This window comes from Rattus rattus, chromosome 8, assembly GCF_011064425.1.
Source record: "Rattus rattus isolate New Zealand chromosome 8, Rrattus_CSIRO_v1, whole genome shotgun sequence".
NCBI lineage: Eukaryota > Metazoa > Chordata > Mammalia > Rodentia > Muridae > Rattus > Rattus rattus.
Window position 1 is genome coordinate 114457880 of NC_046161.1, and position 121896 is coordinate 114579775.

A 121896-nucleotide genomic window follows, 5' to 3' on the forward strand; every position below is an offset into this window, starting at 1 on the left:
TGCTAATTCCAAACAAGTATGGTGTTTTAATGACAAAAATAATTTGTTGAAAACTGTGAATGTTATCTAAAATTTGGCACGGGAGAGAGGTCTCAGCTGGTAACGGCACTTGTCACTAAACATGAGAACCTGAGTTTCTGTCCTGGGACCCATATGACAGAAACACATTCACACACACACACAAGGCCAGATATGGCTGGCAGTCATGTTAGAACAGTCTTCCTAATCTCAAAAGCCAAGGACTGTATGGGAGGAGAGGTGGGCTGTGTGGGTTTTGCTCACGGCAGCATGGTCAGATGCTGTGGTGGTGAGCTGAGAGTCTGTGTTGATGAAGCAGTGGGGAGGGGAGTGACCATGGACCTGCAGGGTAACAACAGCCTGCTTTTTAGCTCTAACAGTCTTATTAGAAAATTGCACTGGAGAGATCCCCTGCCCTCTCCTCCCTCTAGAGCACACGGTCAGCTCTTTCCTCCCTCTGATTACCCTCATTTTGTAGCTCAGAAATGAACTAATCAGAGGGCTGGCATTTCACACGCTATTTCAAGTGCAATTTAGAATCCAGTGTGATGAAGAGAGTTGTCAGGAGTGTGATTGTAAGGCAGCTTTCAAAAGTAAATGAAAGCTCTGAACCCGGGGTGGGAGTAAGGAAGGTGGGAGGGAAGGCTGGGACAGGGGGAGGCTGGGACAGGACTCACCATCATGTCGTTGCCTGCTTCTGTTCACCTGCCACATGGAGGGCTGGCTTTCTCGCTTTTCTAATTTGCCCAGTGACCTTGTTGCTCCTGTAACAACCCCACATTTTTTGGTCTAAAAAAATCACAAGTTAACTTTGTTTGAGACAGAGTCTCATGTAGCCCAGGATTGTAACTCGCTACTATGTAACCGAGACTGACTTTGAGTTCCCGATCCTCCCTCATCTACCCTTTTTGAGTGCTGGGATTGTTAGGCAATCACCATCACCCTCAACTGCAGATTAGTTTTCTTAAAGCCCCTAATATCAGAAAGCCAGATGTGGACAGAGCTGTGTCCTACTTAATTTTCATGTCTTTTCCTTTAAGAAATCATCTGCAAAGTGGCCAATAACCAGTCTTTCTCACAGTGCATCCCTGTGACTCTAACTCTTTTATCCATCCTTTCTGAGTACTCAAATAATCCTGTTTCCTTATTTTAATCTGGTTAGCAACTTTAGAGCTTTTTGCCAATTATATTAACACACAATCTAGGTACTAGGATATTAGGATATAAATATGTTAAGGGCTATATGCTGCTCACTGTGAGTTTGTTATTTTTCTGGAGAGGAACATAAACTGAATAACTGATTTTTGCACATTGGGTGTTTTGTGCAAACCAGAGACAAGTTAGTCCGCTGAGATAACCTGAGAAGGGTCATGGCTTGAAAGGAAGGACTATTCCTCAACCAAGTGAGGAATAGGTTTTGCTCCTCCCACTAAACACTGGGGCTCCCACCCCAGACAGCTTCAGAGCACAATAATGGCTGAAAGTCAGGAGGTTAAAAAAGCTTCCTGACTACAAGATCCCAAATAAACATTTATCCCTGTTCCTTCTCCCCAGTGGTAATACTTTGAAAGATTGTTATAGAGTCTGACCACTGGGAGAGCTTTGATTAAATCCGGGAGGAAAAGTAGCAGGCTTAGTTAACCAAAGAAAGAGTTAACAGAGCAAATTCAGGTGGATGTACGTGGGTCAGGAAGACTGCAGTTGGAAGGAGGAAAAGTCAGGAGAAGGTGGGAGATGTTATCAGAGGGGGAGGATAGGAAAAATAAAGTAGAAATGTCAATCTTGCTACCAGGATACAGAGGGCAGCTGAGAGCCCAGTGGGTGTTCAACCAGACAGGGTTAAGGTTCGGTCAAGGATGGACTTCCCGCCTCCACTCTGTTCCAGCCTCCACACTGGGTTGCCCTGACAACCTCCTCCTCCTGGTATTGACATGAGAGTGAGAAGGAAGGAAAAGCAGGCAAATGAAGAAAACAGTAATTAGAGGTGGAAGCAGCTGTGGTCTGGCTTGTTTTATCTTAGAGAAAGCTCCAAGGAAGAGCCTGAGGGTTGAGGGACTTAGAGCTCTGGGCTGGTGCTTCAGACAGAAGCGTGAGCACTGACTGGGGGACGCACTGGTGAAATCGAGTCTGCATGCCAGGGATGTTGGAGGCGTTTCTGAGGGAAGTTTAGGTCCATCCAGACAGCATAAATTGAGTCTTAGAGGCTGTGTATTCTGATGTCTCGCCTGCTATCTTTAAGTTAGTCAGGGAAGCCCTGAGAACCACAGGCTTAGGAAATGGCAGGCACAGACCTAGGTACAGGTTCTTCCATGGGTTCAGAGTCAACATGTCAGGCTGCAGCGTCCCTGTCTTCTTTTTCATCACCCAGATGGAAAGGTGTAAGGGGGACAGAGAAGGTACAATGGCAGTTTCTCCTCTCTTCCCTTTCCAAATCAGAAAATGAGACTACAGAGGACATCAAGATATTTGCTCAAGGTAACAAAGCTGAGGTGGTCAGGATTCTGAATGGGGAAAAAAGAAAGAACATAAAGGAAAGGAATATGACTGGTCTCAGGTTTTGGCATCAAATGAATGAAAGAAAAAAAAAGAAATAAAAGGGAAAAGAAAAAGGACATGACTGCTCCTAGGTATGATGGAGGAGAAAGTTTATTGTAGATATGTGGGAGAGCACAGCCTGAGGCAGGGACATCTGGGAGAGTCCTGAATGGACATGACCCGAAGCCATGTGAGGAGGGGAAGGGGGGAGAGGAGAGAGAGGGGAACCAGGTGCAAAGGCCCAAAGGCACAAGGAAGGTGAGTAATCAAAATGGCTGGATAATATAGGGAAGAGCAGCCTTGGTCCCAGGACTGGAGAAGTTTAGGGTAGGGGGCAGGGTATGCCAGGCAGGAAGTCCCTGTAACAGGTAGGGGCTGAAGGAGGGAGGCAGGAGAACCTAGCAGCCAGGTCCACTTTGATATGTTAAACAGACAGCTTAGTCATTTATTCCAGGTTTAAAACCTGGCAGATTCAAAACCAAGTCTGATCAATTCTAGTATCCTCTGGTAGTTGCTTCATTGTGACCCACGGTGGGGTTCTCTAAGTTTAGCCTATATTAGAATCCCTTGGATTGCTGGGTGTCACAACTACAATTTTTCACTTGGTGGCTCTGGGGTTTGCCAAATTCTCTCTCTCTCTCTCTCTCTCTCTCTCTCTCTCTCTCTCTCTCTCTCTCTCTCTTTCTTTCTCTCTCTCTCCCCCCTCCCTCCCATGTGTATGGGTATTTTCCTGCATGTATGCTTATGCACTACATGTACACAGTGCCATTGACGCTCCAAGAGAATATCTGATCCCCTGGACTGGAGTTAAAGCCGGTTGTGGTGACATGTGGGTGCTGGGAACCAAACCAGAGCAGTCAGTGCTCTTAAAGGTTGAGCCATCTCCTGTTAAACCTGAGATTCATAAGAGAAAAACCAGTTCCACAATTTTGAGCCAAATTTGAAGCAAGCTTTAATTAAATACTGGCCAGGATGATGGACTCTGGCCAGGTCCATTCCAGGGTTCCCAGGAAGTGACAATGAGTCATGTTTTTGCAGAGACTTAAAAAGGACAAAACCATAGGGCCACCACATTACCCATCAGGTCCAATCAGCAAGCATACATCCTGACATATTTCCTTCATTCTCAGGAAGTTATCTGTCCTCAGGCAGGTAGGGCTTACAGGTTAACTTTGCCTTTTACACTCTCTAGCCCCAAGAAAGTGCATTTCTAACACGTTTCCAGATTTGATTTAGTAGATCCTGGGACCATACTTTAAGAACTATTTACATAAAGTAAGCCATTTAACCTGTGCACTTTTTAGTATGCTCTTCGTAAAATTAGCTGGGCCCAGTTGGAGAACTCCTAAGTTTGTTTGTTTGCTTGTTTGTTCTTTCAGAGGTAGCCAACTGTATTAGTTACTTTCCTCCTTGCTGTGATCACTTATCACAAGGGCAACACAAGAAGGTTTATTTAAAGAAAATGCAACCTATCACAGAGAGGAGGTGTGGCAGCAGGAGAATGAGGTGGTTGGTCATGTGTCTGCAGTCTGCCTGTCATTCAGTGTGAACTTCTCCCCCCCCTCCCCCAGTCTGTGGAATGGCACCACCCACATTCAGGGTGGTTCTTCTCTTTTTAGCTAAGTCTATCTGGAAGCATCATTATAGACACAGCCAGAAATCTTATTTCCATGATTCTAAATCCAATCCAATTAGCAATTAATGTTACCCGTCACAGTACTATGAAACATAAAACCTTATAAGCAGGGCCAGATAGATGGGCCAGGGGGTAAAAGTGCTTGCCTCATAAATCTCAAGACCGGAGTGCAGTCCCCAGATCCCATAGTAAAAGGAAAGAAACAACTTCTGAAGGTTGCCCTCTGACCTCCACATGCTGTGGCACATGCCTGCTTATATTCACATGTGCATATCATGCATACATACTAACAACAACAAACAATTTTTAAATTTACTTTTGGCTTTCTGAGACAGAATTTCTCTGTGTAGTTCTGGCTGTCCTGGAACTCGCACTATAGACCAGGCTGACCTGGAACTCACAGAGAACACCTGTCTTTGTCTTCCAGGTACTGGGATTAAAGGCACCCACTTAACACCACCCAGCAATAAATAATTTTTAAAAGAATTATAAGCAATTGAAAGTGAAAAATATTAGAACACCGTTTGTTCTTCTACATTGCTGTATCTTTCAATAACCGTCCATTCACTCACTGACAAGGTCTTACTGGCTGTGTAATGAGGATGTCCTTGAGCTTCTGATTCTCCTGGCTCTACTGCCTGAGTTCTGGGGTTAGAGGCGAGAACCGACACACTTGGTCTTTAGATCTAAACTCAAATTCTCATGTTTGCATAGCGAGTACTTTACGCACTGGTATTTCGACAGCCTCTGCCTTGTAAAGAAATTGCTAGTCACGTGAGCCAATTTGTGTTTGTTGTTTCTCTGGAAGCCATGACCAACAGAAACAGCAGCAGTACCCCAGAGAAAATGCCATGAATTCTAGTAAATTTTAAACTATTAAAAAGTACTCTGCTGTCAATTACGTTTTGGAAACCCTTTGTCAAAGGATGCACTCAGACCTCTGCTGCCGAACTTCCCATAACCTGGTCATGGCTTTTTCTACACAGGGCATCTGGTACCTTGGTGAAGATTGCTAAGGGCTTGCCACAAGCTTCCTAAACATTGAATCTATCTTGTTTTGAAAGTCTTGTAATACCTTTTTGGCCTCACTTTTTGGAGGGTCTTGTTTACTGGAGATAGAGATCTCCCCGAGAAGGGGATTTCCTGTGCTAGCCCCTTTCATCAGAGCAGTCCTGTGTCTCTCAAGAAAGACTTTCCATATTGTGAGCTAGAGCCCTGGGAAACCTTCCTTAGCTCCGTCTGCAGGGAACTTGAACTCTTTTTTGACTCTGGAGCAGAACCAACAAATTGTTTACACTTTGGATGCCAGAGGATGTCTAGAAGATGCTTGTGCTCATGTGAGCACACGTTGGCGTAACTCCTGGGGTCCTCTGATAAGGATCGTTACTTCTGTCTGCTATTGGTGGAGCACAGGAACCAAGGAGCCAAGATACCTCAGCCACCTCTCCAGAATTTGCTTTGCTGGCTGCAGGTTACTCATCCGCCTAGACCCCATTTTGGGAACTTGAAAAATAGTCAATGCAAAGAAGTAGGAAAATATAGACACCTCCTCTTCCAGGATGCCTTCTCAGATTTTTCCTTCTTCCTCCACTCCAGAGGGACACGTGTCCCTCCTTTGAGTTCTTCAGTGGCCATAGATGCCACTCGTGTGGATGATCTCAGTTCTGTCATCTATCTGAACCATGACACTCTGAGCCCCTGTGAACATTCATCCAAAGTCTCCCTCCTCTTGATCCTCAGGCCCAGAGATGTTGTTTAAAGTGAGATACTCAGATGCCGTTGGATGAATTGATGAAGCTCCATTCACAGAAATGCAGTTGTTTGGATAAAGGTTAGTCTCTGCCTCTGCTGAGAAAAGTTGACATACAGACGAAAGGCAGGAGGAGAGCTATGTTAGGCACTCTTTAAAAAAAATAATTCTCTTCTGAGTACTTTGGCAACCTTTATTTGAAGAGCGGGTAGTTAATTCCAAATGATTTAAATGTATTTATTCAAGTAGATTCAATAGGAACAATCCCTTGATTGGCAAAATTTTGTTAACACTCCCTTTACTATGGCTTTAGAAGTAATTCGTTTCTGCTTTGCTCTCTCAGCCATCTTCCCTTTTCTTTGGCACAGCGTCTTGCTAGTAGACCTGGCTGCTCTGGAACTCAATGATTTCTCTGCCTTAGCCCTTTTAGTACTGAGATTACATGCTTTTTAAAGTAATTTTTTTTACTGTTCACTCAGATAGATCTTTGCCCCAACAATTTACAGAATGGGCAAGCCATCGGTAGTCAGGCTTCTTAGCTCTCCTTCTACATTGCTCTGATGTTGCCTCCAACCTGCAAGGTCTTTAATATGCATGGTGTGGCCCATGAATAGGTGGTTATCCTTAGCATCCATAAAAATCATTTAGAAATCAGAATCTCAACCCCATTCCAGATCATTAGGTCCCTGAGTTATGCATATGAATATGCTCATTATATGTAGATGACATGGGGACCAAGACAAGAGAACGTTACTAAGTGCATACTCTGTGCACTCTATCATCACTAATAAGTCAAGGCCTTTGCTACATTTATGTGCTGCATACCTTGGGAAGGAACGACCTCTCTGTAGCATCAGGGTCTGTGGCTGTTGAGAGCTTACCTGGTGTCAGGCACTGCTTCAGTTTTTCTGTGTCTGCTCTCACATGATCCTTAAAACAAAGCTCTGTCTAACTTCTTTTGCAGATAAGAAGCCGAGGGTGACAGAGATGAAATAGCTCCTTATTCTCTGTAGTCCCTGGCTGTGACAGAGTTCCACAATAGAGAGCTGTCTCCAAGGGACAGATTATTCTATTTTTAAACAGCTACAAAACAGTCTGGTTGATGATAGACTGCACTGTGGTGATCACCTGATGTTTTTGACTGACTGTCTGATCTAGAGTGGTATTTCTATGCCTGAACAGAGAGTTGGGAAGATAATATCTCATTGCCTGCCCCATCCTACGGATGGTTTCTCCCTTTGGTCCATCTCCTCCTCCCCTTATCCTCCCCCTTTTCTCCTTCTCCTCTTTCTCTCTTCCCCTCTTCCTCTGCTTCCTCCTCCTCCTCTCCCAGACCTCATCCTCTCTGTCTTTCTTTTTCTTCTCTCACCATAATAATTCATTGCTTTCCCTCCACTGTTTTTCATCCTTTCCTTTTGGGCTGCAGTAGAAATTTTAGATGCTGTTAATGGCAGAGATTTTCTTGTAAAAATTGTGTGGTCAGCCAGGAATTCTTGCAGCTTGCATTTTTATTTACTTATTGTTCAGTTGAAACAGAATCTTACTCTGCAGCTCAGGATGTCCTCAGACGTATGATTCTCCTGCCTCAACCTCCTGGGTACTAGGATTGAAGCTTAGTAATTGAACCATTTGTCAGCATGTGCAAGGCTCTGGGTTTAATCACTGTCACTGGAAAAAGATAGTTCAGGGTTCTCCTTAAGTATACATTCTGAGAAAGGATTAGCTTTTAGAAAATAGCAAAATATAGCTATGTTTGACATTGTTCTCTACTCAGGGTGTGTTGGTTTATCAGATCCTGATACAGTCACAGACAAGCAAAGCCAACAAGTCCCTCGGCCACCGAGAGATCAGGCAGTTTTGTTACTGACACTAATGTCAGCTGACCAGTTGCCACATTCCCTCCAAGTGTCTGGCACTCATTAAATGGCTCTCACTTCTCACATGTCCTACTTGCGTTTTCATAACTTGGACAAGATCCCTGAGAAAAACAACTTAAGGAAACATTAACTTTGGCTTGTACTGGAGAGGAGGGGCTCTGTCCATATTGGACCACCTCTATTTCTTCCATGATGAGGCAGAATGTTATGGCAGAAAGGCACAGTGGAACAGAGCTGCTCACTGTGGTGGTTCACAAGGAAAATATTCTATATAGGCTCTGCTTTTGAACACTTGGTTCTCTGGGGAGTTTAGGTGGGTAACCTTGCTGGAGGAAGTATGTCATTAAGGACTGTCTGAGAGTTCAGCAGCCTCAGGGCACTTCCAGCTCACCCTCTCTGCTCCATGCCTGTGTTTGAAAGTATGAGCTCTAATCTTTCTGCTCTTGCTGCTATGCCTCCCTCCCATGATAGACTCTAATCCCTCCAAAATCCAAAATAAAATCTCTCTTCTATAAGTTGCCATGGTCCTGGTATTTTATCACAGCAACAGAAAAGTAATTGATATAGACATCTAACAATGGCCAGGAAGCTGAGAAGGGAAGGGGGGGGGACCTGGAGCCAGACATGGCTCCCAAGAGTGTACATCTCCCATTAGGCCTCACCTCCACCATTTCACAATAATAGTTCAAGTCATTAGTCAGACCAGAGCCCTCACGTGAGGTCTACTAGCTGAGGACCGAGCCTTCAGCATATGAGACTTAACAATACACTATCTCTACATGACATGACATCTTTGGGATCTAGCTGAGCCCACACCTGGCTTTTCTTTGTGTAAAACTGCATTGCCAGGCAAGGTCAGCTGAGCAATCATTGGATTTGTCACTTACAGATTACGTGGGAAGACGAGATGCATGAACACACATTCAAGGAACCATTAGCTTGATGGGTAGCTGAAGCAGGAGGATTGCCAAGGAAGCAGGCCTATTACTGTGGTTTAAGTATGAAATGTTCCCTAGATGCTCATATTTTTGAACACTTGGCTCCCAAATAGGGGGTGGCACGGTTTGGGAATGTTGCTAAGTGTTCAGGAGGTAGAACCTTGATGAAGTGGTCACTAGAAGTAGACCTTGAGATGTTATAGCTCTGCCCTATTCCCTTTTCACTACTTCCTGTGGAGGATTCGGTGTGACCAGTTACCACCTGCCCATGCCATTATGCCTTTCTTGGCCCCCTTTAAGCTGTTTCTTGTCAGGTATTTGGTCAAAATGATGAAAAAAAAAAGGAACTATTACAACTACAGAGTCAGCTCTAAGCCAGCCTGAGCTACAGGGTGAGATCCTATGTTGGTGGGAACCGCACAAGGAAGGCTGTGGCAAGCAAGCAAGCTTCCTGGAGATGACCCACCTTTTTGCATGGCAATGATGGGCGATCTCTGAAGAGGCATGGACCCCAGGGCTGCTTCTTGCAGCTCAACCTCTCCATACCTGCCATGGTTTTTACAAATTATAAAATTATTTTTTATTTCTTTAATATATGAGTTCACTGTCACTGTCTCCAGACACATCAGAAGAGGGCATCAGATCTCATTACAGTTCGTTGTGAGCCACCATATGGTTGGTGGGAATTGAACTCAGAACCTTTGGAAGAGCAGTCAGTTCTCTTAACTGCTGAGCCTTCTCTCCAGCCGCCAATGTTTCTTGGGTTTTTAACCCACTCTGTACTGCAACTGCAGAATCAATATAAAAATGTACTTTCTTGTATTAATGCTGTTTAGATTATTAATGACTTTTTAGAATTCCTGACTTGATTAAAATAATTTTAGGAAGTTAGAATAATTGATGGACAGTCTAAGAAGTTGATTTTAGTCATTTTTTCCAGAAGGATATAATAAAGTTAAAGAATAGATTGTGCCTCCTCTTTATAGAATAATAACTAAAGGCTACATGACAAGGAATACAGTGAGCAATTTTGTACTATAAGAATGTAAATCATACTAGGAAGAGAAATAGACTTGGGACAGATTTATGAACAAGGAAAAATATTCATTCTAAGTCAGGTCAAAGGATGAAGCCACAGGAATGCATGATAAAACAAGGACAGAATATACAAAATTATTGCTATGAACTTATAATGGGCTTACAGAATTATTTGCTTTGAACTTATTGTCAACATCCTGCTGTAACTCCCTATTGTGTAACAGTTTTTCTTACATAGAGAACTTTTGTCTGAAAAGCTAAAAACAAAAATAAAATTGTTAGAGCCTGCTCATTAGAGCTTCACTCTATCCATCAACTGTAAGTATGCATATGTGTAGATATGTCTGTTTGTATATATGTATTTACATACGTATGTATGTGTGTATGTATGTATGTATGTATATGTGTATATGATATTGTTAAAGCTTGCTTGTTGGAACTCAGTTGTTAGAACATGCTTTCCCTCTTCCAGGATGATTGTGTGTGTGAGACTTTCTCTCTTTTCTTTCTCACTGGCTTACAAAGAGTTAATAATCTTTGAGCCTCTCACCAGCTGGCTGCTCTGTGCTAGCCCCTGAGTTAAAGAGCTCAGAGTTTCTTGCCAGTCACAGAGAATGCCAGCCCAAGTAACTAAGTTTCTCTTCCTAATTCCCTGCTGCTATCAGCAAAAGTCTATTACCAGAAGTCATCATCTCTGGCCCCAGATTAGTAAAAGAGAGTTAATTGCTAGAAGTCATTAGTTCTGGCTCCAAAAGAGCAGAAGAAAAACAAGTTGCCAGGAACTATTAGCTTTTGGTCTGCTAACTCTACATCCTACCTCAGTTTACCCTTGGTGCTAGAATGGTCTTTGACATTGTACCATAATAATTAATAAAAATACAAGTGATCCCAGAACATTGTATGACTAAATACCTGATTAATGGCAGGTGCTCAGTTAAGTTAGTTCATTAAAATTGTGGATAAATTGTAGATAATCATCAAAATATGGGCAAGATACATTTAAGGCCCCAGGAAATAAATGTGTGTTGTCCATTGTCTCTTCTTAGCCTGATAATAACAAATTGTAAATATCTTTAGATCAAATGAAACTAATACGATTTTATAAATTCCGTCTTTCTTCAAATAAGATTATGTCTTTCTAGAAGCAATCACAGACCTAAGGAGATTTACAGCACTTGAATGGATTTTTTCCTTCTCTTTTAATGAACAGATTAAAAACTTAATCCCAAGGTCTGTCTCTGTGTCAAAGTATAATTGTGGTATGAGTCATTCCAAGTGGGATATTTTCATGTGCACTTGAGAATCTTAAGGCTTTGGGAGGAAAAAATATGACGTTTTGAAAGTTAATTAAGGAGATGATGTTTGGTAATGAATCCTTTGCACTATTGGGCTCTTAGGAACATAAGACTCTCACTCCAGGATGCTCAAAGCCCAGATGCTTGGTAGCAACTTCCAGAAAAGCTCCCAACCATATCTCCTCTCACACAAGGTGATCCTGAGTTTTTGGCCCATGAATGACAGGCTTAGCCCACAGGTCAGCAAATACCAAGGTGGAAAATGGCCTAGAGTAGTTTGAATGGGGATGGATTCCTTAGGATCAGGTATATGAATGCCTGGTCTCCAGTTGGTGGCCCTATTTGGTTAAATTTGGGAAGTATGGCCTTGCTAGAGGAGGTATGTCAGTGGGGATGAGTTTTAAGAGCTTAAAGACTTGCACCATTTTGAATTCTGTGGATTGATAACTATATGCAATTGAGGGTCAAGGCCAGGCCTGTTATTGGGCAGTGAAAAAGAAAGGTGGGGGTCGAATTTTTGTAAGGGAGAGAGATGAGAAGGTAGGAGGAGAACCAATATGGAGGTAGAGAAGGACAACCCAGACCTGTGTGGCTTTAAGTGGCCACAGGTAGCTATGAATATTTTATAAGGGATGGATTTTTATTGGACAATTTGTCTTATCTAGGTGGGCAGTTTATATCAATATCAATTGGTTGTGAGTTTATTGTGTGGATGTTTTGTGGAGTGAGAATTACTGATATAAATCTGATTGATAAATTACAAGCTTCTAGAGTTTTGATTGTAACAGGTTACTGGGGGTTGTGACTATAACCACAGGGGGTGGATGACTGAATGGGGCTGGCATGGCGGTGACCCGTGCCATGGGAACTAGAAGGGCAGCTGCAGGGCTGGGAGAGTAGCCGGCGATAGCATGGGATGGAAATTGGAAACTTAGTGAGTCAGATGGAGAGGTTTTGAGAGCTCTTGACTGACTGAGATGAAAATACTCCGCAGATGCCATGTGGCCCTACGGTGCCGGTGATAGCATGGGTTAGTGTCTCTTTTTTATTTATATTATTTACTACAACAGAATTCTCTCTGTTTTCTTTTTTATTGGTTATTTTACTTTTACATTTCAAATGTTATCACCCTTCCTGATTGAAGTTAGGAATATGAGTTCCCAGTGATTCCTGCCACCATGCCTGCTTTCCTGAAGTGATGATGATGGACTCTTATCCCTCTGGAATTGTTAGCCAAAAGTTAACCTCCTTCTATAAGTTGGTCATTGTGTTTTGTCACAGTAACAGACAAGTAACTACTATATGACCTATCCTATTCCTAAGCCTTTCCTCAAGGATATTCTATTCCCATCCTATTCCCAAGTTGACAGTTAATAGGGATGTGTGTGTATGTGTGTGTGTGTGTGTGTGTGTGTATGTGTATGTGTGTGTGTGTGTGTGTGTCTGTGTGTGTGTGTGTGTGTGTGTGTGTGTGTGTGTGTGTATGTGTATGTATGTGTGTGTGTGTGTGTGTGTGTGTGTGTGTGTGTGTGTGTGTGTGTGTGTTGATGCTGAATAATAAATAACTAAAACTTAATGGGGCTGGCAAGATAGTTCAGCAGTCAAGAACACTTGTTGCTCAGTCCTGGGGTATAAAGTTGAGATCCCAGGACCCAAGTCAGGCTGTTCATAGACACCTGTAACTCTAGGGCAGTGGTTCTCAACCTGTGGGTCATGACCCCTTTTCACAGGGGTCAAATAGCAGGTATGATATTTTCATTACGATTCATAACAGCAGCAAAATTACAGTTATGAAATTGCAATCAGAATAATTTTATGGTTTGGGGTCAACACGGCATGAGAAACTGTATTAAAGGGTCACAGCATTGGGAAGTTGAGAACCACTATAAGGGATCTAGCACCCTCTTCTGGCTTCTGAGCTGTGTATATACACTCATGTAAACCCACAAACATACACACAAAAATAAATAAATAAATAAAATAGTACAATTTAAAACTGTGTTGGTGCTCACAGGGTGAAGTACATGAATCAAGGCTGCTTGGATGTTAAAGAGGAGCAGCTGAGGCTCACTATGCAGAGACCACAGCAATGACCTTCAAGAGTAGGCAACCAACACAGCTTTCACCTTTTCTTTTGTTTGTGGAAAGAATGGTGGTTATATGGGGGTGATGACCGGGTGACACACCTGTTGATTTTTCAGACATTTAACTCCCTTTCTTCAAGTAAATTTGGGCAGCAAGCACAAAGAGAGGCAGTCTGGCTTTAGTGGGAAAGAGCTTAGACTCTGGAGCCAGACAACATTGTAACATTTCACAACTGTGTTGCTGTGCTGGCTAGTTTTATATCAACTTGACACAAACTAGAGTCATTTGGAAAGTGGGAACCTCAATTAAGAAAATGACTTCCATAAGACTGGCCCATGGGCAAGCTTGTGGTGCATTTTCTTTCTTTCTTTTTTTTTTTTTTTCTTTTTTGGAGCTGAGGACCGAACCCAGGGCCTTGTTCTTGCTAGGCAAGCGCTCTACCACTGAGCTAAATCCCCAACCCCTGTGGTGCACTTTCTTAATAGTGATTGGTATGGAAGGGCTCAGCCCACTGTGGTCGGTTCCACTCCAGGGCAGGTTGTCCTATGGTGTATAAGAAAGCAGGCTAAGTTGGGCTGGAGAGATGGCTCAGTGGTTTAGAGCATCTGTTGCTCTTTCTGGCAGCAGACCCAGGGTCAATTCCAGTACTCATGGTGGCTCAAAACCATTGGTAACTGCAGTTTCAGAGGATTAATGCTTTCTTTTGGCCTTCACTGGCACCAGTCATACATGTGGTGCACATATATACCTGCCAGCCAAACATACATATAAAATAAAATAAATATTAAAAAAAGGTGACAGAAGGGAGGGAGAGAGGAGGAGGAAACAGGCTAAGCGAGCCTTGGGGAGCAAGCCAGTAAGCAGCACTCTTCATGGCTTCTGCTTCACTTCCTGCCTTGTTTGAATTCCTGGCTTGACTTTCTTCAGTGATGGAATCGATGTGTAAGTATAAACCAAATAAACCCTTTCCTCCCCGATTTGCTTTTGGTCATGATGTTTGATCATAGCTATAAAGACAGCATTGTCGAACAATATTCATAGACTCTCAGTGCTCCAATTTCTTCAAAGTGTCCTGATTTCTGCAAAATGATGGTGGTAGACACATTGTCACCAACCAGACGGCTGATGGTCCAGCTCTCAGCCTGTGGTCTAAGACCTTGCTCCTATCACTTGGCATTTCTCTGGAACACTTCTGGTGACCTGTACCTCTAGGTTCTCTTCTGTGGCTCCCTGTACCCTTTTGCTCTCCTTTAGTCATCTCTCCATTCTCTTCTATTACCTATTTCCTTGTTCCTTCTCCCTGGCTTGGTTGCTCTTGAATGGTTCAGCTACTCCTTCAGCCTCACGTCCCCTACAATTCGGTGGCTCACTGTTGAGAGGACTCAGGATATCCACCTGTGTTTGAGAGCTGCTAGGAGCCCAGTTTGCTGTTTAAGAGCTGGGTACATGGCACGACGGGGGCTACTCAGGTGCAGATGTCCATTTTTGATCAGCCACCAGGCAGGCCTGGTACAGGCCTACTAAGTAGCACCAGATGGTATTAAGTTCCAGGCGTGCCTGCAGGATCTATTGGCCTGACAGCATTTCAACTGATAAAATGAATCTGAAGTGTATTTGGGTTTTTTCTTTTCTTTTTGCTATCTTTTTGTGCATGTCTATAAGTGAACTCAAAAGAAACATGAATATTATTATAAATGTAAATTTTTATTCGTGAAATGCAACTGTCATCTTGGAGGCTTACTGCTGAATAAGGCTTACTGCTGAATAAGGCTTACTGCTGAATAAGCTCACCCTTTCTAGTTCTTTCTGAACTCTGGCTGGCTGACTGGTTCAAACTGGCTTCTCTTGGCTTCTGACTGAATTGCTCTGCTTGGCCTCAAACTAACTCTGTCAATCTGTTCTAATCTTCTGGCTCATTCCCATTCTCTGACTCATTTTGTCTTTACCTGCATCCTGTCTCTATAAAATTGTCTCAGCAAAAATGGAAAGTTGGGCATATCCTATTTCTGACTCATCCTGTCAAATCTTTGTTTGATTTGTCACTTTGTCTGCCCCTCAATTAGACATCATTCTTTGGGTTTAAAGGTGTGCCCTAAAGGTGTTTCTATATTCCAGCAAGAAGGATTAAAGGTATGCCATTCCAGTCAGATCACACAGACCTAAAAAGTCTTTGGATGTGAACCCTTGCCAGAGTAGCCATGTTGCTGGATTAAAATTCTCCATACTATCAATTTTGAAGTCCCACATCAACTTCAGCAAATAGAGAGTCACAAATGCAGAATCTGTGATTAGTGGGAATCTATTTCATATTCTCTATGCAAAAAGAACACACTGAGATGATGTGATGTCACATGCTTGTAATCACAGTGCTCGGAAGGCTGAGGCTGGAGAATCTAGTGAGTTCTAGAATGCTCTGGGCTACGTGGTCAGACTCTGCCTCAAATGTATAGAACAAAATTCAGTAAGAGGGGTCAAAGCACTTGTTGCCAAACCTGACAACCTAAGTTTGATATCAAAGACACACATGGTGGAAAGAAAAAAAAACTGACTCCCAAAAGTTGTCCTCTGACTACCACACACATACCATAGCAAAGTACCTCCAATACAAATAATAAATAAACATAACAGTAATAAAGACTAGATGCTCTTTGGAAGACTTGAGAGAGGGAAGGAACACCTAGGCAGGAGGATTTTAACAGGTACATGATGCCGTGGAGGAACATGGGAGATACTTGAGAGGACAGACAGCAGGACTTTTATGGGGAAAGATGGAAAGTTTATGTCAGTTGAGTATGTGGGGATAGAAGATGGGTTTACTACAATGAACAGAAAGTTTGAGGTGTGGCTTAAATACTTAAGAGTCCTTATTAGCCCCTGTGCATGGGAGCCCAAGGAGCAATGTGGATTGCAGGCAGAACTTGATCTTACAAGCCATTTTGCGCAATCTTAGCAAGTTTCCCATTCTGATTCCAGATGGTGTTGGGGAGGAAGGAGAGAGACAGGGAGGGAGAAGGCCAGGCTCCTTAATATGGAAGACAGCAGAGACAAGAGACAGAGAGAGATGCTGGAACACCCAGGTAAGAGAGGAACTGAGAAAGCGTGGTGGAGCCTGTCTAGAGGCGTCTGTCCTGTTATCATTGTGTGCCTAACCCCTGCCACAGAGCCTGGATGCTATGTATTCATGGAACTATTTGAATGAATATCACAGCAGAGTGGGAAGGAGCCTGGATGGAAGTGAGATATGTAGGAGTAAAGCAATCAAATTCATGGAAAAAAGGATTTCTTTCTATTGTGTGGAATTGTGATATGAATATCACTGTCCTTGAGTCAAAAGAACCTTGGCTCTGGTTTAAGCCTCTCGCTGGGTGAGTCATGAACTTTAACGGTGCTGATCAAAGCACATCAAAGAATCCACTCTTTTTTTTTCTGACAAAATCTAATAAGCATGCTGATGGTCCATGGTTACAGTCAAAACCTGTCTTGACCTCTTTGTGGTCTATGTTTAGTAAGACTTCATTTGAATTTCCCCAATCTATGTTTTTAGCTATCAGCATTCTTTTCCAATTCATAGACCTGTACAGTGCCTCTCCTAAGCCCCATGATAATCTAACCAGGGACTGGCAAGATGACCTGAATTTGAGCCTCAAAACCGATATAAAGGTAGAAGGAGAGAGCCAATTCCACAAAATTTTCTTCTGATCTCCACAGGAGTGCCACAGAACAAGACCCCCTCCTCCCTATATTATGCACATCAAAGATAATGGAGATAACCTGAAGCCCACGCAGTCTTCCCTCCTGGTTAGGAAAAGGCCTTTTTACTGTGAGAGCTGACATCTCCAGAAGCCCATCGCAGGGCCCCCTCAATATTTACTGATGAGGGAAAGAGGAGAACTGTGGCAATAATATGCTACTCCCTTGGGGATGGATTCCCCATTATTCTATACACAAAGTTGTCCCATTACTCCCCCAATATTAGGAACTATATGCTATATCTATTTAGCCCTAAAAGAAGTCAATAGGCCTTTTAATCTTTTTTCAGACAATGTATATGCTGTTAATTTGCTGTCCTGGTTATCAAGATCTGTTGTCAAAACAGTTGCTAATCCCCTCTGCTCTTATAAACTCTGCTAATTAAGGTCAACGTCCACCATGACCAGATAGCCTCTGGGTTCAGAGCAATATGAGAGACTCCCTTCATTAGTGGAGTTTCTCCTTATCTGACCTTATCTGGGGGATTCTAAGTCCCTACTTAAGGGATGTCATGTAGCCTCAATTAGATTACAGGATCAATTTCCTTTTTCCTGATAAAACCAGTTGAGCCAGCACCTGAGATTCCTGAAATGCTTCCACTTGCTAAAGAGGCATTCCAGGTGCCCTAAGTCTCCAGCCTATGACCTTTGCCCATCATAGATTTTCCTACTCTCAGTCCCCCAACACTTTATAAGCCTTGAATCACCCTAAGTTAGTTTGATCTGCATCCTGAGAGCTGGTCCCAGTGTGGTCACTCACCGTTTGTTCTCACAGGGCTTCCAACCTCCTGCTAGACGCCTCTGCTCCTTTTGACCTTGTGGATCAAATAAGCCAAAGATGGCTGGGAGAACCACACTCCTATAGGTTTCTACCCTTTTACAGGGGCCAATCGGGATCTGGTTCAAAATTCCCAGCATGGAGGCTGATGACTATGATGATACCTCCCCCAGCAAAAAGGGGTTGGTGTGGATCCAGAAGGCCATTTGATGTGGGTGGGCGTGGTGGGGTGTGGTGTCTAGAGCAAGAGTGAGGTTGAAATGTGTCCAACCCCCCCAAAATCTCATTCTGAGATGAGCAGGAAAGTGTAGGGCTGTTTCCTCTGTGCTCTGAGCCTGCATGTCCCAGCTCATGTATGTTGTTGCTGTCCTTGGGGTGGTCATGTAGCCTGGTGGTCAGGTTTCAGGTTAAATGTCCTCTCTCCCTATAAGGATAAGTTCAGGTAGCACCTGGAATTCCTCTTCATGTAAATGAAGCGTTCCTAGCATATGGGCCTCAGTCAATGAAATAAAGATCTGTTTATTTATTTTATGAGTATGCTGTAACTGTCTTCATGCACACCAGAAGAGGGCATCAGATCCTATTACAGATGGTTGTGAGCCCATTTGGTAGCTGGGAATTGAACTCAGAACCTCTGGAAGAGCAGTCAGTGCTCTTAACCACTGAGCCATCTCTCCAGCCCTGAAAGCAACATTTAATTGGGGCTGGCTTACAGTTTCAGAGGTTCTGTCCATTATCATCAAGGCATAAACATGGCAGCATTCAGGCAGGCCTGGTGCAGGTAAAGCTGAGAGTTCTTCATCTTCATCTGAAGGCTGCTAGTGGAAGACTAATTTCTGGGCTGCTAGGGTGAGGGTCTTAAGCCCACACCCACAGTGACACACCTAACACAACAAGGCCACACCTACTCCAACAAGACCTAATAGTGCCACTCCCTAGGCCAAGCATATACAAACCATCACGCCCTTGTTTCCCCCCAATTTAGAGAGCTGCTTCGCTGAAAATCGTCTACAGTGAAGGTTGTTTTTCCCTTACTTACACCAACTGGATTCTGCCTAACCTGAGCTAAGCTTCATTCTTTCCAGTCCAGCCAGGTATGCAATGGTTTCTGGATACCCCAAGGGGAAAATCAGATCCCCAAAGCCATATCTACTTAAAACTATGAGCCTGATTAAATGTCTATGGGGAACAAGAACATATAGGTTGGGAACCAAATTATCTTGAGCTTAACCTCAACCTTAACCTTAACCCCTTAACCTCAAACCTTAACCCCTGAAATAACCATTCACGACCTCTGTTTTTGTGTGACCTAACATCCTTGTGACTTTTAGGTCAAATCCTTTGGGAATGAACAAACAGGCCTCTCAGTTCCAATGTCCGGTTGTCATCTATTGCAGGGCTCTCAGGGTCCTGCTTGGGGTTTAATAATAAAGACACAAAGACATCTGTGTAGTATAAGGCTGTTGCTTGTTTTCTGGGGTATCCCATAATGTAACCGGACTTCTCTGCAATTGCACCCCTCCACGTGCCTCTCACTGCTCTGCCCCCCTTCTGTCTCCTGTGTCTGTCTTCTGTCCCAGCTCTGGCTAAACAGCCACACTCCTTACTTATCTAGTTGGCATTGGTAGCAACATGACCTACCCAATCTACTCCATGGTACCTTGCCTTTTGGGGCAGGTGAGAAAGTGACAAACAGTTACATAGCCTGGTGCAGCTGGCCCAGCAATTAATACAGGGACAAGTCTTACAATATGTGTGGGGGTATATTATCCCAGTCATCAGATAGCATCTGAGGTCTATAGCAGATTTCCCCATTTTACTGTAACCCACTCTCCTGATGTTTCTTCTAATGTGTTTGAAAATTGACTTGTTGTTAGTGTACAGGCAATTCCACTGGCCTGCACTCCTCTTGGGGACCCAGCAGGTGCTTACATCATGACCCTGTTGCAGCTGCCAGGTGTGCCAGGGGTGGGCACTGGATAAAAAGGACCACACACCACTCCAGCGCTCACGCTCTCTCTCTCTCTCTCTCTCTCTCTCTCTCTCTCTCTCTCTTCTGTGTGCTCTCTTTCCTCTGCTCCCACTCTCTCTGTTCTCATGGCTCTCTGTTCCCTATTTGTCTGTCTGTCTGCCTACATGCCCACTTATCTGTCTCTATCCTTCCCCCAGGTCCTCGCTCTTCTCCCCTTCCCCAGTAAAGCACTTTCAACACCAAATCTGTTGCATAGCATAATTTGTCAGTGGTACACCTTGGTATGGGTTAGGGTTAGGGCCCACCAAATGTACCTCCGCTTGCTGCATTATATTTTGTAATGCTTGGTTTATAACTTCCCTTGTTCTGTTGCTATAGAAACTTCATAATTGTTACTGTGTTGGAATGCGATTTTGAGGATAACCTGAGTCTGTGTTCTCTGGCATGATCATTCATAGCCCATTCCAGAACAAACCATTTCTTATTCTTTTTGAGTCAATTATCTTACAACTCAGTCTATGTATCTTCCGGCCTTTGTCTCATGAATTTCTGTGCATTCTCTTCAGGCACGATGGGGAGAAATTAGAAGGAACCTGCTCCTGGCCAAGCAATAAATCTAGTTCCCTTATTGATTTCCGTTTTCTAATTCTCGTGGAATGCAGGGAAATGAAGTGCTACATCGAATCAGTATTCTTATAACAAGCAGAACAAGAGAGGGGTTGGTTTATAGACCTAGGCAAATGAGGGAAGAAACAAAAAGAAGTTAGTTATTTCCAAGCTTCTTTCCTTGTAAGGCAGGAGCAGGAGTCAGAACAGCACAAGGAAATAGTAGATTAGTCAACACTGGGATTTTCCAGATTACTTCTTTTATGTGAAGATTAAAGCAGACAAATGGAACTATATTATCAGCTCAATTTCCCTGGACTTGTTGAGAAACCTGCCCATTCTTTCTTTAATCCTGAGCTCTCAGGTCCACTAAACAGCTTGGTGATATAGAACTTGATGTGAATGATTCCACCTGGCCTGGGACTGTTGGAACCAACAGCAAGGCTTAGAAAGACTAATGGATTTCTCTAGTTTTTATTTAGTCATGGGGAGTCATTCTCTATGGAGGCTGGAGAGAGAAGCTCTTTTGTTTTCTAATTTTTTTAAAGATTTATTTATTTAATGTATGTGAGTACAGTGTCACCGACTTCAGACACACCAGAAGAGGACATTGGTTCTCATTACAGATGTTTGTGAGCCACCATGTGGTTGCTGGGAATTGAACTCAGGACCTCTGGAAGAGCAGTCAATGCTCTTAACCACTGAGCCATCTCTCCAGCCCCTTGTTTTCTAATTTTTGATAAGATACATAAGCATATAATTTACCACTTCAACCATGGTAGAAAAGCAAAGACCCTATCCTAGTCATCTTTTTTACTTTACTTTTTGTTCTGAGTCAGGGGCTCATTAAGTTGTAAGGTAATCTTGGATGTGATGTCCTCCTGACTCAGCTTCCCAAGTATTTGGAATTACAGGTATGCACATCACTCCTGACTTAGTAATCCTCCTTCCTTAATGTCAGGTATATTTGCAATACAAGCATATATTACAGCGTCTGACTTCCTTTTCTAAAAAAGAAGAAGGAGGAAGAAGAGGAAAAGAGGGAGAAGAAAAGAAAAAAAAAGATGTAACACACTTTACATAGCAAGCTACTTGTCTCTTATTTAATAATGCATCTTTGCAGCATGATCTTTAAAAGTGAAAGGATTTACTTTCATGCTACTGTCTTTGATGTAAAAATAGTTACTTTTCAGAAAAGCAAATGACTTTTAGGAAAATTCCACTTGAAATAATCTTCTAAAAATGTCAATGTTAACTTTACTTTGTAAGAGGACAGAGAGATTTTGAACCAGAATAAGTATGGAGGTTGTATGTCCATGTACTGGGGGAAAGGCATAGTGGTTATATATGGATACAGACATTAAGAGTGACATGTTCAAGGTATGCTGCCCAGATCTCTCTCTCTCTCTCTCTCTCTCTCTCTCTCTCTCTCTCTCTCTCTCTCTCTCTCTCTCTCTCCCTCAGACCTAATACCCCACTCCCCCCCAGCACTGAAGCAGACCACCAGCTGCAGCCTTCTCTCACTTCTGCTTATATCTTCTGTGGATATAAACCATTCTCTCCTGAAGTCTCTCCTCCTACTCGTTGATTTGTTTCAGATTCCAACTCCAGGAGGCACCCCCTACTAACTCAAGGACTTCTCCTCTCAAGACAAGTAGGTTGAAGGCAGACCCACACCTCTCTTATTGCTCCCAAGATCCAATTCTCTTAGTCTCATCCCCAGCTCTGTAGCTAAAGACTTGCTGTGGTCACCACTTCCTCTTTGACCCATCCCTAAAGGATCACAAAGACCTTCTCCTTCACACTTCCTTTCACCAACCTATCCCAGTACCCCAGACTCCAACACGAACAGATATTCTCTGTGAATGAACCAACTGAACAAGCCAGGAAAACAGGCAACACACAGCCATCACACTTTCCCAAATCCAGAGAGGAAACAGAAACCAAGGAACCAAACACCCACCTGACAAAGATAAATCCAGAAGGTAACACCTAGACCTACAATCATCTCAAACCCAGACACCTAGACACTAGCATAAAAAATATCAAAACCATCCAGGGCAGTACGTCTTTACTAGAACCCAGCTATCCTACCACAGCAGGCTCTGAATATCACATCATAGCTGAAGCACGAGAAAAGGAGCTTAAGACCGCCTTTATGAATATGATAGAAGTCCTCAAAGAGGAAATGTAAAACACCCTTAAAGAAATCCAGGAAAACACAATTAAACACTGAAAGGAAATAAAGAAAACTGTTCAAGACCTGAAATTGGAAATACAATCAATAAAGAAAACACAAACTGAGGGAAATCTGGAAAAATTATCTAGGAGTTTGAACGGGAACCACAGAGGCAAACTTCACCAACAGAATACAACAGATAGGGGAGATAATCTCAGGAATTGAAGATACGATTGAAGAAATGAATACATTGGCCAAAGAAAATGTTAAATCTAAAAAGACCCCTGAGGAAAAGCCTCCAGGATATCTGGGACATCATGAGAAGACCAAACCTAGGAATGATAGCTATAGAGGAAGGAGAATAAACCCAGCTCATAGGCCTAGAAAATGTTCTCAACAAAATCATAGAAGAAAAATGTTCTAACCTAAAGAAGGAATTACCTATAAAGGTACAAGAAGCATACAGACCACCAAACAGATTGGACCACAAAAGAAAGTCCCCTCAGCACACAATAATCAAAACACATAGAAAACAAAAATATAAAAACTACAAGGAAAAAAGACCATCATATAAAGGCAGATTTATTAGAATTATACCTTACTTCTCAATGGAGACTCTAAAAGCCTTACACAAATATGCTGCAGACACTAAGAGATCATGGATACCACTACTATACCCAGCAAAACTTTCAATCACCATAGATGGAAAAATAAGATAGTTCATGATAAATTCAAATTCCAACAATATCTATTTATAAATCTAGCCTTACAGATGGTTCTAGAAGGAAAACTCCAACCTAAGGAGGTTAACTACTCCCATGAAATAAATGAATCTCACAACAGCAAAATCAAAAGAAGACACACACATACACACACACACACACACACACATACACACACACTCACACACACTCACACACTCACACAGCCACCACCACCACTATAACCACCACCACAAAAATAACAGAATTCAACACAATTTATTGTTTAGTGATATCTCTCAATATCAATGGCCTCAGTTTCCCCAAAACTATGATACAAACTAACAAAATAGATGTTAAAATAAGATACATTCTTCTGCTGCATTAAAAAAATACACTTCGGGTTGGGGATTTAGCTCAGTGGTAGAGCACTTGCCTAGCAAACGCAAGGCCCTGAGTTCGGTCCCCAGCTCCGAAAAAAAAGAAAAAGAAAAAAAATACACTTCAAGATCAAGGATAGACATAACCTCAGAGTAAAGGGTAGAAAAAGATTTTCCAAGTAAATGGACTTAGGAAGCAAGCTGGTGTAGCTATTTTAATATCTAAAAAAAACCAGACATCAAAACAAAACTGAATCAAAAGATACAGGTAGAGGTACTACATACTCACAAAAGAAAAAAATCCATTAAAACGATGTTTCGATTCTTAACATTTATGCCCCAAACAAGGGCACACAAGTTTGTAAAAGAAATACTACTACAGCTTAAATTACATATTGACTCTGACACAATGATAACAGGAGACTTCAATACCCTAGTCTCACCAATGGACAGGTTATCCAGGCCAAAACCAAACAGGAAAATACTAAACCTGACAGATATTACAAACCAAATGGACCTAACAGATATTTACAGAACTTTTCTCTTGAACATAGAAGAATATACCTTTCTACTCTGCAACCTCACGGAACATTCTCCAAAATTGGCCACATATTCAGACTCAAAGATACAAGACTTCCATAGATACAAGAAAATTAGAATAACTCCCTGCATCTTACCAGACCACCATGGATTAAAGTTGGATATCAGCAACAACAGAAACAACAGAGAGCTTACAAACTTGTGGAAACTGGACAACTCTCTACTGAGTAAAAAATGGGTCAAGACAGAAATAAAGACTTTCTAGAATTCGATGAAAATGAAAGCACAACATACCCAAACTTTTGGGACACAATGAAAGCAGTGTTAAAAGGGAAGTTCATAGCACTAAGTGCCTATATAAAAAGATTGGAGCGATCTCATACTAGCAACTTAACAGCACACCCAAAAAGAGTAGATGGCAAGAAACTGAAGACCAAGATCAATAAAATAGAAACAAAGAGAACAGTACAACGAATCAATGAAAGGAAGAGTTGGTTCTTTGAGAAAATCAACAGGGTAGTCAAATCCTTATCCTAACTAACTAAAAAACAGAAAAATATCCAAATTAATAAAATCAGAAATGAAAGGGGGACATAAAAACAGACACAGAAGAGATACAGAGAATTTATATCTACTTTAAAAACCTGTACTCTACCAAGCTGGAAAATATAAAAGAAATGCATATTTTTCTTGATAGGTACCACTTACCTAAATTAAATCAAGATCAGACAAACAATTTAAATAGAACTATAACCCTGGTGAAATAGGAGCAGACATTAAAAGGCCCAGAACCAGATGGTTTTAGTACAGAAGTATACCAGACTTTTAAAGAAGAGTTAATGCCAATGCTCCTAAAATTATTCCACAAAATAGAAGCAGAAGAACATTGAGCAATTCATTTTATGAAGTCATAGTTACCCTGATATCCAAATAACATATAAAGAGTCAACAAAGAAAGAGACTTACAGACCAATTTCCCTTAGGAACATAGATGCAAAAATACTCAAGGAAATACTTACAAACTGAATCCAGGAACAAATCAAAAATATGCACCATAATAAAGAAGGCTTCATCTTAGGGATGCTTGGATGGTTCAACATACAAAAATCAGTAAATATAATCTACCGTATAAACAAGCAAAATAAAAATCCACACGATGATCTCATTAGATGCAGGAAAGATTTTTGATCAAATCTAATACCCCTCATGTTAAAAGTCTTGGAGATATCAGGGATACAAGGGGCATACCCAAACATAACTAAGGCAATATACAGCGAGCTGTTAGCCAATAGCAAATGAAATGGACATATGCTCAAAGCAATTCCATTAAAACAAGGAACAAGACAAGGCTGTCCACCCTCTCCAGATCTTTTTAATGCAGTACTCAAAGTTTTAACTAGAGGACTAGTTAAACAATAAATAAAAAATATAAATAAATAATAAATAATAAAAAAATAAAACGACTGAAAGAGATCAAGGGGATACAATTTGGAAAGGAACAAGTCTAAGTATCATTTTTTTTCTAGATTTTTTTTCCTGCTGTACACATAAGTAACCCTAAAAAATTCACCAGGGAACTCCCTACAGCTGATAAACACTTTCAGCAAAGTGGCTGAAATAAGATTAACTAAAAATAGTCAGTAGTTCTTCTATATATAAATGATAAATGAATTGGGAAAGAAATCAGGAGCAACATCTCTCACAATAACCTCAAATAATATAAAATACCTTGGAGTAACTCTAACTAAGCAAGTAAAAGACTTGTATGATAAGAATTTCAATTCTTTGGAGAAAGAAATTGAAGATGATATCAGAAGATGGAAAGATCTCCCATGCTCAAGGATTGGTAGGATTAACAGTAAAAATGGCCATCCTACCAAAAGCAGTCTACAGATTCAGTGCAATCCCTATCAAATTCCAACACAATTCTTTACAGACATTGAAAGGACAAGTCTCAAACTCCCATAGAAAAACACACAAACAAAAACAACATAGCTAAGACAATTCTGAACAATAAAAGAACTGCTGAATGTCCCACCATTCTTAATTTCAAGGCATAGAGACAGACATGTTGATCAATGGAATCAAACTGAAGATGCAGACATAAATTCATACACTTGTGGACCCTGAGTTTTGATAGAGAAGTCAGAAATACACAATGGAAAAAAGATAGCATCTTCAACAAATGGTTCTGGTCAAATTGGATATCTGTATGTAGAAGAATGTAAATATATCCATATGTATCACCCTATATACAACTGAAGTCCAAGTGGATCAAAGATCTCAACATAAAACCAGATACATTGAACCTGATAGAGGAGAGAGTGGGGAATAGCCTTGAATGCCTTAACATAGTAGATGACTTTCTGAACAGAACACCAATAGTGCAGTCAGTAAGCTCAACAATTAATAAATTGGACCCCATGAAACCGAACAGCTTCTGTAAAACAAAGGACACCATCAACTGAACAAAACAGCAGCCCACAGATTGGGAAAAGATTTTTACCAACTCCACATATGATAGAGGACTAATATCCAAAATATATAAAGAATCCAAGAAACTAGATATAAAAAACCCCAAAACGAACAACAAAACAAAAGAACAAAACAGAAACCCAACAATTCATTTCAAGAATGAGGTACAGATCTAAACAGAATTCTCAATGGAGTAGTCTAAAATGACTAAGAAACTCTTAAGGAAATGTTCAATATCTTGAGCCATCAGAGAAATGCAAAAACAAAACCACTTGCTCAACCATGTTCATTGTTGCTTTATTCATAATAGCCAGAAACTGGAAACAACCCATATGTCCCTCAACAGAAGAATGGACAAAGAAAACATGTTTCATTTTCACAACGGAGTATTATTACTTCGCTGTTTAAAAAAAATCATGAAATTTGCAGGGAAATGGATGGAAGTAGGAAAAAAAAATCACCCCGAGTGATGTAACCCAGAATCTGAAAGATAATTATGCCATGTATTTACTTTTAAGGTGATCTTAGCCATTCAACAAACGAAAATCAAGCTACAATCCGTCGAAACAGAGAGGTTATGTATAGAGGAGGGAGGGGTCTGGGGAGACTTTGGAACCTACCTGGGAGGTAGAATAGATTTTAAGGGAGGATCATGGGGCGGGGGATGAGGTGGGAGGGGATTGTGGGGAGGAGAGAGGAATTGGAGGGCACTTCTGGGGTGTGTGTGGGAAACCAGTACAGTGGAAACCTAATGGGAAATATACCAGGGCAATGATGACACAGAGCGGTTTCCAGGTGAGGTTTGATGTTGGTCTAGAACAACATGGTGTTTTGAGCTTTAAATTATCAGGAATCTGTTGTCGTTGTTTAAATCTTGGAAATGGATAAAAGCTTCCTATGTTTTCTGGGTGGCACGCAGAATAAAGTTTTAGTCTATAGGAGAGTACACACACGCCTGCTGGCTTCCTTCTGGACTACATTAACCCATGTAACGACAGAAACTAAGATGGGGAATATGCAGCGACAGGATGTATTGTCTGTGAGGGTACAATCATCTTCAGCCCTGTAGGAAAAGATGGCACTCGGACATTGTTTTCTGCTGTACTGGGTATCAACCATTTCGCACTATTAGCAAATCTCAGTATTCTGGAATTCTCTCGTGTGCCCTTAAAGATTCTTCCTTAAAAAGAAAGAGTGCGATTACACCGCTGTTCCTTTGCACTTCCTTGATTTATTACAGGCAAGAAGCACTTGCTCCAGTGTTTGCAGGGCGATGGGGCACATTAACCCCATAAGGAAGGTGGTCAGACAGCTTGTCAGTACATTTTGTTCCTGCTCTAGTCTGGGCTAGGTAATTCTCCTCCTGGGTTTAGAAGATCTTCTGATACGGTGGATGAAAACTGCTTCAACCCTCAACAGGCACATAATGGATCAAAAAGTCGGACAAAGCAGCCCAGTAGGCAGCTTCTGCGTCGCTGAGATTCAAACCCTGGCCTTGAGCCACCCCAGAGCTCTTTTTACCACCTGTCACCTTCACTCTTTAGTATCTCCCCTGTTTCTGTTCTAACTGTAGAAATTCTGAAGACCTGCAGGTCCTAGTTAATACTGTGGGTCCAGGAAAGTAGACTTTGTTCAAATCTGGAGAGCCCGCGTAGAGGGCAAGGCCGGGGCGGGGCCAGCCCCCGGCGAGAACAGTCTGGGGGCGGAGCCAGCGCCGTCGCTCAGGCACGTTGCCTTTCCCCCCTTGGCTCCGCCTCTCCTGTCTGTGTCCGCGGCCTCCGCTTCCGATAAAGTTGTTGTTTTGCCAACATGGCGGCGCCCATAGTGACTGGCCAGGTCTTGTTCGTGTAATGCTTGAAGAACGAGGCAGAAGGGAGCAGCTGGCCAGAGCCTGTGCACAGAAAGCCCCTACTGGGGCTCAGGAGGACGAGAGACAGGCCCCACTTAGCCCCAGGAGTTAAAGGTGCGGACAGGCCTGGGAGCCCCGGGACCGTGCAGTTTTCCAAACTGGGAAAACCCCTGAGATTCTAGTCTATAGGCTCTTTTCATCCATGGACCCTGTTGACAGCCTCGGACTCTTGCTCGGAGAACGCACATCTTCACATGGCTTTGTATTCGAATTCTCCTCTACCCCTCGCTCGCCCCGGGTGCCTGGATCTTTGCTCTGGGGATGGGGGTTTAGACCCAGACGAGGACCATCAATAGTACATCTTTGGGGGTCCCACAGTATTAACTAGGACCTGCAGGTCTTCAGAAGTCGTCTGGGTCTTACAGGCTCACAGCTTACAGAGAAGGTGGAGTTCCAGCTACGAAATAACTTGTCTGAGATCCTGCAGGAAATTAGAAATAGTAGCATGTGATTTTTTTAACGTTTGTGTTTTGCAGGACATGTTTTTTGACATTTGTGTTTTTGTAAGACATGTTTGTTGGGGTGAGGTGTGTGTTTACTTACTCGTAAAGGCTGATCTCTAACTTACAATCAGTCCACATGTTCAGCCTTCTGAGCTGAGTGTTAGGATCAGGGATCAGGGGCATGTATCCACCACTGTGCCAGACCTACCTTGGTTTCCTTCCTTACCCCCTGTTTGACTATTTTTTTGAAACAGGGTTTTATGAAGCTGGCCTTGAACTCCTAATCCTCCTGCCTCTGCCTCTAATTAGATTTCTTGCATATTCTTTTGGGAGCACGTAGATGCCGTTGTGTGCTTCTACCTAGTGTTCTCATTCTTCACCTGTTTCCTACCACTGCCCTAGGTTTCTCTGTTTATGATCATAATTTTGGGCCTATTTCTCAGGTCCCTCATATTCTCAAGTACTTTAACCTTAAGCCTCATGTGAAGTGAGGTCAGGTCAGGTCTAACTTCTTGAAAGAGGAGTACTGGTGGGCTATGCTTTGGGAAGGGGCAGAGGAGACAATAACCCAGCAAGTCAAGAAATAAGATGAGGCAGAGCTAAGGAAGAAAGGGTCCAAGTTGGTTGTAAATGTAAAATGGGAGTCACATCTTTCCCATTCAGTGTATCCACACCACCCTCTACTAAAATGGCTGCTTTTGATGCCAGGAAGAGGCAATACCTATTAGGACTTATGTGGAGAGTTACTTGAAATGGCCCAGAGCTGTGCCTAGGAAGTAAAAGATGGTTGAAATCTGAAAGTTATGTAAATTCATAGGTACGAACACAGACTGTTTTTAGTTTATTCCCCTAGTGGACAGAGTCAGAGGGTGATCTTGGACCTATGCCTAAGGGTGTGGGCTTTGTTTGTTTGTTTGTTTATTTTTTGCACTGCTCAGGATGGAACCAATGGCCTCAAATAGTGTCAGAGAATTACTCTATCACTAAACTATATCTACAGCCCCCACATTTACAATATTTATTTTATTTTGTTTTTGGTGCTGGGGATTGATCCCAGGGATATGCTGAACATCTGTTTTATATACCTAGTCCTTGGATTTTCTTAACAAATTTGTTTTTGTTTTAAGACTTATTTTTAATTGTCTGTGTGTGTGCGCGCGCGCGCGTGTGCGTGTGTGTGTGTGTGTGTGTGTGTGTGTGTGTGTGTGCACGCGTGCGTACTCACTCATGAAAGTGTGGGTGCCCATGCAGGCCAGAGGCTTCAGATCTTCCTGAAGCTGGAATCATAGGCAGTTGTGAGGCACCCACTGTGAGTGATGGGAACCGAATGGGGATCCTGTGCAAGGGCGGTATGCTCTCTTAACTGCTGTGTCATCTTTCCTGCCCCTTGTTTGTTTGTTTAAAGACAGGGTCTCGCTAAAAGCCAAGCTTCCCTACAACTCATGGTAGCCCAGGTTGTACTGGAACTCTTGACCGCCCCCCTACCTCAGCCTCCCAAGCTACTGGCATTCCAGGTGTGAGATATCACAGTTTCTTAACACTCTTGGCATACATACATTGCCGAGTTGCTTCAGAGAGGTGTTCTCAATTTACATCTACCAATAGTGTATACACATAATTATCTGCATTGAAACCATAAGCAAGATATTTGTTTTTATTTCTTTAATTGTAAAGTCGATTTTTTCATGTTTCTTAGCTTTCGTCCCCTGTCTTATCCTCCCCTTGGGGCACCAATGCCCCTTTTCTGGTTCTAGGGATTGAATCAGGGTTATGGGCTTGCTAAGCAAGTGCTCTACCACACTGAGTTGTACTTCCATGCCCATACCTTTGCCTACTTTAAACGTGTTTTTGTGATTCTTTCCTCATATGTGAACTCTTAATGGAGTTGTATAGCCTTTTGTCACTGTAGTTTGGGACAAATAATTTCCTTCAGCAAATTGTTTACTCTTTAGTAATTTGTTCATCTTTCTTTCTTTTCTTTAAGGCAGGGTCTCGCTGTGTACCTGTGTACCTCAGGCTGGCCTTGGACTTAAGATCCTCCTGTCACAGCCTCCTTAGTGCTGAGATTACCAGCATGTTTTACCCCACCAACTTAATACATATTTGGTATACAGATATTTTATGGTTTTGGAGTAAGATTGATTAATTGTGGTACTTAAAAAACAGTTTTTATTAGCTAAGTTTGATGGTGTATGGTGCCTGTAAACATTTGGGAGGCAGAAGCAGGGAGATCAGGAGTTCAAGGTCATCCTTGTCTGTAATGCTAGTTCAAGGGCAGCCTGAGCTAGATGAACCCTGTCTCAAATTCCCACACCCCTCCAAAACAGTGGGATTCATGTCAGTTTATGGTTTACGTTGGGGCTGTAATTTAAATTTTTCTCAAATATATTGAACAATTGGTCATTTTCAGAGCTGGCTGTGGTGGTATACATGTAATCCCAGCTCCGAGGTGGCTGAGGCAAAAGAATAGAGAATTAGAGGCTAGCCTGGGCTATATAGTGATATCCTGTTATTTTTATTTGGATGTACATATTTGAATATACAAGTATACACATGTTGAGTCCAGAGGTCCATGTTTGGTGTTTTAAAAAATATGTTCATTTAACTTTATGTGTATTATTTAATGAATTTTATGTGTATTTGTGTGTGCCTGAGTGTATGTCTGTATATCATATGTGTGCAGAAACCCTTGGAGGTCAGGAGACATCAGATCCCTTAAACTGGAGGTAAAGATTACTCGAGTGCTCTATAGGAGCTGTAGTACTCTTGTAAAGTAAGCTATCTCTCTGGCCCCCAGTGTTAAAATGTCCTCTCTCTCTCTCTCTCTCTCTCTCTCTCTCTCTCTCTCTCTCTCTCTCTCCACTAGTTTTTGTGACAGGGTCTCTCACTGAAACTGAAGCTCAGTAATTTTAACTTGGCTGGTCAGCGGCTCCAGGGGGTCTTCTTGTTTCCACAAGCCCCACCTCCAGTTCTGGAGTTACAAGCACACATGGTACCATATGTGTGGGGGCTTTTTACACTCGTGATGGGGATCTGAAGGTAGATCTTTATGCTTATGCGTCAAGCACCTGGCCCACTGAGCCACCTAAGCCACAGAGACAGTTCCCTATTACTTTCTAATATGCATGTGCTTTTCTTTATGGTCTTTAATTGCATCACTCGCTTGTTTGAGGGCACATGTGCCATGGCCACATGTGAAGGCCAGTACATTTAGGAGTTGGTCCTCTCCACCATGTGGGTCTTAGGGATCAGACTTGGGTTGTGAGGTTTGGTAGCAGGAGCCTTCACCAGATGAGCCATTTACCAGCACTCATCATGAGCTCTGAAAGCTTGTATACACTTGGATCTGTTCTAATGTTCTTAGTTCATTAGTTTAAGCAGAGGAGAAGTCATCAGGGAGCCTGTAAAGCGCCTTGTTCAACAGCCGAGAGTGCCGCTGTGCTTTCATATTGCTCCTGTCGATTGCTCATCAGCACTTCACACATCACGATGGGGACTCGAGTCCCAAACAGCGACTCCGGTCAAGTTGTATCTTATCGTCCTATTATCTATGTAACCGAATAGTCCAGAATGCTCTCCTTATGTGCATCTAGGAAAGAAATGTCGAATATCTGTCTAGGTGCCTGCTGCTAATAGTCAGTCTGTGGTTTCAGAATGTTTACTTAGTAAGAAAACCGTAAAATCCCTAACGCACATAGATAGTTCTAATAATACACAAGTCTAAGCCCTAAAAAGAAATGCAATTGCCTTCCTTATATAAAGCTGGCCGTATAGAATTGCTAATAGCCAGCTTCAAGTAGTTCATTCTAATTCCTATATAGTCGTATTGACCTGTTTTAAAATATCCAAACCCAACTGACAGAGCAGTTCCTCCCCCTCCCAGTCTGTCACTTATTCTACTCCTAAAAGATTAAGAGATGTTGAAGATGGTGGGACGTGGTATGTCAAGAACCTGTGCAGACCGACTTGTGACAGCAAGTGCCACAGTTCCATGTTCTGTGAGTGTGCACTCCTCTTTTCGAGCCTGTAGTTACCCCCTGGCAACCTTTGATCCAGTGCCTTCGTGTAAGTAACATGCCAAACCCCAGTAGACAAGGGAAAGATTTCAAGAGGATCAGCTGATTTATACCAGTTCAGAATGCCAGGTTCTCTTCTGTCTCTCTTGTCTTTTCACCTCTCCATTGCTGCTACGCAGCGAGGCAGAATGTTTAGGGTGTTTATTTATTTAGTACCACATTCTAAACGTATGATGAAATCTCACCTAAGCCCCTGAAAGGGGAAAAAGCAGGGAAGTTCTTCATCAAGGCTATTTCTGCCATTCACCCGAGGAGGGAACCAGGGAAATACCCGAATTATGATTTGAATCCTAGGTGGTTATCCTGCTGGACCCCTGCACGGTGTTGTAATCTAAGAGTTCTATAACAGAACCACTGCATCTTATGTTATAGGTTCGTCTGTCCTACCTGCTTCTCTGTATAGATGGTCGCTGTGAAAGAGGGCACTTTGTCCCTTATTTTTCTTTGCTAGGGCTTAGCACATGGCAGGCATATGCTCTTGTGTGTTACACACCCAGCCTGGGACTCTTTTGCTATGTAGTGCTTGGAGCAGTGTATGGACCTAAGATCATTCAATAAGTATTTGGCAAATGAAGAAACAAATGAATACGTAGTTTTCTAAGTAATGATTTTTTTTTTTGCTTAGTCTGTAAGGGTCTTTTGAACTCATAACACACACAAATATGAATATGAAAAATGTTAATTTTGTTTAGAATTTCTGGTCCTTCTGGAAGACCTGTGTTCAAATACCTTCTGAGCACATAGCTAGGTCAAGATGTGCTTAGAGTTCTTCTGGAGTTCAGAGAGACAGCAGTTGATATGCTAGGAGGGAGGGACTCCATTGCCTCCTACGCTGCTGGAAGGGTGTGTAGAAACTGGCCTTTTGGTGGCTTCCCTTTGTTTCTGTGAGGGTTTTGTATATTTGGTGTTTGGGGCATGGATTACCTTTATTTCTTTTTCATTTTTTAAGATGTATTTATTTTATATATGTGAGTACACTGTTGTTGTCTTCAGACACACCAGAAGAGCATCAGATCCCATTACAGATGATTGCAAGCCACCATGTGGTTGCTGGGAATTGAACTCAGGACCTCTTGAAGAGCAGTCAGTGCTCTTAACCGAAGAGCCATCTCTCCAGCCCACCTTTATTTTTTTCTAATAAAAAGTTGTATATAATTCACCAAAACTTCTAAAATGTTCTGTTAGGAAACGATTACCAAAAGAAGAAGAGAAATCATGTGAACAGGCAGTAAATGCTGAGCTGTGTTGATCAGAAGGACCAGTCAGTCTTGACTGGTTCTGGGTGGTGTATCTCATGTTTCTTTGCCCTCTTTTCTAGGGTCTTCCCCCTGAAGAATGGCATCAGCCTGTCAGAGGCTGAGTTTTTGTGTCTCTCCTCTGAAAAGGCAGCTAGTTAGTGGGCTACCTGTCATCCTATGGGAAAGAATAATTCCAGGGTGTTCCAGAAGCATCTACAGCGCCACTGGGAAGTGGACAAAGGAGTACACACTGCAGACAAGGAAGGACGTGGAGAAGTGGTGGCACCAACAGATAAAGGAGCAGGCATCCAAAATCTCAGAGGAAGACGTGAGTACTCTTAAGGGGGCAGATGCTAAACACCTGATAAGCAGCACCCTAAGGGAAGAAGAGTCTGCATGGTTTACAGTCTGAGGGGAAAAGGTTCATCATGGCATGTCAGGTAAGGTGTGGCAGACTGTCAGAATGTGAGGTGGCTGGTCACATCGCGTCTGTAGTTAGGAAGTAGAGAATGGACTGGAAATGGGGCTGGACTATAGACCATCAACTTCAGCAAAGCTCTACCTCCTAAAGCTTCCACAGCCATTGCAAATGGCACCACCAGCTGGGGATCAAGTGTGCAAACACATGGTCCTCTGGGGACATTGCACATTCAGTCCACATTAGTAGAGAAGAGGAGCTAAGGACTCGGACTCTGGGCTCACACTGCTTGGTTTAGGATCAGTTAGATGTTGGCCTTAAACAAAATAATTGAGTATCTCTGTGCTTCCCTCTTCTTACCTAAAATGGAGGGTGATAATAGCACTCACTTGGTTCCCAGGAGGATTGTTGAGAGGAGCAAAGGAGGTGATATAAGGTTAGGGCGTAAAAAACCTTCCAATGTGGTAGATATGTCCATGTTAATATTGTACATGATTGTGTGACAGGCAGCCCCGTAGTAGATATTCTGGAGCAGCTTTGGTTAGGGAAAACACAACAAAACAGAAGTACTAGCAGGTGCAGGGTCCTCTTTGACCCTGTGTGGTAGGATGGAACCCACGGATCTGACAGGCCATAGATGAAATTACCAGAGAGGCCAATGGATCTGACAGGAGGTAGCATGTGCCTGTTCTGCTGTGGACTTGGCCAGCAACCTGCTTCGCCACTTGAGCATCAAGGTCTGAGGAGGGCAGCCATGCTTTGATGTGATCTGAGGTTGGGGTCCAGCCTTCAGCGTCTCAGTAGATCACTGCACCTTGGTTTTTGGTCCCAGTCCTCTACCCTAAAGCAGTTGTATGATACATTTGGCTGCTATTGATTTCTTCAGAAAATTCTCTGCCTCCTGTTATAATTGGGTCAGAGCAAATACTGGAAGACTTTTATACTAATGGACTTTCCCTTTGTAATAGCAGCAACGGAATAATAATGACATTTGTGGAATTCATCAGATGCGGACAAGGCAAGAAGCTATGTCCCTGCTGCTGACACAGTGTTGGTCTTGCCTTTCCTTGTCTCCTGATCCTTACTAGAGTCACACTCATTCCTTCTGGGAGTGCGAGCTCTTTATTTTCAGCTGGAAAGTAGTTTTGGCATTGTTTAGAAAGAAGTCTGTAATTAAGAGAGAAGTAATATCAAATAAATAAATGAACATTGAAAAAAGAAAGTTGAGAAATTTACGAGGAAGACTTGGCCTTTCTCTTAACCCCATGGTTCTCAGTTCCTTACATTGTTTATCTTACAGGTTTGTTTTGAAAAATCAAATGAGAAAATGTAACTGAACATTTTGTGATGGTTTATATATGCTTGGCCCAGGGAGTGGCACTATTAGGAGGTGTAGCCTTGTTGGAGTAGGTGTGTCACTGTGGGTGGTATGCGCTTTAAGACCCTCACCCTAGCTGCCGGGAAGCCAGTCTTCTGTTTGAAGCCTTTAGATGAAGATGTAGAACTCTCAGTTCTGCCTGCACCATGCCTGTCACATGCTGCCATGCTCCCACCTTGATAATGTACTGAACCTCTGAACCTGTAAGCCAGCTCATGGTATCTGTTCACATCAGTAAAAGCCCCAGTAAGGCAATTTTCAAACTGAAGACTTCTAAACTGAAGTGCTAGATAGATAGATAGATAGATAGATAGATAGATAGATAGATAGATAGAGACAGATGAATATAAAGAAAAAAGGAAGAAAGAAAGGAAGGAAGGAAGAAAGAAAGAAAAGTCGTGTGCTATTTTTTACCTGGGACTGAGAACCCGACTGAATACTGGTGTATATGAAGCTTTAGAATTCACCTCACATTGGTATTATGTTTGAAATCCATCCAAGTGAGTTTTTAGAAGCCAAGTGTCTTGCCACCAGCATCAAACCACCATTAAAACAAACAAACAAATAGCAATAATAAAAACCCAAAACAAAAACTCCCACAACTTCTTTTACCATGTACTGGTACCATTTTCACTGGTTGAGTTACTTAATATGGGAACAGCCTTGAGATTAGGCATTGCCCTTAACTGGGGAGTTAGAAGCCGGGACCCAGCCCAACCCTCTGAGAGCCTTTGGTCTCTGAAAATTCCAGATATCAGTCATTGATGGAGAATAGACTGAGCCTGAGAAGGCATGGGAATTTGACTGAGTCCTCACAGCTCATGGCAAAGTGAGGGTCAGAACTAGAGGCCCTGCCTGTATGGGTTCTGTTACAGCTTCAGAGAGCAGTCCCCAGAGATGCAGAAGTCATGCTCTAAATCACAGTCTGATGGAAATAGGGAGCCAGCTCTTAAAAATCACCCTCTTCCCATCGCTGGCATTTGTACTTTCTCTTAAAGGCTTGAATCCCTGCACTTTTATGTAATTATGAAAATTTCCCTTTCAGTCAGATTCCTACTCAATTATAACACAAACTCCTGTCATTTCTTCTCTTTCCACCTCCAGATGATGGAACTCATTTCATTGTCACAGAGGAAAATGACTTAATTCACACAGAAGAGCACAAGGCAGGGACAGGCAGTAGGCTGAATGTATTTCTGCAAAACAAAAATGTTCGTGACTATCGAAGGCTCAGTAGCATTGCTTTTCTGTGTCTCTGAGCTCAGGGTTGGAGGTCAGCTGTGCTCGTCCATGATTATTTGATGTTGCCATTAATTTACTCTTCATTGAATAAACATACCAAAAAGGAGAGGCTACTGAGGAAGCTGTCTATAGAAAAGTCTTGGACAAGGTTGTTAATTAATATGATATAGTAAATAGTACAAGAAGATTGGGTGATTATAATAGAAGAAAATTGTTTTATATAATTACTTGAAAGTCAAGAACGAGAAATTGGCCAGGTGTGGTACAGGCCTGAAGTCCCAGCACTCAAGAGGCCTGAGGCCATCCTGGGCTACACAGCAAGACCCAGTCTCAGAAAGCAAACCTGAGGCCAGCCTGGGCTACACAGCAAGACCTATTCTCAGAAAACAAAAAAACCAAACAAACAAACAAAACCACCACAAATGTACATGTTAAGGATTTTTACTTCTTTTCTAGCTCCCATGATTATAGTTTTTTTTTTTTTTCCTGTAGCACTAAAAGTTCCCAGAGAGAAGCTGTGGGGTCTAATCTATTGCAGATAGGAGAAAGGGTTCAGTAAAGGAGACAGTTTTATTTTTGCACCCAGTAGAAAATAGCTGTTGTACTTTTTATAAGAACTTGTTCACAAGGGGAAAGGATTTTCTGTCACTTTGCCTTTTCATTCCCCCCCAGTGCTAGGGATAAGGCCCGTGACCGTGAGCTTGCACAAGCTAGGCAAGTACTGTATCATGGTGCTAAGTCACCCCCCAACCCAGCCTTCTTAACAGCAGTGAAGCCCACGAGTGTACACCAGCCCCTGCCTCAGGGCCTCCTCACTCCTGAGGTCTTCCATCCCCCACCTGCCACTTTGCTTATTTAAATCGTTGTCACCAATGGTGCAGAGGACACTTTGATTTTGTATTCTCCAGATCTGAGAAAAGCTTTAAAAAGTGTTCCTTCTCCAGGTGGTATTGCTCTCCTACTTACCCTGGTCATTGCTAGAGGATATATGGCGCGAAGAAAAGCTGTGCTTAGCATTTTTGCAGGGTGGTGGTTGGGTGGTGGTGGTGATGGTGGTGGTGGTGGTAGGTGGTGGTGGTGATGGTGGTGATGGTGGTGGTGGTGGTGGTGGTGGTGGTGGTGGTGGTGGTGGTGGTGGTGGTGGTGGTGGTGGTGGTGGTGGTGGTGGTGGTGGTGGTGGTGGTGGTGGTGGTGGTGGTGGTGGTGGTGGTGGTGGTGATGGTGGTGATGGTGGTGGTGGTGGTGGGTGGTGATGGTGGTGGTGGTGGTGGTGGTGGTGGTAGGTGGTAGGTGGTGGTGGTGGTGGTGGTGGTAGGTGGTGGTGGTAGGTGGTAGATGGTAGTGGTTAGCTATTGTTCATGGTTTTGTTAAAGATTTAAAACCTTCAATGAAACTTAAGAACTTGGCAAGAAACTGGACATGGCATAGCAACATGTGTCAACTAACACCTGAAATCCCAGCACTCTGGAGGCAGAGGCAGGAGGATTGTTGCAAGTTTGAGGCCATCTCATACTACATGTCAACATCCTGTATCCAAAAAACAAAAACAAAAACCTTTGCTGCAATTTGATTTCTAGTTCTGCTTCCCTAATTAAAGTTGTGTATTAGTTATTCTTGTTGTGATCAAATGCCAGGCAGAAACAACATAAGAAAAGGTTCATTTTGTTTCACAGTTTCAGAGAATACAGTCTACCATGCATGAATACAGTCTACAGTAAGCAAGCAGAGACAGATGAATGCAGCTACTATTCCTGCTCTCTCTTTTTTAGTTCCAGACCTGAGTCCATGGAACAGTACCACTCACAATTAGGCTGGGTCTTCCTACCTTAGTTAACTTAGTTTGGCTGACATGCCCTGAGTCCTGCTTCCTTGGTGATTCTAGGACCTGCCAGGTTAACAGTTGGTATTAACTATCACAAGTAGGCTCTGCCTACCATCACTCATGAAAATACAAGCCAGCGGTGTTTAGAAAAGCACCTCCCACACGTGTACAGGAAGGGGTTGAATTTTTCTCTCTGTTTGTGTTCAGTGCTTTGGTGCTTAGGCAAGGCCTTGGTATCTCCTAAAGCTCAGGAAGAAGTAGGATCTAAGAAGGGAGAGCCAGAAGCCGGAATTAGCAACAGTGTGACAGTAGATGGCCTGTCCTTGTTGACCACCAGCAGCGATGGTCACTCCCCAATGCCCCTTGGCAGAATTTGAGGCCCAGTTAGAGGAGCCTCCAGTTACCTGGACAGGATTTGTAAAGTCTGCTGGGGGATGGCTGTGTCTTTGGTAGAAGGTGCTTCCCAAAGGCCAACAATCACTCATTCAAGAGTTACTGTAGTCCTGTGGGGTGGCAGGAAGGTAAATATCGAGGTGATTAACACATAATCCTGGGGCTGTGCATGAAGTACAGCACTCACCTAACAGGTCTGAGGTCCTCAGTTCTCTCCTCAGCACTGCAGAACTTTCCACCAGAAATGTCAAGTCTTCCATAAGTAATCATCTCTGTGACTAGACCCATTCCTTTGGGCCCTTGTCCTCTGATGTGCATGAGCTCTTGACAGCATTTGACATCCTGCCAGTGGAAGTCTGAGGGTGCCCAAAGGCAGGGACCTCACGGGACTCTGTGCCCTGTCTTCATTATAGTCAGATGTGTAGATTTTCCGTGTTGTTCATGTTGCTGCTGCCAGAAGCTGGAGAATCATGTGACTCTGATCTGTTTGTCACCACTGGGACACAAGCAGTGCATGTTCCCTCCTCGTTTCCTCCACTTGAGCCTTTCTGTTAAAGAGAGACTCGGAATGTGCTGGTTAGACTTCAAGGCCTACCTGGTCTGAACAGGGGTCTAGTACCAGGAGACCCCGTTGTCAGCACCGGATCTCAGGTGGATGCAGCCATGGGGAGCTGAGCAAGGGACTCTAGTTTTGGAGATCTCTGAGTAATTGAACCTCTTCCACTTGAATAATGTGGATCTCTATGTTAGAGGCTCATTGGAAAAACAGTTCTTTAAGACCTGGATAGAAACTGCTTTAGGAGAGAAGCTTCGAAAAGAAGGAGAAAAGTTGAAAACACCTAGGCTGGTTAGCCCTTAGCACGTTGTTCTGAATTGTTGTGGACATTCTTTAGCTTAAACCAGGACCTTTGAATCTCGGAGTTTTAAATACATTTTTGTCAATTTACATAGTTGAGAACAGTTTTTTTTTCTTCAAGGAATCTTTAAAATGTTAAATTATTACCTTGAATAAAGCATAGAAATATTATATGCAGAGCTTCCAGAAAATACGTAATAAAAAACTTTCTGTCATCCTTTGTTCCTCTTTCCTAGAAATTAAAGCCCAAATTCTACTTGCTGTCCATGTTCCCATACCCTTCTGGCAAGCTGCACATGGGCCATGTCCGTGTCTACACCCTCAGCGACACCATTGCACGGTTCCAGAAGATGAGAGGCATGCAGGTAAGGACACACACAGTCGTCACTACAGACAGGAGTGAGTGTGGTCATATGTGCTCAAGGTAATGAAGAAAGCCAGCTCTAGTTAGGATTGGATGGCTCTAAGTGTGAACACAAACAGCTCAGTTTCCTTGTGTGCAGAGAAGCCTCGTAGTGAAGCATCTGGGTAAATGTGGAGCAGCTGTAAGGGTTTAGGGTATTATGCTGGGGCTGGACATGGGTGGGCTTGGGGAAGGCAAGAACAGATGTGGGTAATGCTGCTCCTTTCTCAGGAGGAGCTCTCCCATACGCAGTCACTGTACAGTGAAGCCAATGGTCAACTCTGCACCTCTGTAAAAAGTACCTGAGATCTGGAGATGGCTATTGAGAAAGAAAGAAGGCTTTCTTGTGGCTCCTGGTCTTACAGATACAGTGCATGATTCCAGGGACTCAGTGCATTTGGGCCTCTGCTGAGGATATTGGATAGCCATGGTGAAGAGCACCTCAGAGCACAACTGTTAACCCATGGCTAGGAAGCAGAAGAGATGGGTCAGGGTTCCCAGGATTTCCTTCAAGCGCATGCCCCTCATGATCCAAAGACCTCTCATTAGACCCTGCCTCATTTGCTGAGTGCCACAGGGGAATAAGCCCAGAGCTTCATAGGAACTAGGCAAGTGTCCTGTCACTGAGCTACATCCTTAGCTCCTCTTCCCAATTTTAGTTTGAGACAGTGTTTCTCTAAGTTGTCCAGACTGGCTTTGAACTTGAACAGGGCCTTCTGCCTCAGGCTCTGGAGTAATTGGGAAGCTTGTGCCACTGGACCCCACTAGTCCCTACCTCTAGAAAATTCCACTATTATCCAGTAGCACCACCCTGGGATAAGGCCTTTAACAACACCTTGGCCTTTGAGTATGTTCCTGATCCAAACTATAAAGCTCTGTGTAGTAGCATACAACTATAATCCCTGCACTTGAAAGTTGAGGAGGAGAATCAGGAGTTCAAGACTAGCTTTGGCTACATTGTGATTTTGGACATCACAAGAGAGATTTTCCCCCTTGTTATTGGATATTTTTTATGTTCTCTGATGAACATGCATTTATTTTATAGTGGGAAAAATTTTCATAGGAAAAATATTTGGGGAATGATAACTGTGGGGAATGGAAAAGAATCCCGTAAAGAGGGACCATCTTATCTTATTACATTTATGTTTTGGTAGGGGTCGCATGCTGTGTTACATACAGAGGTCAGAGGATGACCTGCCCAAGTCCATTTTCTTCCGTTATGTGGGTACTAAGGATCAGATTCAGGGTTGATGGCAAGAATCTTTGTTTCCTGAGCCATCTCACTGACCCAGAGGGGCCACCTGTTAATGGTCTTGAAAGACAAATGAAACCTAAAGAAGAAGAAAGAGGATGTACCTGTTCCTTGGCTGATGTGAGTCAGTCCCTTATAGTTGGTTATTCTCTTTCTTTTTAAAAGATTTAAAAATTATGTGCATGTTGGTGTGTGCATGTGAGTGTAGTGGCTGAGTAGGTCAGAGGCATCAGATCCTCTCCGATCTGGAGTTAAGATGTGGATGCTGAGACCTGAACCCAGGCCCTGTCAAGATCAGTAAGTGCTCTCAACCACTGAACGGTACAAGAGTAGAGAAAAGAGAGCTGAGCACAAAATACCCATGCGTTCATTCTCTGCTCTTAATTGTGGCTGTAAGAACCTGCTTCAGGTTCTTGCTGCTGTAATTTCCCTGCAGCAATGGACTAACATGGACCTGGGAGCTAAGATAACCTCTTCTCCCCAGGTTGCTTTGATCAAGGAATTTTATCATAGCAACAGGAAATGAAACCAACACAGTCCCAGAGCCTTCTCTGTAGCCTTTCAACACCTTGTCTATAAGATGGGGTGGAAATAATCAATCATTGTATCTTGCTTAATCACCCACAGAAAGCGAGAGGGGAGATCGTACAGTGGCTGAGTAGGAGATGGGGGCCAGATTACCAGGATTCAAATCCAGATTGTATGATCTTTATTCAGTTAGTTACCTCTTCAAGACCTAATTTCTTTGCATCTCTAGGATGAGGATAAAATCGGTTTTCAAGAGTAAAAGAGTCTTTAGAATGAATCTCTCTCTCTCTCTCTCTCTCTCTCTCTCTCTCTCTCTCTCCTCTCTCTTTCTCTCTTTCTCTCTTTCTCTCTTTCTCTCTCTTATTCATATATCTAGATCTGGCTATGAATGGAAAATTCCAGGTTACTTGGCCCACAAGGCTGCATGTCTCAGCTGGTCTTTAGTAGATGCTGGAATCTCTAAGAAGTAGGCTCTGATGTGGTGAAGGAATGGACTTGCTAGTAGGGTGAGGGCAAGCAGGCAAAGAGCAAAAGCTCCTTCTTCCATGACCTTTAATCACAGGGCATGGTAGCAACCAAGAGATGCCCTAAAGCAGTGGTGTCCAATCTTCCTAATGCTGCAACCCTTCAGTAGTTTCTCATATTGTGGTGACTCCCTTAGCCATACAGTTACCTTCATTGCTACTTCCTAACTATAATGAATCACAATGAAATACCTGATATGCAGCATATCTGATATGGACCACTGTGGCCATCACGGATTGAGAACCACTGCAGCAGACACACACTTGGCAGCAGATGTTATTGTAACAGGAGTAGAAACCGTGGGCATTTGGGCAGCTTCTTAGTGTAACTTGCTTGTGCCTTCAGGACTTCAAGTAGTTACTTCCCTTTGGCCTTTCACAGGCATACACTTATCACACTAAATGTAGAAATAAGTATTGGCAGGTGCCTCCTGTGAGCAGAACCTACTCCACTAGCCCCCAAGAACCAGCTGTGTGTGTCTCTGCTGAGTCTGTTTATTGATCATCTTGGAGGCTGGAGATCCAGTGTGGTGGGAATCAGCAATCCTACAAACTGGATTTTTATTCTGTTTGATAAAGGGTCTCAATAACCCAGGCTGACTTCAAGCTTGATTAAGGATGATCTTCTGCCTCTAGCTCCTGGATTCCACACTGGGACATTTTCACTCGAGAGCCCATTGTCGTTACATTTATTGGTACAGCAGTGGCCATTGCTCTTAGGAACCTGTCAGGCCCTGTGCACTACCTAATGTGACCTCTTGTACTTCCTAGGCCTTTAGGAAGGTTGATGTATCTCTTGAGACAACTGGCTGAACATTTTTTTGTTGGCAGAGGTATCCTATAAAAACCACAAGGTCATGTTATCACGTGCTTGTCACTTGAGAATTGATAGTTTATATTGCTGAACTCCGGTCTCTATGGAATTGAAAGGTATCAGTGTTATTCATCATCCTGGTTTAGGAAAGATATTTTTCTCAGTCACCCTTCATACTATTTCCTAAACAGAGGCAGTGCAGACTGGAAAGATGCTTGAGCATTTCAGAGCACTGGCTATTCTTGCAGAAGACCCAAGTTCAGTTCTCAAAACTCAAGTAGCTCACTGTAACTCCAGGCCTAGAAAATGAGACACCTTCTTACCCCCACTGGTTCCTGTACTGTGGTGTGCATGTACTCACACACATAAACAAAATTTTAAATCTTAAAAAGGAAAAAAACAACAACAAACCCAACACTGAATTAATTGGCTTTTTGCCTAAAGTCCAGTTTTTTCCCCCCTTTTCATTCCCACGTATGTAACCCAGAGTATTGCACATGCTGGGAATGTGTGCATTGCACAAGCTGGGAATGTGTGCATTGCACAAGCTGGGAATGTGTGCATTGCACATGCTGGGAATGTGTGCATTGCACAAGCTGGGAATGTGTGCATTGCACAAGCTGGGAATGTGTGCTATCACTGAGCTACGCCCTGGCCCATCAAAGTGAAACTAACTTCAAATATATTGTCTTTTTAAAAATGAAGCCACCTTAGTTTGATCGATGTATGCAGGCTTCAGGCACATCACTAAGCTGGAGCATTTAAGCAGAAGCATAATTGGGTGCCAGTGTTTAGGGAAGCCTGCCAGCAGGTAGGTAAGGGAGGGGGGTACATGTGGGAGCCTAGTTGTCTTGGATAAGATGAGATGTTAACAAGAGACGTACATGAAGAACTGGAGCCTCGAGGCAGCTCAGGGCCATGAAGTAAGGGAGTGTCTACTCCCATAGCTGAAGTCCAGAGTCAGAGTGGGCAGCATTGGTTTGACCCCTGTTATGCTACTCCCTAACTGAGGGACCCTGCGTAGTCACGTAGCTTCTCAGAATTCCACTTGCCCTAATTGATCTGACGGAAGGGTTTGGATGTAAGGCAGCAGCAGAGTGCTCACTTAGCTCATGCAAGCATCTAAACCCTGGAGCAGGAAGGAGGGAGAGAGTGAGAGAAAGAGGAAGGAAGGGAGAAAGGGAGAGGGGGAGGAAGGAGTGAGAGATGGGGGGTGTGGAGGGAGAGAGACACAGACTGATTTCTCCTCGGGTTGCTATGAGGTCACATTAGGTAGTGCATATGCCACGTGTCTGGTGCATAATACATCCCTTAATAAATGATAGCTGTAATTATGATTTATACTGATTGATTTGCTCTGAGCTGCTTAGGAAAGTGATTTTGCTCCATTTAATCAAGGAGTCCCTGTAGTCTTCTGCTGGGAGCAGGCTATAGGGCTGCCTTGGTGGAGCTGCTGCTGCTGCTCATTGTTGCCAGGTGATGCCTTTTGTTTGCCTCTGGCCCAGTCGGGACCTTGGAGATGAAACTGTTACATATTATTAGGGTTAATGTTGTGTATTAGCCAAGGCTCTCTAGAGGGACAGGAACAGAACTGATTGAATAAATATGTACATAGAGAGAAAGGGGAGGAGGAGAAGGAGGGAGGGAAAGAAAGAGATTTATTAGAGTGGCTCACAGGCTGTGGTCCAGCTAGTCCAACAATGGCTGACTGCCAACACAAAGTCCAAGAATTCGGTAGTTGCTCAGCCCACATGGCTTTAATATATGCTAGAATCCTGAAGAAACAGGCTTTAATGCCACCGAAGGGATGGACTTGCTATCAACAAGGGCAAGCAAAGAACAAAACTCCCTTCTTCCATGTCCTTTATGTAGGCTGCCAGCAGAAGGTGTGGCCCAGATTACAGGTGGATCTTCCCACCTCAGAAGATGTGGATTAAAGGTGGGTTTTTCTTCTTCAGATGATTTAATTAAGAAAATTTCCTCACAGATGTGTGCAGTCACTTGGGTTAGTTAATTCCAGATGTAGTCAAGGTGACAACCAAGAATAGTAACTTCCTACAGTGAGCAGGTGTGCTGAGCTGTCCTTCCTCCCTCTGTTTCAGATACTCTCTTTGTTTTTGTTGGATTTTTCAAGACAGGGTTTCTCTGTGTAATAGCCCTGGCTGCCCTGGACTTGTTTTGTAGATCAGGCTGCTTTTGAACTCACAAGAGATCCACTTGTCTCTGCCTTCCATGTGCTGGGATTAAAGACATGTACCGCCACACCTGGCCCAGGTACTTAGTTTAAGAAGATATTTATTTTACAATTATTTTATTATTGTTGTTTTTTAATGTGTGTGGATGTTTTGCCCACGCTTCCTGTGACATGTACCACTTGTATGCCTGTTGCCTCCAGAGGTGAGAAGAGGACATTAGATCACTTGGAACTGAAACTAGATAGGGCTGTGAGCTGCCGTGTAGGTGCTGGGACTTGAACCTAGCACCTCTGGAAGAAGAACCAATGCTATTGAGTGCTGAGCTGTCTCTCTAGTTATCTCTACCCAGGAACTATTTATCTTTACAGTTCCTGTTTAAGTCAGAGCATTGTGTGTGCAATGCCAAACTTGGTGAAAACTCATCAGCCTGGAATTAATGTGGGAAAGAGAAATAGACATCTCTTTTTCTTTCTTCTTCTTTTTCTTTTCCTTTTGTCAGGAGTGTTGAAGATGAGTAAGGTAGCATGCATCTGTCTATAAGCCCAGCACTTGGGAGGCTGAGGCAAGAGGATGGAATTTAGGGTCAGCCAGACCAGTCTTGGCTATACAGCAAAACACTTTCTCATAAAACCACAAAAACAGTGTACAAGAAGGCTTATTGGATGATTTGCTGGTTTTATAAACCGTCATATGTCAGTACTGGTCCCTAAGTAGTCCTTATACTAAATAGGAGGGAGTATCTGCTCTGGAATGGCCAGACCAGATTGGTGGATTTGTGTGTTGATTAACTTGATCAACCACCAGCTTCATTACAAACTCTTGGTTTCCTTCTGTATCAAATATAAAACTGATGTTTTAGGTAAAAACAGGCAGTGGACCTCTGCCAAATTCTGCTTTTTCTATAACTGTTAAGTCGTTAATTTTAAAAATATGTTTTTATTGGTCTAGTGTGGTGCACATACCATTAATCCCAGCACACAGGAAGGAATCAGAGGCAGGAGGATCATCCAGTGGAGTGAGATCCAGGCCAGCCAGAACTGTTACCATATTTATTTTATTTATGTGTGCACATGCACAGAGGTCGGTGCTCTCCCTCCCACCATGTGGGCTCCAGAGACTGAATCTGTTGTTGGACTTTTGCCCCAGCCACCTTGCTGACCATGGTTCTAGTTCGTTTTCCTGGTTCTTCCCATTGAGGCTAAACTGTGCACGTGTATGATTTTTGCATAATCTCCCTTTTCTCTGGTTTGCTTGCTCACTTTAGTTTAGTTGCCAGGTTTGTCTTTTTACTGCTCTATGTTGTTTTTAATGTGTCGTCTGGATTATTGACCCTGTCAGTGGAGAGCAGTGCAAACATCCCCTCCCAGGCTCCAGACTGTATTTTGGGAGACTAAAGACTATGCAGGTTACAGCCTGGCTCTGAGAGTAGGCAAGAATGGTAATTCAGAAAGTTGAAGGTTTTTCAGATTATGCATAGGGAGGAAATAAGGTTAAGAATGTCTGTAGCCCTGAGGCTCCCAGACATGTCCTTGTCTCTCATGGAAGCTGCCGGAAAGCATGTGGTTCAAGGTTGTTCCAGCACGGGGTGCGAGAACTGAGAGGTGTCATCCTTCTTAGAAGACAGTGACCCCCTCCATTTGGAAGCTGTTTCTTAGGCCCAGACTTTAAGCCTTGTCATTCTTCCTATTCCAGATAACAGGACAGTTTGCCCGCATCTGTGCCAGAGACTGGCTAGCCGGTATGACTCTGATTATGGTCCTCCAGAGCTAATCCAGGACCCTTAAACTGTCTGTAACCGCATTTTGGTTTTCTTTTATAACCATTTAAACTCTTTTCCTTTGTTTCATTTTATGTGAATGGGTGTTTTGCCTGTGTGTATGTCTACTGTGTGACTGTGTGCTTACCTAGTGCCCAGTGAGGCCAGAAGAGGATGACAGATCTCCGAGACTGGACTTATGGTTGGTTATTAGCCACCATGTGGGTGTGAGGAACAAAACCTACTAGGTTCTCCGGAAGTGTCTAGTGCACTTGACATCTGAGCCAACTCTCTAGCCCCTTTATAATGATTTTTTTCTCTCTGGTCTGCTAGCCTGACCCTTCTGAATCCACAGTCCTTAATGATGTACGTAATTTTTTTCATAGTGAATATCCTTATTCTTACCTCTGGTTTTCTCCCAGGTGTCTCCTTCTTAGAGGATGTCTCATGCTCCCCAATAAGTAAGTCCTTACTATTCTTCAAGGTCCACTTAATCTTCCTTGAACTATAAACTGGGCTTCAGTTCCGTAGCTCACATTTATCAGCACTTATGAGCAGAACCATAGACTACCTCGGCTAAGCTCACAGGCCCTCTGTGTTTCTATGCTCTTACCATGCACTGACATGAGCTGATCTGGTTCATGCCCTCTATGTAAGTCAGCAGTGCAGATAACCACAGTGTCCCCGGCTTGGCAGTCTTTTTAAGATTATCACTGAATGTGAATACTAGACATTTCAGAACCAGATAAAGGTACTTTGCGAATAAGCCTGATGATGTTCTGAGTTTACTCCTCAGAACCCACATGAAGGTGGAAGGAGAGAATCAACTTAATGAAGTTGTTCTATGACCTCCAATGCAAACAAATCTAAGCCTTGAAAGCCACTGGGGAAACTGGGTCCCCAAAGCATGAAGCTTTCGCCAGCCGGGTAGCATTCAAGCATTCATGCTCTGTAAGCTTTTCTGTTGTGAGTTTCTCACTATGGGTGGAGGTAGGGCTGGAAGTATTCACATTTTGAAAGAGCAGTCTAGGTAGCTGGGCCAGTTTTGTACATGGTAGATGAATGGCATCTCTGCTGGGTCAAATGGACATGGCTGTCTGGGTTTGACATGTGAGAGGGGAGTTAAAGGGCTTTAGCAGCTGACCTTATCCATAGGCACGTGTAGACTGGGTAAGCACTGTGCACGTGTGGTTTGGGAGTGGTAAGTCAGAGCAGTGATGTTCTGCTTTACTAGAGGTGATGAGCAAAAGAATCCTTGAGACCTGTAGCCCCATGGGTGTCCATGGAACTCCAGGACCCCAGAGGGGAGGCAGGAAAATTATACCAAGGGCAGCCTGGAGACTCTTTGTCAAAAGGCAAACAAATAAAAGTACTGTGTAATGCCATTTTGAGGTAACCCAGTTTCAGTGGCCCCAATAAAGCTTTCCTAAGATTCACGTGTTTACTCAAGGGCCATTTGAAGCCAGAATTAAATCCTTTTTCTACAGTCAGAAAAGCTGTCTGGCTGTTGGTTGCTTCTTAAACTTAAAAGAAGCCTGATGACATACTGAAACTTAGCCATACGGTGATTCTGTTGTGTTTTCATATGTTGTATGCACAGATGGTTGGAAAATAAATGTCCTGCCTCCCACCGCAGCTGGTGTCCCCAGCACCTTCTGGTCCAGGAGCAGGGTGATGAAGCATCAGAAGGACTCACTCATTACCTTTGCAGAGCTGGGCTGGGGCTAATTAGTCTCAGGCAGAAAGCCATAGCCTTGTGCAAGTACAGGAAGACGTTGAGGCTCTGTGTCTAGCAGCTATAACCACTGTGTGATCACCCACAAAGGCTAGGTGCCAGGGACATTCTCAGCGAGCAAGCAGCTGTAGATGTTACTTCAGTTTGCAGTCTGCAGTTAGTGTCTGTGATGTGCCCAGAGTGCATGGTGTGGCACTTAGTTCCAGCTTTTCAAATCTCTGTGGTATCAGGAGGTAGGCAGTGGATTTCCAGGCTTAAGGTTTCAGGTGTGGTTTGGGAAGAGAAGGCATGTTGATCTAGCACCTTCGTCAGAAAGTGCCTGACTTGGCCACCAGTCAGGCTCTTCTGTGTTTCCGTAGGAGCCAAGACCTTTGGAAATAGGTGCACTGTTTTTTCATATTCTGAAGTAGTTGATTTTTATATCCACTCTGTGATAATGGTGGTTTATTACACTGGCTAAATGAGATTAAACACTGCATTTCTCATTTCTTGGAAATAGAGTGTTGAACTCACTCCAGAGAAGCTAAGACACTGAAAATAGCTTTTCTTTGTGAAGCAGTAACCATGGTTCCTGGATCTGAAGCTGAATTGGTTTCAAATGTAGAGCTTTATTTTATGGGGGAGGGAGAGAAGCTGGCCATCGCTCCCAACTGGCTGGCCCTGTTCTGGAGGCATGCTCCTGTCTCTGGTGGGGACCAGATGCCTCAGTCTCCTTCCTGTCCACCCCCAAACTCCTCTTTGCATGACTCCCTCCTGCTTCCTGTATTAGGAGGACAATGGCCCTTGCTTGTTCTCCACTGCCTTCTTAAAGTATTTTAAAATTGTACATAAGATTCCACTTTGTCTCGTTTGTAAAATAATGAATGTAGGTCAGGCTGTAGCCACTCTCAGCCATGTGTCCTTTTTGCTGAGTCAGCTCGCCTTCAGCCTGCCTGCCAACCCTGAAATGCCCAGGCTCTCAGTTCTGGAGGGCTGTGCTCCAGATGCTAGCCAAGACCTAGCTCCCAGGCCTCACTCTCCTTCCAGCTCTGGTCTGACTTATAGAGCGCTGACACACACTACTACATCCTGGGCTAGCCGCTTCTGGTCTGTGAGGACACGGGCTCCCACTTGAGACCACACATGGAAATGCTCCGTCTGCTGTGATAGTAGCCAGCTCTGACTCCCACTTGGGACCTCACATGGAGATGTTGCGTCTGTCGTAATATCGAGCTCTGACTCTTTGAGAAGTCACAGGGGGTGGTCCATCCATCTTCTACAGTAGTAGCCAGCTCTGACTCCTCATTGAGACATGTTTTTACACAGTTCCACCCCTTCTATTAAGTTGTGGTTCTCAAGCTGTGGGATCATCTGCCTAGCTGATCTTTTGTTGTGACTATTTGATTTTGTGATCCAATGAGTTTAATTGGGGTAACTTACCAGTAGCTATTACCAGTGAGGAAAATCAGTATCTATTTCTGTCTTTTTGTCTCTGTCTCTGCCACCCATCCTTAACAAACACTAACCACTCTTGGGTGGTGGTATTTTGAGTTCTTCCCCCTTACCGTGGCTGGATTTTGGGCATAGGAAATCTAGGTGGAATAGTAGGCAGGTAAATGGATAATCAGGAGCTTTCCCCGTCACCCGCCCAGCCACTGCCCAGCTCCTTGTGGCTCAGGATCGTAAGATGAACGTTTACATTCCTGCCCTCACATCAGCCTTGGGTCTGGCCACTGCTGCTTTTGTCTCCTGGGCTCTAGGTGTCCATGGTGTCCCTGTCAGGTTTGAGCTAGTCGTGATATCCTGCTCTTTTGAATTTTGGGGTGGCTTCACTGTTGCCGTAGCTTCTGACCCAAACTTACATACTAGAGTATTTGTTGTGAAAATTAGATAGACATTGTGGTTTTTCAAATTTTGAAGTGTACTGATTTCTAATTTAAACAACTGTTACTTCTTGATTCAGCCTCTGAATATTTTTACATTTATTATCTTAAAATTATCATTTCTATCTTCTGCTACCTTTCATGATGCCACATTTTCACTGTTCCAAAATTGACATGATGGATATTTAAAAATATATCTTAAGTAGATTTATAAAAATAGGTCAAATATCTGGAAAAATGAAGCTGTAGGAAGCATTCGCATCCAAGAAGAGGTTATCTTAGGAAATAAAAAGGGGTTATCTCAGGAAATCGAGTGCTCAGGATGTGCCACACACCCCTTTATTTCAAAGGGGGCCAGGTTATTATGTTGCCCAGGTTGGCCTCTTACTCTCAGTGGTTCTTCAGCTTCCTGAGCAGCTGGAATCATAGGTGTGGACCTGCAGACCTCGCTGGGCCCTAGTATATAAATGCAGGTGCCCTTTTTTCTTTAGGACAGATTACCATGTTTGTACATGTGAGCTATAGGTATAGGTTAACGTATTTTAACTGTGGAAGTCCAGTGAAATAAAGAAAGCCAAGTCATTTTAAAACTAACCAACAGAGTCTAAAGTTCTTCTAGTGAATGGCTTGGACAGTCTTGGCTCAGAAGTCAGGGATAAGAGACTACAGCTATCCTTTTTTGCCACAGACCACGCAGGGGAGTGTGTCAGCAGAGGGACCAGGGCTTGGATTTCAGGTGGAGAACGGATTCGGCATGACAGACAGACACAAACTCGAGGTGTGTGCTGCTGTGAAAAGCTTTACTTCTTGGCACAGATTTAAGCAGTTAGAACAGGTACATCATAATTGGCAGTCATCCAGCTCTTATTCATCACCCCACCAAATGTCCCTTGCAAAGAGGAAAGCTGAACGTACAGTCTAGGAAACAATTCTCAGCTGCAAACAATAGTTTAGAAAACTGCAGTTATACTGCCAGACTTGTGGACACCAGATATGCATTCAGCATTTACCTTTGTTTTAATAAAGTTTAAACTCTATATTTATGGCCCCTCAGAATAATAAGGAAACTTTTGTAACCATTCTATAATTTCTTTCATTTCTTGCTCAATGTTAGTTTCTCTTTTCCTTCTAGTTAACTCTTGATAAGTTTGTTCAACTTGTTAGAACTTATCCATGATCTTTCTAAAAGAGTCACTACTATTCCAAATCATGCTAAACAAAACTTTCCCAAAAAGGGGGGAAAGACTTTTCTGGAACAGTCATGTTCTTAGTAGCTGGAATTACTTTCTCTCCTATTTGCTGGGAACTAATGGGTGCAGCAGTTGAGTTCATCAGGATCGTGATGGTGTGAGACGTTTCCGTCTCTGAACTCTCAGTTCCTGAGACATCTAAAGGTACATGACCATCTTCCCACACTGCTATATTCTGAAAATCAGATATTGTTGACAGCTTAAAGTTGCTAAGATCACCAAGGCTAGAACACAGAAGGCACCTCCACTGCAAGCATAGACCCTGGTCATCATCTGTTTGTAGGGAGACTGCCAGGACCTCCAGGAGGCCAAGCCGTTCCAGGCACACGCCTCTGTCTGGATAGAAACGAAGCACAAGAGCTTCCTGTCGCAGAGACTCCACTGGAGTGGGTGTGGCACTTTTTGTTTTGCATCGTTTGGGATCCAGTCTGTGGCTTTGCTTTTCTAAGTGCTTGAAGCCCAGAGATAATATCATGTGCCGTATTGTGATACATGATACCTGAGTTTTGTTTCTGAAGCAGGGTCTTAATGTGTAATCCTGGATAACTTAGAACTCATGATCTTCTTCCCTGAGCTTCCTGAATGCTAGAATTACAGATGCATGCAACCCACCGGAGTACAGTCCACTGCCAAAAGAACAGAGACGTTCGGGCACATTGCAGTGGTGCTGGCCTTTACTCTCCATCTCTCCCACATTGGGAGTGAGATCCTGCATCAAGGGAACAGGCTCCATAAGTGATCCCCAGGGCTTATGACCAGGCATCTTCCTGGTTTAAAGAAATTTTGCTTGCAGGGACATTTAGTTCAGTGTTCTGATGGATGATAGCAAGACAGTGAGTTAAAGAAGGACCTCCCACAGGGGTTAGACAGTTGAGTTTGTTAATTTTTGCCAAGAATCTGAAATATTAAGGAAGCTTAAGATTTTTCTAACTTTATGTTCATAGACTGCTTGGATAACATGTGACCTAATAGTATCTTTCATGTTAATTCCATCTGGAAATTAAATTAGAAATGAATAAGTTTGTTACATAAATCTAGACTTTGTGTGTGTGGGTGTGTGTGTGCATGTGTGTGTGACAGTGTTTCTCTGTGTTGACTTTATCTAAAAATCAGGACAGGGCCTAATAGAATGTTAATGGGCAGAAACATTGGAATAATGTCATTGGTAGTTTTGACAAAGATACCAAATGATGATTAAGTTCCCCTTTCTGCAGAACAGTTACACAACTAATGTGTTCTTCCCAGGAACTTGAGAGAATTCAGTGCAGTATGAGCAGAATGCAATTGTAGGCCTGGCAGTATGGAAGAACTCCTGAATAACCTAGACTAGGGCTTTTTAGTTCCTGGGGGGTAAAAACCAACACAGGAGGACTGTGTCATCTGCGGATAAATCAATATTCCAGAGCAGGTCTATGCCAAGGGTATTTGTTTCATGAGGCTTCCTGGCTCCTGGGGACTGAAACCCAGCTTAGACCAACTTCAGCAAAAAAGGAGTTTGGAGGTTTTTGTTGTTGTTGTTGTTTGTTTGTTTGTTTGTTTTTAACAGATTCTGGTAAAACTCACAGGATCCAAGGAAATGTTGCAAGAGCCCAGGCACCGTGGGTACTTGGACCAGGTCCTTGAGGTTCTTCTGAGTGAACTTGGACCCACCTCAGCTCCCATTCTGCTTTTTCAGATGTCACTGTGAGGTTGATTCACACTAAGAATTCTTGTGGGCTCCCATCACTACAGCAGCCAGCCTAGCTGCAGACTTGTCCAGGGAAGGGTCCAAACCCATGCTTTCCTTCTCTATCAGGGAAGGGTTTTGAAACTGGCCATCCACACCAAGACTGAGTGAAGCTTAAGAGGAAGCAGTTTCTGAGAGGGGCAGATGCTTTTAGGGAGGATGGGACACTGTATAGGTGAGCCATATTTCATGGGAGGAAAGAGACTATGTGCCCCAACTGGGTTGGGGTATGTCTAGTCATGTTTCCAGAGCTGTGTAGAATAGATTCACTCAGCAAATGTTAGAATTCTGTTTTAGAGATTTGCATTCATCATACTTAGGCAGGAGTGAGCTTCTACTAGACAATAAGGGCAAAGGACCCATGGTGAAAACTATAAACCTCCCATATATGCTATAGCAGGAGGGGACATTAAGATCAAAAGGAAATGTAAGGGTTAAAAAATTAAACCAAGAGCACTAAAAAAATAGAGACAATTATACTTGCATCTGGATATGAGCTGTCCACGTGGACCATAAGAGACAAATAGGCTTCAAGAAGCAAGGTCACTGATAACGGGTTGGCTGGCTATCTTTCATAAGACCTTTCCCCTTTGGGAGATACATGCTAGATACTGTTGCTTATTAAATATTCTTGCTTTTAATGCATTGCTTCTAATGCAGCTAATTATAATAGCCCAAGGTGTGTAGTAAGGAGGGCTTATAACAAACCAGCCCAATTTCAGGAGAGAGATCCCAAACTATAACGAAGACAAGTCAATAACCAAGACCACTGCAGCTGCTTCTTGGTAGCTGTGAGAATGGAGAGAGCCCCATACAATAAACAGCACTTGGGACACCCAAGAGGTCAGAAGTAGCAACACCAGCTGGCCCCTGACCAATGAATGACATCAGTCAAGACGAAGACTAGCACAGTCAGGGAGCCAAGGTAACAGCAAGACACCTGAAAAATGAAAAGGATGTGACCCTGACCAAAGTAATTGGCAGCTTAGCAGACCATCATGGTCAATAAGCCTGCATAAGAGTTGGACAGAGGGGCCCTCAACTACTCTTAACTGGGGGCAGTGAATGAATATCAGATGATTATTATATTGGTTGGCCTGGGGGGACATGCTGTGAATACGTGGGCCTTCCCCTGGTTTTGCCCATGAAAACCCAGAGAATTAACCATTCTCAATTGTGATTACCTCAGTCTTTTGTCCAGTCTCTGTTATTGCCCTATATGAACTGGGGCAAAGAAAATAGTTCTTCTGTTTTGGAGACTCCAACCTCCCTCTTGAGAGTTTCTTCTCACTTTTTCTTAAGTTCTTGGTTGTTTTCTGATAAGTCTTAATAAAGCCAGCTCTCATCTTACGTACTCCCATGAGAATCTGTGTCATTAATTTTCATTGGTGTGTGCACTGGCTGGATTTGTGTGTCAACTTGATGCAAGCTGGAGTTATCACAGAGAAGGGAGCCTCAGTTGAGGAAAGGCCTCCATGAGACCCAGCTGTAAGGCATTTTCTCAATTAGTGATCAAGGGGGGACAACCCAGCTCATTGTGGGTGGTGCCGTCCCTGGGCTGGTGGTCTTGGATTCTATAAGAGAACAAGCTGAGCAAGTCAGGGGAAGCAAGCCAGTAAGTAACATCCCTCCATGGCCTCTGCATCAGCTCCTGCTTCCTGACCTGCTAGAGTTCCAGTCCTGACTTCCTTTGGTGATGAACAGCAGTGTGGAAGTGTGAGCTGAATAAACCCTTTCCTCCCTGACTTTCTTCTTGGTCTTGATGTTTGCGCATTAATAGGAACCCTAACTAAGACAGTGTGAGACAACAAACAGCACCGGTGTACCAGGTTGATTGGTGTGTGTGTGTGTGTGTGTGTGTGTGTGTGTGTGCGTGTGTGTGTGTGTGTGTGTGTGTGTACTTGAACATCCAGCATCTTAGGTCCTTAGGTTATGCACAACTGTGTTGTGAAAGGTTCCATCACACTCAGAAACTCTGCATCAGTACTTTTGTATTTAGTACAGGTGCCTGTGATGTAATGTTAAATGAAAAAGGCAGGTCATGAAATATTTGTGTATGACTAGTTCTATTCCCTTAAAATCACACATCCTATATATGTTTGGATGAATACTTAGCCTGCATGTATGTCTGCACTGTGTGCGTATAGCACCCACAGAGGCCAGAAGAGGGCATGGGATGCCCTGGCACTGGAGTTACACAGTCGTTAACCACCCCATGAGTTTTGGGAATCAAATCTGGGTCCTTTGGAAGAACAGCTAGTCTCTTAACCACTGAGTCATCTCTTCACTTCTAACTATATTGTGTTTTTAATTTGTACAACAGCAAATGAAGAAAAAATAAATCTGTTTCTGGTTGACTCCAGAAGTGTTCTGAATATGGGAACTTGGAGAGGGCAAAAAGTCCTTGAGCACACAGATAAACACTGGAGAAGCCATGAAAGTTAAACACGAAGCTGTCCTTCAGAGGAAGGAGATGTTTACCGTCTTCCTCCTGGAATGCTGAGGACGGATGTAGTTTACAACCTGGCTATCCTTTGTCATCTACTGAGCCAACCCCCATCCCCTAGTATTTATGCCTCTCTTATCCCAGATCCTTTCCCCCTAAATTTTGAGCATTGCTTTAGGTCATAAAACCCACTCATAGGAGAGATGTCACATGTTCTTAAAACAGCCTAAGTGACTTCTTTGTATCTTAGGTTCAGGCCAATCCCGACACCCACAGGCATTCTCCCTAGACCTTAAATCATGGGCAGTATCTCTAAGTCAACAGAACTCATCCTTGTGAGGAAGCCAGATGTACTTTGCAAAGAATTTCAGTGTAAACATATCTTAAGTTCTGCTATACTCATGGGACTGAATTAATTGTTATCAGAAAGCTTTTTTTCTCTTCAGAATTCTGCTATGCTTAAATATAGTCAAAATAAAGCAACTGGTGTCAGACTCTCAAAGTTTGGCCCAGCACCAGGTACTGAGGTTGGGCTGAATCAAGTTTCATTCTCTCCTTACCTAGAACGTCTGTTTCCCTGTCAGCTGTAAAGCCTGCAGGGACAGCCTGAACCATCTACCTACCCCCAACCCCCACCACAGGAACTGACCTATTAAAGTCATAATTAAACCTAAATGTGGCTGGTGACTGCCACATCAGAGAGCACGGTTCCATAACTGGAAAATTCTGGCAAGAGATGGACATTTTAAAACCCTTGGCATTTTATTTCTCTGAGAGCAAAGTCTCCCTGGCTCTTGGTGTTATTGTTAAGCATGATCTCACTATGTAGACCAGACTTCCCTGGAACTCACAGAGATCTGCCTGCCTCTGCTTCTAGAGTGCTGGGATTAAAGGCAAGCTTGGCAGGGCAGGATCTTTTAACCAACCCTAGCTCTCCAGCCTATTCCCAGGGTTTTTATTTCTACCTTCAGAGGTTGTGGATAGAGGGGGGCTTCTATGTCCACTGGCGTTTATGTGGGTCCTGGGCATCCAAACTCCCATTCTCTTGCTTCGGAGGCAAGCACTTTAATTACTGAGCCAACGCATCTCCCAAATCCTGTTTAATGAACTAAAGTTTACTCTGAGACACCCTGGAGTGACTTTTCCTGAGCCAATGACATGTTTCAGTCAAAAGACAGTGTTCTAGCCTTCCTCTTGGCCAACTTTTTTCATATGTGAATTTTATAAGGCTTATATGAAGTTTTCTGGATATCTCAAACCATTACTCCCACTCACTGTCCAGGCATGAAGATGCCTCAGGTGTTATGGGATGATTGATAGAGATTCTGCATCTGGAATATGCAACTTGGAATATGTTCTTTGAAGAGTTTGTAGGGCAGAGAGTTGCTCTATCATTTTCTCTGAAAACTTCCTTTAGGCCAGACTCCTGAATCCCTGTTAACAGGTTTCTGTTAAAAATGAAGGAGGGTGATAGGCAAAGGAAGGAGGAATCATGACCAATGTCTGTCCTGGGACAGAGGTACCATGTGAAGAGGGCAGCCTGCTAGGGTCAGGCAGAGGGAGGAAGGTAGCAGAAGAAAAGCCGTTCCTTCCTGGTAAGGCACGGCTCCTTTCACAAACCCATTTTTATTTTTTCTCTTTAGTTCTCACTTTGCTCTGTTATATCAGGTTATCAACCCCATGGGGTGGGATGCGTTTGGATTGCCTGCTGAAAATGCTGCCATAGAGAGGAATTTGCACCCAGAAAGCTGGACCCAAAGGTAAGTATTTAAGACATACTCAAGTACTTACACATAGAGAAATCTTTTAAAAAGCTTTTAAAGCCTATGCACAAGAGAGAACAGAAAGCAAAAAAGAACACAAAACAACCACAACACTGGCAAATTGCCAGGATGTAAACAGACAGGATTGTGTGCACTGGTGTTTGTCTAGCTAGTCAGTCAGTTATGGGGGAAGGTGGATGTGTCACAGTGCACATAGAGAGGTCGGGACAGTTTGTGGGAGGAAGCTCTCTTCTTTCATCATGTGCACTGTGGGGAATCAGACTCAGGCTGTCAGGCTAGGTGGCAAACACCTTTACCGTTGAGCCACTGCAGCTCCTGACGCTTGCCTTTTAGTCCTGTAATCTGGAGAAGTACAGGAGCAGATTGTGTGTTTGCTTATTCAGGTGTTGTTCGGATGCTTGTTATGTAGAACTATTCTTTCTTGGAGCATTTACCTTTATGGAGGAAACGAGGAGGAGAGAATTGCATTTGTTCAGTTTCAACAGTGCTTCTTGGCTGCAGGACCTGAGTCTGAACCATAGCCAAATGCCACATTCTGTTTTTCTATGAAAATTAAATTTTTGTTTTCTTCATTTAAAAGCAAGGAGCAACTTAGTAAGATATATAGCTACTCAAGGCTGGGTGTGGCTTTCCCTTACTGCCCCATGGCCCAGACTTCCTAGCCTTCTCCCTGCTACTCAAGTACTGAACACCACACACCAGAATCTTCTGGGACCCTGCATCATCTCACTCTTCAGATGTAGGACAGTTCCAGGCCTGCCTGTCTTTGGAACCTTCACTGCCTCCTCCTCTTCCTCCCGTTTCCTCTCTTCCTCTCCCTTCCCCTCCACTGCCCTCCCTCTTCCCCTCCCCTTACCCTCTCCACCCTACTTTTTGTGTAAAATGCATTCACATGAATGTGCCAGCTGAGCATATGTCTCTTCCTGTGTCACCTTACTGTCCTGAGCAGGGTCTCTCACTGAGATGGAAGCTTACCACTTCAGCTCGTCTGACTGGTCGGTGAGCTCTCAAGACCTGCTTGGCTGTGTCCACCCCAAGGCAAGCCATGCCTGCCCTTTACAGGGATAGTGGGACTTGGGTTCTTGCACTTGTGAACCCAGCAGCACCCTTCCACACCCCCATCTCCCCGGCCCCTTTACCACCTTTTCTTGTTTCTACCCAAAGCTGCATGGCAGCAAACTCACTGTACTCTCTATCCATAATACAATTAATTCTACATTAATGGAAGTGATCAAAAAGAAGAAAAGAGGAAATGACAACTCTAATAAATAGATCAAGCGTAGCATGAGCTGATCCAGCAACAAGAATTACAAACTGATCACTTCTCCCTTATCCAGTTGAGAGCAGTTTTAGGTTCTGATAGATGGAACACTGTGTTATTTGTTTTTAATTTCCCCAGTTTATACGTAGAGAATTTTGTGTGTGTGTGTGTGTGTGTGTGTGTGTGTGTGTGTGTGTGTGTGTGAGACATTTGCACACTCAGTTCTGGGGCTTACACACACCAGGCAAGAGCTTCTTCCACTGAGCTCCAAACCACCCAACGCATAAGGGTTTGTTTTTGTTTTTGTTTTTAGTTGCTTTCAGACTTGCTTCTTGACCTAACGGTGTAGAACACAAACATATGGAAAGGCCAGGGTCACACATTCAAGAGGTTGGTTGTTAGAGTGGCCATGGGAAGACCAGAGTGGCACCTCGTAGATGGGCAAGTCCAGACCAGGGGTGTCTGCTAGCATACTGATATTGTACTAATTCTTAGGGATTGGTTTTTTTCCTCGCCAGGGCAAAGCAACAGTTAAACATCCGTGACTGAGCTAAAGTTTTTAAGTTTTCTAAAATATTCTTAAAATGTAGTTTGTCTGTGGTCCTGATCCCCTCTCAAAGTCAAACTTGCTTCCCTTTGTCTCACAGCAACATTAAACACATGAGGAAACAGCTGGACCGCCTCGGCCTGTGCTTCAGCTGGGACAGGGTGAGTCAGCTTTTCTTCCTGGGGCTGTTTTCAGGGAAGGGCCTGATTGAGTGGGGGGAAGAAGAAGGAAGTGACAGATCTCTGGAGAGAAGGCTTAGCACTCCACAAATTACAAAACAATCCAGAGTGGGTATTTTGCCTGCATGCAAATAATTTTCTGTGGGATTAAGCTAAGAGAGCTAACTTCTTTTTTTGACTTCATAATGGGTTGGGCCGTGTGTGTGTGTGTGTGTGTGTGTGTGTGTGTGTGTGTGTGTGTGTGTGTGTGTGTAAAGACTTTGCACAAGGGTTTCTCGCTTACAGCAACAGTTTAAAAGGATTATTGGAATAAACATAAAAGTGATTAAATGTTAACCTGCTGGCCCTTTGGGTGATGGACTGGCCATTTGTTTATATTTCGTTCTGAATTCAGAATTGGTATGTACAGCCTATGGTGATTCTGGCACGTACAGTCTTTGGTGTGTGACTCTTCCAAGAAGTCACACACCATGTACCTCAGGGTCATGCCAACCGTGAAAGGAGATCTTCAGAGGCCCAGCCCAGGCCTTGGAGGCGTAGGCCGCTGAGTAAGGGAGACTACTATTTGCCCGTGAGTGAAAGGTCTCTTTCATGCCATGATCCCTCTCAGCACTCACTCACTCACAGACTGGGTGGGGTTTTACTGAAGCACTGGGATAAATACAAATTCAAGTCCCTTCCTTTCCCCATAACCTCTGAAATGAGATGAGTGCAGTGGGAAAAGACAAAGGTGGTGTAGTTGAAAAGGCCTTGGCTTTTTGGTTTTGGTTTTCTTTTCCTGCTTCAGATCATGTTGCCTTGCACACCCAGTGGCGATTTGTTGGCAGAGAGTAAAATGAAAGGCCATCACAGAGCGCCAGTCCCTCAGGGGTAGCATTCATGGTTTCCTTAAGTGTGTGTGTGTGTGTGTGTGTGTGTGTGTGTGTGTGAGTGTGTGTGTGAGTGTGCATGTGAGTCTGTGTGTGTGTGTGTGTGTGTGTGAGTGTGTGTGTGTGTGAATGTGTGTGTGAGTGTGTGTGTGAGAGTGTGTGTGTGAGTGTGTATGTGAGTGTGTGTGAATGTGTGTGAGTGTGTGTGAATATGTGTGTGTGAATGTGTGTGTGAATGTGTGCGTGTGTGTGTATGTGTGTATGTGCGTGTGTGTGTGTATGTGTGTGAGAATGTGTGTGTGTATGTGTGTGTGTGTGTGTGTGTGTGTGAGTGTGTGTGTGTGAGTGTGTGTGTGTGTATATGTGTGTGAATGTGTGTGTATGTGTATGAGTATGTGTGAGTGTGTATGTATGTGTGAGTGTGTGTGTGTGTGTGTGTTGTCCAGCCCCAGCCCATAATTATTTTCTAATTAGAATTTTTTAAATAGGTATATGGGTGTTTTATGTGTATGTCTATACCGTGCACTTGCCTGTTGACTGTGAAGACCAGAAGAAGGTGTCAAATGCCTCGTAATTGGAATCAGAAATGGTTGTGGGTGCAGGATATCAATCATGGGACTTCTGGAAGAGCAGAAACTGCTCTTAACTGCTGAGTCATCACTTTAGCTCCTCAAATTCAACTTTTTAAAACAGTTGTGGGAGGCTCTTGCAAAGAATCAGAGTTTAGTTTTGTCTTAGTCAGGGTTCTCTAGAGTCACAGAACTTATGGGTAGTCTCTATAGAGTAAGGGAATTTGTTGATGACTTACACTCTGTAGTCCAACTCCCCAACAATGGTCAGCAGCAGCTGTGAATAGAAGTCTAAGGATCTAGTAGTTACTCAGTCCTACAAGGAAGGCAGGCAAAGAAGAGAGTCTTCCTTCTTCCAATGTCCTTATGTAGATCTCTAGCAGGTAAGTCCCAGATTAAAGGTGTGTACCACCATGCCTGGATCTGGGATTTACTTTGTCCCAGATGACCTTGAACTTAGAAATCTCCTTGCCTTAGTCTCCTGGCATTCATAGCCACTTTGCCTCAAGATCTCCATGCCAAGATCCAGGTCAGAAACTTGTATCTCCCGGCCTCAAGATCAGAATCATGGGTGAGCCTTCCAATTCTGGAATGTAGTTCATTCCAGATACAGTCAAGTTGACAGCCGGGAATAGCCACTACAAGTTTCTAACATCCACAGGACAGCTCACAACCAGGGGGAGCTGATCCTTTCTGAAGGTACAATACTTATGTGGTTTACTTACATACAGGCACACAAAGCACTTAATACATATAAAATAAAATTAAAAATTAAAACCATAGTTATAAGTATCCCTTTTTTGTGATTTCTTACATTTGACATTTTGTTTTCTTTTTTCTCTAGGCATATGAAAATATCAGTCCTAGATTATATTCTGCTAAAACATAGCCATAAGGTTTTTGTTTGCTTGTTTTTAGCAACACATGCTATATATAACCACTAAAAATATAAAATAGCCTTTTACATTTTCCACTTTTGTTATAACCCTGTTTTCAGAAATTTTAGTTTTTGTAAATGAGGGCACAATGAAACCATGGTTTCTGCTCCATGGGTAGAAAGAAAGGTTTATTGGGGATCAGACAGCCAAGGCTATCTCTCATGGAGGGAAGGGTGGCAGAGAGAATTGAAAAAATGGCAGAAAAAGCAATTGTATTTCACCTGACAGTTAGCAGGGTGGGTTGCATTGCTCTTGCATGAGGTCAAACAAACCTTGGAACTGCTGTCCCAGGACACTGCTGTCCCAGGACACTGCTGTCCCAAGACACTGCTGTCCCAGAACACTGCTGTCCCAGGACACTGCTGTCCCAGGACACTGTCGGTAACTGCAGAGCTGCCCGCTGCACATGAGTAGGAGCCAGGGCAGCCAAGCCGCTGTGCTGTGCAGAGCCTGTGTTTGTACCAGGTCAGGGTTTACAGTCTGGATAAGGCTGGGTGTCTGCCGAGAACATCACTGATACTTTACAGCTTGAAAGCTACTAAGAGTGTTGGCTGTCTATACCTTACAGCCTGGTAAGGCCCAGTTGCCACTGAGTGCTTTGTGGCAGCCATGCCCTTTGTCAACACAAGCATTTTTGTTTCTTTTTCTCTCGCTTTCTCATCTTGGCGTAATTTCATCAGTAAAGAATTCAGGGGGTTGGAGAGGTGACTCAGCAGGTAAAAATGCTTGTCATACAATAATAAGGTCTAGAGTTTGAATCCCAGCACATATATAATTCATATAACATGAGTCTTACACACATCTGCAACCCCAGATAGAGTGGGGTAGAGACAGCGTGATCTCTTTGGCTAGATTCTAGCCCAGCCAGCAGAACGTGAGTCCCAGGTCCAAAAACAGACCCTGCCTTAAGGGAATAGGCAGAAAGAGATAGAAGAGGATACTGGGCTGGGGATTTAGCTCAGTGGTAGAGCGCTTGCCTAGCAAGCACAAGGCCCTGGTTCTGGTCCCCAGCTCCAGAAAAAAAAAAAAAAAAAAAAAAAAGAGGATACTCAGTGCTCAGTGTTCTCTTCTGGACTCATATGAATGTCTAGGTGCGTGTTCCTGCACATGTGTGTACACATACATGAGGGGAGTGTTGGAAAGAAGAGGGAGGGTAGGAGGGGGAGAAAGAGAGGGCAGGAGGCTGGGGGGACATGCTTTGGAATAGCAGTTTACACATTTTGTATTTCCAGGGCTGTATTGGGATTCTTCATGCCATGGGCTCATTTGTTTCAGCCTTTCCTCCCCCACTGTTAGATGGTGATTACAGTTCAGGAATAATGTCCTCTTCATCCCAAACACACTGCCCCTGCATCCTTTCCTGCCTGAGTTCATTTTTAGACACCATGGTTAAGCTTACAGAATGAAAAGTCATTATTACTTCAAGGTCCTGGCTCCTTATTTTCGCATCTGACGAAACATCAAATAAGGAAGATTGAAACCCTAGACATAACAAGGCCTACAGGGTAGCAGATACATTCTTAAATAAGGGGTTTTTTGTTTGTTTGTTTTTTGTTTATCTTAAAAAGTACTTTGAGGCAGGTAAGTGCCTGACAACCAGGTTGGGGAGAAGCTTCCATTGTGAGAGCGCAAAGCTAGTTGCCTTGACAACATGTGGCAGGCACTACAAGCATTTGACTAAGCCAGTCTCCTTTTCGGTCCTTACAAGTGAAACCATTTGTCTGTTCAATCTCTAGCTCTGGGTTTCTGGTGTTCCCTTAGAAGAATGAATGCCTCCTGTAGGTGTTCCCTGTACTCCAAACTCACCTTCAAGGGGGCAAGGTGGAACCTTGGAAGTGAATTTCCTGTGTATCTCTAGATGTTTCAGTCATCCTGAAGTTCTGACCATGTCTTGGCACATGTACATGTCCAGCTAGGCCAATGTTTACCAGCCACTTCTCTTCCTCCACTGGAACCCTCGCCAAAACAAAACAACAAAGAAACAAACACCCCCAAATTTCTAGGTTAGGAGCCGGGAAAATGTTGAGTCACTAAAATGCTTGCTGTACAAGCACAAGCACCTGAATTTGGATACCCAGCACCTACATTACAATTGGGGTTAGGACGGGCATGAAGATAGGAGAATGCCTGGGATCAGCCCAGACAAAATGATAAGCTCAGATTAGTGAGAGACCTTGTCACAAACATAACGGAGAGTGGCCGAAGATGTCCGTCATCTCTTTTCTCGACATGCACATATCTGAACACAGACATGAACATAGACCCTACACACACACACACACACACACACACACACACACACACACACACACACACACTGCTGGACTATTAGGTATTTTTTTTAATGACTTTTTTTAAGTTTATGGTTTCATTTCTTGGTCTTTGTCTCAGGTAAAATTGTTCACACGGTGGCAAGTTTCTCCAACTCCTTGCTTAGTGGAAGCGTATGTAGCTTTTGTGGCCGCCACTGTGGCTGTGTGGCCTGATAAAGAAGGTGTTTGCTTCCAACTCCTGACACTCAACCATGCCTGAAAAAAAAAATGCCTTTACATTCTCAGGAAACCTAGAGAAGCGCTTGTGAAAGTATCTGTTGGAAGATTCTACCCTGGTGAACCTAAAAGTTTGAGAATGTTTCAAACCATACATTCTATCAGTGTTCCTTCCTTTTAGAAAGATGGAGTGCTGGCCTCTACCCACCTAGACTGACAATGAATTGCAACTGAAACTAATTAATCTCCTCTGTCACTTTATGGAGGGCGTTCTGTCCCTAAATGTCAAGTTAGCAAAGCTGTGCTTTGTTAGAGTGCCTTGATGAAATTGTTGTCAGTTGGCAAAGAATACTTACCAAGAAATGTACCAAATTGTTGCTTTTTGTCTGCATATGGGCAGCTCCTAGGACCTTGAGTACTATGGGTTGGAGAAATTGTCAAGATACCAGGTACATCTATCTCCCTCTCTCTCTCTCTCTCTCTCTCCATCTCTCTCCCTCCTCCTCTCTCCCCCCTGCCCCTTCTGAAAAGGAGCTATTTTCAATAAGGAAGACAGTGTCTTCAAAACTGTAGGCCCCAATCTCCCTGCTGTTAATATTCTAAATTTTCTTTCAGAAATGTAGAAGTGAACCTTTCAAATCACTTAAGAACTTAACTTGTGGCCTTGGTTTGGAAAGCAAGACCTTTAAGAAAAAACCACACACTGTAAAAGCACAGTCGGTGCCTGGCATTTGTCAGTTTTGGTTTTCTTTAAATGTTCATTTTAAGCCTAAAGATAGTCCTGAGTGGAAGAACATAATCACATGAAAATGAGTGCTTAGACAAATGTTGGGTTCAAAATTAATTAATTACCCTGATATTAATACCTTTTCCTTCAATTCTGCAAAGGGGTGAGCAAGGAAGAAACAGGAGATGCAGATAGAGATGGAAACTGACAGATTTCGGAAGGAAGAGGAACACAACAAAGAGGCCAGGGGAAGGCCACAGGGGTTTCAATAAGCCTGGCTGAAGGACTGGGAATGATGGTCCAGAAAGGAGGAGGGAGGCCACATAGCCTAGTGTGGTCCTGACAATGTCTGTCAGGAGTCAGGGAAGGATGCAGCAGGACCCTGGCCTCAGAAGCTGTGAACGTAAAGGTGTCAGCAGGCTTGCTTCTCTTTACCCAAAGGGGCAGATGGGAAGGAATGGGGTAGACAGGCATGGATGAAATGTTGAGGAAGATGGTGAGACCGTAAAAGTCCTCAGAATTCTCAGAGGTGGAGGAAAGGTCATCTTCCTGGACCTGAGCCCAGCAGTGTAGAGCCGGACCTGGAATGCCAGCTCTCCCTGTCATTCTCTTCTCTGGAAAGCCCTCTGTGAGTCTGTAGAGTTGAGTTATGAGTGAGTGCATGTGCATAGTGGCAGATCCATTTTTTCCCTCTAACCCCCTTGCCTACTGGTGAGTGTCTTAGCATAAAGACCCATCAGCTGACCTGGTGGCAGTGGTGGCACAAGCCTGTAATCCCAGCAATCAGTCGACAGAGGCAGACAAGTTTCTCTGAGTTTGAGGCCTGCCTGGTCTACAGAGTGAGTTCCAGGACAGTCAGGGTTACAGGAGAAACCCTGTCTTGGAAAATTAAAAAACACAACCCAGTAGGTGACCTTATTCGGTGTCTTGTCACTGCTGAATTAAAGAGAGCAGAAGTATACTGCTGAGCCAGTATGACATCAGATCACTGTGTCTCCTTCCCAAAGGGTTCCGATCTGGAAATTGCTAATGATGAACACAGTTAGTTCTCCATTTGTCTTTGGGGTTTTGCAGACTGTGCACACAGATTTCTTAAACCACTGTACAGTGTGTTAGGGAAGCTCTTCTCAGATGAACTGCTGTGAATAAACCAGGAGCAATGATATACTCCATTCTTTAAAAACATGCTTTATTTATAAAATTATCTAACATTCTGCCTTAGGCCAGAGTTGCTTTACCTTGCTTTGTTTTGTAAAAGAGCATCATGCTGTAGATCAGGCTAGCCTGAAACTCACTATATAAGTCAGGCTGGGCTCACATTCATGGGAATTCTCCTGCCTCAACCTCCTGAGTATGGAATTATGGGTGCATGTTACCACATCTGGCTTTGACTGTTTTGTCAATATGATGACCTTTAACCCCTGGAATGAATGTTTTGTTTAATGAAGACTCATGAACCTTCAGTACACACCTGAGGGGTTGACAGTATTGGAGAGTCAGCTTGATCCTCATCAGATCCCTTCATTCTTACAGTGGTTGCAACATCTGTGTCAGAAAACACTATTAAGGTCAGAGAGAGTCATCTGATTGCGGTGGTCCAGGTCATCCAGGGCTGGGGCTTCTGCCTGTAGCCCTGCACACCTCCATTTCCTCAGAGTCTGACAGAGTGAGAAGTGCATAACATTTAGGAGCATGAATAACAAGTCTAGACAGTCTGCACTACATCCTGAATGAGGGAAAGACATTTGGCCTTTAAGCTTTAGCCTAGTTTGGTGGTGGACTGTTCCTCACTTGTCCTTGTCACCAAGTCATTAGCCTCTCTTATTAACAACTTTTCTTGAGGTTTACTTCTTGTTTGGACTTGGGTGGCTGAGCTGGGTCTCCAGTGAAGGCTCTTCTAGGCCCAGGCTAGAAGCATGTGTGTGAAAGCAAGCACACTTCCCCGGTGAGCCATCTCGCTGGCCTTCTCGCTGGCCTCTCTTCCCGTCCTTGTACTGGGATTGAACCCAGAGCCCCTTGCATGCTGCACAAGCTCTACCACTAAGCTCTGTGGTAGCTGCCTTTCTAGCACCAGCACCCAGCTCCTTACCCTCACACTTATCCTGCTGCCTCCATCTTGTGAGTAGGTCACTGTCCTTTACTACTTCTCTTTCTTATCATTAACTGTGAAGTGAATGTTTGGAACTCACTGTGAAACCCAGGCTGGCCTCAAACTTTCAGTCTTCCTGCCTCAGTCCCCTGCTATAAGCTTTCTATGGACAAAGAGAAAAAGGAAAAAGCCCCAGACAAAAACCACAGGAAGAGCTAGGAGACCAAACCAGGACTGTGCTAAGCTGTATCACACTTATGTCCCTTTTCTGCTGGGGATTGCTGAGGGACCTCTGAGTGTCCCTCCCTGACATCACACTCCTCTAGATATTTCTAGAGCAAGGAAGGAGTCGCAGAGCACCAGATGGGTTCTGAATGCCACGGTCCTAACATCCAGTGCAGATCTTCTTCTGTACCTTAGACATAATCAGGCTGTGCTGCCTCAGCCTCTTGGACATCGTCGATGCCAAACTATTGGGACACAAGTCACTGTGACATTGGCTTAGATGTTATTCAATGTCATTAGGTGAGGATGGTTGGTTTCCAAGAGGTTGCTTTGACCCTCTTTGTGTTCTGAAAGAGCCTATCTTTTACCTTGGGTCCTATAAATCTATGAAATATTTTCAACACCAACCTCAGACAGTGTAAAGTGTAGGATTGCAATGTGGAGGAGCCACTGAACTGAGATCCCAGATAGACAGCTATATGGTGCTCTCTGGAGCGCACAGGATATAAAAGCTGATACCTTGATAGAGATCTATGTGGAGTGATCTGCTTTTAGAGCTGTGCACTTGAATTACCTGACTTTGTGTTAATGCAGGTGTGGACTTACTTGTGTATGAGTGATTTTCTGCATGTGTGTATGTGCACCACGTGCATGCCTGAAGAGGGTTCAGATCTATTAGAACTGACTTACAGACAGGTCTGAGCTGCCAAGTACATGCTTGGGACTAAACCCCAGTCCTTTGCAGCAAGTGCCTTTAACTGCAGAGACACCTCTCATTTGAAAACAGGGAACTTAGGGGCAATCAGTCTTACTTGCTTTTTCTGATGATCTCACCAAGAAGTCTTACCGACTGGTGCCATCCATGCCTTTGGACAGATGAGGATGGCAAGGAGCCCCACCCTACAGATGCAGGGTGCCTGAGTGGGCCCTGCAGATGTGGTTGAATCTGGATATTTGGGTTAGATTCTAAATGATCTTTAGATACTTCTGTGTTGACATCTGTTTTGTGGGAGGGAATAAACCAATGTATCAATAACCACATGCCTTTCTGACTTTAAAACAGAAACATTTATTACATGAAATTTTCTAAGTCAGACTGCCACTTGGGGACATATTAAATTATTTAAAATTTACATATCCCCCCCCCAATCACTTGTCCCTAGCAAACAGCATTTCAGCCCTGACCTGTGTCTGGTGTGCGGTTCCTGGTGATTTGCCAGTCATATTCAATGGAAAAGCCAAATCTGATGGAAGAGAGAAACTCAGAGAATGGACTAGCCCAGGAGATGAGATTCAACTTTCTTTGTCACTTTTGTGGACTGCCCACTAAAGAGTTGTCTGTCTAATGTTCCTTTGATCTGCCTGTAGCTTCAGACTGAAAATGAAATAATATAAACCTTTAGATCAACATTACTCTATTAACATTTAAAGCTGAAAACAGCACAAGGTGCCTCATTCCTGTAATCCTAATACTTGGGAGGGTTAAGACAGGAAGATTACCCCGAGTGTAAAGCTATCCTGGTTTATATACAAACCCTTTCCACAAAAATGAAAACTATGTATAGCTAGATAACTCAAGGGGACTGTTTGTTTTGTTTTTCAAGACAGGCTCTTTCTGTGTAGCCTTGGCTGTCTGGAACTCACTTCGTAGACCAGACTGGCCTTGAACTCAAAGAGATCCACCTGCTTCTGTCTCCTGAGTACTGGAATTCAAGGTGTGTGCCACCACCGCCAGGCTGGCAAATCACCAGGAACCTCACACCAGACACAGCAGACTCTCTTTTATATTAGCTCTGTAGTATTAACTCACATGTCTACTAGTTGATGAGTCTGTGTGCATGTATGTGCTTTGTCTGTCTCTGTCTCTGTCTCTCTCTGTCTCTCTCTGTCTCTCTCTGTCTCTGTCTCTCTCTGTCCCTCTCTTACACACACACACACACACACACACACACACACACACACACACACACACACACACACACAATGGTGACAAAGAGTTATTTCTAGACATTGCCAGATAATACCCAGGGAACAGAATTTCTACACTAGAAAGAAGAGAGGGCCTGTTAATATTTTCATGGGTATTAAGCCCAATGGCCTCTTGACTGTAGAACTGTGTTTTGAGTAAGTAGTTCACAGTGAATATCTAAAAGGAAGGTTTGGATTTTTAGTTAATTGGCTAAACTAAAAGCTTTTTAAGTGATATAATTTAAAAAAATGCCTTTGATGATTTTAGAAGACTAGAATTTTCTTTTGTTCTAATGGGTAAATCATGGAAGGCTCCAAAGGGAATCTTGTGATTCTCAAAATGTACATTGTTTGACTTAGTAATAAGAAGCTGGCCTACCACAGTAGGAAGGTGCAGCATGGGGAGCCACAGTAGTCTCCTCGGTCCCCGTCCAGTTCACAGCAGTGGCCTGGCCACGCGGTAGCTATCATTATGTCTTCTGTTGGTGGCAGTTGCAGAAGCAACAGATAAAACAGGTCAAGTCTGCATGGGACGTCAGGGAGAAAGTGGGGGTGCAGACTCTTTCACCTTGAGCTAATGATGCCCAAAGGAGCACAGGTAGATGGTCGGCTAGATGAAGACTCACTCTACCCTTCCTTTTCTACTTCAGGAAAACTGATTTTCAAAACCACAAACCTCGTTGAAGATAATGCTGTTCTGTTGCTATGTGAATTTTACTCAGTGTCTAGAAGCAGATCCAAGGGCTTAGAGAGTACATTATAAGACATTCTTTATAAAATATTTTCATTACAGTGCATATTCATTATAATCCATTATATTACATTAATTGGAAAGATTTGATATTTCATTATGAGCAACTCAAACAAATACAAAATAAAGTGTTAATGTTTAACTTTTTAAGATTTAAGTTTGACTTTTTTACATTTGCTTTATGTACTTCCTTAAAACTGTAGTGGATAAAGGTTTTTTTAAAAAAAGATTTCTACAATAACATGGTCTAATATATTTCTCATAATCCTCACCCATTCTACCCTCCAATTCAATTCTGTTCTCCCCGTGTGTTTGTGACTACAGTGCTCTGAGAGTTTAGCTGTGAAACTTACATGAGGTGTACAGATTTGCTTTTGTATATAGACTCTCATGTGTCTGGTGTATTCTTAATTCAGCAGCATCGTGTTGGAGAACATAGAATGATGAGTAAAACAGAATAGAAGATGACTCTTGAAATATGTTGATTAAAAATGGAAGTTTTTAAAGGTATTTGTCTAGAAAACTAAAGAGAGCAAGTCTGTGCCACACTAGCAGATCAGGGCTGAGAAGGCAGCATTGGCATGATAGCGGGATCTGGGGAGGCGAGCTGCTCCCTGTCTGCTCGCCTGACCCTTGAGCTGGCAGTGTCCTCATGCCTGGCCCCTATCTATCAGGTGCCTGTGGAGTCCTGGGTGCTCATGACTCACGCATGTGGCAGAGAAACCACAGCTTAGCTTTTGGCGGAGTCCAGGCTTGGAACCACCATTAGATTGGCAGATTTGTCTGTGACTCATGATGGGGAGATGGAGCTGGTAGTCGGAGTTGAGCTATTTTGCATCTTTAGAAACTTTTGTTTATTTATTTTATGTATATTGGCGTTTTGCCTGCATGTATGTTTGCACATTACTATAAGACATCGAGTTCCATGAGACTACAGTTATAGATGGTTGTGAGCCACCATGTGGGTGCTAGGAATTGAACTCAAGACCTTCTAGAAGAACAGCCATTTCTCTTTGCTAAGCTATTAATTGCTAAGCCAACTCTCCAACCCCTGTTCTGCATTTGTAAAAACTTGTTTTCTGGGCTGAGGTTACGGCTCAATGTTGGAGCACTTGTTAGCATGCCTGGGTTCTGGGTTTGATTCCCAGTAACACCCAGATAATGTAATTGTTTTTTAAAAGTAGGACTCTGCTACTTAAAACAGCAACAATAACAAAGCACGTATAGAACAACCAAGAAAAGCTAGGAAAACAACCAAGAAAATGCAGCTCAGTTGATAGAGTCCTCACCTAACATGCATGAAGCCCTGGCTTTTAAAATTCTATATTAAACTTGTTTTTTAGGCAGAAAGTACACTTTAGGAACTTTTGGTTAATCTCCCCATGTAGACAATAGCTTAATTCATATTATATAATAAAAAGAAAAATAATGAGGCTACACAAGCTATTAGACCTAGGATCTATGTAGACAAAAGATTTATTCTGAAATGAGAATCACATCGCAATGAACAAGTACTCTGACATTCACGGTCGCTTTTCAGATGAGCTATATTCTTGGCCCCCAGCATGTGTTTATCCTAGCAAAAAATGTTCCTAGCCGGATTGGAAGGATGGCTCGGCAGTTAAGAGCGTTTGCTGGTCACCCAGATGGCCCAGGTTCAGTTTCCAACACCCATATCTGGTGTCTCACAGCCACCTGTAACTCCAGTTACAGGGGATCTGACAGCGTCCTCTGGCCTCAGTCAACAACAGCACTCGTGTGCATATACCCCACACCCACACACAGACGAAAACTATTAAATCTTTAAAAACAGTTCATAGCTGTTTCCTGTACTGTAACTTCTTCCATGGATGATAGGCAAGCGACCTGAGACTCTTCTCATTGAACACATCTAGAAAAGATAGGGGAGACAGTTCAAGGACATCATCTCTTTCTTCCCAGCATGAATGGCTTCTTCACTCACTTTTAGTGGAAATAGGTTGGTAAATGCTTTGCAATTTAATTGCTTTTAAGAACCAAATCTCTTAAGTTGTTGTGTGTGTGGTGGAGTGCCTGACTGTGCATTTATACCTCTTCCCTTTTGGGCAGGAAATCACTACGTGTTTGCCAGATTACTACAAATGGACTCAATACCTGTTTATCAAACTCTACGAAGCTGGACTTGCCTATCAAAAGGAGGTAAGTTCAGCTTCCCTTTTAAAATTTTATAAATCCTCTCCATCTTAGAATCATCACCACTAGCCAGGTGTGGTGGTGCACACCTTTTATCTCAGTATTTGGGAGGCAGAGGCAGGCAGATCTCAGTGAGTTCAGGCCAGCCTGGTCTACACAATGAGTTCCAGGACAACCAGAGCTACATGGTGAGACCTTGTGTCAAAAATATCAAAACAAAACAAGAATTCTAACTTTTAAGTGAGAAACAAAGTCCCGTTTGTACATAATGGTAAAAATGAAGGCCAATTCAGGCTCACAAAATCATTTGCAGCAGGCTGAGCACTACCAAAAGTAAAGAACTATTTAGTCCTTTCTTTTTACCTCCTGGAATCTCCCTGATATTAGTGATAATAAAAGATGAGCCAATTTTCTTAGGTTTATGAATCTGAAACTTTTAGGTCCTAGATACTTACTACCCTGGTCGTGTTGTCTCTATACACTTTATGAGGCAAAGACCCAGGGGACCCCATGTTAGAGAAAATAAACTGTTCAGTGCTCGTCTTTCCATCTGATGCCAGACGGCATAACTTCAACTGTCTTGTGACTCTACTACTTGCAGTCGTAAAATCATAACCCAGATTATGGCTCATGGCTAACCTCTCCCCACCCTGACTTTCATGTAAGTGTGGGAAACATCCAACACATCTTGGAAAAGCCACTGAAGAGAGAACATAATAAAGGCCCTGACTGTGCTGACTTTAGCACAGCCTGGAAGGCGGGAATGTGTTCAGCACTGGTGACTTTCAGAGAATAAATACCCTTGCCATTTGACTCGGACTGGAGGGGGCAGTGTTTGGCCTCTGACCCAGCAGGACAGGCTGTCTGACAGTGCTGTAGGCTTTAGTAGCACCTACTTCAGCTCACCATAGTTTCTCACAGAAGGCAAACCAGCCTGTGGGCCAGAGCTCAGGTAGATGCAGGTCATGAGCAGGAAGGAAGAAGGGTCTGTGGGGCACACAGTTGCTAGCCCTGTCTCTTACCAGAATTACTGTGAATACTTTTTGGTGCTGAGGAATTGCACGTGTCGCACAGTCTACCATTAAATTTTTAAGCAGTGCTTCTCAGATGAGCAGAGCAATCCCCAGATTGCTGTGTACTCAGCCCCTTCTTTGTACCAGGAGGCACCTGAATGTCACAAAGTGGTAAGCGTAGGCAGAGGCATTTGTTTCAAACAAAGACTGAAACTAACAGGAACTCTGGAGTGCCTTCATCATGGTTAGGACCACGTGTTCTACCAGCCGAGTGAATCGGTGAGTAGGACTTGGCGTTGTTACCATTGGGGACAGTGTTGGAGGGAGAAAGCATAACAGTTTTCTGGAAGTGCTGGGAATGGTTATAGGGGGGCTGGAGAGATGGCTCAGTGGTTAAGAGCTCTGACTGCTCTTCCAGAGGTCCTGAGTTCAATTCTTAGCAACCACATGGTGGCTCACAACCATCTGTAATGGGATCCAATGCCCTCTTCTGATGTCTGAAGACAGTGACCATGTACTCACATAAATTTAAAAAAGAAAAAGAAAACGTTCTATATTTTAACATGAGTATTGGTTACTGTTTACTCATTTAAACATTCATGAATTGTTCACTTAAGACTTATCTACTTTTTATATATTCCACACTAACTTAAACTACAGTCTTCAAGAATTGCAAGCATAATTTAGTTTCTCGAGACCAAACTCCTTCCCTGTCTGTCAGTGTCTCCCAGACCTTAGGTTTCTTATATTGTTTCTCCACTCCTCATCTTCACTCTCTATAGTAGTCTTCTCTGAGGACAGGATTCTGATGATTCTACTTACCACAAAGCATTAAAGGACCTCACATAACCCGAGTAGCACACAACTGTGATCCCTGTCCTCAAGAGACTGAGGCAGGAGTAGCTCATGTTTGAAGCTAACCCTGAGCTAGACAGTCACTTAGCGGTAAAACCACTTAGCATGGGAACTAGCACTTGGTTATCGCTCAGTAAGCAGTGTTGCTATTAAAGACCAATGTATTTATTTCCTCTGCAGTAACCCTATTCTCCTAAACTTTAAATAGATGCATTTTTTCTTCTTTTCCAAAGTATTCTAAAATTTTTAATCCTGAATGTTCATTGTAGCATTCAAGAAAAACCTAATCGAGTTAGTCATGTGCTCACAGACGTCTGTCTTCCCCAAGCCTGTTCTAACAAGGGCATATATGTGTCCTTGTCACTGTTACTAGTGGCCCATCGGCCAGGCAGCCCACCCTAAAGATGGCCTTAGGCTTGGGGCCACACTAACATTACAACCTTGTTCTCCAAGGGCATCACCACAGTGTATTCCTCTGCCTCCTGTATCCTAACAGGCCTTGGTTAACTGGGACCCAGTGGACCAAACAGTGCTGGCTAATGAGCAGGTAAATGAATATGGCTGTTCATGGCGTTCTGGAGCCAAGGTAGAGAAGAAATACCTCAGACAGTGGTTCATTAAGACAACTGCATACGCAAAGGTAAGTGGTAGGCAGAGACTCTCAGCAATGCCCAGGGTGTGGGTATAACACACTGTCAACTCTGTCGAAGGGGCCTAAGCAGAGTCTTGGGACATGGGAGGCAGAGAACCTCAGTGTCGTTCAGATACATACAGGGTGGTGGGCACGGGTCCTGAAGTTTTAACAAGAAAGACACCTGAAGGTCATTATAGTGCTTCTTCAGTGAGTTGTCACAAAGCAGTAGTAACTCTATCTGCAATTACACATCCAAAAGGGGAAAAGGGAATGAGTCTTTGTGATGCTCCAGAGGGCTCGAGTTCAAGTTTCCCTGTGCCATCCTTTATAGTACCCTAGAAGTGAAGGACTAACTGGTCTCCAGGAGAGAAGGCCAGAGTAGAAGTGAGCTGGGCCAAGTCCAAAGCTCCAGATGCTGCTCTCCTATGCCTCTGATTAATTGTGCAGGCTGTCCTGGGCCTCAGTTTCCTGATAAGTAAGATGAGCAATTAGACCTGATAATGCTTCAAGCACCTTCTAGCTGATTCTGTGTTCAGAGATCAAGACAAAGGCAGCCGTGGAATCAGTTTCTTAGTAAGTCATAGTGGCCTGGACAAAGTCCTGAGTTCTGTGTGTGTGTAGTACTCAGTGCTTCTGTTCTGAGCTAAGTCTCAAAGGCAACCCACAGCATGCCCAGACAAAGTCTGGGTCTAATCTGCAGATAACTCAGGTCAGATATAGTGTATAAGGCTCGTGTGCAGAGAAAGCACAGTCCTAAGCAACTTCTGATTTATACCATTCTGGACCAAAAGAAAACCACACCCACCAGCTCGGCAGCCCCTCAGTGTCCCCCGTAAACACTATCTGCAGTGAGGCTCATTTCCTTTTAGTTCATTTTGACACCGCTGACCCTGGGCATGGATCTGGGACAGGTTCAAAAGAGCTAGTTAACTTGCCTGGAGGAGAGCAAAGCTGAGAGCATAGCTTTCTGTGCAGCCCCTCTTCGCTAGCCTCAGGTCTGTCATATTCCTGAGCAGATGTCATTCTTCTGCTCTCCCTCCCCTCCAGAGACTCTCTGACGGCTTATTGGAAAGGAGGGGTACCAGTCCCCTCCCTGACGTGCCATGAAACTCTGATGGCAGTATTGGAAGGACAACTAGTTAGCTCCTGTGCTTTGACCTCTGCTTCTCGTTGGAAATGTAATAACCTGACCAGGGGCATTGTTCTTTAAACTGTCAGCTGTGAATTTTCAACTGTTCAGCAGAATGGTGAGTTGCCATGGTAACTCTTGGTTCTTGCTGAACTCCTGTGCAGATTTATTGAAAAAGCTCTTAGGAGGTTAGCCCTGAAAATTGGGAGAAGAGGGAGAGTCCATGATGCTGGCATACGTGGTGGCTGTGGTAGGAGAGCAGACCCAGGGCTGGGAGGCACGTGGAAACCTGCATCTTACATCTGTCTAAGAGCGACATTGACTCCCCAAAGGCCGTAACTGGAAGCTTCAATAACACCCTCTGACTAAGGACAAAAACAGCACAGATTGGTTATTTAAGATTAAAAGTAAGCCTCTGTAGGAGTCAATAGAATTTCTAGAAGAAAATAGATCCCAGGGAGTTGAGGGTGATCCAGCACCCCTGTATAGTATCATCTGCAGTGCCTAACAGGTAATAAAGATTACTACATTTGCCTGGCGGTGATGGTGCACACCTTTACTCTCAGCACTCAGGGAGGCAGAGGCAGGCAGACTCTGTGAGTTCAAGGCAAGCCTAGTCTACAGAGCTAGTTCTAGGACAGCCAAGACTGTCAAAGACAAAGGCTATAAAGACAAAGAAACCCTGTCTTGAAAAGCAAAACAAACAAAATTACTGCATTTTTTAAAAGCCTGCGACCCAACAGACAGAAGTCGAAGTTAATTGATAACATGAAGGCATTTGTTATATAAATGAACAGACTTAAAAAAACGCTGATTGTTGTGAATCTCAGAAGAGCAGAAACCGCCTTCAACTCTGAACTGACTGAGAATCTGGACCAACTGAGTACATCTGGATCAAAAGCTTCAGTGTTGGGCTATAGAGGGACAGGTTAGAGAGAAAAGACATAACACCAATTCTGTGCAGTGAGGGATGTGTGATGGGTGTCTCAGGGCTTCTACACTGTGAAGAGACACCATGAGCATGGCAACTCTTAAAAGGAAAACCTCTAACTGGGACTGGCATACACTCAGAGGTTCAGTCCATTATCATCATGGCAGGAAGCATGGCTGCACACAGGCAGACATGGGGCTGGAGAAGGAACTGAGAGTTCTACATCCTGATCCACAGACAGCAGGGAGACTGTGCCACACTGGGTGTAGCTTAAGCATGTGAGACCTCAAAGGCAGCTCACACAGTGTCACACTTCCCCCAACAAGGCCACCCCTCCTAATAGTGTCACTCTCTAGGGCTGAGTATGCAAACCACCACAATGGGGTTGAAAAGCTAAGAGATGGACACAATATGTTAAACTGAGAGCCATGTGGGAAGACTCTAAGTAGGTCTGGAGAGGTAATTACGAGCTGCATTAATTCTTACAAATTTTGACCAAGAGCCATATGAAATCATGAAATATTGTAAAGGCAGTGATGTCAGAGTTAAGGGGTAGCCTTTAAAAGAGATCTATACATTTTCAAAAATGGTATGAATGTATGTGGCTCCGTGCATGTGAGTGCAAGTGCCTAAGGAGGACAGTAAGTTTTAGATCCCTTGGGACTGGAATTACACCTGGTCGTGAGCCTCCCAAGTGGATGCTGGAAACTGAACTCAGGTTTTTCTCAAGAGAAGAAAGCACTCTGAACCACCGAGCCATCTTGCCTGTCCCCGGAATTGTGTCTTTATAAGAACATCAGGTACCAGTCCAAATGCTTTTGCAATGGTCCCAGCATGTAGAATCTACACTTAGGTAGGAGAAGTAGAAGGGGGTTAGATAAGTGCTCAGAGGCACAATCTCCTGAGCTTGATGGTCTATTGGGTAAGAGGATGCAACAGGGATAACATCCAGGAAGACCTGACTTGACTGGGAAGCCCAGGGTTAGACTACTCTCTTGGTTAGAGCTAGCCCTCATGGGTAGGGGTAGTCCTTTTGAGTTGGAGGTGGCCATCAGACTCTTCAGAGCAGAGGGAAAAAATAATAGATTGAAAATTTGCTCCAGAATCATAAAGATCAACTGAGAAGGGATGTCCTGAACACCTGGCATGATAGGAATTGGCGTGCACTAGTAAAGTCCTGCTGTGTGTATAAGGATGAGACATTGGACCAACTAAGGATGCTTTTAGCTCAAACAACTGAAAACCCAAGTCGTGGTGGTTTAAGCAAGTAGGAAGCTACTTTTCCCACATAATGAGAAGCAGTTGCTGGGAACAGATTGGTACAAGACGTCTGACTGGGCTTCCCAGGACTTCTCTCGGCCGTTTCTTCCTGCGTGTGATCTTAGGGTTGCTAGACGGTTACTGCAGCTCCAGATACCACATTTCTGTTCAAGACAGAAGCAACAGGAGCAGTGCAGACAAGTCCTTTGTAACCTAGAAAGCAAGAGCTTTTTCAGACCCACCCCCCAATAGAATTCCATTCAAGTTAAAGGAGAGTGCAAAATGGACATGGCTTTTCAGCTCTGCAGCCCAGGCAGAGGAGGAGTGAGCTCTAGGACCTGGCTTGGCTTGAGCGCTGTCTTCACAAGGATCTTCAGAGCTCTCTGCTTGCTCCAGTGTGTCCACGTGGTCAGCTTAGGAGCCAGGCTGTGTCCAGGAGCCCTTTCATGTACTTGTGTTCCAGGGTCTAAAGACTCTGACCTCAGAAACAGAACTCCGGAACAGAAAACCACTTTATTAAAGGCTGCTGTACAGTGTGTTCTATTGCTTCCCCTCAACCTGGCTCCAGAGTTGTTGGCTGTGGATGGTAAGCATCAACTCAGCCACTGGCTGACAAAGAGAGCTGAGGTGGCAGAAAAGACAGTGCAAGCTAGACCTGCAGAGCAGTACGGGTGGTGTCTATCTCATGGGCAGCTATGCTATGTCACCCATGAGGGAGGAGGGTGAATGGCCTTTTCCAGGTACGAGGTAAGGGGTCGACTGTTGAATGCCTCATTCCCATTACCAGTTTTAGCTAACTGCCCTTGTTAAATGGGGATAGTTAATAAATCATTTCCAGATTGTACCCTGCCTGAGCAGGACAGAGGGGGATGCCTTCCTCCAACTCTGACATGTGCGCTTCCTCAGGTTTATTGTTATGAATGAAAGCTGCTGATTCACTGATTGGAAACAGCCGTGTAGAGAGGTTAAGATGTTACTAATCCAGACCCAAGTTTTCTTGGGGTAACTCAAGCCCTCTTAGTAGCCATTTATTGCTCCTGCTATAGTTGACCTGGCATCTTGGCGTCCATTAGGTAAATCCTTGACAGAATATAAATAGAGTTCGCTTTCTTTGGAATATACAAACAGATCTCCAGTTTCAAACAAGCAAAGGGCTGTGAACTCTGTCAAATGGGATGCGAGGCCCAAAGCAGAGCTTTTCTCTCACTGTGCTGTAGCTGCCTAACTGCTCTTAGTACCAGTGCCTTTAAAAAGGTTTATCACGGGGTTGGGATTTAGCTCAGTGGTAGAGCGCTGCCTAGGAAGCGCAAGGCCCTGGGTTTGGTCCAGCTCAAAAAAAAAAAACCAAAAAAAAAAAAAAAAAAAAAGTTTATCACTTTCTTTGCTCTGTTGCTATCAGAACTTCATCAAAATGTTACCACATTGGAACATGGAATTTGGTGTAACCTGAATTTCTGGTTCTGGTTCTACTCCAGACTAAACCATCTCTTTTCCTTTGGGAGGAGACAGCTATGCTTTTTGTTTGTTTGTTTGGTTGGTTTTTGTTTTGTTTCATTGTTTTGTTTTGTTTTTTTGTAGACACTTTCATTTTTGAGTGTTCATGCACAGGGTCTCTTGAACTCTAGTTCATCTTGCCTTGGCCTTCAACATATATTTCACCAAACCTGATTCCTCAGGATTTCATACCATTAAAAAAAAAAAAAGCTAAAAACCTAGTGTTCCCCCAAATTTTTGTGTTCTGTGAGCCAAGAGGACTTCTATGCCTGTGGTTGGTTGTGATTGGAAGAGGAGCTGCCAGTACTACTTGCCCTGGGTAGACAAGACCAGAACTGCTCCCTGGCTTGGTAATTGCAGCCCCTACAAAGAGTATGTTTAACTGTGGCAAGCAAGAGCTGAGGAAATGTCATGCAGGGAACTGAAAAGACCTTGTTTGGTGCTTCATGATACTGGTTTCGTTTGGTCAGTTATATTTTATTTTGTAAGAATATTCATAGATTTGCTTAGATTTTAGGCCAGCAGCATCTGTCTAGAATTAGCACGTGAAAACATTCACATTTCTTCCCATTTGAATGCTTGGGCCTCATCTCCATGTGAATGTTTTAAGCTAAGCAGGAGCTTTCCCATCCTTGACTTGAAATCTGGGAAGAATAAAACAAATCAAAACCACTGGCTGCCAGTATGCCAAGCATATAATGTCAGCTCTGTAGGAGGAAGCAGGAGGGTTGGTTCTAGACACACACACACACACACACACACACACACACACACACACACACACACACACACACACTGAACTTGAAGAATTGGAGCAGGACAGGAAGAAGAGGGAAGGAGGGGGAGGGGGAGGAGAAATGACCCAGTGATTCTGGGAAGGGTGATACCAAGTTCTGTGGGAACTGGAGGCAGTCAGCTGGAGTGTTCTGTGGCAGGGACAGATGGGGAGAGGTGGTGCTCACTACAGATCTAGAACTTCTTTTGACCCCCAGACTCGGGGAGAGAAGCTATAAACACATTCAGCAGAGATTTAAACTGAGGTCTTTGTCTATTAGCTTTCTTTCTTCTATGACACCTTGAGCAGAGGTAGGTCAGGTCTGTCTTGCTTAGGGCTTTGTGAATCAAGTGTTTGTTGTGTTTTGCTGCTTCAACTGAGGCAGCAGAATGAGGAAGTCTTGAGGGAGTCTGACATCCGGAACTTCCTTCTATTTCCCCATCTTTCCTACCTCAAGCTCCACATTTCATATGACCTTTGCTACTTTTCTGTTCTTTTTTTTATTTCCCTAGGCCATGCAGGATGCATTGGCAGACCTCCCAGAGTGGTATGGAATAAAAGAAATGCAGGCCCATTGGATTGGAGACTGCGTAGGCTGCCACCTGGACTTCACATTAAAGGTGACAAGACACTGGCACAGCATTCATGCCCACAGATCTCGTTTGTGTTTTGGAACCTTTGAATACATAGCAGCTCTTCACCGGACTGCAGCACTGTCCAGCAGAAAGAGAACCGGGAAGACATCTTTCTGAGCATGCTTTCTCTGTCTTCCTGTTGGGATGCCTGGTGCTGAGTGCAGGAGTGCAGGCTGACCAAACACTCCCTGTTCTGTTCTTCTGCCCGGCCTCACCTCTGCACACATTCTTGGTCCTGTGGTCAGAAGTTGGCGTGGCTGTTTGGAAATGAGAGGATGGGTGGCATGGGGAGTCCCAGCGCTCAAGAGGACTGAAAATAAGACACCATGTTTTATCCCGCCAGGTTGATGGACAAGACACAGGAGAAAAACTGACCGCATATACAGCCACACCTGAGGCCATCTATGGCATCTCCCATGTGGCCATCTCTCCTAGCCATGGGCTTCTACATGGCTGCAGCTCTCTGAAGACAGACTTGCAGAAGGCACTGGTCCCTGGCAGAGGTGAGCTACAAGATGAAGCACAGGCTCTGGGGTTATCTCCTTCTGCAGGACAGCAGTTCCCTAGACCCATACACTTCCCCTGTTTGCCATTTTTCATCATCTGTTCTTTACCTTAGCAGCCATGATTTTTAATTTTTTTTTAGATCCCAAAACCCAAGGGTAAAACAGCTCTGGGAACATTTTAGTTTGATTGTCCTGGGTGTCTCTGAGCCCCTTCTAGAGATTGCCCAGAAGCTCAGGTCTTTAGTTTTGATTTAGTATCACTTTAAAGCTCTCTTCTGATAGGGAGAGAATCTTCTCCTGAATTTTTAATTCCTCTAGCAAATAAAACTACTAAAAAAGGACAGTGAGATGGCACAGTGGATAAAGTGCTTATCTTTGTCAACCCCAGTGACCCACATGGTGGAAAGAGAGAGCAGACCCCAAGAACCCACAGTCCCTTGACTTATACTCATACACATATTGTGAAACACACACATACCCCTAGAAATAAATTAATGTACTAAAAATTCAAAACACAAAGCTACAGTAAGAACGTGTGAAAGGGAGGACCACACACCTTTGATTAACATAAAGTTGCAGCCGTCCAGGGAGGGAATTGAGGTATAGAGCCTGGAGGTTAGAGAAGACCTTATTGACAGATGTAGGTCTCTGCATCCCTATGCCTCTTCTTACACTGCGAACTTTAACCTGCATCTCACATCTGAATTATCGAGGGCGCAGACTGCTGCGGATGACATAGACTGGAGAGACAGTGTCACGACAGCTTACTTCTGCTCCAGACAGTGATTGTTTCCTGAGTGCACTGAGGGCAACTTAGTCACCTACCCTTCCTAGGAGCCTGCTGGGGCCCAGCTTCCTGGGTCAGACATGAGCTTTTTACAGTCCTGGCTGTAAGTGCTCTGGACGTAGGGCAGAAGACTTCCCAGTATAAGGCAGGTCTTGTCATTCTCCTTCACCATTTTTGTTATATCTTGAAGTAGAGGAAAGATTCGAGTTAAAATTCCATGTGTCCCTATAAGGCCTCTGTGCCCATATCTCATGAATGCTTGGTCATCAGGGAGTGACACTATTTGATTTTTCCTGATGGGATTTCTCCGTGGTCCTGGAACTCTCTCTAGACCAGGCTGGCCTGGAACCCAGATCCCCCTGAGTGTGGGATTAAGTGGCACTATTTGAAAGGATCAGGAGGTGTGACTTTGTTGGAAGAAGTGTGTCACTTGGGGTGGGCTTTGCTAGACCCAGTATCTTTTCCCTCTGCCTGCAGATAAAGATGTGGCTCTCAGCTATTTCCCCAGCACCCCTCCCGCCTGCCACCATGCTCCCTACTGCCATGCTTCCCGCCATGATGCTAATGAACTAAACCTCTGAAGTAAACAAGTCCCAAATAAGAGTTGCCATGGTCGAGGTGTCTCCTCGCAGCATTAGAACACTGACCTAGACAGTTAGGAAGCAGAGAGAAAAAGGTGACTGCCTTCTTCTTTTCATGACGTCCAGGACCCAAGCTCATGCAATGGTGCCCCGCATATTCAGGGTGGGTCTTACCCTCTCTGTTAAATCCTTCTGGACTCACCCTTATAGACATACCCAGATTCCAAAATCCTGATAATGAACATTAATGGTCGCAGGTGGTTTGTTTGTTTGGTTGGTTTTTTAACTCTGTTGAAGAAGGAGGAGGTGGAAGAAGAACAAAAAGAAAAAAAGAATTAATTTAATTTCAACTTTTTGAAGGGAAAACTCAGTTTTGTTTTTTTTTCTCCGGAGCTGGCGACCGAACCCAGGGCCTTGTGCTTGCTAGGCAAGCGCTCTACCACTGAGCTAAATCCCCAGCCCCGAAAACTCAGTTTTTACACTTTTGAGTTATTTAAGATTCCTTGAAGCTGTGATAGTTGAAAGGTAGATGCTAAAAAACTAAATACTGTAAGGAACCAGCTCACACATTTCCCCTACCTTGTAGTTCATTTGGGACCACAGAATGAAGTAATTTTAATAATTAATGAACTAGTAAGTTATAAAAGATTGCAGTCCCTGAGACGAAGGACATCATAAATTCAAAGTACCTTCGCTGATAAGCTGAGGAGTATCTACCTTAGTTACTTTTCTATTGCTGTGCTAAGACACTGTGATCATGACAATTTATAGAAGAGTTTATTTGTTGGGCTTCCAGTTTATGACCACATGGAGGGGAACATGATGTTAGAACAGTAGCTGAGAGCTTAAATCCTGATCCACAGGCACGGGGTGGGGGAGTGGGGAGGAGGGACGGAGAGAGAGGGAGAGAGAGAGAGGGAGAGAGAGAGAGAGAGAGGAGAGAGAGAGAGAGAGAACGAATGAATGAAATATGCTAACTGACCATGGCATGGGCTTTCGAAACCTTAAAGCCCACCCCTAATGACATAAATCCTCCAACAAGGCCACACCTCCTAATCCTTCCCAAACAGTTCTACAACTGGGGACCAAACATTTAAATATATGAGCGGATGGGAATCATCCTTCTTTAAACCACCACAGTATCTAAGTACATGTGACTAGCCACATGTTTGAGACCACTTTGGTGCTAGTGTACCAGACTGGCTTGGTCATTTCATTTTGTAACATCCCATTTGGAAGAGCTCCTGAGCTCTTTTCCCCATCTTCTCTCAATAATCCTGAAGCTGTTCCAAATGGAATATTATGCTTGCGATTGAGCTTTTCCAGTCCTAATCTTCAGAATAGAAACATGGCTTCATTCGGTCTAAATCAGTTCATTCGGTCTGTAGATCAGTTAAGTTAATACATCAAGACTCTGATTTTGTCTTGTCACATTGTATGGTCACATACAGACCAGTATGGTATGTTGAGCACAGTGCAGTTTTCTCATGCCTGCTCTGAACCCCTGCTTGCTGTGGGCCCATAGCCTCTTTCTCCTGCAGCCCGCAGGTTTTACTTCAGCCTCAGCTGTTGTCATTGCTTACCATTGACAAGTTTATCGTGTGAGGTGGTGAGGTGGTCAGAGCCAGTTTTCTCTCTGCATCCCTGATCTGTATCCCTAGAGCTTTCTAAGCTGCCCTACATGTTGCCTATGTCCATTAAAAAAGAACAGTTCTTAGGGAGAAGGGCTTACCTTTTTTTTTTTTTTTTTTTTCTATTTTTAGATAGGGCCTGACTTAGAAGTTGTTTCTGCACATAGCCCATGGCTATACCTAGCTGCAAAGGGGGCTGGACAATGCTGTTGTTTATTGTGTAGCCAACTAAACATTCTGTTGCCAAGTCATCGGAAGAGGTAGATGTAGTGGTCAGCTGGTAGCTGATACCAAGAGACATTTCTCTGACAGGCCTGTGTCTGCATTCTGTGTCTGTATTGCTGTCTCTTTATTCTCCACATTAGCTTTTGCTCTTATTCTGCCCCCTCACTTCCCCTTTTCCTAATGCCACATCATAATTGCAGAATTTGCAGCTATATATTTCTTCTTTGAGTAAAGACAGTATGGAGTTAGGAATATGGATCCCAGCAACAGGCTCCAGTAACAGGGGTTTAGCAACTGGATCTGGAGTGCTGGCTGTACCTCAACTTCCAAAGTCCACACTGAATGCCACTCGGCCCGGCCTTCTTCCTGGATCCTGCCTTTATCTCTTTGAAGTGAAAATCCTAATTGTTGGGCTGATTTTTATTTGAGGATTTGTAGAATCTGTTTAGATAACTATATGAAAGTTTGAAATAAGAAATGCAAATTGCAAAGGGCAGCCATTGTGGCTCTGATTAGTGGTGATGTAATAAACACAGATAAACCAGAGCATTTGTCAGTAACTTCTTGTGCCTCTTTCTTTCCTCTGGACTTTGTATGTTTATGCTTCTGCCCATATATTCTCTAAGGATGTCTACATGTATAGCTCTTTCCCTGCTACTCTTCTTGTTGTAAACTTTATTCATGATAATTCAATGACTGGGTAAATTGCAAGTAATTTGCTATAAAAATGATGATGGTGGTGGTGGTGGTGGTGGTGGTGGTGGTGGTGGTGGTGGTGGTGGTGGTGGTGGTGGTGGTGGTGGTGATATAAATCAGTTTTCCCTTCCAGCCCCTGTGCCCAGAATGACAACTCTTTTGACACTAATTATTTATTAATAAATGCCTTGGCCATAAGCTTCAGCTTGTTCTCTGACTTACTCTTAACTTATTATCCCTTTTTTTCTAGCCTAGGTTCAGCTACCTGGCTGTTTTCCTCTCCTGGTCTTCTAAGGTTTGTCTCCTCAGAGTTCCTGAGGCAAATCTCCCTTTTATTCTATCCTGAGTTCAGCTACCTGCTGGCTTATCTCTGTCTCCTCAGAATTCCAGCTCGAATCTCCCATGCCTCTCACTATTTCCTGAATTCTCTCTTTCCCGGCTGGATATCCCACCCTCTATTTCCTCCCTGAGCTCATTGGCCATAAGCTTTTTTATTGACAGGTGATGCTTATAAAAGATTCTCTCTACAATTTGCCTCATAAATATTCATAGCAGGCTCGTGTATACTACGATTGCATTGCTCTGTTTATTTACCTGGTTTATTTTATTTATTTATTTATTTTTTGGTTCTTTTTTTTGGAGCTGGGGACCGAACCCAGGGCCTTGCGCTTCCTAGGCAAGCGCTCTACCACTGAGCTAAATCCCCAACCCTACCTGGTTTATTTTTAAAACAGGCTCTTGCCGTGTGTCCCAGGTTAGTCTAGAACTCACTGTATAGCTCAGGTTACCCTCAAATTCACAATCCTACCCCAGCCTCCAAAGTGCTGGGATTATGGGCTTGCACCACCAGGCCCAGCCTTACTTTCTCATTCTTATGTAACTTTTTACTTTTTCTAAAATTCAGTCTCTTTCTGTGTGTGTCTCTCTCTCTTTCATTTGCTTTGTGTTCTTTAAATTTCTAGCAGAATCTTCTCATATTCTCTATAAAAGTCTTGATACAGTTTTCTCTAATTCCAGCCTTCTGAACAATCTTACCAGTTCCCTCTTTTGCCTAAAGAGTCTCCCGATGCTGTTTGGTTTGGTTCAGGTCTGCACTGATGTGACCCTCCAGGCCTCAGCTCCATGTCTAACGTCCTCCTGACTTCTTTCTTGAGTGTTCTTGTGACTTTTCTCTGCTGGGTCCTGTTTCCTGTGGCCTACACCTGTCTCTTTTTCCATTAGACTTCCATCTTTCAAGAACACACATACTCCAGTATTTCCTAAGTGTATGTGGGAAGGAACTGTTCTGTCTTTGGATGTCTGGAAATCTCTCTTCTCTCTGCTCCACTGTTTTCTGCTTGCTGGCTACATCGTCATCCACTTGCTTTAGAAGTCCACGCCTCCTCTTTTCACTATGGGAAGGTTTTGCATGTTTTATTCTCACTGCTGGAGATATTTTTGAAGAGTAAAAGGTGGTAATGAGATGCTTTCCTATCTGGAACTCAGAACACCCTTCCCACTTCTTTGCTTGTATCTGCAGGTAGACAAAACTTCTCTCCTGTGCTTGTTTAATCTTCTGATTTCCACTGGTGTAAATTACCTGCTAATACCCTTCAAAGGACCAGTTATTTAGCAATTAGCACATAGCATGGAAGATGGTATGCTTTTTCTTGCTTGTCTGCTCTTGGATGTGTCTGGCTGATGAATCTGCTCTTGTTTTCAGATTGCCTCACACCAGTGATGGCCGTGAACATGCTCACCCTGCAGGAGGTCCCTGTCGTTATCATGGCTAAGCCTGACTTGGAAGGCTCTCTAGATTCAAAAATAGGTATGTGGTCATTTAAGTGTCATACATGCTAGTAAATTATGGAAGGTTAAGGGCAAAGGGCTCACAGCTCTTGCTATTACTTGGAGGAGTTTACTATTGATTCTGTGATGGGTTTTGCTTCTTAGTGAAAATTTGTGCTCCTTTTTTTGTCTTCTCTTTGGAGCCTAGGATCATATTTAGTGCTTCACTCATTGTTGGCAAACATTCTACCATGAGCTGTACCCAGCCCTCACCTTCCATGTATCATTTAGTTAAGAACTAACATATTCAGGAGCACAGTACTACACACTTAAAATTTCTAGCATTCAGAAGCTTGTGGTAGGAAGATCACAAGTTTACCTTTTTTAAATATATTTTTTTGTGTATGAGTGTTTTGCCTGAGTACTATGTAGTTGCCTTGTGCCTGTAGAGGTCAAAAGGAATCAGATCTTCTGGAACTGGACTGCAAATAGTTTTAAGCTGTCATGTGGGTTTTGGAAACTAAACCCAATTCTTGTATAAGAAGAACAATTCTTATAGCTATTGAGCTGTCTCTCAAATCCCAAATCACAAGTTTAAAGCCTGTTAAAACATGGAAAAGTCACATCTTTAATAAACAAAAGCAAGCATACAAATACCAACAAAAACCAAAATTGTGTATTTGAAAGCATATGAGGGGTTTGGGGTAGGGGTAGGAGATGACAAGACCACTCAGTGTGTAAGAGTGCTGACCAATCAAGCCTCCCAGTCTGGGTGGTGTTCCTGGAACCTAATTCTGAAAGTGATCTTCCAAACCTCCACATGTGCCTACACACATACACACATAAATAAATAAATTTATTTTGCCTTTTTTTTTTTTTTTTTTGAGGAAAGCATATTAAGTACTTCTGGTTGCTATTGAGAATTTAAAAAGCTTAGGCTCATCAATCATGAGTTAGTTCTAAATACTTAGACACATGATATGGGGATAATACAACATAGACTAAAAATCTAAAATCAAAAGTCAAGCCAGGCATCTCGTCCCAGCACTGAGGAGGGAGCTCTTGAGTTTGAAGTCAGCCTAGGCTGTATAGTAAGATCTTATCTTAACAAAACCAAACCAAAACAAAATAAAATTCACCAAACTACAAGCAAGGGCAAAGATGGGAGTTCCAAGCACATAGGATCCTTGTGGGCTTTTAGAATTGTGGAGGAGGCCAATCTGAGTTCCTTATGAAAGGGCCATGAAGCCGTATCTGGAGGCATCTGAGAGACATTTTGTCATTGGCAATCTTATTACGAGTAATTCTCATCTCTTGTCCTGGGGAAAAAGGAGAACAAAGATTAAGCACCTAATGACAGCCCTGTCCAAAATTTGCCTTCAGGACACACATATGCACCCCTCTCACCTGCTTTCCTGTGGGAGAGCCCAGTCTCAGTGCAGAGCAGCAGCCCGCACAGCAACGCCCTTTCTGTGCTGCTGCGGCAACAGTTCCTATTAAAATGACCTCAGGTCAGTTCTGATGAAGTGTTCTGATGAGATGTCAAAGCAGGAAGCTGGCACTGAGCATTCAGGTCACGTCGGACCATTACAACCATGAATTTTATAATTAGTAAGATGTTTTAAACAGCCAGTCAGAGGAAACAGTGAAGAAAACCTTGATATGGCTTTTGGGGGTAGACAAGGGGTGTTTGACATTTTGGGCTAAATCACTGACACAATATTAAGGTTCTGAAGGATTTAGGTGTTTTTAAGCGAGCATGGGAATTTTTTTTCTGTTTTGTTTTCCCTCGGTTGTGTAACTAGTATTTTCTGAGTACTGTTTCTTCTAAGGATAGAAGCAGAAACAAGTAAGAAATAAAGCAGAATTTTCACTATCCCACCTGCACAGTTAGAGTATGTCACATTTTCTTGTCCTAATGTGACTTAGGTAAATGTGGTGGCCACCGAAAGGGACTGGTATTGGCTCAGGACACCCAAGACCATGTTCTCAGCACAGAAGAGATGTATTTGCCTCAGAGGGACAAAGGGCAGGGAATAAGAGACAAAGAGCAGAGGCAGAGGAGCAGAGGAAAGGAACAAGGGGGAGGGGGTTGTTTGTCCCAGAGGGGGACAAAGGACTGCCTCTGGATAGAGAGCAGACAGACAGACATGGCCTGTAGGAAAATGGTTTATAAAGGTAAAAGGGGAAACATGTCTGTCACCCATGTTAGGATGAGGTGTTAATTTTAATTGGACATGTTAATTAGGTGATCCGAAGGGGGCTTTTGATTGCTGGACTGTAATAAGTTGGTAGCTGGACCATGATAATCCGCCTCAGAAGGAGGAGGTGGCCAAATAAGGGAACAGTCCTTGATGGCCAGCTTTAGGAGTGTAATCTAGTGGTTTTTCATCAAGGCAGAGGGAATGACTAGAACCACATTTGCCTTCTTGAGCTGGCTGGAATCCCTTCAGTCAGTGTCTGCTTTGGAGTATCACTGAGTCACCCTAAGCCAGACATCAGAGTCTAGCAATGCCCCTCGACTCCTCGCTGACTGTAAACCTGTGTTGGTACTGTTTGCTAAGGCTCAGTATCCGCACCTCCAGTCCACTGACATTCATTTGCTTTACTTTGTCACAACACAGTTGGAAACACTATTACCAGACTTTCTGGACCCACAAGCATTTGAATAATAACACAGAAACTTATTAAATTTTATTATAGCTTAGGCCTTAGCTTAAGTTACCTCCCAGCTATCTCATCTGACTTAATTAACTCAAGTCTTCTAGCGAGAATCTCGCCACGCCCTCACTCTCGCTACCTCTCTCTCACTCCCAGTATGTCTAATCTCCTCCATGTCCTGCTGGCAAATCTTCCTGTTCCCCTGCTGCCTCTTCCAGAGACGCTCTCTTATAACAATACCAACATCTGGCCAGTACTTAGCTCTCTGCTGGTACAGAACTAACAATTGAATAATACCAACACAACCTTCACACGGTGCACCCCAACATAGTGCACCCCAACATACTTTATACTGCTACAGAACTTTCAGTCCTCTGCACCTCAAGCCACGCCACTGGAACTGCTTTGCAGAAGAGCTGGTTTAGCCTTCTGGTGTGACCTTCTACATGTATGTCAACATTTTCCATGAGAGAGCTGTCAGTACCAGGAGACATCTTACCAGCTTGGGAGATTGTGGAGTGAGTTTATAATCCCAGCCTGTATGAAAGACACACAGTCCAGACATTTTCCTTACCAGCCATAAGCCTAGATTTGGAGCTGTCCTAACTTACTCTCCAGCTGTTATGGTCCTTTGTACGGTGCTGTTTCTCCTGGCCATGTACTCATGGTCCATCTCCCCTCATGGCTGCCTCCTCTGCCTCTGTCTTCTTCCTCTCCCTCCACTGCCCAATCACAGGCTCTAGCCTTTAATTGACCCGTTAAATTGGGGACAAGGTTCACATAGCATCACTTGGTATATGTAAGGATCTGCTTGTGGGGAAACCACATCTTAGCATTAGAATACAAGCAGCACCAAACCAGCCCACACCAGAAGATATGTTGTTTGTCTCCACTGAGGAAGTGTTCTGGAAAGGGGCCAGGATAGGGTAGAATATTCCCTGTTGCCATCATGTTCAGAACAGTCCATTTTGTCAGCAGCACCATGCTCAGAACCCTGTCCTACAGAATCAACCACCAAAGCCTGCTTCTGTGCTCAGCTGAAGCCAGAACAGTAGGTCCGACCCCCTCGGGGTGATTTTCTTGTGCCCCACCTCATTTCCTGGAGGATGTGTGGGGGTTGAAGAATAAATGCTTGTGTAGAATGTTCTGGTGTTCTCGGGGACACAGCATAGACTCCAACACCAGCTTTCAGTGTCTAGACTTGGGGGGTCTTTCTAAGGAATTAAAATGCCATTGGAGCCAGCACTGCTCCCCACCAGGAACCCACTGGAGGGATTCAAGAGGCTTTCCTCCCACTTACAATATATAGTTTCCATGGCATAGATGGTTAAATTTTAGGGTTGCAACTATGTTTTAAGAGGGAAAACCAGATAAAAAGACCTAAAGAAAATAATCAGGTGTCAGGTTCTCCAAGGCTGTGTCCCATTATCTAGTGAGTTTGGTGTGGCTTTCTGTCTTCTGAGGTAAAAGGGACCTGCTTCGAATGTAACACCGCATGTCATCACACAGTTCTTTGTTTTGAGCACTTAAGAGGAACTAGTGTTTTCTGTTTTTACTCTCTGAACAGGAATCCCCAGCACCAGCTCGGAGGACACCAGACTAGCCCAAGCTCTGGGCCTACCCTACTCTGAGGTCATCGAAACTTCCCCAGATGGCACAGAGAGACTGAGTGCATCTGCTGAGGTTGGTGCTCCTGGCCTGTGGCTGAGGCTCACTCACTCGTGAGTCTGAGTGTGATGAGACACTCGCTTACAGAGTCCCGTGTCAGCTCACCCTTCCACTCTCCCTCAACACAGTGGCCTTGGAGCCCTGCTTGGAGCAGAGACTGTCCCTCTTCACACCTAGAAGTTCCTTAGCTAACCCTAGAACAACTTTGAGAATCTTGCTTGAGAAATTGGCTCACCTTAGAGAGGTGATTGTAGCTGACCCTCCCTGGGGAAGATGATGGCTGACTCCAGATTATTTACTGTTTACATCTAAAGTTTAACTTGAGTTTATAGACTGTTTAAAGTTTACATTTATAGTTTACCTTCTATAAATGCTCAGTGTTTAGTCAAGGTTATCTCTTGTTTGATTTGGTATATTTGGCAGGACATGAACTCCAGCTGTGCTGAACTGAATCTATAATAACAATTTTGGAATTTTTCTTCTTTAAAAAAATACAGAAATATAAGAATGTGATTTCATTTTAATCCCAGATATAGGAATGTGGGGTTGACTATGATTTGCTGTAGCAGAGGCATGGTTTTGCCAGCTGCAGATAGTTTCTGCGATTGTGTGACATTTCGAATTCTGGGAACTTTTCAGAGGGTATATAAATGCCAGGACCCTGATAGGTGGGGTGGGTGGTGTTGGTCATTCAGGGTGGTTGTTAGTAGTTGTGCTCAAAGAAGAGACAAAAGGAAAGAAATTAGATTCAGGGATCTCTGTCTCTCTTTCTCCACTCCTCCATCCTCTCTCTCCTATCTAGTGATAGAGGGGGGATTGGGGGGTAGCAAAAAGTAGCAAAGACCAGCTACATGAACCAGAAACTGTGGTGGAGGAGGCTATGTGGGGATGGAAGGCTAAAGTGGGAAGTGACTGAAAGCAGTGAGTCTCAAACTTGAACATGTGTCAGAATCGTGCTGGCCTTGTTAAAACATTGCATAGCTGTACACATCCTGACTCTTCCCAAGAGTTCTGTTTCCAGCAAATTTGCATGGTGTTGTTGCTGATGGTGGTATTGATGCTGGTGCTAGTATTGCTGGTAGTACTGGTGGTGGTGGTGGTGGTGGTGGTGGTGGTGGTGGTGGTGGTGGTGGTCTAGGGACCACTGTTGAGAATCACTGGCTTAGAGCTTTGCTGTTGAAAGTCTGGTCCCTAGATTAATGGCTCTGACATCACTGTTAGGACCATGGACTCCTAGCCCTACCCTAGTCACACAAGGTCCCTGAGTGATTTGTATGCACATTAAAACTTGAGTGCATTGGGGCTTGAGTGTATTCATTTTTTGAACTTGAAAACACAGTGGAAACACTCAGAAAGTGGTTTAAAATATTGGCACTTAGAAGAAATGTGTGCTCATGCACACCTATAATCCTAACATTTGAGAAGTGAGACAGTAAGGTTAGTTCAAGGCTATACTGGGCTACATAGAATTGGAGACCAGCCTGAGCTATATGAGACCCTTGCCTCAAGAGCCAAAACAAACTAACGATCTAATGATTGAATCCTACCCCAGAAATTGCAACCTAAAAATGGATGAGAGTGAAGACTTGAGTGGTGGACATCAGGAGTTACAGCTCCCCAGGAGATTTGAATGTAAACTCTAATCTGGAACCAGCTGGTTCAGCATGTCAGTCCTCCCTCAGTCTAATTATGAATCCTGAAGAAACACCTCGTGATCTCTCCCCTGGTTCTGGGTCTAGTATACCTGAAGATTCAGGTGTTTCAGGTTTAGGACCACTTAGCTATAAGGTATCCTGTCTTTTCTGTCTTCCTCTCTGTCAATCTGTCTGTCTATCTATCTCTATCATCTACCTATCTGCCTGCCTGCCTGCCTATCTATCTATCAATCAATCAATCAATACATCCTTTTATCTACAAGAGAATAATGGCTTCTATCTACAAGAGAATAGTTTCTGGCTTCGTGCTTGTATCTCCAAATATAAATAGTATTCTAAGATATTAAAGCCTCTTTTTTCTTGGCCCTCATTTGTGCAGGCCTACTGGGAGGTAGGGCAGAGCCAACCCTAGCTGTCTACAAGTGAACTCTAGCTTTGGGAAGTGAGGAAGGGGATATCCATGGCTAAAACTAGGCTGTCTCTCTGGGATCCAGAGAGACCCCTACTCCTCTGAATGGGACTCTAAGGGTTATTTATCCTCTGTGTTTGCTTTCAGATAGCTTCAGGTGGCCCTGAGTCATCCCCTAGCTCTTTGCTGAATACTCAACCAAATGATGTCACTGAGGGGGTGGAGAAGGGCGGTGCAAGGCCGTTTTCCTTCTTGAGCTTCTGGAGCAGAGGAGAGTGGTGCATGAGAAGACAGACATTGAACAGAGCATGCAGGGCTTTGTATTGTAACTATGGATGTCAGGAGTGCAGCCTGGAGAACCTCTCTCCCAGAGCATAGCCACCTCTTCACACACTAGCAAGAAGGTTACTTTGATAAATGTGTCTGAACTCTCTTTTAATGACAGTCTTGTGACTGTGAGCTCCTTGAGGACATGAACAGATGACCTTTGTCTTCGTGTCTCTGAGGCCTGGCATGCAACAGGACTGATCCCAGGTGCCCACATTCTCAATGTAGCAAGCCTTATGGCTCCCTTCATCTAAGTAGTTTGGTCTTTGGAGAGCATCAGTGAAGAGAACACTCCACCTTTGGACTAGCAGTGTTCTGCCCTTTTGTCTGTGAAATGGGAATATTTAAATACAAGAATGGTTTGTTTCTTCAAGCTGAGGCAGATCTGGCCCCTTGCTTGCCATAAGATATAACATTGATTTTTCCCCCCTCTGGATATTTTCTCTCTAAGAGGAAGTGCATATTGTGCAGCTCTTCGCTGGTAATTAGACATCTCAGTGATTATCTGGTAGTAGAAAGTGATACATATTGCAGGGCATATCAGAAAGGGAGGGCCGCAGAACTGGTGCCAGCTACCCACCACACAGAGTGCCCACGGCCAACACTGTTTCTCAGAGCTCCTGGAAATATTTTGATGTTTTTAAAATTTGGAAGTAGAGATGGAGAAATGGCTCAGCAGTTGAGAATACTGTTCTTCCAGGAGATCCGGGTTTAATACCCAACACCCACCTGGCTTCTCACAACCATCTGTAACTCTAGTTCCAGGAGATCTTTCGCCCTCTTCTGACCTCCATGGTCACCAGGCACAAATGTGGTGCTATAGAAGAACTATCTCAGACCCACCAGATATAAATAATGACGCAGAGGCTCATTAATGTTTTAAACCTTAGGCCTTTTGCTGGGCAGTCTCCCAACTACTCTAACCCAACTAGTCCTGGCACTATGTCACTATGTCCCACCAAATGGCCAGGTCTACCTCTCTGCTCTGCTCTGGTCCATCGGTTTACCTAGTGTCTGCTGGTTGAATCTCTCCACCTCTGATTTCTTCTCCCAAGTTCCAGCTCTGCCCAGAAGTTCCACCTTTCACTTCCTGCCCAGCTATTGGCCATCTTTATGAAAGCCAATCAGATACAATTCTAGATTGCCTTCGACAGGTGAGGAAGGAACAATATTTACAAAATATGAGACTAGTGGTGGTCTCTTTGCCGGTACAGAATTAACAACTGAATGTACAGAGATGCACCTTCACACAGTATACCCCGACATGGTGCAGTACAGATACAGACATACATCTTCACACAGTGTCCCCGACATGGTGCAGTGCAGATATAGACATACATCTTCACACAGTGTCCCCAACATGGTGCAGAGAAGGACATAAAAATAAACAACCACACACAGAATAAATTGTTAATTGTAAGCAAAAAACCCTCCAACTTTTAGGAGCAAAAGTCACATTTTTCTATCAGTGCAATTGCAAAGTGTAACTTTTTAATGTTGGCTTGCGGCGGAAAGGATCCATGAAGATAATGCAGGGGAGTTCTGACATGGCCCTACCCAGAACCAGACCATTATGAGCATCACAACTGAGCAGTGGTCCCGGGTGCTGAGCAGGGGCAGAGTTTGTCTTACGGTTGCCTCTCTTCACTTCCAGTTTACAGGTATGACCCGGCAGGATGCCTTTGTAGCCCTGACTCGGAAAGCCCGTGGGATGAGAGTGGGTGGACACGTGACAAGTAACAAGCTGAAGGACTGGCTGGTCTCGAGGCAGCGCTACTGGGGCACACCCATCCCCATTGTCCACTGCCCAGCCTGTGGCCCTGTGCCTGTGCCACTGCAAGACTTGCCTGTGACTTTGCCCAGCATCACATCTCTAACGGGCAGAGGGGGCTCCCCGCTGGCCTCGGCTTTGGAGTGGGTAAACTGCTCCTGCCCAAGGTAAGGAACTACAGCCAGCACCCTGAGGTGTCTTAGATAGCCTCCCTTCACTGGATGCCAAATGCTACCTTCTTCACTAGCCTAAAAGGAATATCAAAGGTATGCTGAAACCTTTGAGGAAATCTGGCCTAGGCACTGTAGAGGACCCTGACACACTGATCCAATGGAGGGAAGACTTAGGTTTTCATCATATCACTGTCTACCATTTCTACTCCACAGAACTTCCAAGAGGTGTGAAAGGTGTTTCTTGTTTCTCCCCTGTTATGGCTGGCCAGTACAGAGCCTGAGATAGCCAAGGAGTATGAGAAAGACAGTAGTGCATTCATTCCTTACCTGCTGAAGCACACCAACCTTCTCTCCTCTTCCCTCATTTCAGAGTGAGACTGGGTTTTTCTGACAGATCAGGAGAGTGCCTTGAGCATGATTCTCATGATGCCCTTAGTAAACAACTAACATCAAGCTGGATCTTTCCTCTTTCCCTTGGTGAAATAGTTTTCACATTCAGTACAGCCTTGCAGCCGTGCGTGGGAACGTGGTTTCTTCACAGGACCACAGAATTTCTGGAGGGTAGAGCCCAAGCCTAGAGTTGACTTCACTCTCTGAATGAGTTTGGTAAACATCTAGGGCTGTGAGCCACCAAGCCAATACAACCAAGCAGGATAGAACAGAGATATGCAAACAGTAGCCTCGAGTCCATCTAAGGACTCTTTATATATTTACTTTTGCATTCTAAGGTCTTGGGCCTGTTTCTGAACCTCTGTGAAACCTCATTCTCTCCTGAAAAGTGAGGCTTAGTGTAGTCTGCCTCATAGTTCTGGGAACCCAATGAGACAGCATTTGTGACACCTTTGACCCAATTCTGCTGCCCCAGAACCTACCTAGCCCAACCTAGTGACCTCATGCTCATCATCTGCCCCAGCACCTCTTCCTGACCATCCAAGGCTTGGTGGTATCAGTGGTAACGCCTAGTTGTCTTCAAGCCCAAGGAGACATTTATGGAAGTGAGCATAGTGAATGTTGGTCAGGTGTGATTGCTTCTGGGTAGTGGGCCTCTGTTCTCCTCAGTGTTCCCCCAAGTTGGGCAAGAAAAAGAAGGTGCTTATCTTCTAGTTACTTCCCAAAATACTGTGTATTCTCAGAAATAAGATGCAACCCAAATAAAGACCTGGCTTTACCTTAGGGAATCACTGTGGGGATTGGCACCTCTCTCTGGTGGCACACAGGATTCCCTGGGGACTCTTGGCAACTCCTGCCCTGAGCAATCCCAGCATGCCCAGGCCTCCTGACTAAAATGCAGGTTCGAGCCCAGTTTGGTCATCTGACCTGAGGTAGGGTGGGAGGGCTGATTCCTTCTGTAATCTTCATGGAGCCAGTGTGGGCTGCTTAACAAACCCGGGATGTAGCACACAACCCTTCTTTTTCTTTTTAAATTGAAAACAGACTCCAGCTCTTACTTGCTCAGTGAATGGAAAGTTCCTTTTGGAGACTCCATTCCTCTTGACCCTGCTCTCCAAGAGCACCCTCACTCAAACTTACGCTACTAGAAGTAAAATATCAGGAGGCCCAACATCTCACAAGTATAGCTGGAGGGAACTGCACTGAAACCTAGAAAAAAAGTAAATTGATAAATTTCTTTTCTCAGGTGCAAGGGATCAGCCAAGAGAGAGACAGACACCATGGACACCTTTGTGGATTCTGCATGGTACTACTTCAGATATACGGACCCTCACAATACTCATAGGTAATGTCCCTACTGTGTAACAGGTAGCACTTTGCATCCTCCATGAAGCAAAACCAAGATAGAATTAAATATGCAAGGGAGGTGCTGGGAACATGCCTGGGTAGGATAGAGAGAAGAGCTGCGCTGGCAGAGGGAACACCCACATCGTGTGTAACTGGCACCCAGAGATAGGAAGAGGAGGATTCAGAGAACCTCAACCATAGCAGAGCTCTCAGTGCCTCAGCAAGGCTGTAGGAAAAATGCCAGTGCACATGACCATTCCAAACCCAAGGTGGCAGATGCACCTTTATACTGGTGTTCTCCTTTTCCTCTCCTGGAAGAAGATGGAGACCAGGGGCTGGGCCAGAGGAGCCTGTAGACACAGTGGTGGCTGTTGTTGATCAGCCGCATACTTCACGCAAGGCTCTCAGTTTGGGGTAGCTTAGAGTACGGGAGAGAAGACTCTTTTAATGCGAGCACATTAATTATTAATTTAGATTACTCAGCCCAGTAAATCCCATCTATAATATAAATTTCAAAAAACAGCTAAAGGAGGATGTGAATGCCCTATGGGATGGTAGGGGTGGCAGGGGTGGTAGGGGTCGCAGGGGTGGTAGAGGTGGCAGGGGTGGTAAGGGTGGTAGGGGTGGTTGGGGTGGTTGGGATGGTAGGGGTGGCAAGGATGGCAGGGGTAAGGGTGGGTAGGGTGGTAGGGGGTGGGGTAGGGGTATTAGGTGGTATTGGTTAGGGGTAGGGGTGGTAGGTGGTTTGGGGTGTAGGGGTGTAGGGGTGGAGTAGGGGTAGGGGGGGTGGTGGGGGGTGGGGTGGCTTGGGGGTGGCAGGGGTGGCAGGGGTGGTAGGGGTGGCAGGGGTGGTAGGGGTGGTAGGGGGGGGTGGTAGGGGTGGTAGGGTAGGGGTGGTAGGGGTGGTAGGGGGGGTGGTGGGGGGTGATGGGGTGGGTGGTTTGGTGGGAGTAGGGTGGTAGGGTGGCAGGGGGTGGTGGGGTGGCAGGGGGTGGGTAGGGGGTGGGGTGGGGGTGGTGGGGTGGTGGGGTAGGGGGTAGGGGTGGTAGGGGTGGTAGGGGTGGCAGGGGTGGCAGGGGTGGCAGGGGTGGTAGGGGTGGCAGGGGTGGTAGGGGTGGTAGGGGTGCCGGACGTGGACTGCAGAGAGACAGGACAGTGTTGGGGAGAGCTAAGAAGCTTATACTCATACTGCATGTGGTCAATCTCCTAAAGTGCAAATCAAGAATGAATATAAACATTTTTAAATAATTGAAGTAAGAGTGGAAGCCAAGAGTGTTGGCATATATGTATAATCCCAGCAGTCTGGAGGCAGGAACTGGAAAATCAAGAGATCAAGGTCAGCCTGGGCTACACAAGACCCCATGTCAAAGAGAGAGGTGGGGAAGGGGGAGAGAGAAGAGGAAGGATGGGGAGGAATAGAATTAAAAGTGAGGGTAACCAGGTGTGATAATATCTTTATTCCCCGCACTCAGGAGGCAGAAGCAGGTGGATATCTGTGAGTTGAAGATCCGCGGTTTAAATAATGAGTCCCAGGCACCTGGGTGCTACACAGTGAGACCCTGACTTTAAAAAACAAAAGGCTCAGGCCGGGGTGCAGGAAGAACTGAGGCTAAGACCACTGGTTTTTCATGATAAACTTTCCTGAGCCGTTTGACTTGGACAAGACAGAAACAGGAAAGAGAGCAGGAGTTAGCCAAGCAAAGCTAGCACGGAAGCTAAAGAAAAACATCCCAGAACCAGGAGAACACACTCTGCCCGGACCTTAGCAGGTTGCTCTTGCACATGGTAGAGAGAGCCTGGAGCTGTATTATCCACGCATGAGGTTTCCATTCCCCGCATGGAGGCACACGCCTGGAGCTCCAGCTCCAGGCTGAGGCAGGGGGCTGTGAGCTCAAAGGGTCTTGTTCTACACAGTTGTGTCTTTTGTTGAACACAAGCAAAGAAAGTGCCCTATTCTGGGTCAGCAGCACAGTGGCATATTTCTGGTTAGACAGACGCTCAAGATGTGTTTTAAGCAGCAGAACTGTGGTTCCGTAATTTGTGTTCATTTCAGAAATTAGTGGGGTCCTGAAAGATGCAAGGAGACTGAGAACCCCAGAGAATCTCCACGCGAGCCATAGGGGAGTGTGAGGGAGGGCTCCCTTCTCAGGCTGCATCCCAGCTGTGAGCCCCGCATAGCCCCTCTGTGAACAGCACAGCTTCACACACCGCCTGGCATGCTGCCCCATTCAGCATTGTCTGGGGTCTTCCGGAGTGGTGTCCTAAGTAGAACATAAGTTGAGTAGCCAATGTTATTTATCCTAAACTTGCTTGTGAGCTAAATACTGCCCTCAACTCTGGCTTTACTGCTGCCCAGAGCAGCAGTTGAATTCATTATTTTACTTACTATAATTTTTTTTTATTTGAGACAGGGCCTCACTGAGTAATCGTGGTTGTCCTGGGACTTGCTGTGTAGACCAGGCTGGTGCTGAACTCACAGAGATCAGCCTGCCTCTGCTTTCCAAGTTTGGGGATTAAAGGTCTATGCTGCCATGCCCAGCAGCAGTTGAGTTTCTTTAAGAAACTTTTTTTTTTTTCATGAAGAAAAAGAAAGGGCAGCTGGAAATGTATTTGTTCATTTGGATGGTTGACTTGGGTGACCTTGTTTAGCTTTTTTTTTTTTTTAATTTTAATTTTGAGAGAGTTCTAACATAGTTGTAACTGCAAAGAAGCTTATGCTAAGAGGCACACTGCTTGCCCAGGCTTCCTGACCTGCCACCGGCGTTTCTGTTTCTATTTCAGAGCTGTTTGGCCAAGAGCATAATATGGGAAAATACTTTGTAGCATTGGGGAGAAAACTCTGAAATTTTGAAGCCAGGGAGCACAGATCCCCTAAAGCAAAATTTCCTCAGTTAACTTTGAATGGTGGGTTACCTTGGGAACAGGGGCCTCTATTCCCAGTCACAGTGGCTCTTTCCCAAGGCAGCAGCCGATAAATGACCTGGGGAGTTAGGGTTAGGGTTAGGGTTAGGGTTAGGGTTAGGGTTAGGGTTAGGGTTAGGGTTAGGGTTAGGGTTCCATGTTGGTCACAGAGCATCTAGTGGAGGGAGTTACTAGAATGTTTTATGACAGGCCCTAGATAAATTTCAATCCTTCAGTAAGCCATATTTGAACGCTTACTGGCTATTTCAAAGCACTTGAAAAATAAGATTGATTTCTGTTTTAAAATGAACATTTAATATCATGCTGGTTTCTATTATAAATGCTACTATTGCCCTCTATTGGTGAAAATTTTAAAAATCTCAATTGTCTAACCATACTAAAAATTAAAGCTAACCATTCAAATAAGCATCCTATGGAGATGCTTTGTTGCTGGTATCTTTTCCTCTTGTTCTTGTTTTAGTCAAAAATTATTTGTTGCTGTTGGTTTTTAGAGACAGGGTTTCTCTGTGTAGCCCTGGCTGTCCTAGAACTTACTTTGTAAACCAAGCTCGAACTCAGAGATCGCCTGCTCTTCCTCCCAATGCTGGGATTAAAGGCTTGCACCACTACCTCCTGGCTCAAAAATTACATTTTTATTACACTTGTTTAGTGCGTGTGAGTATGAGTGTGTGTGTGTGCACACACAGAGGTCAGAAGATGGCTCGTGATCCAGTCAACACTGCTCCTTTTCTACTTATTGTATGCATTTTTCTCTTATTAAAAGAGTCATTTTTTCTGACATTAATTATTTTCAAGGGATATGCACATTACAGTAGGTCTAATTTATACAGTTGTGGCAAAGAAGGTATTACAATGCCTACTTCTCTTTCTTATAGTCCTTTCAGCTTGGCACTGGCAGACTTCTGGATGCCTGTGGATCTGTACATCGGAGGGAAAGAGCATGCTGTCATGCACTTGTTCTATGCACGATTCTTTAGTCATTTTTGCCATCGTCAGAAGATGGTGAAGCACAGGTGAGCATCTGTAGTGCTTCACAAAACAGTTCTGTTCACAAGCAGTGACTGGAAACAGGTATCTGTTGGGAATCAAGATAATATGTGTATACCAAAAAAAAAAATCTGTTTTTCATATATACTGTAGAGGCCATTGTAGGTCTTTACAATTTGAGGTCCGTTTACACAAACCTTTTAGTTAATCATTTGGTGAGGAATGTTTTGGGCTTGTGTAGAATCCAGCTTTCAGTGCATCCGTCTGTTAAGTAATTTGAGGCTTTTACTTTTGAGGGAAAGAGGAGGGTTGTGATGTTATGCAGGTCCTGAAGCATCTCACACATTTGTCATGCTGGGTAAACTGTACCTCTAAGCTTGGCTGAATTCTTCTCTAAAATGTCACTCTGCCACTTGTGTATCACAACGGAAGACAGCTTTGTAAACCCATTGACAGTTCTCCTGCTGGCCTATAATGTGTTCCTCACAGCATCCAAAAGATGTAAGAAAGGGCGGTGTACCTCTGTAATCCTAACACTCAGGAGGCAGAGACACGAGGAGGGTTGCAAACTTGAGGCTAGGCTTGGCTGCATTGTGAGCTTTAGGCCATATGAAGAGACTGTCTCAAGGATATAGTGCATGCTTTTCCCCATGAAATACATGTTTAATGTATTATATTTGGGAGTCTGAGGCAAGAAGATCATGGTTTGAAGCCAGCCTGGGCTACAGAGAAAGACCCTGTAACTGGTGTTTGCTACTTTGTGGGTTCTTCTTTTCTCCACCCTTTCAACCCCAAACACTAGGGAAGAAAAAAAAAAAAAAAAAAAAAAGGATAGAGAGGAGAGGAAGGAGATCCCCGAATAAAGTAAGTCAGGGGTCAGAAAGGGGGTGACTTTACACTGCTTCCTGCTGACTAGGGGCGTCGAGTTCCTTGGGGAAAGTTTGAGTTCCCCATCAGGATATCTGATTTCTTCCTATTGTTGTTTCTTCGTGGCACACAACTCCTTAACAAACCAGGACCAACAGCAACCAGGACCACCCACCCCACCTCTCAGGGCCCCAGCCTTCTATACCCTCTGAAAAGTCCCCAGAATTCCAAATGTCACAAAGTCACAGAAACCATCTGCAGCTGCAAAATCATGTCCCTCCCAGAGCATGAGGTAAATCATAGTCAGATGCTTCAAAACAGCCCCACACCTGGGATTAAAACAAAAACGTTCTTATACTACCTTATATAGTATTGCTTTGTTTTTTAAAGAAACTAAAATTAACCACCAAATTGTCACTATAAGACCCTGTCTCTACGAACCAAAAAATAAAAAGTAAATGAACATTCAGTATGGGAAGTAGAACGATACCTTACTCATACCTTGGTGCTCACAGGATGCCCCCTGCCAGTCACATCATCCTCTTTCCACCATTGTGGGGAGGGGCTTGTGTGTCACAGCATGCATGTGGCAGTCAGAGGACATCCCATTGTGCAGCCTGGAGTTCCCGTTGCAGAACTTGCCTTATACAGCCACAGCAGCACAGAGACTCTTCACCTTTGAAGATTTCTGTGCTAATTGTTTTCATTGTATGCATTACCAAATATTTCCTTATTCTTGGCTTATCTCTTATTTATTGCATGTTTTGATGAACAGAAATCCTTAGTCTAATATAGTAAAACTTAATACTGGGGTGGAAGATGGGGTTCCGTGGCCTGGTATGTACTAAACCCTGGATCCAGTCCCCAACACACACACACATACACACACACACACACACACACACACACACACACACACACACACACACACACACACTCTAAAATAAAATAAAATAACCTTCCCCTCCATGGCTATTGCTTTTCATGTCTTTGCTCCATCATGAACATCTCAGCTCTCCCTACTGTTCTGTGGTGTCCTCACCATGAATCAATGCATTACATCCACCAGGACCTGCTGGTGGGATCTCTACTCCATACACTGATGGCTTGTGCTCTGTTGTGCTGGTTTGGTATTTATAGCCTTTGTTATTTTAATATACAAATCTCAGTGTCCTCTTCCTCTTTGCCCTTTTCATTCCAGGGAATCTTTCTCTGATCACACCTTTGTTTTCTTTATCAGCTTTTAGATTCACCCTGTCAATTCCAGAGCACACGATGGGCGTGTTTCTTTGGTATTGCACTGGAACCAATTGGCTACTGCCCTTCCTCATCTTCCACCCTCTCATCTTAACATCTCAAATAATCTTTTTGTCTGGAATAAATCCTTCAGTGTGACTTTTTGTTTTCTTTATTGATGGTCCATGTATTTGTTCTTTTCTCTAAAAGTAATTTTATTTCAGCATCATATTTTCAAACATCTTTTTATTTTTGTTTGTTTTTTGAGATAGGGTTTCTCTGTATAACTGTCCTAGCTGTCCTGGAACTCATTCTGCAGACCAAGCTGGCCTTAAACTCACAGAGCTCTGTTTGTCTCTGCTTCCTGAGTGCTGGGATTAAAGGTGCCGCCCCCGGCCCCCCCCCCCGCCCCGCTCCGCCATCTGGTTATTTCCTGGAACCCCACTACTTGGAGGGCAAAGGTAATAGGATTGGCCCTGTCTCAACCAAAAACTATATGTCTATAACTCTCAGATTTTCCATAAAGCAGACAGGAATTTAACTTCGTTAGAATGGAGGTGCTGGGCGCTCCACCCTGCCAGCTCTGGTTAGAGCTCACTGTGTGAAGTACATGCTGGGTGTGACTGAGTGCTGAAACCGGCCGTCTGCCTCTTACCCCAGAGACCTCGAAATGTGAGAACAACAGATCTGCATCAGGACACTAAACGCTGACATCCCTGAGCCCATCAGATAGTTAGTTAGCATGCTTATGGTCTAGGCCGTGCTCCTCAGTTCATTGTACAGTTCTGTGTCTGTGAGAACAGAGCTGCTGGTTGTGGGTTGTATGTCCTGTTACTGTCATGGCCACATGGAAATCTAGTTTATGCGTTTTCTTTTTTCTACACTCACTATCTGGCCCAGGCCAGCCTAGAACTCTTGTTCTTCCTCCCTCAGTGTTGGGATTATTTATAGAGTGCACCACCACAGTCAGCCATGGATTATGTATGGTTTGTATCACCACACCTAGCCATGGGATTATTTATAGAGTGCACCACCACAGTCAGCCATGGATTATGTATGGTTTGTATCACCACACCTAGCCATGGGATTATTTATAGAGTGCACCACCACAGTCAGCCATGGATTATGTATGGTTTGTATCACCACACCTAGCCATGGGATTGTTTATAGAGTGCACCACCCAGCCAGACTTTTGCAGTGATCACATAATAATTTTAAAAAGCAGCCATTTATAGAATGTAGTCTGCAAAAAGGAGACCCAGGGAGGCTCCTGGTAATTTTGGGTGAGGGCAGGCCTCAACTTGGTTTCTTTCTGGTTCTACATCAGCAGCCACCTGGTGCAGTCAGGGGAATGGGCAGCTGTCTGTCCAGGCTGTCAGTATTCATAGAAATTACACCTAAGTAACCTGTCAATCTATGCTGAGAATGTCCTGAGCTTGCTTCCTCTCTTCCTTCTTTCCATCCTTTAAACGTTGGACAGAGGAGGAGCCTGGACTTAACCAGTAACGGTGAGGACTCCAGCACTTGTCTTCCTGCTCACACAGGTCATGCTTCAGTGTCAATGAAAATAACCTGCCTCCAGGGGTGCAATTGAAGGGGTCAGGAGGACCAGGGCCTCACAGGCAGAGAGGCCCAACATGGCGCCTCCCCACCCTCCTTCTCTTAGAAGATACCTCTGCTATGCAGGAGTCTTTCATTCTCTTGGCTAACGTAGACCATATCTGCCTTTCCAGGAGAGCCAGCCACATTGGCTCAAAGAAGTCTGCAGAAGTGAAGGGCTGCTGAGGCTCAGGGGAGCCATAGCCAGGCCACTGGAACTCATGCCATTTTAAAATCGTTTTATTCATGTGGGTGTTTTGCCTGCATGTATGTCTGTTCACCACATATGTAGTGTCAGACCAGAAAGGGGCATTGGATCCCTGGAACTGGAGCAAAAGACGTAAGATGCCTTATAGGTGCTGGGAATCAACTGGGACAACTAGTGCTCTTAATTACTGAGCCATCTCTCCAGCTCCTGCCCCTTCCCCATGCCAAGTTTTATCATCCCTATGCTAAATCACCTGTCTGAGACAGTGCCTGCTGGGCTGTAACTGGGAGAATCTGGAGTCTAGATGGACTTCAGAGATCTAGTAGCATAAATTTCAGAAATTGAGACACATTCATTATCAGAGTCTTGGTCTTGGTACAATGCTGTCCTACAGACACCTGCCAATTATGGAGAAAAGGCCACTGTGGACACCCTGGGGCCCTCACTCAGAAGCTCTTTGTAGTAATTTTGAAATAGAAAAGTAAATAATTCAGGTAGTAGTCTAACTAGCGAGATGGCAGTGGAGACAGTGCCTGGAGATGAGGGCCACACTAGGTGCTGTTTGCACGCCTGTGTTTACACAGGTGTCTGTGTCATGAAGATTCACCAACTTGTGCCTACCCTAGAACTAGTGTACTTTTCAGTGTGAGTGCTAATTGTCATTTGACAATTTGCTTTAAACGCAGGAAGGATAAAGGAGGGGGAAATAGAGACAGTGAGAGGGAGGGGAAGAGAGAGAGAGAGGAAGAAAAGAGAGGGAGAGAGAGGAGGAGGGGAGAGGGAAAGGAAGGAGAAAAGAAGAGAAAGGAATGGGGAAAGACGGGAGGGGGAGAAAGACAGAGAGAGGGAGGAAGAGAGAGAGAGGGAGTGGAAGAGAGTGAGATTTAAAAGCCAAGGTACAGTTAGGTAGATACAAAAGCCAGGGTCAGGGTCTGGCTGGCAAGTTGCAGTTCTACACATCCCCAGAAGGTGGCAGTGCTGGGTCACTTGATTATATAAAAAACAAAACCAAACAAAACCTCAATGATAATAAATAACAGGATTCCAACTCCCTATCTTTAAGTCTTTTTTATTTCTTTCAGAAAAGGTCATGTATATCCTAGGCTGGCCTCAAACTCAGGATCATCCTGTCTCAGCTTTCTGAGTAGCTGAGGTACCGGTAGGCAGCCATATGCCCGGGAACTGAGTCTTAATGCTGCTGATTTAACTTGCTCTAGACATGTTTTTAATACTGAGCATAAATCCAGGGCCTTGTGTGTGGTAAGCATGCATTGTACCACGGAGCCACACTTCCACTTCCCTGAGTTCCTCTTAAGTGTGACTGTGCCCAGTGTGAGAAAGGAGATAAGCATGCACCTGGGTGTACCCAGATGAGCCTGTGGCATGCACCTGGGTGTACCCAGATGAGCCTGTGGCATGCACCTGGGTGTACCCAGATGAGCCTGTGGCATGCACCTGGGTGTACCCAGATGAGCCTGTGGCATGTACCTGGGTGTACCCAGATGAGCCTGTGGCATGCACCTGGGTGTACCCAGATGAGCCTGTGGCATGCACCTGGGTGTACTCAGATGAGCCTGTGGCATGCACCTGGGTGTACCCAGATGGAGCCTGTGGCTTGCACCTGGGTGTACCCAGATGAGCCTGTGGCATGCACCTGGGTGTACCCAGATGAGCCTGTGGCATGCACCTGGGTGTACCCAGATGAGCCTGTGGCATGCACCTGGGTGTACCCAGATGAGCCTGTGGAGCTCACTGGCGGTGCCTTGCTGTTGAGCTACAATGCTCCTACTCTGCAGTGTGTTCCTTAATTTGCTGTTCATCTTAGATGTATCTGCATCCAGAGCTGCCTTCACCTGCTCAGCAAAAAGTGGCTGTGCTGGTTGGTCCTTGTCCACTTGACACTTTGGTGCACATAGAGGAATCCCTTCTATCTTGACACAGTAGCATGCTCATTTGATCCTGTAACATCAACAAATGCGTCTATGCACTGAGTGGGGCCCCACAAACATGACACTCAGCATTTCCTTTTGAATGTTAACTGCACTTGATTTTTTCCACCTTTGTAAATGTGCCCCATCTCTCACCATTGCTTCTTTTTTTTTTTAAAGATTTATTTACTTATTTTACTTTATTTACTTGTTTTAGGGCTTTGTACTAAAACAAGTAAATATCTGTATACCAGAAGACAGCATCAATTGAACTCGGGACCTCTGAAAAGCAGCCACTGTTCTTAACTACTGACCAGCCCCTCACCATTGCTTCCATATACTCCTATGCAAGCACTGGGTGTGTGCACACACACATACATGCTCACTAAAAGACCTTTAGAACAGGATGATGGGCTACATCTCAGGCAGAACATGTACTTAGCACCTGGACCCTGAGGAGATTATGGTGCAGTATGGGACTGACACACACAAGGGTCAGGAATCTTGTTTCTGGCTCTCATCTCTCACAATCTCTGTCTGCCCTCTTGAATCTACTAGAAAATGTCCTTCTCCTTGTTACTACCCACCCGTAGCTGTTGGACAAGGACCACTTGGGCCCCTACTCACCTAAATTGGATGACCTTGAATATGAAATAAGGACCTTATAGGATCAACCTGCAAGACTAACCTGGTCTATAGCTTGTTGGGCCTGTTTAGGTTTCTGGATTTCTGATTCCCCGAGCAGAGTTTCCCCAATGCCTGCTCACCCTTACCCCCCAACCCCATGTCAGTGAACTTGCACCCCAGAGCTGGAGTGTTGGAAGGTCTGCATGGCAGTGCAAACGAGTGAGCCTCTAGTTGTCCAGAGCAACATGAAAACTTGCATAGGGTGGTGCTGAAATGCATCCAAATAGAATCGGGCAGATTCTTAGAAAATAAAATAAAATAGGGTAAAGAAATTGAGTGTTTCTTAAGAATAAACCACTGTGGTGACTGTGGTGGCATATGCCTTTAATCTCAGCACCCAGGGGACAGAGGTACGCAGATCTGAGTTTAGTCTACATAGAGTTCAGGTCCAGCCAGGGCTGCAGAGTGGGCCCTTGTCAGAGGACTTGGGGGAGGCGTATGTGGGCACAGGACTGGAACATGGATGGCTCGGCAGTTACGATCACTGGCTGCTCTTCTGGGGGACTCACCATGTCTGCCTGGCCTGCTGCTGTGCTTCCCAACTACGACGGTCATGAACTCTAGCCCTCTGCACTCATGACCTCCAAGTCAGATACTTCTGTTTGTAAGTCGCCTTGGTCAGGTTGTTTTGTCATGGTGTCTCAGGGTTTTATTGCTGTGAAGAGGCACCATGACCAAGACAACTCTTACACGTGAAACATTTCATTGGGGCTGGCTTGCGGGTTCAGTTCAGTCCATGATCAGCAGGACAGGAAGTAGGTGTGGCAGTGTGCAGGCAGACGTGGTGCTGGAGTAGCTGAGAGTTCTGCATCTTGATGTGAGAAGTCCACACTGGGTAGAGCTTGAGCAAATATAAGACTTCAAAGCCCCACCGCATGGTATTATCCTTCCTCCAACAAGGCTACACCTAGTGCCACTCCCTATGGACCAAGCATTTAAACACTGAGCCTATGGAGGCCAAACCACCACAAGTAACTAACACACACCAGCCGTTGGTAGCTGCCTCCTTAGAGTGTAATGGGTCAGGAAGGACAGGTAGATAATACTTAGATTTTAGTAGAAATGACCCGTTCCTGTCCAACTCATCAGATCTAAAACTTGAAGACAGTCTGAGGGGTACTATGTTAAGGGGAATAGTAAGCACCCTTCACAAAGACAGACAGACAGCCTTCAGTCCTCCCTCTAGGCCCTGCTGCGCTGAGCCTGATGTGTAGCTGACCTGGCTCTATTTGCATCAGTCACTTGATCCCATCTTCCCATTCATAGCTTAGCAAGCTTTTTTTGCTCCCATGTTATAGGTTGGCAAACTGGACTCCCACAGCAAGTAAGTGGCTTTCGTGGCTCATGGGTAGAAGTAGGTGAGAGCCAGGGCTTCCTGATCTGAGGCCTGTGCTCTTTCACTTCTCTTCAGCACAGAGTAGATCTGTACTTAAACCTGGCTGCTGCTCTGACTCAATGACACTAATCGTATCCAAGGAGCACTAATCGTATCCAAGGAGCCTACTCTAAGGTGTGGTCAGTAGTGATGCTCTGGATACCTTGTGTCCTGGCTGCTCCACCCACCCTGCCACCATTTTTTTTCTGTGATCTTTCCTCAGGGAGCCTTTCCATAAACTACTGGCTCAAGGCCTCATTAAGGGACAGACATTTCACCTTCCGTCTGGGCAGTGTCTGAAGAGGGAAGACATAGATTTCACAGGTAAGGAGGGCCCCACCTGGCTGGGAAAGGTAAGAGCCAAGGCCAGGTCCAGAAGCTCTTAAGAAGCCAGCATCTGCTATTGGACCCCAGCTGGTTGTTGAATCTAGGACAGATCTGGTCAGGCCTCTGCGGGCTGCTCCTGGGACTGGGTATATAACTTCGTACCCAGCCCCATCCTGTGTAATATAGTATTTCCTTGGACACCTCCGCCTTGTCCAGCTTTATCTGATAGCCCGTTGCTGGAGAGGGCCTCAGACTCAGAGCACGGAGTCTTCTAGGATCTTTTCCCTCAGGCCTCCATGCAAAGTTCAAAGTATGGAATTTCTACCCTGCCCACTTCCCACACCTCCCCTGTCAAGACCCATTGGGAATCATGTATTGTTCCTGAGTACTCTTTTGGCATCTAGGTCCTACTCCTGTTTGTGCAAAAACGAAAGAGAGGTTAGAGGTGACGTGGGAGAAGATGAGCAAGTCCAAACACAATGGCGTGGACCCTGAGGAGATTGTGGCCCAGTATGGAATTGACACAATCCGGCTCTACATCCTCTTTGCAGCCCCTCCTGAGAAGGACATCTTGTGGGATGTGAAGAGTGAGTCTGCCTGCTTCCTTTACTGGCTGCCTGGGCTCTGGAGGAACTGGGGAAGGAAGTGTTTCTTGCTGGAAACAGAAATGGAGAATTCTATAAGTAATCTTGTCTAGGCTTCTGTCCGTCTCCAAGGCACTAGCTCTCCACTGTTCAGGGGCCTTGGTCCCTGTGGTGGGCATGAAGGGGGTTCCCACTGCCTGTGCACATTTCCAGTCCTCGTGGGTCCCAGATGTCCACACCATTGCAGACTCTGTGCTGATTATAATGGATACTGGGACACGTGCAGCCTGTCAGCCACTCTGGCTACTTCAGGGATGAGATTTGTTTCTCCAAAGCTTTGGTTTTGCCCTTGTGATCTGCCTGGATGTGGATTTGGGAAGCGAAAGCCAGTGGCTGTGGGAGGAGTCCGTTCTATCTGAGGATTGGCTGGCTTCTCACTATGTCTTATGGTGGTGGATCTGGACAGTTATGGCAGACGAAAGCCCTAGCAAACTGCCTCTAAGTAACAGGCAGGACATGCAGAACTGGGTAGGCACTCGCTCAGCTTTCTCTTTTGTACGCGGGCAAGCCTCCAGCTGTCCCTGCTGTGTCCCCACTCTCGAGAATATCCAGCCCAGTAGCCACAGGGTTCAGGCATCCGCACCCATACTTACTTGGTCAGCTGTGTGGCCCAGAACCACCAGCTGGTCTGTTCTGCTTCCCCAGGTCAGAACAGTGGTTAGACTTGGTGAACACGTCTGGAATACATAGCAGACACACTTGACAAGGAGAGGGGTAGTTAGCTGACCTCACACTGTGTCGCAGGGCTATTCCTCAGCATGCTGTGCAGCTCACCTGTCCTCATGAAATCCCAGCTTCACTAGTAGTGGCAACTGTGTTAAGCCTCCTGTTGGCCCCAGTGCGTATCTGTCACCACAAGTTTGCTGACCCAGAAGGCAGTGTGCTACTTTTGAGCAGCCCTGCTGCCATTGCTCAGGTCATCAGGGATCCTGAAAGGAGTTGTGACTGACTCTGGGAGGACTCATTCCCTTCTTACCAGCTCTCTTTCTTTGTCTTCTCGAATGCAGCCGATGCACTTCCTGGAGTGCTAAGATGGCAACAGCGGTTGTGGTCCCTGACAACAAGATTCATTGAGGCAAGGACTTCCGGGACAGCCCCCCAGCCTCAGCTGCTGAACAACAAGGAGAAAGCCAAGGCCCGAAGCCTCTGGGAGTACAAAAACGCAGTCATAACTCAGGTCAGAGCCCATGGACTGGGCCGTGTGTCACTGCTTACTGAGGGAGCCTTTGCCCAGTGGTCGGTGAAGCCTTCAGGCTGGAGTGCCACAAGAGTCTTCTTTGTGAGGTGGCATTGTCGCCTTAATGGCCCTCATTACTTTGGTTCTTTACACAGACTTCCTGATGGAAAGAGATATTCTCAAATGGTGGCTGTCCCTCCTACCTGTCACCTTCTTCCACTAGACCTCAGGACTTGACCTGCAGGTTGATCCGATCTAGTATCTCTGATGAGACATAGCACATTGTATTGATTGACAGGGATGCACAGTTGACAGCAACAGACGGCCATAAAACACCTCGTTTCATAGATGAGGTTGAGACTCACACAGGTCCGAGGCCTTGCTTAAAGTGCGACAGCTAATGAGGGATGAGCACAGATGAGACCGAGCACCCTGTGCCCCTCAGCTTTTCCACTTGGTTTCGTTGGCACGAGTGGCCATTGGACTTGTTCTAGGTCAGTTTCTACAGATATGAGGTTATTCTCAATGGGTTTCTGATAACCAAATTCTTCTTAGGCCGATTTGTTTTTCACTTGCTAATTTGGGTCTGGGTGTCGACTGGTGGTGTTTTGAGTGTGCCAGTGCCTGGGGGAAGCTGTGCTGATTCAAGTCTGTGGAGGCCTCCAGGGCCCTTCCTACCTGGGCTGTAGCTCAGGTGACAGTGATGACATAGCAGGGCTTGTTTGTTTGTTTGTTTTTGGTTTTGGTTTTTGTGACCCATGGCTCTAGGTCTAGCCTGCTCTAATGGCATTTCTTCAGCTTTATTTCCATCCTTCCCTAGAGGGAGTCACCAGTGTGACCTGGGGATCTGAGTGCTGCCAAGTGGTTGCTCTCATACCACGCTGTATCTCTCTTGAACATAGGTCAGATAATTGATGCTGTTTCAACAGCGGTGAGCTCTTGACATCTTAAAGATGCAGTGGTGGGGAGTGAGCCCCAATCCCCACTCCGGCTATGGAGAGCACGCCCTGATCTGTATCACCTGCCCCTCAGGTTGTTAGCTGCTGATCTGTAGCTCCTGCCTCCTAGTCCAGCAATGAGCACTGGCTTCTTAAGCACATGCTCTGGGAAACAACAGTCAGGCCTGTTATGTGGAAAGAGAGGCAGCCTTAAGTAGTGGAGACAGCACTGACTTTGTTTATTATCACTCTTTTTTTTCTGGAAAGGAGTTTTTGAAGAAAGTGAGTTTTTAAAAAAATCAATTTTTATCAACAGGTGACCACCCATTTCACAGAGGACTTTGCCCTGAATTCCGTAGTTTCTCAGCTGATGGGACTCAGCAGTGCCCTCTCGGTAAGCGGCTGGATCTCATGGGTAGCTGCAGAGAGAGGGTGAAAATGTTGGGAACATTCCTTCCATGGTTACATCCCTGTCATACTACTTCAAGGTTCTAAAGGTTATCTGGGCAGAGCCATTTGCTTTTCCTGAGACAGGGTCCTTCCTGTGCAGCCCAGTCTGGCCTTCAACTTATGATGATCCTCCTGCTTCTGCCTCCTAGCTGCAAGCCTCTCCTAAGAGGCCATGGAGGCCTGAAAGGTTAGACTCCATGTCTGACTGACTAGTTGCAAAGCCACGGCCAGGCTTAGGCCTCTCTGTGTTCTAACCTTCTTCCCCTATGACCTGATTTCCTGAATGTTTCCTTGGCAGCCACAGTGTTTGTATTTGCTTAACCGAGGTGGCGCAGAAGTACCCCCACTGACAGAAAGCTGTTACCTTCAGTACCGCTTTCTTTTTTCTGCACATTACTCCAGTTGTTCTTGACAAGGGAAGAACTTGTCAGTAATTGGTGGACAGAGAGAACCCTTGCCCTGGTATTCCACAGTGGGGAACCTTAGGAGACAGTCTTTGCCTTTTCCCCTAGGCCACAACACATAGGAAGCCTTGCAGAGTGCTTACGAGTTTTACCTTGTTCCCAGAGCAGCTCTTCCTCACTTGCTGAGACTGAGCCCTGCCACTTGTCAGATGGGGTACAAACCCTGTCCTCGCTGGGCAGTTGTGAGCACTGGGTCTGTGTTCTGTGAGAGAAGTCTTTTGAGCCAAGCAAAGAGTAATGACTATTTCTTCCACCTGCTGAGTCTCTGGATTGTACGTCATTCATTGCCTTCTCACCCTGCTTATTTGTACCTCAGTCTCAAATGTTCCCTCTTCTTCCTCTTTAGCAAGCCTCTCAGAGAGTGGTTCTCCACAGCCCTGAGTTTGAGGATGCTCTGTGTGCTCTGCTGGTGATGGCTGCCCCCCTGGCCCCTCATATAACCTCAGAACTCTGGGCAGGTATGTAAAAGTGTCCTTGTCCAACTAGTATTACTAAGTATGTCCAACTAGTACTACTAACTACCGTTTGTCCAAGCCTCTAGTTGATCATTAGTGTGGCTCAGCAAAAGTCTGTCAGAGTACTCTTCATCCCTTAAGGGTTCAGTTTCTCTGTCTCTGTCTCTCCTCTGTCTCTGTCTCTCCCTGTCTCTCCCCTGTCTCTCCTCTGTCTCTCTCTCTCTCTGTCTCTCTCTCTCTCTCTCTCTCTCTCTGTGTGTGTGTGTGTGTGTGTGTGTGTATTAACAGGGTGTTATTAACTACTGTGTAAGTCAGGCTAGCTGCCCCAAGAACTACTAGAGATTCTCCCTGTCTCCACCTTCTGTCTCCCCATAGCAGCACTCGTGGACTACAGATGCTTAGGTTACTGGGTCCAACTTTTACGTGGGTTCTGAGCATCCAAACTCAGATCATCAAGCTTGCTCAACAAGCACTTTTACCCACTCACCCCTAGCCTGTCTTCATTGTCGTCTCATAAGCTCATTCAGATTTTGTCTGTTTTGGTATCCAACGCACTTCTAAATGTTCATCCAGAGTCTCCATCCCACCAGGCCCTCTGATGAGTTCTGTTTGTTTGTTTGTTGTTAGTTTATGGTGTTGGAAATGTAGTCCAGCTTTGTACATGCTAAGTGTATGCTCTGCCACTGAGCCACTCCCCAGCTTCTGATGGTATATTCATGGAATCTGGATGCTGTTCTTCCAGAAACATTTGAGCAAATTCATTCCTCTGGGAAAGGTCAGCGTTCAGTGCCCCTGCTTCCTGCTCCTTTTCTTGGAATTGCCATGGTCTCTATAAGCAGTGTAAGCACAGACCCAGGGCCTCCTGGCCTACTCAGTGGGATCAGTAGCACGCACAAGGATGGGGAGATGGGGGCAGGGGCAGCTCCAAAATGCCACCAGAAGAGGATTGCCACCCACAGAAACTGACCACCACTCAGCCCTCCAGCATTCACTGTGGGCCACCAAGGCAGCCTGGGACCCAGTCCTCAGGTGGGAGTGGGGAGGCTTGTTTATGTCTTCTGCAGGAAGGTCAGCTCCCCAGAGGTGGGGATGAAAGGGTGCAGCTGGCCCTGCATGCTGGCCTTGCATGCTGGCCAGGCCTGTGTCTCTCACCTCCTGCATTCAGACCAATCCCATTTGTTGGCCTCTCACTTTGGCTGTGTCTTTGTATTTGCCATACACATGTTGGTTATTTTCACTTAGAAGAGCAAAGTGGCAAAACCTGCACATATGCAGGGTACTAAGCTCCACCCTTGCAGCCAAGCTGCACCCACCATTCAGGGAAAGCCTGGCTAGGGACCATCCCTATAAATATGCATCCTGATTACTTCAGGAAGTCTGGACTTCCTTGTTTTTCTCAGTGGAAATTATAACAGCTTCTGTCCAGAACATTTTTATTCAAGATCCTTTCATCTCCTAGGCATCCTGTATGACTTCCATACGGATGTTTTGGAAACCTTCCCAATACATCTGGGTCACAGGACAAGCCCCTACCAGCTCAGCAAATAAAGACACGATTGTCTGTTTTCTGTGACCTCCATTTCACTTTAGAGGAGGAAGAAGCTGGGATCTTTCCTGCATTTACCAGAAGGCTGCTAAGTTCATTGAGAAGTACAATAGCTCGGGCCAGGACCTGCTGTGTGCACCAGGAGGAGGCTAGGACAGCTTGGCACTGGGAGGAGGAGGCCAAGCCAGTACTCCTTGGGCCCTAAGGAGCCTTCACTTCCTTCCTAGTAACTGGCAATACCGATCACCTAGGTATCAGACAGGAAAACTTTAAAAGCTGCAGTGAATGCAGTTGAGTCAAGGCAGAGGCCAGGAGAATAAACTGCACCACCCAGTGTCCTGTCCACTGCTCAGGCTTACCTAAGGTCTATTAGTTTCAGTCTGTGAGAAGAAGGAGAACTTGTGGTGGGTGTAAATGAGCAATTACTAACTCATGGTTCAGTAAGACTGATCCTGTGTTTGTGTACACATGAGTGCACGCTTGTGTGTTTTCGTGTGTGTTTGCAGTCCTGGTGTCAGACCCGGGTAGTGTTCATGCTAACAAACATTGCTCACTGACCTGCATCTCTGGATCTTTTCCTCTGAGTAAAGGAAGCAGCATGTGTTGACGCACATCCTGGCCCAAGTTCTACCTGCTTGCATACCCGTACTTTGAGTATCTGAAGCCAGTGGTCCCAAACCAATCCCAGTATAATAATATTTAAAAGAAAACCCACAAGTCAATGGGGAAAGAAAGCTTTATGCAATAACTGGGTTTGTAAAGTTTACTTTGTGTTTTTGAAGATAATTTTTACATTATAAACAAAGTAAATTACTGGTAAGTTTGAAAGTTATAGAAAAAAAAAATGAAACCTTCCAAAGAAACCAGAAGAAAACTGTTGAACTGATTTCACAGTATACGTAAATATCTTTTCAAACTACAAAGGAGCTGTGAGTGTAGCTCAGTGGTGGAGTTCTTACTTAGCACATGCAAACCCCAAGTTCATTGTAATGCACACATAAGCAGTATACGTAGAAGAATAAATTTCTTATGAAGAACACATAAAGCATTGTTCTTAGAGAAAAGGAAGATCCTGAGGTACATCCCAGTGCTGGGCCTACTTAGCTGGAGGCACTGGGTTCCATTCCTAGCTCCAAAAGGAAGACGCCCCAGCTGTCCAGGGAAGAAGACTGGAAGGGTTAATGCCATACCCCTTCTTGTGACCCACCCTGAGCCAAGAGTCCGTTCATGAGGGGTCTAGTGAGGCAAGATTATGGAGTAGGGTGAGAATGCTAAGTTCCCAGGAGGGCTGAGGACATCCTTCTGTCCAGTGCACTCTGTGTGAAAAGGGCTGGGGACAAGATTTTCAGATCCCAATACTCATGGCAGGAGAAGCTTGTGAGGACAGCCTGTCCTTGGGGCCTGCTCTAAGGAAGGCATTTCCTTCTCCAGCAACAGGGTAGCCCCACGACATGGCAGCCTGCTTGTCCACTCATTCCAGACTCCCATGTCCATCCATCCTCACATCCCTGCATGCTGTTAAAGAAAGACAAGTGATACCTGGGATCACACCAGCTGTGGGAAGAGGTCAGCTCCTCCCTGTACAGAAGCACACCACTTGATCCTCAGGCCCTAAGCAATCTTGATTTCTAACCCATTGATCAGCCATACATACAATCATAAGAGTGTCAAATAGGAGAAAGTTTTAAAATTTATAAGGAATCTCTGATATTGGCACAGGAACCCAATGCAGAAACCTGCGAAACAGAAGCACAAGTACTACTCAGGGTGGCCAGTCCACAGCCTCATGGAAAAAGTTATCCATTCAGGACTTCCCTCGCCTCCTCAGAAGGCTCTAAGCCAAGGGCAGAGCCTTGCACCCTGTTCACGAATTACCCCTGTGTGTTCAGAGTGGCCTGACCTTCTGTGCCTTGGTGTTGCAGGCCTGGCGCTGGTACCAAGCAAGCTCTGTGACCGGTATGCCTGGGATGCTGGTGTGATGCTTCAGGCCTGGCCCACTGTGGACTCACAGTTTCTTCAGAAGCCTGATATGGTTCAGATGGCCGTTCTGGTGAGTGCCACCCACAGGGCCTGACTGTGGTCTACAGACTATTGCTCTCCTACCAGTGACCCATCACCCCAGCCCCCAGCCACCCCTTCCTCCTGACCAAGCCTACAATACAGAGGTTTGGGTTCCCTTCTCTGGGCCTTCAGTATATCCCAGAAACATGAAAGCTTCAACTCTCAGGGCCTGGAAGGACTGGAAAGGGGAAACACCAGCCCAGTCGGCCTTAATGGCTCCAGGGTCTTCCAGCTGCATTTAGGAGCACCTGGGTAGGTTTAGGGGACACACATAGAAGGTAACAGTAAAGAATCCCTCTGTTGTGCTAGAGAAATGGCTTGATGGTTAAGAGCACTGGACGTTCTTCCAGAGGATGTGAGTTTGGTACCTAGCACCCACATGGTGGCTGGCAACCGTCTGTAACTACAGTTCCATGGGCTCTGGTGCCCTCTTCTGGTCTCCACTGGCACCAGGCATGCATATGGTACACAAATATACATGCAGGCAACTACCCACTCACATGAAGTAGTATATATATCAAACATATCTCAGTAAAGCTACATAAAACTTTTTTTGGTAACTGTATCATTTTTGATATATAAGAGTATAATGTAGGGGGGGAAGCCAAAGGTTTTGTTTTTGTTTTGTTTTTATTTTTGTTTTGTTTTGAGACAAGGTTTCTCTATGCTCTGTAGACTCAGCTGGCCTCAAACTCACAGAAATCCTCCTGCCTCTACCTCTTCCTCCTGAGTGTTGAGATTAAAGGCATGCACCACCATGCCCAGCCCAAAGTTCAAATTTTTGTTTTATTTTGTTTTTAGCTTCTGGGGTTGAGCCTAGAGCCCAGTGCATTCTGGTCAAGTAGTGTCCTGTTTAGCTGCATTCCCAGCCCTCTTCTTATTTCTCACTTTAAGACCAGGTCTCGGTAAATTGCCCAAACTGATCTTGAACTTGATCTGTAACCTACATTAGCCCTGAACTGTCCTCTTGCCTCAGCCTCCAAGCTATCTAGAGTTACAGACCTGCGCCACCAGACCCAGCAAGAATTGGGCCTTTTTGTTTTCCCCTTAAACCTTTTTATGTAAACACTAGGTCCCTGTATGTTCCCTCTATGCAGGTTCCGTTTGTTTAATATGAGGGAAATGCTATGGCTCATGTGGCAGACGATGAAGATAGGGATCGGTTTTTTCACCTGATCCTCTGGGTGACAGGTGGACTGGAAGTAGGTCATTTTCATCCCGATGTGATTTTCCTTGTCTTATTCTACAGGAGGCTACACCATTCTTAGTTAAGGAAACAAGCTCAAAGAAATGACTTACTTTACCCATGTCCAGTCCTGACTCGAGGCCAGGCACAGTGCTAGGTTCTAGGGGTACAAATCAAACAAAAGCCTGGCACTGTGGTTTGCCCTGTGGTCTCAGCACTTGAGAATCTGAAGCAGGTGGACCACTGTAAGTGTGATGCTAGCCAGGGCTATATGGTAAGAGTTTGTCTCAACAGAAACAAAGTCCCAGTCAGGCAACAGGGTTCCTATCTTCATGGAGCCTAAAGTCCAGAGAGACAGAAGAGCACAAAAGAAGGGAAAGAATAAACAAGGTGAGCATGTGCTGTGGAAGGTGCCAGCATTACACTCCACCCTGGAGCTGAGAAACAAAACATCTCCTGAGAGCCGTCCGGCCAGCCTGGCTCCAGTGTACCTGTGCCACACCTGTGCCACAGCCACAAAGCCATGCTCAGACAGAATGCTGGACCACAGGAAGCCATGCTCAGACAGACAGAATGCTGAGTTTGAGTCTGAGCCCCTCACCCTACCTCCCTAGGAACTCCCTCACTCTCTGTTCTTTTTCTCCTCAGATCAACAACAAAGCCTGTGGCAAGATCCCTGTGCCCCAGGATGTTGCCCAAGACCAGGACAAAGTCCATGAATTTGTTCTCCAGAGTGAACTAGGCATCAAGCTGCTGCAGGGGAGAAGCATCAGGAAGGCCTTCCTCTCCCCCAGGACGGCCCTCATCAACTTCTTGGTGAAGGAGTGACCGGGGCTTCCTCCTCTGTCCAGGTCAAGGGAAGGAATGTTAGCTGAGACAATGAGACAAACATCAGGGACGTTGGCTTTTGTGCCAGGACCAACTGGAGTCAGCAGGAGGCCTGTGTGCTGCAGTCTAGACCTAGGTGAGAACGGATGTGGGTAAAGATGAATGAGAGGAGAAGATTCATTCAGTTGTCCTGTACCCCTCCACTCCCACTCAGGGCATGAAGCCGCCAGAGATGCTGCCGGGTTGGAGCAAGAAGCGGGCAAGGCTGGCGAGCTCGCCAGGAGCTTCGCACCGCACCATGGTGCTGTCCCAGGTTCTTCCCAGTGGTCGGGTAGACCAGAGGAGCCCCTTAGGCCCAGGACCTGCACAACAGTTGGTTGTTCAACTGTGGAACTGGACGTGGACACAGGTGTCTCTGCAAATTGTCCTGCAGATGTCTCCAGCACCCTTCAACTATGTCACACAGGCCTCGTCCACTCCCGCCGGGTGGTCTGTTCTGAGTTTAATGAATGCTCTGGGACAGGGCTCCACTTTTGAGTCTGAACAGAAGGACTGAATCACAGCCACTGTTTGAACATGCAGAGTGTGCTCTGTGGTGAGTGGAGCATTGTTCTGAGCTGCTGATCCTCACCAGAGCTCCATCACAGCCCAGTGGGGGGCTTGAACCCCAGATGGCGCACATGGGCCCCAGATAGTGACACCACTGTCATTGAGTTGGCCCCTGTAGTGTTACTAACAAAAGCAAGTTCATCAGAGAAGAACAGAGCTGTTGCTTCCTGGGTGTGACACCTCCTGTGTGGGAGACAGCTATATCATAACAGGTGTGGACCAGTAAATTAGGCAGAGCTGACTTTATGTGGGTCATCAGTAAAATGCTATTACAGACATGACCTGAACACGCTCTGTATCTGTAATCTGAGTCACCCAGAAGTGGCTGTAATGTCATCTCATGCCTTCAGATGCCTTTTGATGTCATAAACATATCACTGTGAGTGCAACTTTTATTCTCCTGAAGCGATTGTCTTCTCAGAGGCTTATTGCCTCAGTCTGCTAACCTGGGCCTAGTCTGAAAGCTTCTAGCCTCCATACCATCTAATTTAGGCCTAGAATGTTTTCAGCCTCTGAGACCCTTTCTTGTTCTTTCTGAGCTCTGGCTGGCTGATCCAGCTGTGGTAGCTCAAACTCCTCCACAAGCTGACACTGACTGGTCCAGTCTGACCTGCCTCTCTCTCTCTCTCTCTCTCTCTCTCTCTCTCTCTCTCTCTGTGCATGCGTGCGTGTGTGTGCGTGTGTGTGTGTGTGTGT

General features: G+C 44.6%; 1 protein-coding gene across 1 annotated transcript; it reads left to right on the forward strand.

Moving 5' to 3' along the window:
* The first annotated feature begins 28338 nt into the window (after positions 1–28338).
* On the forward strand, positions 28339–121589 carry Lars2 (leucyl-tRNA synthetase 2, mitochondrial). The gene is made up of 21 exons (XM_032911289.1): positions 28339–28515; positions 34299–34546; positions 40564–40692; positions 58487–58578; positions 60511–60571; positions 73303–73392; positions 75751–75894; positions 81990–82097; positions 82456–82615; positions 88241–88345; positions 92534–92649; positions 96680–96963; positions 98606–98704; positions 102504–102641; positions 110739–110839; positions 111247–111429; positions 112494–112663; positions 113918–113995; positions 114862–114973; positions 118439–118566; positions 120412–121589. Exons 2-21 carry the CDS (start codon positions 34316–34318, stop codon positions 120589–120591), a joined length of 2709 nt encoding a protein of 902 aa, XP_032767180.1. The 5' UTR covers positions 28339–28515; positions 34299–34315; the 3' UTR covers positions 120592–121589.
* The last annotated feature ends 307 nt before the right edge of the window (positions 121590–121896 follow it).

Bases quoted from the DNA above. Each gene is read 5' to 3' on its own strand.
- Lars2 (XM_032911289.1), top strand. From the start codon at position 34,316: ATGGCATCAGCCTGTCAGAGGCTGAGTTTTTGTGTCTCTCCTCTGAAA. The intron at 82,616-88,240 runs GTGAGCTACAAG...TCTTGTTTTCAG, and splicing joins GGCACTGGTCCCTGGCAGAG to ATTGCCTCACACCAGTGATG. The intron at 111,430-112,493 runs GTGAGTCTGCCT...TCTCGAATGCAG, and splicing joins CATCTTGTGGGATGTGAAGA to CCGATGCACTTCCTGGAGTG.